At 36.1% G+C, this 116,894-nt stretch overlaps 1 protein-coding gene across 1 annotated transcript; it reads left to right on the top strand.

The window, feature by feature from the left end:
• The first annotated feature begins 4,024 nt into the window (after nt 1-4,024).
• On the top strand, nt 4,025-105,422 carry LOC145691994 (protein takeout-like). Its single transcript, XM_081767293.1, has 6 exons — nt 4,025-4,215; nt 58,757-58,849; nt 81,120-81,267; nt 97,485-97,615; nt 98,999-99,148; nt 105,005-105,422. The coding sequence occupies exons 1-6, from the start codon at nt 4,149-4,151 to the stop codon at nt 105,157-105,159; spliced, it is 744 nt and encodes a 247-aa protein (XP_081623419.1). The 5' UTR covers nt 4,025-4,148; the 3' UTR covers nt 105,160-105,422.
• The last annotated feature ends 11,472 nt before the right edge of the window (nt 105,423-116,894 follow it).

The raw sequence follows: 116,894 nt of genomic DNA on the forward strand, positions 1-116,894 counted from the left end.
AACAAAGTTTATTGCGTTCCGGGGTGACCGCAGCGAAGCGGGGCGGGTTAACATAAATGACAGGCGATATAATGTTAACATTTACTGCAATCTTCTATGGTTTTTATCATATCACTTGAAAGCGAAAAAGTAAAAATTATCTAAGTAACAAAGTTTATTGCGTTCCGGGGTGACCGCAGCGAAGCGGGGTGAACGCTGCTAGTTTAGGATAAATGAGGACATTTACTCCCCCCTTATGCTTCAGACTGGAGGGATAAAGCAAACCCAGCATTTTCCCCTCACTTTATAGTAGGAAAGCAAATGTATTCCTATTATTTTATACAACCTATGTAACAAACGCTATAATTTAACTTTTTCTTAATCAATATAGCACTATATGCAGCGATTTTAGTCTTAACATCCTTGAGTTGCAGTAAATAAATAAATAAATAAATAAATAAATAAATAAATAAATAAATAATAATAATAATAATAATAATAATAATAATAATAATAATAATAATAATAATAATAATAATAATGAAATTTCCCACTCGAATCGATGCCGCACAAAAATTAATACATTCTCAATATTCACTGAAACAGAGAGATGGGCTGTTCCTATTTTCACCGAATTATCCGTGGAATTGGCTGGCACGGGTATCGCGGATAATGAAAATCGTTGATAATCCGCAAAAAGGCTAAACAGTGATAATATGTACAGTACAGTAAAAAATATTTGTATTTTAATGTAGAAAGTAACATTAATAAACAGTTTTAAATTTTCATTTTTCTTAGTTCATTTGACGGCTCGTAGTACAGTAGTTTTATTGAGATCTTTTCTCGCGAAACTCCCGCGCATATTTCCAACGCGGATAATCATGAGTTTACTATATAATAATAATAATAATAATAATAATAATCATAATAATAATAATAATAATAATAATAATAATAATAATAATAATAATAATAATATCTTCTTTCATCTTGTTTTAGTTTGACTGTGGAGGAGATAGCTTCCATTGCAGAGACATATGAAGAGACTGGAGGCATTCTGGGAGTTACAGTGTTCATGGAGCCACCAGAAAACGTAATAGTGGGTGACGGAGACAGCAAATCAGCTTCGAGTGCGAGCAGAGCTGGTATTTGGGAAACTAACACAAGACGTAATGGTGCAAGCTAGATCTGGTGATGCTGAAACGTGGAATCAAGAAATATGCGACTTTGATTTTCAATCGGAGGATTCAAAATTCGTGTTCCGTGAATATTGCCTATACAGAAGAGGAGACCAGTCTATGTCCATTAAAATCACGACTCAATTCACGACACGAAAAAAAAAATCGGCAGAAATGCGTAATTGGAAGAAATGTGATATTCCAGACAGTTCGCAAAAGGAATTCTAACGCCCAGCATGTCTAGAGAAATATGTTACACCTGTAGATCTTGAGAAATTGTGTGTGTCTGCAGAAGTTTTGTACTGTTTAAAACAATGTCATAATTATTTTTATATAAAGTGAAGAAATTGTAAGAACATAATGTCATCTTGCCATTAGTTAATGAGTAAAAATAACAAAATATACGTATAAAAATCAGAGAAATAACTTTTTCCAATTGAAGAATATTATTCAAATTTTTGTGAAATATAATAATAATAATAATAATAATAATAATAATAATAATAATAATAATAATAATAATAAGTCGAGAGTCCCCCTATTTTTCGATGTAAGAAAAATATTCGAAAAGAAAAAATACTGGTCTTGGAAATTCACAGGAGTTCAGTTCAGACTTCTCTCATATTTGTGGTACACTGTGGCTTCTAGGTGTGAGGACATATACCAGGACGAACGAAAAAAATAACCGGGCATATAATCAAAGATCACTTTTTGTCATAAAGGGAGTCGTTTGAAATCTCTTACTTATTGCCATCCTTTCTTCAAGAAATTTGCACTCCGAAGAAAAAAAAATGGCATGTTGATAGTGGATAAAAGATGTGAGATGTTTGAAAAAATTCAGGGGCAGGTTGCACTCTCTGATATCGAACCTGTTGACCCTTGCCTCGAAATGTGAGTACTCTACCACAAAATTACAGCACTTCCAAAAGGGCAATCGTCGTATTAAGCTTTCAGTGTTCTAATGCATCAAAAGCTTCGTTTAAGAGTTGTTGTGACGTAGGTAAATGTTGAAGTGCTAAGTCTTTCCAGCTCGAAATTTTGATTAGGTCTTGAAATGAAGGAAACTAGGGTTGACACTATTGTTCACAGTCAGAGATAAATCAGGCCATGGATCTTACTTAGTAATTGTTTCTGAAATTTATGATTAACATATACGCAGCAATAAGTTAGATTAGAAACTCAACAAAATATATGATAGATCAGCATAATCTAAATCGAATCTAAAAATAGGATTGAAAACTTGTGAAATTGAGGAACTAACTTTAGGGCTTCCAGTCGTCCTTGTTTAGCCGGAAAAGTTCTGCTTTTCCCCCAAAACTATTCAAAACCTTAATGCCTAGGTTTTCTCCAAAGTATTAAATAATCTACTCCTTTATTAGTAATCGACATTCAACTGATAGGAATAACCTATTATTTAATACTCATCGAAACTCAACTGATAGGAATGGTCTAATCTCTCTCACTCACTTTTGGTACTGTTTAATTAATTCTGATATTTCAGTAAGAAACAAGTGTATAATTGTGACCATACTTTAAATTTTCATAGGACCTTGGTTTCTTAGTCAAAAACTTTGGAAGTCTGAAATTTCTACAATTTTACTTGGATCCGAAGTACATGAGTTCCCACCGCGAACCAAATCTTGGTTTCTAGCATATGCTAACCAAATATCAATAAAGGAATTCCTGACTGATGAAAAGATTCACACGTGGAACATAGTTGAGCTTGAATTTGACTGTTGTGGAGGAGCAACAGGTGATGTGTTGTTGATTAAGGAACAGGTACGGAAAAGCTAAAATTAACTGAAATTATTAGGCAAAGAAATAAACTAGGTGTGATGTTGGTATTGAGTGAGCTTGATGGCCTTACAAGTAGCAATTGTATAATATAAAGAGTCGTTTACTGGCCAACAGATATCTTGAGATTTTGTAGATGTCAAAGGTTCGTAAATATCAGGTCTCTCTTGAAGTCGAGTAAAGTTAGAGCCTAACAAATGACACCATATTGATTGATGTTGAGGGCCGAATAGGTGGTGAAAGTTGAGTTAGATTAAAGGACAACATAATGTATACTATTGAAGTCGAAGTTGAGTGAAGTAAACTAGGAATCAAATAGGTGACATAAGATTGAGATTCAACTACAGGGCAAAACAGGAAGCGTGAAGCTGATGACCCAGAAAGTAATAAGAAGTTCAGGTTAAATGAAATTGAGGGTCAAATTATCGTTTGTGATTAAGATTCAGGAACCATTAAGTGGGAACAGTTAATGCTTGAGAACCACATGTAACTCAAGATGAAGGAAATATCTAGTATATGAAGCGAATTGCATATCTCCCAGGAAAGAATATAAAACATACTATAAATGAAATGACACAAAAGGCTGAAGCAATTATTTAGTCTCCATATAGTTATAAAAGTGGTTTCTGATGCAGCAACAGTGTAAGTATTCTCGTCAGCAAAACATATGCAAATATCTTTATAGACATTGCTGTACGTCATGTGTTTCTTTAGCGTTATTCTTTTCTTCACGTAATATAAACAAATAATAAAAATAAACGATAACTTGACTATACGAGAAAAGAAAAAGCGAAAGCTGCCCTAGAAGTGGACGTAGACACCTAAATATTAAAAGTAAACTTGAAATGGAAATGGAAAGAGAGAAAAAATGACCTTGGATAAAGAGGAGGTTTCTAGTGCACCTTCCCACATGATGTAAGGTCTTCGTGTCTGCGTACCCGCCGCAAAACCAACCATTCACATCAACAACTATCAAAGAAGACTTACCTGAGAAGCTGTCTGGAGGGAAGGGCAGAGGAGGAAACTCCAGCAGCACCTTCCTTGCGAATACTCTTTTATTTCCGTTGTGGTCAAGGACCACTGTTAATTAAGTGCGCGCGGGGTGGGAGGAATTATGATAGTTGTATAAATAGTCTATTAGAACCTGTGAGTAAATTCACTGTTTCTGTTTGTTAAGCTCACGGCGTACAGATCAAAATGCCGCTCTTGCTTCATACAGCAATCGGATTTATCTTAGTATTCAGCACGGTTACAGCCAATCTCTGTAAGTACCTGCTTATTTTTAGATCTGTACCAAAATGTATTCTACTTTCCCCATACGGTAATTCAATTAACAGTGCAGCTGTGTTTTATATTTTGTTTAAACGTTAAAAAAAAACACGTGCTATCAAATACCATATTTGCTCACCAAATTTGTGTTTCCGCTTATTTTGAACGCCTTAATTTTTAAGTTATTTTCAGCTTGATTTTTGATCCATTGGAAATGAAATCTTTTAGTTTTACGTCCCACGGTTATGCCGGTTAGGCTAAAGGAGACGGTGATGATGAGTAATGAATGAAATGGTGGAATGAAGAAAGTGGGAGGAAACGGGAGAACCCCGAGAAAACCCACGCACACGGTGTTTGTCCACCACAAAGTTCACTTGGCGGGGGCCGGGATCGAACCCGGGACCCCAAGCACCAGAGGTGAACGCTCTACCACTGAGCCACCGCGGCCCCTTTGATCCATTGGAGTTTATCGTCTCTTTCAGCAGTGAAGCTATGTGAGACGTGGACCCCGGTTTAAGGTGCACCCCCAACCACCATAATGTCTTTAAATGTCAAGTTTCTCCCATCGGGAATCGAACACGGGACTCGTGTGTCAAACACGTGCACACTAGCCGCTAAACTAGCGACGAAAGCTCAGTATGGTACAGTATTAATTTCCCTGCAGTTTTTTCCATTAACTATATACTACTAATAAAGTATGTATGAAAGGTCTATATACTTTGATAGTTAATTAATAATTGAGCGTTCTAATCAACATTGAGGCTATCAAGTTTAAAACCAGAAGTGATTGATTTTTTGCACATCTTGTTAGGAGAGAGAATTTAAAAGAGAAGATGACACCTTTTCTTATAAAGTTAAATAGATTCCCCCCATCCAAAAAAAATACTTCCCGCTATCTATCATCGTATCACCGTTTAGTGAACGCTGTTAATACCAAATTAATATTTGATTTCCACTAGGGCTACTTCGTTTTTCAATATAACAAAAATCAATCCCAAACTTTTAACCCTCTCTATTCCGCCCAACTTTGATACTGATCCACCAAGTAGTTCGTGTTAGTTTTTGACTCCCGGACGAACAAATACATATACGAAGACACGGAATAAATATTATACGAAAGAGTTTTTCGTAAACCGAACTTCTTATGAAAATAATTTTTCAAATAATACGAGACGTATTTTTTAAGTAAGTACCGTTTTGAAATTCAATCACTGCAGCGCTGCGTTCGGCATCCCGCGCATGCACTCTGTGTATCTACATCAGTTGACAAACCACAGATGCCATTACGGAAACATTCGGTGGTGTTTACGTTTATTTCTGAACAGTTAAAATGCCTCTGCTGGTTGAAAATCACACAGACTGTGAAATACTTCTTAGTACTTAAGTTGTAAAAGCAAATGAAGTTCATCGCCAGATTAGTGAAGTGTATGAAGTAAAACAGATGACGAAATCATAAAGTGTCTGTTTACTTTTACTTTTTCATCAACTTTCTGCACCTAGTCTTCAGTGATAACAGAAAATCATCCACTTCGTTCCTCATTATGAGCATTCTTGTACGCATCTTTAAAATCTATAACCCATTTTCGTACGATTCAATCACTCGTAATACTTTCTGAAGATACTGAAGAAGTGATGGCCTCCGTCCTAAACAGTTCTCTTACCACACTTGGCTCAGTTTGACCTTGAACTTACGTTCATTTATGGCGCATACACGCGTCTGCTGTTTGGGTTGTGAATATATTGAAAGACGTGTGGCTCATGCTTGTAATAAGATATTGTTTCCATCTAAGACATTTTCCTATCCTATTCGTATCCTTTTAGAAATTTTACGATTATTATTATTATTATTATTATTATTATTATTATTATTATTATTATTATTATTATTATTATTATTATTATTATTATTATAGGAAGAACAATTAAGTTTGCAGTGCCTACTTTAGTCACTCCATTTACGATTGGTAAAAAAAAAAAAATGCGTTGTTTCAGTTTGACAGACATACACTATCTATACCGAATATACACCGTAAAAAATAAAACAATGTTCAAACTCTTTTATAACAGAATTTCTGGAGAAAGTGGCTTATAAAAGTACTTAAAATATGTTCTGTCCATACCTAAGAAGAACTTAATCTCAAAACAGTGTTCTAGTGGGACGTATTTAAAACACTTCTTTGTGTCAAACACTTTTATAACAAAGTTGGAAAATATTCTCCAACACATCCGAAAAAAGCACAGTATGGTAACTATATTTGGTCCTATACAGTATGTTCAGAAATTCAGTGACCAATCTTCGGGATTTGATCGTTACATAAAATGATTTTTTTTTTTTTTAATCTAGTAAATATAGGTCTAGAAACGTCTTCTTTTAGAGTTTCAATTTGTCGAAAATGCAAAATATCCAGATTTAGTATAGTAATCGCGGTGAGGCAAACAGAATTTAGCTCATAGCTTTATTTTGGTCTCAACAGTAAGAACATATAAAAAGTGTATAGATGGAGATGATACACACTTTCCAGAAATGTCGAAACTAGCTAGGCCGGGTCTCTGGCTCAATTGATCTTGAACGCACGAGATCATTTGAGCATGAAAGGAAAAGACGAAGAAGACTATGCAGTATCCTACTACTCCCCTGATTTTCACCAGCTTTGGTGGCTCAGCTGTAGAAGGTGCAAGTGTTGTGAATGGGGTCCTAGGTTCAATTATGGGTCTTGTCGTTTATATTTCATTGAATTTATTTTTTTATGTGCAATTGTATTATGTAAATGACATTTTTCGAAAAGAAAAAGTGTTTTACCCTCCAAACAAAAAAGAACGTGATCAAACAAAAAAAGCTTTAGTGCATATCTTGAAAAGTGTCAAAAAATATCTAAAAGGGGCGAATAAGTTTTGTTCAAACAGTGTTGGTAATATATAAAGTGCCTTAAGTGCGTTCAAAAGTCCTTTCTGAACGTATTGTAATTTTATTTACTAAAACTGCATATGTGTTGATAATCAATGCATACTAGTTTATGAAAATTGGATGTTTAATATAGGGCCGTCAATTCAGCAGCTTTTAGGAAATATGTCCATCCAAATGTTAAAAATTAATATTTATTATCCTTTCGCAACTGCAAATCTGACCTATCAATTTATAATTCAGAAATGAAATGAATACCATGCTCGGAAATACAGTCTGTAAAGGAAGGGACTAAAATAAAACTAGCCACAAATCACGTTCGTTACCTTTTCCCTATTTTCAAATTTCAACTTCTGCTTAGTAGTACTAATTTGAACTGCACTATTAAAATCTCCAAAACGTTATATTAACTTTTCCTTAAATTTGAAGTATCTCTCAACTAAAAAATAAGTTTCTCCTCAGTACTGCTCAAGATTTACTAATATAACCAAGAAGATGTAATAAATAATATCACTCAAGAAATAATAGCCTATCTGCTCACAAGCATTTAGACCTACTTTGACACTTGAAATACTTCTTGAATTATTGTATTTTGTGGATTTTCTTTCACAATTTCAGTTTCCCTTTGGGGTTTATTAATTAATTTCGGGTTTCTAACATACCTTACTTCTGCTAAAATCAGCACAATTATTAAATATATCCAAGAGCAAAAATTAAGTACGACTGACGTCCATTTAAAATCACCATCGATGCATGTACTAGTCCCAACGACAGTCGTTCAGTAAATCAGGAATCCAAACACCCGTTTTGACAAGAGCATTAAATTAAAACAAATGTGAATATAAACATATACAAGCCTATATAATAATCATCAAAGTTTCTGAGTGAATAATTTTGAAAATATTAATCCCAATTGACAAAATCGAATGTTTGGAATAGAACAATACTAAAATAATATAAGTTCACATAATTTAGAAGTATTTACCCAATTATATGCATTCTAATGGTAACAAACTCGATCATTATTAGTATCACTACCCTCTACATATAATCTAATTAAATAACTACATGACTAACTAATTGACGTAATCGAAAACTTGGAAAACGTGAATAAATATTAATAATATACGAAATTTGCACCAAAATATATTATAAAAAATAACACTATAGAAAAATGAAAAACGAAATTTGTACAGTGTAATTATAGAATACATCAGACAGGTATATTTTGACACTCTTTTGATAAGTTAACTACTATTCAAAAGTAGTTTCTAAAAAGTATCAAAATCATTCAAAAACACATTATTATTTTTGCTGTTATATATAAATCCGAAAAAGATAATATCCATGAAATCTAGAGCGGGCTTTGTCAAAAAGCATTGGAAATGCCGGGCAAATCAAGGATGCTAATTCCGAATCTGAAGTCCGCTTTTCTGATAGTCTATCAACATAGAATTCTGATTCAGTAACTGACAACCCAGTTATGGTATTTAGGAAGGTCAAATAAATCCAGTGTGTTAATTGTGAATCTGAGTCAAGTTTATAGAGGCTTCTTTTTTTTGTTCTTGACATATAGAAAATCATATGAAAAAGCAGATTTTGTACAAATTGATCAAAACGTATTATTTCTTTCCGTCAACTGTGAAAAACCTCTATAAATAAGCTAAACTTGTTAAAAAGAAACGCGCGACGCTTGGCGCTGATATGTTAAACCCCAGGTGAACATACGTATATGTTTTGAGATATATATATATACGTGTCAGAAATCTAAAATCTAAATTAAAACTAACCAATTGAATTGTGTATTGTGAACCGAGCCATTCTCCCTCTTCCTTCTCTTTAATTTCAACGCCAAACTATAAGAGTAATTATATAATCTCTTTTTCAAAAATACAATATGTTCTATAAAAGTGTGAGCGTTTTTAATAAAGTTTCACTGAAAATCTGTTAAATAAATTCGGGGAAGAAGCACTCCTCCAGTATTGCCCCATTTTATCTTCCAAGTAATTGAACTAATCGGAAATCCTCAGACAAAATAGTCATATTCGACTAATATCGATATTTCTTTTACGAAATTTATTGTAGAACATTTTTTTTATATCTGGGGTACCAGGGGTTAATTGAGTTTTCATATATGACTGACTTCAACTCCAGTCAGTGAAAATTTTGTGAAAATATCAATAAACACATATGTGTATTGAGTCAAATTTCTATATTTTATTCGAAATTTAACATGGAATATATTTTTTTAAATCTGGGATACCAGGGGTTAATTGAATTTTCATATTTGACTGACTTCAACCCCAGGCAATGAGGATTATGTGAAAAACTCAATAAACACATATATGTATTGAGTCAAATTTGTATATTTTATTCGAAATTTAACACAGAACTTTTTTTTAATTCCAAAGGAAAGGGGGAAAGAAGAGTTCCGTTCTCTCGTTCTCGACTGACTATAAACCCACGTAGACTGTGAATGATCGCGTAGGCTTAAAAAGTATATATATTGCATGAAAATCTGATATTTCTACAAAGGATATAGAGGATGATGTATTTCATCGAAAGGAGAGTAATCCGTCCCACTTTAGAGGCCAAAATTAACCACTCATTCTTGATTGGTTAAGGGATGATTGGAGATTACGTAAAGAGTCAAAGAAAGTGTACATAATATTGTATCAAAACCGAATGACCCTAACGAACTCTAAAACAAATTAGGGGAATCTACTACTTTATTCATTTCTGATTTTATATTCTCGTACAGGGAATGATTTGAAAGCATGGAAGAAAATGTAGGACATATTATTATGCACCAAATTGAGACACTTTTTAATGAAATTTATCATGTAAACATCTTATATCTTTTAAATTTTATTTTCTTGTGAGGTCATGGTTATTTGTGGGCTCTGTCACTTAGTTGTTCAATTCAATTTATTGAATGCCAATTTATCATTCGCAAAAGTGTTTCCGGTCCACTACAGTATTATTGCTTCCCTAGTGTCGGTAGTTACTAATTTGTCCACAGTTTCCTCTTAATGATGATTGAGTTTATCTCTAACTGGTAAATTAAAAAAAAAATCTACTAGCTTCTCGACACACTATTTGTGATCTTGGTTCTCACTACTTTGCCTGCCAACAATGTGAAAAAAAAGACATAATGTGTTAACTTACCTTCAAGTTACGTTTTTTATCTTTTTCGTGCAAAATTGATACAACTCTCTTCGCCGAATATCATCATTTCATCATGTTCTCTTCTCGTAAATGAAATACATTTTCATCTTTAATGTGCATTATTAATTGTAGTTGCAGTTTTTTTTTTTTAACGAAACACTAAACTAATGGGATAATGCAATATTTTGTCTTAATGATGGTAGATAATGCCTTTGTAATTAAACATCAATTAACGCCAAAAACTCTTTGGCACAATATGGCATCACTGCAATGAATTTTCTGCGCTAATGGTGTGTTTTTCTTAACCACGAGAGCATACAGTCTTTTATTTGTGTACTCACGACCTACAGCCATGGGAAACATTATTTCAAGATTTTTTTTTCAATACAAGTATGTGTAAATCAACTCTAAATACTATACCTGTATTCCACGAAAATGATTATAGTTAAATTCTGATGATAGAAGTCGCATGACAGACATTTTCAATGCCAACGAGACAAATAGTTGTAAATAATTAACACGTTGAGATCTAGCTACTTAAATATCCGGAAGCATTTAGAAAGTATGTCGTGTAAAGGACGCATAATCCATTCTTGTATGATTGCATTAAAGCTTTAGCTGATCTAAAATGAAAGAACGGTGTTGGTACGATGTGGAAATTAGATCAATTCATGTCAACACTATGGATTTTGAGTATGAATGATTTATGTAAACTGAATTCAAGTGTGGTAGGAAATGTGTTAGCAGAACTGTCCACTATGATAGTGAATGTTTTAATAGGAAGAAGTCGGCTATAGACAGGAAAAGGTCGACAGTAGCACGGAATGTGTTAACCCAGTATGAATTATAAATCAAATAAGTACAAGTATTAGAATTATTATAACGTCAATTTTCACAGACTACCCGAATGCATTATGACCAGCCGAACTAAATTGTTTGCAGAGTCATGCAGTGTTTCATCAAATACCCTATTATAAGACAACTGTCATCCATGCGAAATTAGGTTAGGTAGTTATGTGTAGTGTAGTTACATGTGTAGTTACAAGTTCAACCACTGTTGTTCAATCAGTGATAGCAGTAATTGGTTGTTTTGAAGTTCAGTGTCTCTTACGATACCAAGTTTATATGAGACGTAATCCTACAGCTTAACGTAGGATCCGAATCACATGACCAACAACATCCAACAGGTCTCCTGGAAAGGTGCGTACGTTGCTCATATAGCCACAAAAAGGATTCAAACCATATAATTAAAGCTAGCGTAGCGAAGCTTTAACCATTCTACTCGATCAGCATTTTTGGGTCTGGTCATTTTTTCATTTGACCGTTTGTTCCACGGCACCTCCCATAAAACTTATCCGATTTTAATTAAATTTGGCACGTGCCTTTCTTCAACTTTCATAAATAGCCCTGTTGTCCTTGTTGTTTGAGGTTGTATCCATCAAGAACGAAGAGTTAAGGAAGAGTAAAATCAACCATGCTGTAGGTTTGAACATACAATGTACACGCAAGAAAATTTGCCAATACAATATAAACGAATAAAAATTATTCAATTATGACAATGCATAATGTATTGTTCCTTTAGATCCTTCTGATCATCCAAAAAGATTGAAATTAAAATCTGAATGATTGAACTAAAATCTTAAAGATGAATTATTCCACCCTGTAACACTGAAAACTGCCGAATAGATCATGGATGTTAATTCTGAATCTCCGTTTTCAATAGCTGTTTTCGTTCTCAGGATCCCTAAAGAGATTCCCGTTCATGTCCCTGACAAAATAGTCGCAATATTGGAAACGCTGAATAACTGAAGGAGGTTAGTCATAAATTTTAAGTACGCTTCCAAAAGCTATTTTCGTTCCCGAGTCCCCAAATCATATTACATTACTGTCAAAGATTCCAAAATAATTTCTGATTTTACCATCAACAGATAGATAATGAAAATCAGCGGGCAAATTGAATACAGACGTATTTGAAAACATCCTTTTTCGTTCTCGAAATATTTATCATTATAGTCTTCGTATAGAAAAAGCAATTGTGGAAACAGCTCTTTTCGGGTTAATGGCAATACCACTGAGATAATTGATCACAAACTTCACACCTACGCGCAAAATTACGGGTAAATTGAGGTTGCTAGTTTTGAACCGAAAAACGTTTGTCGAAAGATATTGTTCTCGACATTCAGAACGTTTAACGTTAAGGAATAAGAATTGCGTTGCAGACTAATGAGAAACACACAAAATTACTGTAAGAGCAGCTTCGTTTGTGTTCTATCGACAGAACTGAAACACCATGACCTTGAATACTGGATGATTAATTCCCAATCTGCAGGTAACGTGTCGTTAGCTGTTTTCATTCCTTTTTTTTTTTAAAAAAAAAAGAAAAAAATTGTTATACACATTGAGTCAGAGGCAGCTACACAAAGCGGACGACAAAAAGGGCATTATCCATTTTCTACGACAGCACTTTTTTGAGAACTAGCGGATAAATTCTAAATAGCTGATATCGAATCTGATGGCGGATTATCAATGACTGTTTCTTATATACAGTTTTTATATATATGTATACTGTATATATAATATATACTGTATATACAGTTTGTTAATGAACTATACCGGCAAACTGTAAGAGGTGATTCCTAACATCAAAATAAAACAAAAATTTCATATGGATCTATGGCGAAAAGTGCATACTTTTAGAGCCAGAGCTGTCTAGAAAAGCGAAAAAGTTAAATTTCAACAGGACCTATTTCGAATTCCAGATACATAATTCAAAAGTGCATTTTATCAATTTTCAATAGATGTACAGGATATTCCCTATAGGGTGCAATTCTGAGATATGTTCTCAATAGAGTTTTCAGATACACCCTGATTTCAAGGAAGGTTTAAAGTACGTAGAATGTAAGACTTAACAACAAAGACATCCAATGCTTGGGAGGGAAGTCGGAAGTCTTAAAAACCGGTAGCTCCATGTGTCTTTGTGTTCAGAATAATATGTGATGTGATGTATTTCGTCAGTTTATATTTCGCGTTTTCTTCATTTATAAGCGTAGAAGAAAACTTTGCAGTAGTGCTGCTGACGATCCTGAACACTTCCGACATTGCGCAAAAGGATTCCGTGTTCACTGCTATCAAGACTTATCGTTTGCCTACTTTGGACGGGTCATAAAGGCAGAGCATATCTCAAAATTTGGTTCATGGCATCTGAGAATTTCACCTGCAGGGAATACTCTGTACACCTATTGAACACCAATGAAATGTGCATTTTGTACTGTGTATGCATGACTTTCTTTACGCTGATAAGAACCACCATCCACAGTTTCTCGAATTCGAAATAGAATCTCTTGAAATTTGGCTTTTTTGCGATTTTGGACAGCCCTAGCTCTGAAAATGAAAAATATTTGAGTTTTACGTCCCACGCTTATGCCTGTTAGGTTAAAAGAGACGGTAATGATGAGAAATGAGTGAAATGAAGAAAGTGGGAGGAAACAGGAGAATTTCAGAAAACCCACGAGCACGGTGTTTGTTCACCACAAAGTCCACACGGCGCGAGCTGGGATCGAACCAGGGGCCCCAAGCACAGGAGCTGAACGCTCTACCACTGAGCCACTGCGCAGCCCTAGCTCTGGAACTATGCACTTTTTTCCACAGGTCCATATGAACTACTCTTATTTTGATGTGAGGAATCACCTCTAACAGTTTGTCGGTTATATAACTCAGATGTTATCTTTAGAGGTTGCATTCATCTAAAATATCGTGGATGTTTCTGAGTCATATACGTAGTACGTATTCCAAAGAGGAGTTTCCATCCGTGGCCTTGGCTACGAGTTCCAGCATTGTGCTGAACTTTTAGTGGCATATTTATGATGGTATAAAATCTGCTAAAACGTCATGTTTTAGCCTTGAAATGATAAATCATCTTTATTAACATAAACTGTATTTAACATTTGCTCTGTACTTACAGGTGTTATGCAAATACAAGTTAGCAATGGCGCTCAAGGGGAGGGGTTTTCCGGTTTTATCTCCGCTCCTTGGATAAGGTATTATGAAAAAAGTAGCATTTATAATATTAATATGTATACAAAAATCCTGAACTTTGGAACTTAAACTCCCTCTCCCCTTGATGGAACGTTGCGTATCCTCCGGATGCAAGTTAGATCATGCTTTATATACTTCACCTGTTCTTAGAAAATTAACGTCTTGAGTATATAAATGTGCTTAATCACCTACGGTTTAAGAAATCGTAACCTTAAACATCACAAAGAGCAAAATCTCCGCCTCCTTCTACTTTTGAATACTCTTTTATAATTCTTATATTACAACAATCTTGCTAACTTATTTCTTATATAAATAAGATCCAATTTTCTCCTTTATCCTACTAGCTGCGGAGCTTGTGGGATCTTATGATGGGACTACAAAAGGTTTTCCGTTCCCCCAAGGCAGGATGAAAGCTCCATTAACTTGGAACGCCACCTTCCCAAAATTCATTGTTTTATATCTCATCGTTTTGCACCCATTTTGCACCGTTTTGCACCTTGATTAAAAAATTTTGTATCCTCACCATTACTAAGAAAATCAAAATTTAAAACGGTGTTCCAAGTTAATGGTATTTCAGCCACTAACTCATTTACAAGATTTAACAATACCATCATCATCCAGTAGTTTTGCACCGTTTTGCACCTTCTTTCAAAAATTTTGTACCATCACCCTAACCGAGAAAATAACATTTCAAAATTCAAAACTCAAAATTTGAAATTTGCCACAAAAGTAAAATTTAAGTTTCAACATGTCAAAAGATAGAGTACGTTTTGCACCTTCCGAAAATACCAATTTTTCATTTTGTAGTCCCACAGTTACCGCGCAAATTTAAAATTCAAAATGCCGAATTACCATTAACTTGGAACGCCACTATTTTGTACTGAAGAATTAAGAACATCAGCATCTTCTACGTGTTTTTCACCCTTAAAAAATATCGATATTTCATTTTGTACCCTCACCGTTAATGAGAAATTCCGAATTCAAAGTGCGGAATTACCATTAACTTGGAACACCACTATTTTGTACTGAAGAATTAAGAACATTGCCGTCTTCTACGAGTTTTTGACCCTCAGAAAATGTCGATATTTCATTTTGTACCCTCACCGTTAATGAGAAATTCCGAATTCAAAATGCCGAATTACCATTAACTTGGAACGCCACTATTTTGTACTGAAGAATTAAGAACATCAGTTTCTTCTACGTGTTTTGCACCATCAGAAAATGTTGATATTTCATTTTGTACCCTCGCCGTTAATGAGAAATTTCGAATTCAAAATGCCGAATTACCATTAACTTGGAACGCCACTATTTTGTACTGAAGAATTAGGAAAACAAGTGCTTTCTATGAGTTTTGCACCCTCAGAAAATGTCGATATTTCATTTTGTACCCTCGCCGTTAATGAGAAATTCCGAATTCAAAATGCCGAATTACCATTAACTTGGAACGCCACTATTTTGTACTGAAGAATTAAGAAAACAAGCGTTTTCTATGAGTTTTGCACCCTCAGAAATTGACGATATTTCATTTTGTACCCTCACCGTTAATGAGAAATTCCGAATTCAAAATGCCGATTTACCATTAACTTGGAACGCCACTGTTTTGTACTGAAGAATTAAGAACATCGCCGTCTTCTACGAGATTTGCACCCTCAGAAAATGTCGATATTTCATTTTGTACCCTCACCGTTAATGAGAAATTTCGAATTCAAAATGCCGAATTACCATTAACTTGGAACGCCACTATTTTGTACTGAAGAATTAAGAGCACCAGCGTCTTCTACGAGTTTTGCACCCTCGTAAAATGTCGATATTTCATTTTGTACCCTCACCGTTAATGAGAAATTCCAAATTCAAAGTGCCGATTTACCATTAACTTGGAACGCCACTATTTTGTACTGAAGAATTAAGAACATCATCGTCTTCTACGAGTTTTGCACCCTCGTAAAATGTCGATGTTTCATTTTGTACCCTCACCGTTAATGAAAAATTCCGAATTCAAATGCCAAATTACCATTAACTTGGAACACCACTATTTTGTACTGAAGAGTTAAGAACACCAGCATCTTCTACGAATTTTGCACCTTGAATTAATTTGGATATTCAATTTTGTACCCTCACAGCTAAATAGAACTAACAATAGGCTGTTAAGGACAAACAAATAGTTTCGGTAAATGCTACAATGTGTGGCTTTGAGCAAAAGTTTACTTGTTTTTATATTATCGGTTATAAAAAATAGCTTTTAGAAGCAAATTTATTACATAATAGTTATCATAACCTCTCTTCGATGTGTATTAAGGGCGCTAAGAGCTTTGAGTGTAATTTTGATTTTGTTAGTGTTTTGATAGGCTATGGTTTCCGTACACCCATGCAATAAACAGGGGTTATTGTCTGAATAAAAATATTAACTCAAAGTAGTGTTGTAAAAAAACGGTTTTTTTCTGTGAAGTTTTTTTTCAATAAAAAACATCGTTCTTTTTCATGTTTTTTTTTCAAATGTCTGTTTTTTTCTGACAGCTATTATTTATTGATTTATGTTGAAAATTATTGAAATAATCAATAGAACTTGAGTCGAAGCCCTCGTAACTTACAAATCGTTTGTTTCCTTGTACCTATACGAGCAAAATCGTGTGATTATTCCTTTCGGACCCAGATCATTTTTGACGTTTTCCTACTTTGTCAGTTAGTGACTTATTGCTCAAAAACCATTTACCCTATTGATATGGTTAAGACCTTGTTTTTTAGAAAAGGAATGTGGCTATCTTTTGATGTACGTTACATTGCAGTGTTTCGAGCGGGTGGGAAATTACTGAGGGAAATGTAGGGGTGAAAATTTACAAAAAATCCCTAACCGAATTTCAAGATTTTTTCTATCTAGCACCACTGTTGCCATATAGGTCTAAGTCACCTAAAAACATTCTTTGGTGCGTTGACATGGTACAGTAAAAACCTAAAGTCGCTGGCTTCCATTCAAAGAGAGAAAGAAAAAATTATCTGTTTCCATACACATGAAATTTTGACACTTTTTACGCCTCAGAAGCAAAACCCACCAGATATGCCGGGGCTACAGCTTCTCTAATTATCCTATTGAAACTTTTTATAGTGCGTTCTGTAAGCTAAAGAGAAGGCGTTCAGGTAGTGGTACATTTGTTGCAACGTAGCGAGCAACAGGTTATAATAGAGGGGAAAGGGAAATTTGCCAAATTTTTTACTTAAAATCGGGAATTAATTGTTTTGGCTAGAAACACTGCCATAAAACAGACGTAAACTATCTGAAAGTAAACCTTCGTACCCCAAGAATACTACCTACAAGTATCATGGCGATGTCTAACAAAGTAAGCATGATTTTTTTTTTTTTTTTTGAAAATATCTCATTCTACCTCAGAAATTCACAATTTTCTTAACATTTACAGAACATAGTTTATTATAAGCCTTAACTGTACTTCCCCTAATTATTCTACCGAAACGTTTTATGGTGTGCTGTGTAGGCTAAGGACGAGGCTTTCAGACAGTGGTATGTTTGTTTGAATGGAGCCAACAAGAGGGAAATAATAGAGACAAAAGTTTTTATTTTTCAAAATTTCTCCCTAAAATCGGAAATTAAAATTTTCTGTAGCTGGCAACAGTGCTAGCAGACACACACAAACTATCTTAAAAGAAGCTTTGGCATCTCTATAATATACCCTATAAGTATTGTAGCGATATCTAATAAAGTAAGCAGGTCATTAAAGAATATTTCAGTCTACCTAAAAAACAGTTATCTTTCCACTTAGAGAACAAGGTCTACTGTAAACCTTAACTGTACTTCCCCTAACTATCCTATTGAAACTTTCTATAGTGCGTTGTGAAGGGTAAAGACAAGCCTTTCAGATACTGGTACTTTCCTTCCTATGTAGCCAACAAGAGGGATATAATAAACAAAACACGTAATTTTCCCCTAACATCTTGAATTAAAATTTTCCGTAGCTGGCAACACTGCTACCAGACAGACGAACACTGCTATCTTAAAATAAACACTGGTACATTACTAATAAATCCTACAAGTATCATGGCGATATTTAAGAAACAATGCTTTTAATTACCAAAAATATATTTCGATAAAGAGAAAAGTAGGGGAAAATCAAGAGTTAGAACCTTAATCCGAATTTTTCGTGCGTTCCCTAATTACCCCACTGTAACGATATGTACCCGAGTTTGTTCAGTAAGAACAAATGTTCGACTGGCGTAAATTGACTTGCATTCGGACGTATAGGTACGGTTTATAACAAAAAATTCGAATTTTTTGCCCAAATTTAAGGAGATTTTAATTTCTGTAGTTGGTAACACTGCGCGAAGCCCGTCCAATTGATGTCAACAATTAGGTATCCATCCGACAAGTATCTACCTGACAAGTCTTAAGGAGGTCTCTCTACAACAAATGAAGCTACAGGAGCAAAGTAATTAAAAAAATCGAAAATTCTCGAATTTTTGACTGGGGTGAAATTTGAGAGGGAAATTCGACACACAGAAGAAAAAGGAACTAAAATGATAAACTATGGACCAACCATATTTGGCAAAAAATATATATACCGATATCTTAATTAGTGACCATACAGGAGTGGATTAAAAAATGGACACACCCGTATGTGCCACTTTGACCACCTGGGTCCGAAAGGGTTACGAGTGTACATTTAATTACATTTTTTTGACTACTAACTTATGTTGTTGTAGTAATTATAGTCTTGACTAATAATAATATCGTTGTTGTAAACAATCACAATCTCTCCTTTTTACATCTTAGTTCCAATACTGATGCTGAGAAATGCAGGGTGTTTTAAAATGAATATCGGGGGAATTAAGTCTTCGTAGTACTTATTACATTTTACGCACAATTATAAACAATACATCAAATAAAAGAACACCTCAAACAGTTTTTGCTTCAAGTGTTCGATATGAGCTTCATTCGTCACATGGCACACATTGAGTCAATAGGTGAGAAAGGCCCATAAACTTTCCGCCATATGGCACAAAACATTCAATTCACACAGACGGTTGCACTGTAACTACAGATTCAGTCTTTGCAAAGTTAAAACACAAAGCTTTCTGGTCTCTAGTCTCCATCTTTGCTACTTGCTCTTTCTAACGGCAGACAGAGGAAACAATGCATGGCATGCGTGTGTACAAAACTGTTTGAGTTGCTCTTTTATTTGATAATACTTATAATTGTAAGTTAATTGTTAATTGTTCAAAACCGTAATATTCATTTTGAAACACCCTACATTACTTCAAATTATGTCATCCTATATTCATGTCTTGTATGTACACTCATGTCCAAGATTATTGTCGCATGTCTATAAATATGTTGTTGTAGGAATATAATTTGATAACGAATCCGCCTGGTATTTCTTATAATGTTAGTATGTGTATAATCGGCAAAGACATGTATGTGGAAAATTTCATGTCAAAACAGCAGTAAATAAGAACAATAAAACGAAAATAAAACTTTCTTGTCCATTTAGCAACAGTTTCTTTTATTCTTTCTCATTTTCGTATTTGTAATTCTTTTCCTTTGAAATTTACCACAAATATACATTTTCCGATTATATACACAGCATCAGTATTAAAAATATCCTGCAAAATCATTATCAAATTATATTCTTACAAAAAGACAGTTATAGATATGCGACAATCATTATGGACATGAGTGAACATATCATCAGGCCGGCCCTAGGCAATTTGTCGCCCGCGCAATGACGTAATTTGCCGCCTAAATCTTTCTCCAGAAAGAACAAATCTTAAAAGTCGCGATTTTAAGTGTGCTACTCCAGCATGAACAACGAAAGGGAGGGAAACTACACTCGTACTCAGAAAGGCTTAAATACTTACTACAAATACAATATTGTTGTGTCTGTATTTTTCTTTAAATATTAATCTATTATGTTAGTGAAAGATAAAGCAAATACATCTGAAAGATGATAATACTTTTTATAGAATTCAATATCGAGTTTCAATCTCAACATATCAGTTTGCAATTATAGTGCAACTAGTTCTTTTATCTTTATTTCTTGATTTTCCTTCTACATCTGTTATTTTTTTTTAAAAAAAAAGTGTTTCCACCTTCCATGATAACGATCTTATTTGCGACAAAGACAAGAGAAGCTTCATATCAGAACTTTGATAACTAACCAAAGGGGACAGGCATTCGAGAATTGAGTTCCTGTATTTGACAACAATCAAGCAATTTATTCTGGGATTTATTTTACCATTTGCTTTAGCACTGATCATGTGGCTTAAACTAATGCGACCTAAACATAATTTATGAATTTAGTATTCAAATAGAAGGTCAGCTTAGTCAGTGGTGCCCACCCCCCTCATGTCCATGAAGCACCCCCTCAATTGTCTATCCGCAGGTGTTCTTCCATGAAAAAAATCTTTTCAATTAATTTTTACACACCCTCAAGCATATTTATATAGATTTTTACCCCCCCCCAAATATTTCAATGACGCAATTTGCGTCATAGCCCCCCCCCTTGTGGGCACCTCTGGCTTAGTAAATTTAGCTACCATGATCATGAAGTCGGTCTCCAACAAGAAATATTTATTTTAAATAAAATACTTATGACAGATATTGCATCTCAGTGCAAGTGCACGTGTTGCACATATGGTAGAGTCAGCAATGCATATCATATATCTAGTCGACAAATTATTTATATATGATATTCAGAAAAATGTTAGTAGGAAAATTAGTATTAGTTTTTACCTTTAGACAAGTTATTTGCATTTTATACTGTTCGTGATATTATTTTCGTTCTTATTAAAGGCCTACTTTCATGAATAAAACAAATGTTCATTTATACTTTTATTTCTTCGTTGATATTGGTGAAACAGTACAGAAACCCGGATTATTAGTAGGTACGCTACTCATATAAATTGTAAAATATTTGTACCGTATCAGTACCTAGTGTTTAATTTATGTTGCATTTTATGGAAATTACACCTACATAAAAATACTTCAGGCTTAAATGACGTAAGATACATTACAAATGACTATTTGAAAAAAAACGAAATTTAGAAAAAAACGAGAGGCAATGTTTTTTTTTCTAAAAAAAACGTACATTTCAGAAAAAATACGAACGGTTTTTCTTTCTATTTACAACACTAACTCAAAGTGATGAGTTATTTTAATATGCAAACCTTCCCAAAGGGTATGCATATTTCCATAGCAGGAGTTCAAGGTACGCGTTTTGTGTCTGAAAGTGAAGCAAAATGAAGACATAGTATTGCACTTTTCCATACTTTTTACTCAGGTTAACACATTAGCTACTTTTTTAATAATTTTTATTTTTTTTAGCATCATTTCCATTTTTTATTTCTCCAGCAATTTTCTTTTCACCTTTTTTTTTAAATCTTATTTTACAAAGGAAGTGGGAACACGAATAAACTGTTTCCATTCTTGAATAGACGCTAAAATTCCTTGTTTTACTACCTGCAACAAATCAAGAGCTATTGAATGTTGTTCGCAATTTATTCAAATGTTACCCAAAATAAAGTTGTTGTGTGTTATTTTATTTACTATTGCTGAGTATAGAATGTTAATATAATGTATTTGTACAATAATAATAATATATTATCAGCATTTTGATTATGTTTCCTATATCGTTTCATTACTTTATCCCTCCCATTTCTGACTATAAATTTCCACATTAATGTAACTATTTACTACTAATATAGAAATAATGTATATCGTCAGTACACTTTGTCACATTTAAACAGTTTATATTCAAGTATCATATTATTAAATATTTTCGGAGGTGTCTACGATTATCTATTAGCAAAATAATGAAAGGAAATATTTGAGTTTTACGTCCCACGTTATGACAGTTAGGTTAAAGGAGAATGATGATGAAATAATGAATGAAATGGTGGAATGAAGAAAGTGGGAGGAAACGGTGGGAACCCCGAGAAAATTCACGCACACGGTGTTTGTCTACCACAAAGTTCACTTTGAACGAGCTGGGATCGAATCAGGTACCCCAAGCACTACATATTAGCAAAGTTTAATTTATTATTCACTACTAAACTATCATATTGCTGTAATATGAGATTTTACTGTAGACTCACCATCACTTTTGGCATATTAAATTATAATTAGTCGTTAACTGTGAGGATACCAAAAAACGTCAGCATATTCTGACGAAGCAGAAATCATTGGAAACGCCGCTGTTATTATTTCTTCAAAATGTGTTTGTGGCATTCGAAGTTAATGGTAATTCGACATCTTCAATTTTGAATTTCTGGGAGGGTATAAAATGAAATAGCGACATCTTCTAAGGGTGTAAAAATCATAGAAGACGCTGATGTTGTTAATTCTTCAATATGAGTTGATAGAGTTCCAAGTTAATGGTAATTCCGCATTTTGAATTTCGAGTTTCTCATGAACTCGGAGGGTACAAAACGAAATATTCGCATTTTCTGAGGGTGCAAAACTTGTAGAAAACGCTGGTGTTCTTAATTATGCATCACGTATTTTTGGCGTTCCAAGCTAATGCTAATTCTGTATTTTGAGTTTAAAATTTCTCATTAGCTGTGAGGGTGCAAAACTCGTAGAAGACACTGGTGTTCTTAATTCTTCAGTACAAAATAGAGGCGTCCCAAAATAATGGTAATTCGTCATTTTGAATTCGGAATTTCTCATTAACGGTGAGGGTACAAAATGAAATATCGACATTTTACGAGGGTGCAAAACTCGTAGAAGACGCTGGTGCTCTTAATTCTTCAGTACAAAATAGTGGCGTTCCAAGTTAATGGTAATTCGGCATTTTGAATTCGGAATTTCTCATTAACGGTGAGGGTACAAAATGAAATATCGACATTTTACGAGGGTGCAAAACTCGTAGAAGACGCTGGTGCTCTTAATTCTTCAGTACAAAATAGTGGCGTTCCAAGTTAATGGTAATTCGGCATTTTGAATTCGGAATTTCTCATTAACGGTGAGGGTACAAAATGAAATATCGACATTTTACGAGGGTGCAAAACTCGTAGAAGACGCTGGTGCTCTTAATTCTTCAGTACAAAATAGTGGCGTTCCAAGTTAATGGTAATTCGGCATTTTGAATTCGGAATTTCTCATTAACGGTGAGGGTACAAAATGAAATATCGACATTTTCTGAGGGTGCAAAACTTCGTAGAAGACGCTGGTGTTCTTAATTCTTCAGTACAAAATAGTGGCGTTCCAAGTTAATGGTAATTCCGCATTTTGAATTTTAAATTGCTCGGTAACTGTGGGAGTATAAAAAGAAATATTGGTATTTTCGGAAGGTGCAAAACGTACTCTATCTTATGGCAGGTTGAAACTTAAATTTTGCTTTTGTGGCAAATTTCAAATTTCAAATTTTGAATTTTGAAATGTTTTTTTCTCGGTTAGGGTGATGGTACAAAATTTTTGAAAGAGGCTGCAAAACGGTGCAAAACTACTAGATGATGATGGTATTGTTAAATCTTGTAAATGAGTTAGTGGCTGAAATATCATTAACTTGGAACACCGTTTTAAATTTTGATTTTCTCAGTAATGGTGAGGATACAAAATTTTTTAATCAAAGTGCAAAACGGTGCAAAATGGGTGCAAAACAATGAGATATAAAACAATGAATTTTGGGAAGGTGGCGTTCCAAGTTAATGGAGCTCAGGATGAACCCTCGTAGATACTTATAGAAAACAAAGCTGACAAAAGGAAACAAAGACAACGAACAGAAAATGGTATTCAAGATTATTAAATAAAACAGGTAACAGTATCACAATGTTCATCTCATAAAGGAATTTAATTTAATGGCGGGCAACCAAAATGGCGTTTAAGTATAGTTAAGTTACACACTAGAAAGGCTAAATATATAGAATACAGGAAAAGTTACCCCAAAGAAAGTAACCCCAAATACTACACTTAAGAGGAAAAATTACCTTGGGACTCGTGTTGCGTTAGGAGGAGTAACAATGACTGCAGTGAATGCGTTGATGGAAAACAGAATCCTACAGACTTACCAGTAATCTTTCCACGTTTTGACTAGAAAGTGTGAAGAATACGCTGGGTTTCCTCTAATGTGACCAAAGTGGTGTTGAATTTTGAACTAACTGCAATGTATTCATAAGGACTATTTTGAGTATTGTTATCTTGCAATATTATTTCTACCACTTATTTCAAAGTACATGGCTTAAGCTACAATGTCTTGGCGTCACACATCGTTACTTCACAGATGACAATTTCAAACAATTTTGCTGCCAGATTGATTCTCTAGCATTTCTGTCCACAAAAGATGTACCGTAAAATATGTAATGCAGTATCTCCGTGAAGCTGTGTTGCTAACTATTTTGATTTTATCTTCGTTAATGGGACGTAAAGGAGATTGGGAAGTAACAGAAGATATGTAAGATTGACAAGTGCTAATCCACGGTCTCCTTTAGCAACGTGAAACGTTTTCATATTATTGCGAATATACGAAGGTTAATAATATACGCGAGAACTAGAATCAGAGGTTTTAGTACATAGTCGGGATCAAATATCCATCAATTTGGTAATTGATAAAGAGAATCCAAGACTAAGCCCGGTAATATGCTCGTGGGATCAGACGTAGTTTTCAGGTTGTTTGCCGATAAAATTACTTGCGTAATGTAAGCATTGAATATATCGAACGTCTTAGTATATTATAATGTTTTCAGTTCTTTTCTTCTTATAATTTTCTCTGTTCCTTTGCAAATATAATTTTCTCCGTCGTTTTTGTTCTATATACAGGATGGTAAGAAACTATTTGAACAAACTTCGGGAGCTGATTCCCGACACCGAAACCAGCAAAAACGTCCTGTGGAACTTTGGTCAGTGAGGGATAGTTTCGGCGATATAAGGTGCCGGAAGCGTGGGAAAATGAACTTCAGAGGGCTGTAATTCAAAAGCAACGCAACATAGAAATTGCGGTTTAGAACATGACACTCGAAGTCATACCTGCTCGATTGTAAAATGTATGTTTCAAACCTCCGTAACATGTGTGCGAGCGATTCCCACACAGTCCAGCAGGTATGACTTCGAGTGTCACGTTCTAAACCGCACTCCCTACGATGCATTCTTTTTGAATTATAGCGATCTGAAGTTCATTTTCCCACACTTTCAGCACCTTATATCGCCGAAATTATCCTTCACTGACCAAAGTTCCATAGAACTTTTTTGCTGGTTTCGGTGTCGGGAATCAGCTCCCGAAGTTTGTTCAAGTAGTTTTAACAATCTTCTATAAGGATTTACACGAAATTTTATAATTATACATTACAGAATTATTTCTTCTGGATCATTTTCTGCGGGTCATTTCCCCGCTGGTTAGCATTTAGTAAATTTGGTGCCGATAAAGGCAATAGTGAGACATAAACAACAGCATGGCTTAGGATTAATCGATGGTTATTACTTACAACACGAGTCGATTCCTCCTCCAATGAAATATGTAACTCTTCTACTCGTGTCCTTTGGGGTGACACTGGCTTCCGTTCAAGCATTGCCGTTTACCAGATAGCCTTTTTAGGAATTCCGCTCCTTTGGAACAGGTCTACTCTTGAGGTGCTTAGCTCCACTTAGGAATGGCCGTGTGGCAAGCGAGACACAATTTTCGCCACAAGACAGAGCTTTCCGAATGAAAAAAAAAATATTCTTTTCGAGATAAGACAATATCAAATTTAATCTCGTGAATATCAGTGTTTGGTTTAGTGCCTACAGCGTGCGGCTAAAGTACATGGTTCCTGCAGGTTCGATTTCTGGTAGGAGGAGGCCCTTGAAATTTGAACACATTACGATGGCTTGTATTCTACGTTAAACCGTAGTTACACGTGTCACATAATCTCAGTGCTGGAAAAGGTGCTAAACTTTAACAAACAAACAAGAACATGAATAGCGAGTTCGTTGTTTTGCTGATAGTACTGTGGCCCGCGAGATAGGAAATCTCGTTTCCTCTCATAAAGTTTGTACAAGGCTTGTCTCGCACTGATTATGGAAGAATTCTTTCTTTTCTCGTCTCTATTCTCGTACACATTACCGTATCATCTTGTTTTGTGAAGTAATATACAAAATTTAACGAAGTAGCACCTGGTATCAAACTCTTATCACCTACCAATGCGGAACTTTTAGGGGCTGCCATCTCTACCGAATCAAGGAGCAAAATTTTATTGGACAAGATATCAAAATTAGAATTCTTCTTTTCTCAATTATCAAAACTTTCTGCACATCCCGCTTATTATTTACTACGAGCTTCACTCTCACTTCCAAGATTACTGTATTTCCTCCTTTGCTCCCCTTCTTGGCAGGATAATAAATTACTTGACAAATTCGACCACACTCTTAGAACAGGACTGGAATCCATTCTAAACTGTTCTTTGAAAGACAGTTCATGGTTATAAGCTTCCTTACCAGTTGAGAATGGAGGCCTTGGGATTCGTCGAGTCATGGATATCGCCATACCTTCTTTCCTCGTATCATTCTATAGCTCACGAGAACTAATTGGATCTCTTCTTCAACAAAAGGTTGACTTAGACTCGATTCGAGATGTACAAGAATGCATCGCTAAATGGACTAGTCTGGTTGGAATGGATCCCCCATTTAACGACAAAAGACAGGTTCAGTCTGTTTGGGATGAACCTATAGTCAAGCTTCGTTTATCTTCACTCCTATCATCAACTAATAATCCAGATGACAAAGCCAGGCTGTTAGCTGTCCCCTCTTCCAAAAACGGAGCATGGCTTCAAGCCCTACCTTCTCACACACTCGGCCTACACCTTTCTAATGTGAGCTTTCGTATTGCTACAGCTCTGCGCTTAGGTGCTAATATTTGTGAGCCTCACTTTTGTCCTGCTTGCAACGCACATGTTGATAATAAAGAATTACATAGTCTTTCATATATAAAAAAAGTGCGGGAAGACAATCTTGACATCATATTGTAAACGACATTATTTGTAGAGCCCTCGTTTCAGCGGAAGTTCCTTCAATAAAAGAACCAAATGGTTGTTGCCGCTCTGATGGTAAAAGGCCTGATGGCATGACCTTGGTACCGTGGAAAAATGGAAAAGCACTAGTCTGGGATTTCACATGTTCCGATACGTTTGCTCCTTCCAACTTACCCCATTCTTCAATTCAGGTAGGCCTCGTCACCACTCACAGAGAATCAGACAAAAGACTAAAATACTCAAACCTATTGGACAAATATTGGTTTGTAACAGCAGCAATAGAAACCAGTGGGTGTTGGGGTCACGAAAGATCTAGTTTCATTAATGAAGTTGGTCATCGAATAGCAATCAAAACTGGTGACCCCCGAGCTACTGCATTCCTTTTCCAACGTATCAGCATCGCCATCCAGCGCGGGAATGTGTCATCGATCTTAGGCACATTACCTCCTGTAAAGAACTGGACGAGGTTTTTCTTCTATAACCCACAATAAGACGGAAGTAGAGACATCCTACGAGGCTGACAACCACTTTGACGATGTTCATGAAGAATACTTTGAATCCAGTTTGGATAAATATAAATTCTTGGAAGTCATGGCTAATACCGATAACTTTGGGAGTGGTAGCAATATTATCTACAAATTTTACTTTGTTGTTCAAAATCGTTAAAGACCCAAAAGATATTGTTGTCAAGCTGTCCGATGTATATTTTGGAACAAATATGATAGGTACAGATAATCTATGTATTCTTAGATGTGCTTATAAGGAAGAAATAATGTCCGTATTGTTATTGTAACGAATAAAATTTATGATTTTATTTTATTTCTTAATCTCATCTAGAAGTTATCACAATCTTTCAACGTCACGCGATGTTTGTGAATAGTGCGACATAACAACATTCAAACCATATTTATTATTGGAGAGTATAGTATATTGACTTGCATATCTTTAAAAAGATGGGGGATTTAACCCGGGGCCAGAAGCCTAGAACCCCAGCTTTTTAGTCGCAAAATTAATTTAACCTGTTATTTATATATTTTGGAAGTTTATAGTAACCTCATGATATATTGACCATACTCTGGATTCTGGCTAGCCCCCAAAACTTTTCATCTTCTAGATCCCTCTCTGCTTTAAATGTTGTTAATTGTTCTTTCATTGTTTCTACATTCACTTTATCAACTCCGTACTTTTTTTTTATTGCTATGGATCATGTAACACAATATTTGAGATCTATTACTTAGGTGAACTCGTATTGCTCACAACAGCCGTGAAATTTGTCGTCTCGTTTCGACTCCGATCTCGAAAAAGAAACGAGACGAGTTGAATTGAGTTTAGAGTCACTTTCAGCAGCGAGGTTATATGAAACTTGGACCTACTGATTAAAGTGGAATCCGAATCGCATACGCTTCCGCCAGGAATCGAACTTGGCTCTTCCACGCCAATTGCTAACCGCTTAATCACGTAGGAGCTCTGAGAAAGAGACGAGAATTATTGTATTTCGTCTCGTGCCTTGACTCTCGCCCAGTTTCCGAGATTTTAATCAAGACAACAGAAATAATTCCTCATTGTCAGGATTCAAACTACTGTGTATATGATAGCATGTTCAAACAGTGTCTGATTAATGGAAATATGCAGACAGAAAAGAGAACAAATATGGTCTTAGCTTTGTAGCATTAGAAGAAACAGAGAGAAAATATATAGTGAAAATATGCTTCCTGTCACTATTTCCTTGAACATTCTTGATACCATTTCCTCCTCCTCCACTCAGAGCCTGGGTGAACACCTTAGTTGCATTAGAGCGAGGGTACATCAATACCGGGCAGTCCAGAGGATAAGCAGATGCCTTACCTACTACGCCACCAGAGCGCTGCTCTTATAAACTTCCAGAAGAAAATTCATATTGTTAATGAGTGTAAAGAACATTGAAAGATATCTTAAAATATATAAGAAACAAACAACTGTGGGAAAATGGTAACCTTTACTTTGCGAAATTATATCTTATTAAAATTATTATTTAGAGGTATCCCTTAAGTACGGGAAATTGCGTAACAGAGAATTAGTTGTTTTGTTTTTCCCTTCAGTTTGTTTGGAAATTTTCGTTATTACCACTAAAAGTGTTGAGTTCTAAGAATGCAATTGCAGATTGTATATTTGCAATTTCATTTTTTATATAACCACTTAATTACAAGTTTTTCATGTATGTGGATCTAGTTGAATCTAACTACAGTACGACTTGAGTTGCAATTCTGTCTTTGACTGTGAGTGTACTCTGCCATAACTTTAGTGGTACAACTTTCCATTTTAATAAAAGTTGGTTTAAGCTCCATTTGAGAAATACCCTTGCCGCTTAGGGTTGAAATTGGACAAAAGAAAAAAAACGGAAAAATGAGGTCAATTCACTTCATCTTACCAGGTTTTAGCATGTGTATAATATGGTAATATGTAAAGATACTCCCACATTGGGGACACGAGTGGCGTGTATCTTATACTTTGGTACATACAGAGCGGGTAATGTATTCGGCACTGCGGACACCGATTCTATAAGGGCCAATCGGGCCTGTCCTTCTCTCCAGTTTGATTGGGCCTCAAAGGATCTGAATTTCTTTGCTTATATTTTAGCTTATATTTTAAGAACAACATACTTTCTTTACCCCAGATTCAAAATGAAAATGCACTAAAGTTTATACAAGAAAAAGAGGCATGGATAACCTAAGTTCATTACTTTCATTTTCCATTTACCTTGACGAGATACGCTTACTGCACTAAAAAGATCAGGTCAAGAATTGTCATAGAAAAAGTAGCATTCAACAAGAAAAAGTCAATCGTAAATAGCACGCCTAATATTGGACTAAGGATGAAATTAGTCAAATATTATATATGGGGCATTGGACTGTATGGTTCAGAGACTTAAACCTTACGGAAGTAGGAAAAGAAATATTTAGAGAGTTTTGAAGTGTGGTGTTGGAGGAAGATGGGGAAGATAACATGGACGGAGAGAATAGAAAAACGAAGATGTTTAAAACGGATAGGAGAGAGGAGGACGCTTTTAGCCAGCTCCCTTCGTAGGAAGGCCAATTGGATTGAACACATATTGCGAAGAAGCTGTCTTTATATCGTAATAGAAAGAGAGATAGAAGGAGAGCTAGGAGTAAGAAGAAAAGCAAGACAACTGATCGATTATTAGAAAAATAGAAGATGTTGAGAGTTAAAAGAGTAACCTGAACATCGAGAAACATGAAAGAAATATTTCCAGGCGCAAAACTAAAATTAAAAGAAAGAAAACTCATTACTCCGAGGACCTGCCAAGAGGCAAAGTACTTAATAACATTAAAAATTGTGCAAAAATTTTGCACGTTGGAGTGAGCGAAGGCAAATGCCTTTTTCCTAGGGACGGCACAACATTAAATCCGGCCATGGGGAGAGATGTGTAAACTTAATACGTCTAGGACCTCTTGACAACGACCTATCAGTTTATGGTAGTATCCAAACAACTTTAATGTGTTCAATATACCCCCACCGGTATTCGAACTGTATAGAAACGTGCACGCGCTAGCCACTAGACTAGAAGAAACAGCATCCGATATTCATATCACTGTATGTGTTCCCTTTGAGATTTAAAATTTACCTCTATAATTTGGAGCTGAAATAATAGAAAATCAATGTATGAAATTATCACATCTTTACAAAAAGAAATTTCCTAAAAGTCAACCGAGTTTTATAGATAAATTCATGTGATTTCTTTAAGATTTTGTAATGAAACTTATTAATTTGGTTTGAAATAGGAAAAAGATAGACTTTCTTTTAGTAAGTTTTCTTTGGAGACAAGTAAACTCAAACGTAATGGGTTTACACTGGGACATTATTTGCTAAATGAGATGTACTGCACAAATTTGGCATGTAATCGGAATGTAATTTACCTTTGCTCCGGAGTGGGCTGTTGGGCAACTCTGGGGAGGCAAACTCTTACCCAAGAGGAATGTCTTGAAGAAATACTGGTATTTCTTTATTTACAGAACACAAGCATGTTAATAATACAATTAATGAATACACTGAAATCCTTGGACTTCCTTCTCCACTAATATGAATTATACGTCCAAAGATGGGAAATCCTTCTCATTCCGAATTATTACACTGCGCACAAAAGTGCACTTCTCTAGTTGCACCTATTAGGACACGTGACTCCACCTGGTACATCCAAGATATTGAACCCATTCTTCAGTCGAAATGCTATAAGCACCCCCACATACCAAACTCTGCCATTCCTTTCTTCTTGTGGAAGAAACGTCTATCTACCTTCTGCTGCGTAGCTACTCCAGAAGTTGAAGGTTGGTTAAGATCGATCTTTCTTCTTCTTCTTCTTTGACATTAATGCTTGTAACTTTTACAGCCTTTGTAGTACAGTGAGGTGGAACTCTCGTTCCAAGAATAGCTTTATACGGAGACGAAGTCAGTATCAGTGATCTTGCTGTTGAGGTGTTTGTCTTTCCTCTGCTGTTGACTGGCAAACGAAGTTTATGAATTGGATTAATGTCTTCTGGGAATGCATGGATGATTAAGCTGCAGGTTTACAAATTGAAGTTGTGGAGGTGGATACAAGAACATCATTATCGTCTGTGAGTAATACGTGATCAGCAAACGAGGAAGGGAGATTAAGTAGTATATAAGGTGAATATCCTAACCTAGGGATGATGATGGTGCTACAGTTGTGGAAGATCTGTAATTGTCTTCTATATGTAGGATTACAAGGTTGCGTTTGCCAGGAATATGGGGATTGAAAGGCCAGATTCCAGTTTTCGAAAACTACTTAAAGCATTTGCCTCTGTCCTATCTACCATATGCTTCTGTAAATGCTTGCATAAATATTATTCAATGGACGATCTCCCAGATTGCTGTCGAAGCCATTGTTCAACATTCTGGTCTTGAGCAATTTGCAGAGGCCCAAGTATTCGGAAACTAATACTCCTGTGATCCATTCATCTGCACTCTCAAACAGAATACTACCTTCGGGACCTTGTATGTTAATTCTGATTTTTGCTTCTTTCTCGCAGACACGAATGCTGGAAGGACACAGTATCTACAAGCACAGTTGCGTAACTGAGGAGCCCGCAGGGTTTGGGAGCCCACCGCGAAGCAAATGGAGAAAACTATAGGCTACAAAAAGTGAGCTGAATACGGAATACCCATTTCCCTGAACAACATTATTTACTTTAGAAAATTAAAATATGCTCTGGGTGAAAATTCATCCATTCTAGCAACATCAAATCATCTTAGTGCTCGAAGGTTGAGGGGAAATAATTTTTGCCTTTTTCGGTGAGTATTCATGTCAATTGTAATTTTATTATATTCCATGGATTTATTAACCATTGTCTTCTACAGGGACATAATATAGTGGGAAGTTAATGGGCATGGGAAGGAGGGCCCAAAAATAATCCTGCGGGAAGCCCGACATTTTTGCGTTACGCTACTGTACAAGCATTTACAGCTCAAACAAGTTTCATGGTTCTTCCTCTCTCTTTATGCTAGGGAAGACACAAATTTCCTTCTTCCCATTTTATTCTAGAACTTTTGAAGTGTTCTGCACCGTTTACAATCCCGTTTCGTCACAATAGATAATAGTACCTGTGAAGCCATATTTTGCACACGCAGTTTCTAATAGGTCGAAAAAGCCATACACGTGAGCACAGGATGTTGGGTTTGGTGACCTGACGCTAATAATAACTATGTTTTTACCAGCTGCCTTCTTGTCAGTATTAAGTCCGTGTTCAATATCATTGCGTTCGGCAAGTTGAAACGCTAGTATTCGGAGGTTGGAACTCGTTACTCCAAACATATTCTCCATGTTAAGAATGTGGTCTCACAGTTCATTTCCGAAATCTTCATCAAATGTAGGGACAAATCGATAATCAACTGCAATCCTCTTCTTACCCAAAAGTTTTCTGGATTTTGGAACATTGTTATTTGTTGCTGCTACTCGGAGAGAAAGTATTTCGCTTACATCAGGTATTACTTTCATCATCTATTTCCTAAGCTCAGTATTTCGTTAGCAATAACTCGTAGAAGCCATTCTGTAATGGAAACAATGGAATCATCCCTAAGAATCGATCATAGGAATAAGATAGTAAAAGACTATATTTGTATACGTTAAGACTAACAGATAACCTAGACAGACCAATATTAGCAAACTAACTCGTGCGGTATATCATGATCCACGAGCTTTTGTGCAATTTATATACCTACACGTAAGACAGATAGTGAACTACGAGAACATCTTTCCACAATGAAGGAATAGCTACTAAGCAACTACAGAAAAACTGCGTGGTCAATTGGTAAATATTCAGGGAATGAAAAATGCAGTCCGCAACTCGACAAAGAAGCATTTGTCTTAAATGGAAGCATTCATACGAAGACAACGTATTGGCCACAACCACACAGGATTGCCAAAGTATATTTTGTAATAGATATAAACTTACTTGGATTACTGATCGGAAACGAAAAATACACAATTGTTTATGGCTTAAAATTAACCTTATGTTGCACTATGTATTGGAGTTCTCGGCTGTACTGAAACAACTATAGACTATTCATATATATATATATATATATATATATATAAAGAATTATCCCTTTCATGAACACGGGTCTTAAGGTGCAAGGAAAAGAAAAGTGGAAGTAAGGTACCAAGGAATAGATGGTTGCCTGGTTCTTTATATTACTACAATTCCATCTTCCACATTACCTTTAAAACCCTGACCTTTTTGTAACGTGCCTCTTGGAGCTAACTATTCGTTATGTTCTTTATAATAGTATATTAATCATGCCATTTTCAGTCACCTCTATTTGCTAAATGAAACATTTCCGAATCTATATTTATTATTATTATTATTATTATTATTATTATTATTATTATTATTATTATTATTATTATTATTATTATTATTAAAGCACTAAGGAAATAAGTAAAAAACGAAATACTGTATGTTGTTGACAGAACGAAATATATATCTATAAGCTTCCTTATAGAAAGCCAGGTACAGAAGGCCGAGTTCGATTCTCGGTGGTGGGTACTGTGGTTTGAATTAAAGCTGTAAATCTACGTCTCATATAGGCTAATAGTCTAGATGTTCAAATGACGTTAAACTCCAAGTTATAAAATATGTGGACAAAAAAAAATATTGAAAAGCGGAAGAGAAGTTTATGCGTGTAGAAAAAAGAAAGAAAAAAAGATGTAGAAATTAATTACATAGCCCAATTATTATGACTTCGATGCTAGCGAAGTGACCGCACATTCTATCCAACAAAAAGTAGCCACATACGCTTTGAAAAGTGTGTTTCTACCTATTTCTGGTGTATCCTGGCGCTCCATCACAAAAACATACATTAAAGTATTGGGAGCTAAAAGATAAAACGAACCTCTTCGTGGAAGTAGTTGGTGTGAGAGACCAGGATTTGATTCCCGGAGGAAACTCATGTATTTCCGATCTCACTATAAGCTGTAGCTCGTACAGCGTCGATATTGAAAGGGATGCCAAACTCAAAAAACTAAAAGAACAAGAAAAGGTATCGGTAGCTGCTTCCAGTTGCTTGGTTCATATTTCTTTTCGTACTAGTGATACGTATGATCTGTCAGGAAAGTAAATGTACACCTATTTTTCGAGTCTGGCATTCCTGCGCTCCATCCGTGGAGAGTATGAGAATTAAATCAATCAAATGTTTACTGACTGGCAAAAAGAAAAGCTTAATCTGAATAAGACATTGCAGAGGGGCACAAGCTGTGAATACGAATAGTGCATTGTGTAAATAAAGGACGACACCGAAAGAGAAAGCCAGAAACAGCTGTTAAACTTACAAAAAAAGAGTAAAAATTGTCGAAGTGGGAACATAAAACACAAATACAACAAATACGCCGACAACTAAACGATCACCATGCCATGATCTTGGTGTAGTGGTTAAGGTGCTGGCTTACAAATGCAAAGAACGCAAGTTCGAATCCTCGGCAAGGACATTTTTAAAAATTTTTGTTAATAATACATACAACTCTTGAGAGATGGTAAAAGAGGTCGTATTTAGTCTTTCGTAGCAATTATTATTGGTAATGTTTAGTACTGATAACACTTTTTGTCTTTGCGTATTGCTTTTATTCTTTTCTTCATTTCGAAAGAGAAGAATATCCGAACAAATGCCACAAAAATTCCTCATATTTTAAATGTAAACGCCATTTGCAATTAGTGAAGAATAAAAATTGAACGTTCCGATGTAGCTGCAAAAAGTAAAAAGAAAAACATGGAAGTGGACCATACTCATGGTTATTAAAAATACAATTTCTACATGCCTTATACCTCCCGACCACGTTTCTACGTTAGCAAGTAAGAGGTTTGTGTTTAGGTTAGGTTGGTCAATACGTTTTGCAAAGGGGCCCGGTTTAGCTCTGACGCACCACAGGTGCGAGAAGGGAGAAAAACACTTTTTCTCTCTCCCTCTGTGTGTCTATTTATCTATCTATTTGTATATATATAACGCTATTTGTGAATGCCATAACCACCCTAATTTTCAGCGGATTGAGACGAAACTTGGCACAAACATTAATTGTTGAAATATCTTGATGAGTTCGTTAACCAGAATAATCAGATGAAAATGTTCAAAATGGTGGCCCTTCAAACTCTTAAAAAGTTCCAAGGGAACCAAATTTCGCCCATAAATAGGTATTCAGAAAGTTTGAATAACTTTTCCTCTTTTACTGAAATATTTGTGTGCAGAAACTTATTGAAATATTGGACCCGATTAATCGCCTAAAGAAGGTTCACGCCCTTTCGCTACGGTCAGTTTTTTTTTTTTTTTTTTTTTTTTTTGCAGGAGGGAGTTATCTTCCTATTGGAACAAGATGATTGTTACTGATGATCTGAAATTACACATTGAAAGTGAAGTAACTTGTGTAACGTGTTATTTGAAAGAATAATATAATAAATGTGCATTCCTCTAACACAGAGAACTGTAAATCATGTATTTCGAGTTCGGGAGCCTGAATGGCGAGGAGCGTTATTTGATTTGCTTTTTAGTAACACATTGCATTGCAAATAAAGGTAAGCAACATTAGTGGTAAGTAAAATAATAATAATAATAATAATAATAATAATAATAATAATAATAATAATAATAATAATAATAATAATAATAATAATAATAATAGTATTAATAATAATAATAATAATAATAATAATAATAATAATAATAATAATAATAATAATAATAATAATAATAATAATAATAATAATAATAGGTGTTGTTTGTGGCAAGGTAATATCTTAATCAATTCTTCTTCAAACGTAATGATTGTAACGCCATATCTCCCTTACAAACAAAATATTAGCAATTTATATCGAGAGAACGAGAAACTGTAGAGTGATGGGAGCAACGTTGGACAGTATGCACTCATAGTACTCAGAAAAGTAAGCGATTTCAATGCAAAAGGAACGAAGAGTCATTGTCATGGGTACTCATGGGGCCACGGCAGAGCCCTCTTTAGGCAAAGTGTCAATAACTTATATCGAGAGGTGATACTGGGATGGGACCAACTTTGGACACCGTGGAGCCATAAAGCGCATCGAAAAAAATAGGGGGGGGGGCGCCAGCCAGCCTTACTTATTTCCACATAATAATATAAAATTATGTTGTCGAAATACACACACGAGTTAGCTACTAATATTTCATATTATTATTATTATTATTATTATCGACAGCGTCTTTTCATTACGTGTGCGTGTTTGACATGAAGCCAAAGAGAAGATCCATCATTCGTAGAAAGAATAATAGTCAGTTACTTTAACTGTGAACGACAGCGAAAAATACGAAAAGAGTGGACTACCTGTAATGTAAAGAAGCAATATTTTCTCTCAAATGGATAAAAAATCAAGCCGAGATTAATTCGAACTCGCATGGACGGCGCGAAAAGCCAGTGCTTTGTCCACTTTTTTTTTAACTGACTCACTGAACGTGTTTCAGTAACTGACTTATTGCTAATTTTACTTGCTTCACTTGTTTAACTTGCTTTTTCTAATAACTTATAACGACAGAGACACGAACACAGAATCATCGAGAACAGTTGAAAATCATAGATGCTCTCCCGACGAGAATCGAACCCGGAACTCCATATACCAAAGGCGCACGTGCTAGTGACTAGACCAGCGGGAAGGGCATCACTCTCTCCCTGTGTCGTTAGGGATTACGACCACTGTCTTGCCAGCTATCACTTCTGTGGGTTGTATACTATGATCACATGTTTCTTCTCTGTTGGAAGAGTAAAACCTACATTATATGTAATACATGAGGTATTTAGACCTACATGCTCTTCATATAATGTAATAAAAGGGTCATGCTGGGAATAAGAAAAAGAACATTCCTTGGACAAAACTGAAACTATTGGCATCAGAAATATTTATCTACGAGGCATGCGCAGTAGTATATTTCAGAATAGTTACTGTTTTGTTCAGTAAACGAAGAAAGGGGTATAAAAAAGCAAATATGTTGCGTCAAAGAGATCGACCAGATTTGACAGGGGCGGAAGCAGATGTATAGTAATACAACAACTTCGCTCAGTTGATACGAGCCGAGCCGGTTGATATCACTACCCGAGTTGGTCTTCTGCTTGGGCTCAAGAATTCGACCGTGCAGGTCTCAGCCTTAATTTTAAGAACTACAGTATAATTTTAAGTACTACAAGAAAAATACCTTTGACTCGACTCGGATTGAACTCGAGTCGAGTCGAATTTTGGCTCGACTCCTGCTCATCCCTATTCGTATTTGTATTTTGTTTCCACTTCAACAATTTCTACTCTTTTTTTTCTTCGTTTACCCATTGTTTCTGGATTTCTCTGTCGGTGTCGTCCTTTATTAACACCATGCACAATTCTTATTCCCAGCTTGTGACCCGCTTCAATGTCTTATTCCAGCGTTTCCCAAGCTTTTTCAACTTGCGGCACACTACGAGTGAACTTGAATTCTCGCGGCACACTCATAGATATTATTATTATTATTATTATTATTATTATTATTATTATTATTATTATTATTATTATTATTATTTTGCAAATATAAAAATACCATGGTAATTTTTTCCTGTGATTACTGATCTCCTTCTCACAGAGGTAAAAGCTCGATCACTGGTTTTCCCCTATGCTAATTTTATGCTTAATTTTTATTTTAATTTTAAAATGGAAAACAATTGCAATGAAATATACGACTTAGATTTTTAAAAATACCCTTTCTTTTTCGAAAACTGTATCCAACCTTTCACTAAGAACGTAGATCACTAAATAACGAACGAACAAACAATGCATATTATTGCAATCACACAGCTTGCGATGCGTCGAAGTCAAAACACAGCTGTTGAACAAAGTATTGTTCTGTCATTCACGTGCGAATGAGTGTTCTACGAACGTTTACTTGACGCGTACCGTACAAGTGCTTCCATTTCTCGGTGTTAGTATGACTCTTAATTGAAGCGTAACATAGCAGCTAACCGTGGAAATGTGTACGAGCCGAAATACTGTCTGCTACACAGTAACAGATGTAGAATAATATATTACAATTACAGTAATTTTTTCCATGGTAGAAATTCATAGTAATGTGAAATACAAAAATATACATTATTTCCTATGTCTTACAATTTGATTGGTATAGAATTAATAATTTTGTTTCGATTTCCTCGCGGCACACCAGCGATCCATTCGCGGCACACCAGTGTGCCGCGGCACACCGGTTGGGAAACGCTGTCTTATTCAGTTTAGGCTTTTCTCCTTATTGACTTGACATGTGATTGATTTAATTCTCACTTTCCGCGCACGACCGATGAAAATGTTTTATTATTATTATACTATTGAACTTGCACGGCGAAATTACTGTATAATACGATATCATTTCAGTAATTTTATTCCATTGTATGTTATTTAATTTATTAATGGGCACTAAATTGTCTCCAGATTAACGAATAAATTAACTACGGCATGCACTTTGGTGGAAATATCATTACATGAACATGTTTGGAACGAACCAAGAATCTTATTGCAATGATATTTCCACCAAAGTGCATGCCGTAGTTAATTTATTCGTTGATCTGGAGACAATTTAGTGCCCATTAATAAACTAAATAACATACAATGGAGTAAAATTACAGAAATGATATCGTATTATACAGTAATTTCGCCGTGCAAGTTCAATAGTATAATAATAATAATAATAATAATAATAATAATAATAATAATAATAATAATAATAAAACATTTTCATCGGTCGTGCGCGGAAAGTGAGAATTAAATCAATCACATGTGAAGTCAATGTAAGAAAAAAAGCCTAAACTGAATAAGACATTGAAGCGGGTCACAAGCTGGGAATAAGAATAGTGCACGGTGTAAATAAAGGACGACACCGAAAGAGAAATCCAGAAACAGCAGGTAAAAGGAGAAAAAAGAGTAGACATTGTTGAAGTGGAAACATAAAATACAAACACGAATAGGTATGAGCACAAGTCGAGCCAAAATTCAATTCAACTCGAGTACAATTTGAGTCGAGTCAAAGGTAATTTTCTTGAATTGAGTTCCGAGCCAAGTCGCTGTTTTCGAGGTCTAGTTTCGAGTTAAGTTGAGTTTGATAATGGCTCTCTCGCTCGTTCAGCTCGTTTTAACTCGTTTTGAAATATTGGCCTCATCAGACTGGAAAGCAAAAGCCATGAGAAATGTAAGCAGTAATGTGGAATACTTTTAGTGTTGCTCACGACAGAGGTGCGTCTCATCTCGTAATTTTAGTGCATCTCGTGGGGCAATTTTAGTGTATCTCGTCTCGTCTAGATAACGAGAAGACAAGAGTTTATTATTATTATTATTATTATTATTATTATTATTATTATTATTATTATTATTATTACGAGACAGCCTCAAATGTCGTAATCACCAATATAAGTATATACTGTAGTTCTTAAAATCAAGGCTGAGATCTGCACGGTCAAATTCTTGAGCCCAAGCAGAAGACCAACTCGGGTAGTGATATCAACCGGCTCGGCTCGTATCAACTGAGCGAACAGCTCGAGTCGGCTCGGTTGGGATGAGCCGATGACCCGAGCCGGCTTAGTTGTAACAAGCCATCGACTCAGCTCAATTGAGCCGATGGCTCGAGCTTTCTCGGTTGGGATGGGTCACCTACTCGGCTCATGTGAACCGGTTCGAGCCAGCTAAGTTGAAACTAGTTCATCAGCACGTTTCGACTCAGCTCAACTAAGCCGATAGCTCAAATCGGCTCGGTGTGGTGAGCTGTTGGCTCGGCTCACTTCTCGATTCGGTTCGATATTGAATGAGCTGTAAGCCGAGCCGCTCGAGCCGTTGAGAAGCCCAAACCCGGTCCCAGCTGTTTTGAATATGTTTGGATGAAGCCTATAACTTTTAACAATTTTTTGCTCGAGCCCGAATACTTACCCCTTCGGAACTCAAACCCAGAACGTGACCGATGTCCTTGCCTCCTGAAGACTTCCAGACGACCGAGATCGACAGTCAATTAGCTTTTACTATTCAGATAGAAACCGTATATCTTTTAAAGATTATACATGGAGTTGATATAATAATAATAATAATAATAATAATAATAATAATAATAATAATAATAATAATAATATAATAATAATAATAATAATAATAAAAATAATAATAATAATAATAATAATAATAATAATAATAATAATAATAATAATAATAATAATAATAATAGTTTTAAACTTGCCCTGAAATTTGGCAAAACTTACTTAAAAGTAGAGATTTCGGGGAAAGGGTTCCGTACCTTCAAGACACACCTCTGCAACTACCAACATTTTAAACTAGAACCTTTTATTGAAGTTTCATGTAGAAAGTATGTTTTGAGGAAAATAACTGTAATAAATATAACTGAATATCACGCGACAGTAAGGCATATAATAAACTAATTTTTAGAATATGCAGAGGTAAATATAAAAGCTTTGCTACAAAAATACCTACACAGAGCATAATTCAATGAACTCTGAAATACAATGTAACGAAATAGCCTATGAGATTCAGTCTACAGAGCAATTGTTACTTAAAGAATGGACATACACTATTTCGAGAATCGAGACAAGACGGGAAATGTTTACGATACTTTTCGTCTCGTCTCGATTCTCATCTCCAAAGAGAGACGAAAATTTTGATTTAGCCCTGACCCGTCTCGAATGTAAAATGTTAATTCTCATGTTATTTTATTTGTTTTAGAAACGAGATGAGAAACTCCTCTTCTCGTGAGCAACATTAAACCAAACCGAAATATTCTTTCCAAATGTCACGTTTTTCCTTGTAATGGTATGACCTGAGCGATAATTTAGCTTCTAGCTTTTAATCTTCTACGAGATAATAATAATTATTATTATTACTATTATTATTCCTGATTTTTTTGATAGTTCAAGTATTGAAACATCCGAGTATTCAAATATCTGAATATAATAAAACGTATGTTATCGCTGATCAATCGCCATCAAAAATTCTAAAGTAAGAAAAAAAATTGCAACGTGCATTCGCAGAAGCACCTTGACCACTGAACCGCGATCGCTACGCGGTAAACGATCCGTCTTTAGTCTGGTTACGTTAGGTTTCTTTGTCTCCGCTTGCAAACTTGTATGTTATATTTTTCGATTCAAAATGTCTTTCGTATTTCTTTTATGAAGTCGGCAAAGTTTATATTAATAACTTGAGTTTTTCTTAAACCACTGGTTCACAAGTTCGTTCTTTCTCCACACGAAACTACAAATATGACAGATTGAATTCTCATACTCCCCATTTCTTTCAAAGCAGTCGCCATTACCTGGTCAAAGACTTATTTCTGCCACGATTCATATTAACCAAAATAAATTCATTTTTCGGAAGCGGAACTTTCACTTTCCGGATTTCGCAAAATTATGGAATTCAGTTATACTCCGGAATTCAGAAGAATTTCGGAACTCGGAAAGAATCCGGAATTTAGAAAATTCCGGAATTGAGAAAAACTCCGACTTTCGAAAAAATCCGGATTTTCAGAATTCCGGAATGTTAACGAAATCAGAAATTTCTAAATTCCGGATTTTTCCGAATTACGAAATTATTACAAATTGGAATTTTCCGAATTCCGGAATTTGTACGGCTTTACTTTCGGGAGTCCGAAAACTAATAATTCCGGAACGGGCTATCCCTAGTTTATACACAACCTTTCAGAACACTAAGCTAGTAGCTGTCTACAAACAAACAAGTAATGCAAAGCATGTTGTATACTGCAATACGTCATGTATTAAAATCCGACACCATGACCCTTTTATTACATTATATGAAGAGCATGTAGGTCTAAATACCTCATGTATTACATATAATGTAGGTTTTACTCTTCCAGCAAAGAAGAAACCTGTGATCATAGTATGCAACCCACACAAGTGATACCTGGCAATACAGTGGTCGTAATCTCTAACGACACAGGAAGTGAGCGTTGCAATCGCCGCTGGTCTAAAGGCTAGCACGTGAGCCTTGGGTGTATGGAGTCTTGGGTTCGATTCTCGGCGGGAGAGCATCTATCATTTTTAACTGTTCTCGATGTTTCTGTGTTCGTGTCCCTGTCGTTATAAGTTATTAGAAAAAGCAAGTTAAACGAGTGAAGCAAGTAAAATTAGCAATAAGTAAGTTACTGAAACGCGTTCGGTGAGTCAGTTAAAAAAATAGTGGACAAAGCACTGGCTTTTCGCGCCGTCCATGCGAGTTCGAATCAATCTCGGCTTGATATTTTATCCATTTGAGAGAAAGTATTGTTTCTTTTCGCTACAGGATGGATTTTCTCTTTGGTTTCATGTCAAACATGCTCACGTAATGAAAAGACGCTGTAGATAATAATAATAATAATAATAATAATAATAATAATCATAATAATAATAATAATAATAATAATAATAATAATATGAAATATTAGTAGCTAACTCATGTGTGTATTTCGACAATATAATTTTATATTATTATGTGGAAATAAGTAAGGCTGGCTGGCGCCCGCCTCCCTAATTTTTTCGATGCGCCTTATGGGTCCACGGTGTCCAAAGTTGGTCCCATCCCAGTATCACCTCCTGTTTTCTCGACATAAGCTATCGACATTTTGCCTAAAGAGGGCTCTGCCGTGGCCCCATGAGTACCCATGACAATGACTCTTCGTTCACTTTGCATTGAAATCGCTTACTTTTCTGAGTACTATGAGTACATACTGTCCAACGTTGGTCCCATCGCTCTACAGTTCCCCGTTCTCTCGATATAAATTGCTAATATTTTGTTTGTAAGGGAGATATGGCGTTACAATCATTACGTTTGAAGAAGAACTGAGGAAGATATTGCCTTGCCACAAACAACACCTATTATTATTATTATTATTATTATTATTATTATTATTATTATTATTATTATTATTATTATTATTATTATTATTGTTGTTTTACTTACCACTAATGTTGCCTACCTTTATTTGCAATGCAATGTGTTACTAAAAAGCAAATCAAATAACACTCCTCGCTATTCAGGCTCCCGAACTCGAAATACATGATTTACAGTTCTCTGTGTTAGAGGAATGCACATTTATTATATTATTCTTTCAAATAACACGTTACACAAGTTACTTCACTTTCAATGTGTAATTTCAGATCATCAGTAACAATCATCTTGTTCCAATAGGAAGATAACTCCCTCCTGCAAAAAAAAAAAAAACTGACCGTAGCGAAAGGGCGTGAACCTTCTTTAGGCGATTAATCGGGTCCAATATTTCAATAAGTTTCTGCACACAAATATTTCAGTAAAAGAGGAAAATTTATTCAAACTTTCTGAATACCTATTTATGGGCGAAATTTGGTTCCCTTGGAACTTTTTAAGAGTTTGAAGGGCCACCATTTTGAACATTTTCATCTGATTATTCTGGTTAACGAACTCATCAAGATATTTCAACAATTAATGTTTGTGCCAAGTTTCGTCTCAATCCGCTGAAAATTAGGGTGGTTATGGCATTCACAAATAGCGTTATATATATACAAATAGATAGATAAATAGACACACAGAGGGAGAGAGAAAAAGTGTTTTTCTCCCTTCTCGCACCTGTGGTGCGTCAGAGCTAAACCGGGCCCCTTTGCAAAACGAATTGACCAACCTAACCTAAACACAAGCCTCTTACTTGCTAACGTAGAAACGTGGTCGGGAGGTATAAGGCATGTAGAAATTGTATTTTTAGTAACCATGAGTATGGTTGACTTCCATGTTTTTCCTTTTACTTTTTGCAGCTACTTCGGAACGTTCAATTTTTATTCTTTACTAATTGCAAATGGCGTTTACATTCAAAATATGAGGAATTTTTGTGGCATTTGTTCGGATATTCTTCTCTTTCGAAATGAAGACAAGAACAAAAGCAATACGCAAAGACAAAAAGTATTATCAGTACTAAACATTACCAATAATAATTGCTACGAAAGACTAAATACGACCTCTTTTACCATCTCTCAAGAGTTGTATGTATTATTAACAAAAATTTTTAAAAATGTCCTTGCCGAGGATTCGAACTTGCGTTCTTTGCATTTGTAAGCCAGCACCTTAACCACTACACCAAGATCATGGCATGGTGATCGTTTTGTTGTCGGCGTATTTGTTGTATTTGTGTTTTATGTTCCCACTTCGACAATTTTTACTCTTTTTTTGTAAGTTTAACAGCTGTTTCTGGCTTTCTCTTTGGATGTCGTCCTTTATCTACACAATGCACTATTCGTATTCACAGCTTGTGCCCCTCTGCAATGTCTTATTCAGATTAAGCTTTTCTTTTTGCCCCTCAGTAAACATTTGATTGATTTAATTCTCATACTCTCCACGGATGGAGCGCAGGAATGCCAGACTCGAAAAATAGGTGTACATTTACTTTCCTGACAGATCATACCACTGTGTACCATTTCAGTTGTTGTGTATGAAAGAGCTGTAAACGTATCATAATATAATGGTAGCACCACATTCTTAACGTGCACCAGAAAATAGCTTGTCTCCCGCTGTCATCGAGTTCTAGTGTCAAGCACATAGTCTTCGTAGGTTTCCTTAAGAAACTTTCCTTCGATATATATAGAGACAGGCACGTAGCCATGGGGTGGGTCCGGGGGGTCCGGACCCCCCCGTTCAAGACCAGATTTTTTTTTAAAAAAAATAAGGAAGGATGAAACAAAAAAGAAACGAGAAATAGGAAGAATCAGCATTAAAAATAAAAACGAAAAATAAAAATAATTTTTCATCATCGCTTCTTTGTAGGGTATCAAACATGTTATTTCAGAAACGGTTTTCAACTCTCCTTGAACTTATCATTTGGAACAGACAGTAGTTGACGGAATAATAGAAACAAAAAGTTATGTAAAAAGCAAGTTCTGTTAACATTTGATTCAACAGAGAAAGGAACGCAGATATTATAAAATATTTTACATTATTGGATACGTACTTTTTTTTTTTTTTTTTTAATAGTCGAGGTCATAATGAAAGGAAAATTGTTATATTTGAATGAACAGAAGGAGGAATGTAGATATTGTAAAATCTTTTAAAATCTTTTTAATATTCTTTTATTCGAGATTTCTTCATAGTTTGTTACTAAAATACTTACTAACTTGTCCTCATTTTCTTGTCCTAACAAACCAATATGTGTTGCTAGTAAAATAATTTAGATTGATCAAGCTCCTGGTGTGATAACCACAATATTTGATGTCACACTGCCCTCCCCCCACCCCCCCACCCATTACGAAATTCAGACTAAACGAACCAATGTATGTTACCAATAAAATAGTTTAGCATAATTGAACTCTGGTGTGATAACCACAGTATTTCATGTCTCGGACCCCCCCCCCCATTATGAAATCCTGGCTACGTGCCTGATAGAGATTTCCGTTTTCTTGTCAAATTTTCCCTAGTTTGTTGAGTGTCCCATACCTGTAACAGAAGTTATGTGATAAGAAAGTCCCAACCACATTTGTTTTATTCATTTGTTTTTTGCTCTTTATTTTTTCCTTCAAATTTTTAAAATGATATACACAAATACACGCAGCGAACAATGGATGCAACTTATGCTACTTTGAACAAATACAGACACACACACAAACTATTGATATACTATTTCTTAAAGAACAAAATTTAACCATTTATGTTGGGCAATTAGTCAGTGCAAGAATTTCCCTGGATTTTGACGTTTTATCGAAAAAATCCCTTTTACCCTTTGTGCCATTTACCTATGAAATTTCCCTAGATGAGGGAAATCTCCTTCAAACTAGGAACACTGGTTGTATATACTAAAATGTAATTTCCGTACAAACTTGTAGATACAACAATTACTCTAGGAGATAATGTACTGTATATACACTTTATGAATGGTACAAAACAATATAAAAATAATTCCATTATTCTGCACGCAGTTTATAACCACGGAAAAAGCTCTTTACTGAATTTTTATTTCTTTTCTCGTTTACGTAAATATACTGTTATTGAGTGACGATATGTTATTGACTAGTATAGTAGCTTTTTGAGCGACAACGTGACCTGAATTTTTAAAGAAACATGATTAACCAGTTTCGATGCCATCTGTGAAGTAACAGGGTAAGTGTTAAGTAAATATTAGATTAATGACTGTCAACACGTATTTAGCGGCGATGTTGCAAAATGCAATGGCACGTGCAGCTCTAGGTCAATGCAATGCACGTTAATTATAAAACACAAAATAAGGAAAGTAATTAAAGCTTAAATCTGTGAAAGTGTTGAGAGTAATTATTTTAGTTGTTACTAACATTATTTTCTGTTGGTTTCCTAATTGAAAGAAGAAAAAAGTATATCACCTCCATTGGCAATATAGTCTGAGGTCTGTTACATATGCCTACAATAATGAGTACGGATTAAGAATACAGGGGCCATTATTTGGAAACTTCATGCCTACAGCTGAAATCAAAAAGCAAGGGCGGATCCAGGGGACTATCGGGGCGATTGCCCTCCCAAAAGAGGAAACTTTCTTATTTTATATATAATTAAAACCCATCCCAGAGTTTGGAGCTCTTACAAGTAGCTCTTAGTAGCAGTAGGTACGTGTTCAATACAAAGTAAAATATAATTATTTTTCTTCAAAAAGTTAATCTTATTCATACTGAAAATTTATGTATTTATAAGTAACATGGTTAAAACTATGAGTAAATCAAATTCAAGGCCACCCAACTGCTTAAGGTGGATCACTAGGTGTTCTAACAAGTAGACCTCACCACTTCGCCGTTGCGTTAGCAAAAGGAAACAACTGCTGTCCTAAAGTAGGGTTGAATATAAGATATTGACAAAAATTTTAGCTGCTAATGAGCACTAGAAATATGGGAAAACGAAATAGAAACACGAATGTGGGAAAGCCATCTACAATATAATTTGATAGTTGCAAGACCAATATTTTTTCGAAATAGATGGAGGAACAATAGTTATGACTTCAACTATGTAAATCGAGTTAGGAGGGATGTTTTTATATCATTCCAGATCATGGCCGCCATCTTGAAATCCGCCATATTGGATCGACATCAAGTTTTTCAAATGGAAAGAGGGCCATGTGAGGTATCAAACAACAATGATTTTTTCCATCCAATCTCATACACTAATTAGTTTGTCCATATCTAGAACGGTTTACAACTTACAGTTCTTTCAATGTTGAAAAATTCGTTGTTTGTAGCAGACAACAGATAACTATAGTGACAATGAATATAGCTCCAGAGATAGCATTCTTACTGGATAAAATTACGGCAATGCAGGAAATGCAAGTCCTCGGCATTCATAAAATGGTCAAAACAGAATTTTGCAGAGTACCATGAGCACCTAATAAAAAATGAAGCGTCACAAATATCACAAAAGTTAATGCGGGGAATATTGAAAGCGTGCTTCTTCGGCACTTCGAACCATTCGATCGGCTCATCAATATTTAGTGATTTACAAAATGTTTATTGAATCATTCCTATGAAACGAGGAGACTGAAATTGATTGTACACAAGGGAATGCAGAGTGACAATAGTATCTCTGTCATGCAGTTTTGAATGGAAATGTTCGTCCTTTATTGCATAATCACATATAGTACGCCAATCTTTTGTATTGTCTAAAAAAATACACTCAAAGGTTGAAATATGCCGGTGGTACTTTTGGAATTTGTCACACTTCCACTGATTTCCCAGGTAGAGCTATTGTACTTCGCACTGCTTCATTATTAAATAATTCTCAGGTATCCAGCATAAGTGAATTCCTGCTCCCTGTATTCGATCAATAGCAATTCACATACCCTTCTGCTTCCACACTAGCTTCTTGATTGTTTATCTCATGATGTGCCTCCTCTAGAATATCCAGAGTGTATTCCACTTCGAATTCCAATTCTTTATCCGCTAGTAATCTAATTATGTCATCTGCGATTGCTCTTTCCTGTTCTGGTATATTTGTTGCATTGTGCTTGAACCGTAATGTCTGTAACTGCTTCAGGAGGTACATAGCAATATTTGCCTTATTTAGCGCCATGATATGTCGTTTTTTAGTCTATAATTGTTGCCAGCACACACTCTCCCTAACACACACACACGCACGTACCTCACAGAATTACAGGCTTAATGCAATAAACGAAATAACTATTTCTCAAACACTTCCAAGTTCACGGTTAGAACTCACAGTGAGAATAACATATTTCCTGTACTTGCCTCCTTACAAAGAGTTTGTCACTGTAGAATGGTACACGATGCACGTAAGCTTCTACCTTATACCGTAGCTGCTACGACCAGGAGTGCCTTTGGCAACCAATATTGCTATTCTCTTCATCGTGCTGATCCAACTGCTTATAGTTGCAGTTTGAATCTACAAACGCATACACGAAGTAGCGAGATCAGAACCACTTTATGAATGCTGAGTTCTTGCATTTCTTGCATTGCCGTAATTTTGTTCTCTAAGAATGCTCTCTCTGAAGCTATGTTCATTGCCACTGTAGTTATCTGTTATCTGTTTCAAACAACGAATTTTTCAACATTGAAAGAACTGTAAGTTGTAAACCGTTCTAGATATGGACAAACTAATTAGTGTATGAGATTGGATGGAAAAAATCATTGTTGTTTGATACCTCACATGGCCCTCTTTCCATTTGAAGAAGTTGATGTCGATCCAATATGGCGGATTTCAAGATGGCGGCCATGATCTGGAATGATATAAAAACATCCCTCCTAACTTGATTTACATAGTTGAAGTCATAACTATTGTTCCTCCATCTATTTCGAAAAAATATTGGTCTTGCAACTATCAAATTATATTGTAGATGGCTTTCCCACATTCGTGTTTCTATTTCGTTTTCCCATATTTCTAGTGCTCTTTAGCAGCTAAAATTATTGTCAATATCTTATATTCAACCCTACTTTAGGACAACAGTTGTTTCCTTTTACTAACGCAACGGCGAAGTGGTGAGGTCTACTTGTAAGTGCTACGCTAAACGCTACTTGAATAGTGCGGCGTTGCCAGATAGTGTCGAGTGTTTACTGACGCAGATAATAAAGGAAGTAATTATGGAATTCTGCTTGGATACTTACTGGAGAAATTAATTTTCGAGCCTTACCGGAATAGACACCTAAGTTCCGCTTCTCCAACTGCAACGCTAGAATTAAGGAATTTTCTTATTGTGACTGTCACAGTAAAGGTACATATTTGGCAACAGGGTATTATAGTATTCTGCGCAACTTTCTTCTCAAAATCTAATGTAAATTAATATTTAAAGATAATGTGAAACAATATCAAACAAACAATATATCTATTTCGTAATAAGACTGTTATTTTAAAATACTTTATACCTACAAATAAACATTTCATAAAACTGAGCACTGCCATCTTATGTGCTCATTTTAAACCAATCAATTATTTTCTTTTAATTGTTGCCTTTTTTCGATACCAGAATACACAACCAAATGAATCAGTGTCTTGTGTTGTAGCTGAAACACAATTCTATCTTATAGTAAAACACTTATAATAGGTAATGTTTCATTGCACAGTAATTAAGGGAATAAACTAAAGTATGTACTTCCGGGATGATTCACCTTAAACCTCACCTCATGATGCAACATAATGCTGTTGTTTATTTCCATGTTTGCCTTAGATAAAGAACTCGCAACTCAGTTAGTAAAATAAGTAAGCATTCGTCTGAATTTTTGTACTATGGTATCATTATTGCAATCTCTTATATCAACACTTCTGGAGGATTAAAGCATTGAAAGTATTAGATAGTTACATCTGACACTACCCAGACTGATGTAAATATTAAGTCGTCACCACTTAATATTTACATTAGACGGGGGGTTTAGGGGCGACATGACCTCACCAATCTTGGAACTGTGGGGACTCCCCCCAATAATCGAATTTGAAATGCGTTTTTGGGGGGGAGAAATGTAATGGTTTGTATCCGATTATCACAAAGGAAAATTAGATGAAATTGATGTTCACCCTTAATAAGCCTCAAATCTGCCCGCCTCCCAATGTTCAAAACAACTCTGCTCCCCTGATCCTCCACAGCACTGCTTTTCAACTTCATAAATATTTTGAACATCGCTTTAAAAAATTGGAACAGTCTTACACCACCACCACCCAATGTTGAAGACAGGTTTGCGCCGCTTGTCGTCACGGTGATGCTATAGAAGGACTTCGCCTTGAAGATTATGAGTTCGAGCTAACTAGATACCAAACCTTCTAGATTTGAAATTGGCCTTTGAATCCTTGTTAATAAATCAGGTTATAAATGTTATAAATGTCGCCCATATCGTTAGTGTTAACAGGTGTTTTTATTTAAATGTGCGCATTTCTTCCCTATGTGTTAGTGATTCTTTTTGTTTAATCTACGTCATCCACAGTGTCTTGTAAAACCATATAGTATTGTGATACAATACATCACTGACATACAGGGAACCACACCAGAGGAATCTGGAAAAGCGACAGCCTCAGCCTGACACTAGAACAAGTCTACAGTTCATTGTCATCCTGGAAGAAGATGAAGATACGTGGCTGTGACCAACTAATTCTATATATATATATATATATATATATATATATATATATATATATATATATATATATATATATATATATATATAATTCGGAATGTATTTTTAAATTATACTTCGCTTCCCTCAGAACTTTCAGCCCTCTGAAGCTCTGGGCTACTTTCCTGACGTTGCTTGCTGTTCACTTCCTACACTACTATACTTTTAATTCACATTTACTGTAAAAAAAAAAAAAAAAAAAAAAAAAAAAAAAAAAAAGCCCGCTCCAGAGCTATCGTCAACCTTACTCTGCTCCTCGCACGCTTTCACTCCCGCAAACACCCGCGCTTCCTTATACAGACATAAGTAGGAAAACAACAATAGAATAAGAGTTTTTAATTTGTTAGAAGTGGAATTTATGCATAACATAATATTACGAGGGTCGGCTGATAAGTTCTCGACCCGACCCCCTTCCGAATGTACTATCCTGATGTAATTGATGTCATGTGAAATTTTGATCTTTTATATGTTGAAGTACCAAATTTCACGATTCTACCATGAACGGTTATTTTACAGGTAATTGAATAAACCATGGCGGAGCCTGATGTCAAATTCACCAAAGAGGAATTGGGAGGTGTAATTAAGTTCTTCCTGCAACAGAAGTCGCCCAAGGAAATCCATGGGTACATGCTAGGCGCATTGGGTGGACAGTGCCCTTCATACTCCACTGTGAAGAAATGGTGTGCGAACTTTAAGCGTGGTGAATTTTCAACAGAAGATGGTGACAGGTGTGGCAAGGCAATGTCAGTGTCAACTCCGGAAAAAGTGGACCAGATTCATGACCTGATTTTGAGCAACAGACGGATTTCGCTCAGGAGATAGCTGACAAAGTACACATATCCAAAGAACGTGTTGAGTCAATAATCCATGATCAGTTGGACATGTGCAAGCTTTCTGCGAAATGGATTCCGAAATGTTTGAACGCGGATCAGAAACGCGAACGTGTGAGATCATCGCAGGTGGTTGTACGGCATTTTGTGAACTCCAAGGACGATTTTTTGAATCGGCTTGTTACCCAGGATGAAACGTGGTTGCATTACTTTTATCCGGAAACCAAACAGGAGTCATGCGAGTGACGCCACTCAGGATCTCCAAGGCCCAAAAAATTCAAAACACAAAAGTCCGCAGGGAAGATGCTTGCCTCAATATTCTGGGATAAGGATGGTGTTTTGCTCTCAGACTACTTTCCAAAAGGCCAAACCATAACTGCAGAGTATTACTACAGTCTGCTGGCTAAGGTAAAGGACGCTATTAAAGAAAAGCGCTGGGGAAAGTTGACACGAGTTGTCTTGTTCTTGCAGGACAATGCTCCCGTCCACAAGGCTGGCAGAACAATGGATTTTTTGAGAGACCTCAGAAATTTAATAGTGATGAAGAGGTGATAACAGCTGCGGAAGTTTTTTTTTCAGACCTTAAGATATCTTTTTTTTCTTCTTCTTCTTGGAGGGGTTGGAGAAGTTGCAACATCGAAGTGCCAAGTGTGTTGACCTTCGAGGGGACTATGTTGAATAGCCTCACACTTTCACGCCTGCAGCTTAAGTCGTCCTGGGTTGGGCCAATAACTTACCAGTCCTCCCTCGTAGATCATTACAATTATACAGGGTGCCCGGAATGGGACTGACGGCTTTTAAAAGTGTATAGTTTTAATATGGTCCGAGATACATAAGAAAAAAAGCATGCATTTTAAAGGAAAACTCAAAAAGTTTATTTGCTCTTACTTACCTTACCCAGGTACAAGTCATTCTACTTCAGTGTAAATCTACGTAAGCTCCATTTGTAACTCTTACAATATATAGCCTGAACTCAATTTCTCCACATATTCTATAACATCTGAGGCGTTACTGAAGCAATTGCATTTCTAATACGGTTCTTCAGTTCATCAAGATTACGCACCTTTTCACCAGAATACACAAGGTCTTTCACATACCCCCACAGGAAGAAGTCCAAGGGGTAACATCAAGAGAGCGTGGAAGCCACCTAATTGGCCCATCACGGCCTATCCAACTGCCAGGAAATTCAGTATCAAGGTACTCCAATTGGAGGCTCCAATGTGGCGGGGCACCATCCAATTGGAATATCACTTAAGGTTGCAAATGTTGTAACTGAGGAACAGCAAAGTGTAGAACCATGTCTAATAACACATTTTCTGTTATGGTTTGCTCTATGGAAAAGAAGGGGCCTATAACTGCATTGTGTGTTAAAGCGCACCAAACATTCAATTTGGGACTGTTTCTAGAATGTTCCTATGTACGCATGCGGATTCTCAGATCCCCATATCCTAACATTGTGTCTGATAACACAGCCAGACAAGTGAAAAGTTGCCTCATCAGATAAAACAACAGGAAATTATGGTCATAATCAATCCTGTCCAAAATTTTAGTAGCAAATGCTGCTCTCTGTGGCTTATCGTTGGGCTTAATTTCTTGCAAAAAATGCACCTTATACGCGCGCAAACGTAATCGTTTGTGTACCACATCGTGCACTATTGACCTTGGAATTACCAATTACCTGCTCTTTGCGCGAAGTGACTTCCTCGGGCTACGTGAAGAACACTCTTATTGCTTCCACATTTTCTTTTGACACCCCGCTGTGTTGTTTAACTACACTCCCCGTTGATAAAAATTGATCCTTCCACGCTTGGATACTGTTGCGTGATGGAAGGATCCTTGTGATAAACACGTCGAAAGATTCGTTGAACTTGAACAACACTTTTTGTCTCTGCAAACCACCACACGCATTGTGCCTTTTCGACTGCTGACGTCATTTCTGTTTATCGGCGATACTAGCGCCGTCACCGGTAGTTGTTCAAGTATGAAAATTTTCTGAACAAAACTTTTTGAGTTTTCCTTCAATATGAATGTTTTTTTTTTTTTTTTTTTTGTATCTCTGACCATATTAAAACTATACACTTTTAAAAACTGAGTCCCATTCCGAATACCCTGTACTACGCCGATATTATTAATTTAAACATGGAAGGCTTGAAATAATAACATTCCAAAAGCCCTGATCTTAACATCTTACGACATTAGGAGGTATTTAAGAAAAAACACACATGCATATATACACTATATTAATAATTCTGGTATGATAACCTCCTAGCCTTAATCTGTATGGAAATAAGATCTAGAAAAATTGCACGATACCTTTTTTTTTTTTTTCAGATATTTTAATATTCTGTAGTGTTCTGGGTAATATTTCTGTCACGACAAAATAAATTATCACAGAGTGTATTTGATTCACTTAAATTACGGATTTAACTTCCCATTCTTTTATTCTGCCTTCTCTCGCTTATGCGAGACCGGTATTTGTGATGGTTTGCTTCCATCTTCCTTGGTCTCAAACATCATCTCTATTAACCCCTTTCCTCCATAGTCACACTCTCACACAATCTATCCATCATCGTTCTGGTGTTCTACTTCCATCTTCCGCAGTCACTGGCCTATGTTATCTTCATTTCTTTTCATAATATAAACTTTCTTTTCTTCCTTCGACGTCTCAGTTACTTTAACGTTGTCTCTTGTCTGACCTGGTAACATCACATCCATCTGAATATTTTCACCTCGGCCACATCCAGTTTCTTTCCTTGTGCCTTCTTGGATCCCAATTTTCTGATATCTAACGAAAAAACTAACAAGAAATGAACGTCATATTTAACTAAAATAAAGTGTTTTCAGACATTTCGTAACTGAAAATATAATAGTCATACTAATTTTTCTAGCACAATTAACTGAATTCAACACGATTTATTTAAGTTTCTTAATTTATTTAAGTTTCTTACGATAGAACAAGGCAAGGAATATATTGTTAATATGCATATTAGGACTATTTTTGGTGGGGTCTTAGGAAACTATCAATATAATAGAGAAACTTCTCATGGAAACTAAAAATAAAGTAATTACGATAACTGTATTTTCACTTAGTTAAATAAAGGAACAATACATGTGACTCAGTAGTCGACCTCATGTTTCAATTTATTGATAATTTAATATAGTATAGAAGCAAATTTTATTATTTATTTCTGAATGTACGAGGCGCATCCAGAAAGTAAGTTTCCCATGCCTCCCATAGCTAGGAAACGTTATGTTGCGCGAAGCGACTACGTGTACGTGAGAGAGTAAGGCCCTAGCATGGCACATGCACTAGCGGAACTTCCCTAGCGCTCTCAGTAGCGTAATGGCAGTTGTGGAAGATGGACGTTCCTATTCCAGCTCCCGCCGCTTGTGAAGTGCGAGCAGTGATAAAGTTTTTGAATGCACAGGGCATAGCACCAATCGAAATCCTTACTTAGCTGTGCTAAGTCCATGGGCCTAACGGCATGAGCAAGCAGTTCCTGCAGATTTTTCGCTCCTTATTGCATACCACTGTCACGGAGTACCTGTTGATAAAGAAGTTTTGTGTTGAAGCAACTGATCCTAGAGCACAAAGCAAGGCGAACAGGGTCAGCATTGACATTTTTGCAACGATACAGCTGACGATGGATTTCAATCGGTGCTATGCTCTGTGCATTCAAAAACTTTATCACTGCTCGCACTTCACACGCGGCGGGAGCTGGAATACGAACGCCAATCTTCAATCACTGCCAAAGGCTGCTCGTGGCTAAATAAATAGGTGAGGCACAGAGAACCTGGTCGTAGTGTTAAGTGCAGGCCCGCAACTAGAGGGAGCAGGCCCCCCTAAACTTTTCGTAGCCCCTCCAGACCTCAATACAAAATGCTATTATTAATACAAAAAACAACTTGTAGGAGAATTTTTAATGACTTTCCCTTCCAACATATTCATGCCCCCCCAAACCTCTGAGGCTGGTTGCGGGCTTGGTTAGGTGGCGGTGAATCGGCTCTTCACCCCCTGTTGCAGGATTTCCCCCCGATTTTTCCCCGCTGCTAGTAATTTAATAAGCATACTATGAAACCAATCACATGAGGGGGGCATAACAGTCGACGTTTCCCGCGTTGTAGAGGCGTTATTGATGCAATTGACAATGTTATATCTGTAGAAGACGAACTGGCTTTCGTTAATCTACATCTCCTTATATTTTGTTACAAAATACATTACTTTCAGGATAACGATCATCGGGCTAGAATCTTTTTTCTTCCTTCAACGTTGAATCACTGTTGCTCCCTCCCTTACCTACACACACACACACACACACACACACATATATATATATATATATATATATATATATATATATATATATATATATATATAGTGTTCGAAGTGGAAAAAAAGCAGAGGCAGTATGCTTTATTACGATTTTAATTCGGCATACCGGCTATCTAAATGTTGAAATACACTGAGAGTGTGTTGTCTGAAAGTTAGCATGTCTATTTACATTACCACTGAAACCCACTAGAGACTGATTCTTCGCCAACAACTTCCTATTTTAAAAAATCTTATGTTGTATTATATAGTATTATATACGAAAATGCTCAAAAATCGAGCTTTTATATTCACGATTTCCTGCAACAAAGCTCCCGGATCCCCACTCGACTGAGAGATATTTCAAACCCCCGAAAGTCTCGCCTCTACAGCAGACAAGCGCTAACTCCGCTCATGCTCAAAACATAGCATTTATATGAATTAAGAGAAGATACACGTGTAGTCGCTAACGCTCTCGCCTTTGGTGTGAGCGGTCTCGGGTTCGGTTCCCGGTGGAGACACTAGGTCGAAAAAGTGTAACAGCTTTTTCAGGCCAGCCACCTTGAGTGAGGTTTTTCCTGGATTTCCCTCACCCACACCAGGCCGGGATGGTATCTAACATAACGGTCGAAAACAACTCAGTGTCCCAAACTCACGAAAAACACTACACGCGTAAACCTGTTACAAACACACAATGCCATTCGCTTGAAAACAAGATAAAACATGCAGAAAAACACGATGTTACACCCGCTATCCGTCGATTTTCGCGCTCTTATGAGGCGTTTACACTTAGTCGATTTGCGTTCGATTCAGTTGAATTGACGTCACTTTCAACTTAATCGACCGTGTAAACAGGACTTCAACTTAATCACTTGTTGATCGAAAGCGACTAATCGACTAGCAACTGAATTGAAAGACGTTCTATTTTCTGTGGTCGATTCTATTTTCTTCTGCTATAACACCGTAAATTGTACCAATTACTTTTTGCTTGGACATCTTTAAAATTGCCAGTCGATTTCGAATCGACCAGAGGAGAGCGAGTCGACAAGGAGCATTCAATTTCGGTTGAAACAATTGAACACATCCATCGATCTCATTCGGCCTAGTTGCTTCGATTTAGTCGCAAATGCAGCGAGTCGATTTAGCCGTACGACTAAATCGACCAAGTGTAAACGTCCCATTACTACAAAAATGTGTTTCACAGTATTGCCATAACTGTTATAGTTTTTTTTCTTTTGCCATCAACATTTGTAGCATGTTTACTAGAAATTAAGTATAAACTACTATATATTTTGAAACCAGATATTAAAAATTCCCTTTAAAGGAAATATACTTCCTCAGTAAAACGTTCTAAAAGTTTAAATGTTGTTTATATGAAGGAAATAGCAAATGTAATTCATTACTTCTTTATAATCAAGCTTACGTTTAAATTTATTCAATTTGCTACACTGCGTAACCTTATCTGGGCAACAACGGAGAGTATGACAAGTGTCCCTCTCTGGTTCAAGCATGCGCAGTGCGTGTCAGCGGCACATTTTCAACAGGCCTCCCTTTAAACACAGAACATTGGAGTAATTCCGAACCAAAGATTATTGCCCTTAGGTTACCCCTCTCCCCTTTCAAACTGCAAGAGGGATGTTTTCGTTGCAACTGCTTCGCTGCTCAGGAGGCTTAATCTGTTTCAGGCCGCACTACAGGGTTGGAATTTTTAAAAATAAAATTATCATGTCAAAGAATATAAATTTTCGCTTTTGCCTTTAATTTCTTTTAAATTCTGTAATATTTTTACAAACATTTTCTGCACTTGAGTAAATGAATTTTAAGGAGTCTGTTTTCTGTTATACATTAAATAATTTGAAATAAGTTTTATTTCAAACTCTACACAGTAATGTTGAGTTAATTTGGAATTTATTGAAAATAGTTCATTTACTTTTACTCAAGAATATAGGTGAGGCCAGGCCTCACCTGCCTCACCTGACGAACCGCTAGTGATCACTGCCACGACGCTACTGAGAGAATTAGGGAAGTTCTGCTGGCCCATGCGTTATGTTAGGACCTTACTCTCTCACGTACACGCAGTGTCTTCGCGCAACACACGGTATCTTGGCTATGGGACGCGTGGGAAATTTACTTTCTGGATACGCCTTGTACTAAATTATGAATCGGATAGCTTGTTATTGTTTGGCTGATCCCTGCTTTTAACATTACACATAAAACTTTATTTATTTTTCCTTCTTATTTTAGCTAAATATTTGACGATTTGCAAGTATGATGACCCGAATCTCAGTGAGTGTGTCAAGAATTCTGCACAAGAATTGTTTAAGAACTCAGCAAATGGTAAGTAATGTAAATATTTATTTTTTTTTCAGCTATTATTATCTTTCTCTCTCTCGAATATATATGGGAATTAGTATACTCTACAGTTTTGAGGGGCCCACGGTGACTCAGTGGTAGACCGTTCACCTCTGGTGCTTGGGGCCCCTGGTTCAATCCCAGATCGCGCCAAGTGAACTTTCTGATGGACAAATACCGTGTGCTTGGGTTTGCTCGGGGTTCTCCCGTTTCCTCCCACCATTTCATTCATTTCTCATCATCGCCATCTCCTTTGACCTAGCCAGCATTACCGTGGAACGTAAAACTCAAAGATTTCATTTCATTTCTACAGTTTTGAAGACGAAGTAGCGTATATCCATTAAAAAAAAATAATATTACGTCATTAATGTTGATTCGTAAAGGCAGGGATGTACTCAGATGAATCCTGAGGATCCGACCTCTTTCCCTACAACTTTTCTAAATTTTTCTGTAAATTTAGTCTAATTTCGGGGTGGATTTTATAAATGTCAATAGAATTAATCCTTATATTGAATTGGATACCCCGATAAGCTTTGAACTCTCTCTCCTTAAAACATGATCCTGTAGGTGCCTCCATGAAAGTATTGACACTTCAGAAGCCTCTTCACTTTGGATTAACTGAAACGACACGCTTAAAGTAATTCGTAATGAGTTAAAAACAGTACACTCTGCCAGACACCAAGGTTTAATCCCAGCCTGAAGGCAACGGCACTTTGTTGGGCACATGTCACAATACTATCTACAGTCAATCGAAAACTGTTTTCTTCAATTTTTCATTAAAATACGCAACTAAAGGTTATTCGTGGCTCTTTGTAGCCATTTAAGCTGACTCTTGTGTTCTTTAGATAACAATAGATCTTCGAAAGAACAAAAACAGAGAACAGATAGTTTCCTACAAGGATTTCAACCACTGGCGTCCTTAGTTCCTTAAATCTTGAGGGGTCGGATGAATCAAAATCAAAATCCTGTTTCCGACAAAAGTTATATATACAATGTAGTATAGTTTCTTTAAATACACTTGACTAAAATCTGGGAGAACGCGTCCCCCCGACCCCTCCTCCCGCTAACGACACACGTGTTTCAATATTTGTTAGGATTTTTTCCGTCACGTTACACTATAACCTTTGAAGGAAAGTTGTAAAACATTAAAGAGTCACAGGTTGAATAAACATCTAGGCGAAGTTATTCACAAGCCTATTCATTCCTAGATGTATTTTTCGCGAGACTTTTGTGTATTGTCTTTAGTAAAATTTATTTATTGCAATAAAATAGTTGAAATTTTGTGTAGAATATTAAGAGTGTACAATACTGCACCATCTGTTTCTTATACCATTGATTTGACTAGGAAAGAATAGTTATATATACTTACCAAATCAGCTCTAATTTTTCTATTTTCTTTGAAATAAGCTACAATTTTAATGAATTAGTTGTACTAAGTTATTCTTCAAAACTATTTTAATGATTCTTATTTAGCAAAAGTTATTTTTTACGATATATTTAATTTTAATGTTCTTAAATAAAATTTAAGAGATATTAGATTTATTTTGACAAAGCAAGATATATATTGAATAACTATATATTCATTTTCTGAGAAAGGTATTAAATTTTGTATAATTTATATATATATTCTTCCTCGAAACTTTTCAACAGTTAGCTGCACAGAGAAAAAAAAATTGTAGGTGGCATACTTAAAAAGGTAGGTTACATGCATAAGTCCTGTATTTTTGGGACTTAACGTACAGCAAACGTATAACTGAAAACGCATGTTTTATAATACTTCCCGTATAAGTGTTCCATCTATACGTACTTTCCGTATGAAACAGTATAGGTGGTCAGGATCTCACATACAAATGGACATAGCTGACGAATGTAACATACGTATATGTATGTAATATACGGAAGACTGTTAGATGTCACACATCCTGCAACGGAATGATGTAACATCTAAGGGCAATGCGTGTATAGTATACGGATAACGTATGCTCCATACTGATTTCTGTCGGAAGCAAGAGGATTCCGTATATTTGTGCAATATACCGCTGTCCGGAAAACGGATTTTTCTCAGTGTGGGATCGGATTTTCGGATCGTTGTTCCACATCTATTTTTGTCTTGTGTCATGTCCACTGTGACATCATCTCCCCACTTTTGCTTAGTTTGGCCTTGCGTTCGTTCTCCACCCAGTTCTGTAGCATGAGCAACATATTCCAAAAGTCTCTTCTTCTTACATGTGCAAACCATCTATGTCTACGTTCTTCCAGGTTTTTTTTTTCTGATCTGCTTTCACTGTTCCTCGGGTCGTTTCGTTCTTAATTCTTTCTCTTTTTCATCCCTCCACATACCTACCGCAGCATCTTCATCTACGAAATATGCAATTTCTGTTCCTCTCTCTCGTCCAATATTCTGATTCATATCATATTACAAGTCTCGTTGCTGTTTTGTAAACTTTTCTTTTGTGGCGAATTGATACTCCACGTTCACGTAATATTCCTATCACTTTTCTCCTCTTTATTTAACTGGTATTAACCTTTTATTAGCAGTTTATTTTCACTTACTTTTCATATTTTGTCCTCTGTAATTATTAACATACTTGGCTTTTCATATTTTGTCCTCTGTAATTATTAACATATTTTTAAGATTTTTCAAAGGAAACACTTTGTTTCCTGTCAGAAAGAATTTGTTTTAGATGTGAAAATGATCTTTCCTCATCTACAGATGTCACTGGAGCATACTTGAAACATGTAATTTGGGAAGGATCCATGTCACTCTCAACAGCTGTATCAGCATCACCTTCCATAATAATAATAATAATAATAATAATAATAATAATAATAATAATAATAATAATAATAATAATAATAATAATAATAATAATAATAATAATAATAATAATAACAATAATAATAATAATAATAAATTTTATTGCAGAAACATCTGAGAACATCAGATGTATTACAATCGTCAGAAATAGAAGTTGAAATTTTTAGGGTTACATATATAACATAACATAATATACCATAATATCAACAAAGATCACTGGACAACAGACGCAAATATTTTAACTATCAATTTTGAGTTCAAAAAATTCTTCAACACTATATATACAATTATTAATAAGTAATTTCTGTACTTCTATTTTAAAAGCCAGAAATGGAAGTTCTCTTAGAAATATAGGAAGAAAATTATAAAATTTAACTGACATATAGTAAAAGGTCTTTTGCGTCTTACTATATTCACATCTAAATAATCCTAAACGGTTCCTGTTTCTAATTTGATACGTATGAGAGTACCCTAACTCATTGTAAATATGATTGTTTTCCTTGATGTAAAGCAAACATTTGTATATGAAAATTGCAGGTACTGTCATAATTCCTAATTTAGACAGAGCTGCATTATCAAAACCATAGAATTCTAGTTTTTGCAACAAAATATCATGAGACACCGTATGAAATGCTTTCGATAGATCATATAGTTTTACATGAACAAAGTTTCTACTGTCCAACCCAGAAATACAATTTACCAAAAATGAGACAGCAGCCTTAACAGTTCCTAGCCCGGATCTATAGCCAAATTGAGAATTGATAAATAAATTATTATGTTCAAAATAGTTAACAATCTGTTCATTCAAAACAATCTCAAAAACTTTAGATATAACTGGAACCAGTGAAATTAGTCTATAGTTATCAAGAGAAGACTTATTTCCTTTTTTCATTATAGGTACTACTTTCACTAATTTAAAGCATTCAGGAAAATAACAGTTTAATATACAAGAGTTTATAATATGAGTTAAAGGTTCCATAACATTAGCTATGTCCTTCAATTTTCCCAAATCTGGATTAGCACTTGGATCTGGATTTCTGGATTAGCACCAACACGATCACACTTACGCCGAATGTATTCGCCCTTGTCACCAGGTACAACACTCAGATCGTTGAGAGTATCATTGAAGATTTTCAGAGAACTAACGAGAGTTAGTTCTTTTCTTTTCTTTTTTTTCAAGCTTGCAATAGCACCTGGTAACTTTGCAAAATGTTTTTTTGCAAAATGCAAGTCACTTTTCAAGGAATTCTTAAGCAAACTTCGAGCAACCTTAATTGAAGACGCATCATCCTCATCAAAAGTAAATGATTCTTTTGATGGGTTCAAAGTTGTTAGCATAATAGAGAACATCTGTAATCCATGTACCCCATCTCGTTAAGACAAGCTGTGGAGGAAGCGGAAGTACAGGGGCTAATTTGTGAAACGCACTTGTTCGCGAGGAAACTTTCAGAAATACCTTTTTCACATTTGACACAAGAAGGTCAACGTCAGGAAAATGAGAACGAACTTCCTTTGCAATTCCATGTAGCGCGTGTGCCAGACAAGTGACATGCAGCATACGTGGAAATAGAACCTTAAGGGCTTTTGCTGCACTTTTCATGTATACAGCCCCGTCTATGGCAAAAAGAAGGACCTTATCGTATTTTATACATTCTGGTCTCAGAATACTCAGCGATTTGGTAAAATCCTGTGTAATTGCCGTGGGATTTACTTTTTGCAGAACTTCTGATGCAATCAAAAATGTTTGTGTGCCTTCTTCCCCTCCCAAAGTTTCAATCACAACGTTGGCAATGGAAGTCCTAGAATATCGCAAGTTTCATCAATTGAAATCCATATATTTTTGACAGCAACATCTTTACGGATATTGTCAATAGTTCTGCTGTACGCGCTATCAACGTAAGTCTTTCTCAAAGATGATTCACTTGGAACTTTTTGTTTTGTGTATTTCTCGAGAAAGTTCCTAAAGGAAACATTTTCTAACTTCCATAAAGGAATGTCCGCGTTAATTAGAGATTCACGCAGATCATTCGCAAAACTGTTAGTACGCGAAGCGGGATTCTTGACTGTTACAAGAAGATTTTGAACTTTTTAACCAGCTGATTTGCGTGTGCTTGCAGAATTGTGTTTTGCATTGCTTATACGGTGTGTTACAAAATAACGCTTTTCAGCGGAAACCACAGTTTCACATAACTTACAAAATAGTACAGAACCGTCTGTTGAAAACACAGTACGTCCGAACTCACTCACAAATTTTTCCAACTTCTGTTCCGTAGAAAGACCAACTTTCGGCATCTTGAAATACTAAAACGCACATATATACCAGTTCTGTATCACGCACGCCTAAGATTCACAAAAGCTGACCACCCGGCTACTTCTTGAAATTAAGCATCTACGTTTGTCATTCCAAGAACCGACCACTGCTTCAAAATTCCAAGAACTAAACACCACTAGCATCCCCGCCCCTCCAATTGTCACATTCCAACGGGAATAGACTAGCTATTATCAGACACCACATAAGAGCGACTCAAATTTGGTGTTATGCTGTCATTCATGAGTAAAGAAAGAGTAGTGGAAGAGAAAACCTGTGTCAATGGCAATAAATTGCTTCTAAATTGTGAAATTGCACTTTTCCTGAAAATATCATGAAAATTGAAATAATGGCACTTATGGCATTTTGCCATTAATTCCGGGCTTTAGACATTACCATCCCTTCTTCGTTGAGTCGCAATCTTTTATTTTTATTACATTTTTTGTTGAATTGACAAATATTTCGTCTTGGTTATACTAATTCTAAGCCCTTTCCTCTCCAATACTCCTCCCCAGATTCTAATTTCACTTTCGTTACAACCTTGAGAGATGTCTTTTTTTTTTTTTTTTTTTTTTAGTTTAATGTTTCACCTTTATGACATTTAGGTTAAAGGAAAAAGTAAAACCTTGAAATAAGCAGCATGCAAGTATTATATAATTGCTTCATATGTCAACGGAATTTGTATCAAAATACGAAAACAAGCTTTTTTCCCAAGAGAAATTAAGTTAATGTTTATTATTGACATAGGTATGTAGTTGTGGTAACGAGGTAGGAAAAGTCGTTCATGAGTACTTATAATTATGAGTTGCTAGAAAACTTTATGTGAAATAACATAGGGAAGCTTGATAATACAATGTTCTAGTTTTGCCCAGGTGTGACCGTTTGTTATCTTCTACTGAACCGAAAAAATTGGTAGGCAAATTGGAAGAATTACCTTTTTTTAATTTTCTTTCAATTTAACAACTAACTCTGTTGCCAAATCGCACTGGGAGGTTCAAAGCTGCTTTCACAAAAGCTCTCCACTGACTCCTGTTCGTAGCCAACTGGATCCAGTTTCTACTTTGTATTCCTATTTGTGCGAATTCCATCTTAATGTTACCCTCTCATCTCCACCTAGGTCTTCATAATGGTCGTTTTCCGATTGGTCTTCCAGTCAAGACTTTGAAAGCGTTCCTATTTTCTTCCATTTTGGCTACAGGACCTGCCTACCTTGCCTCCTGCATTTGATGACCCTAACAATGCTTGGTAAGCAGTACAGTATAAATTATGTAGTTCCGCGTTATGAAGTTTCGTCATTCTCCATTCCCGTTCCTCTAGGGTCCGAATATTCGTCTCAGGATCTTGTTCTCAAACACGTTCTTCCCTCAGAGTCAGCGACCATGTTTCGCAACCATACAGAAAAACAAGCATGATTATCGTTTTATATATTTTATGAATCCCCTGCTTTCAGTCGACATTTAATTCTTCGTGGATATGATTTTCATGTGTTAATATTGATCCTAGATAGGCCTACTTGAAACTATTCACTTTGTCGAAAGTATTATTTGATATCTTGACAAATCTTTACTTTGCACTATTACGACCCGGCGAATTTCCATGTATTTAGTTTTCTCTGAATTTGGTTCTAAACCCATGCCCTACAAGCGTGTAATAAGGCCCGTGCATTTATTTCTATTTTTATCCTATCATCCCCTATCAGATTTACATTATCAGCATACTCCATAACCTGATGAGTTCTAACCATTCAGTTCTAAGCCCTGGTTGCTATCTTTGATTTTCCTTACAGCGTGCTCCAGAACAAAGTTGAATAATAATGGCGACAACATATCTCCTTGTCTCAGGCAATTCTCGACGTGGAAGCAAGCTTGTGGACAAGAACTTTCCTACTTGGACTTCACTTTGGGATTTACTTAAACACATCTTAATTAATCTAATTAGCTTTTCTGGTATTCCAAATTCTGTAAAAATGTTATACAATGTTTATCTCCTGAACCGAGTCAAAGGATTTTCTAAAATCAAAAATAATTGGTGTACGAGGATATTGTATTTCCATTTCTTTTCGAATATTTGCCGAATGGTAAATGTCTGATCGACAGTTGATCTCTCTCGTCTAAATCCGTAATAATAATGTTCAATAATTTAACCTACGTATGGATCAATCTTGCTAATAGAATGTTTTAGAGGATTTTATAAGATGTTGATAGAAGAGAAATACTTCGATGGTTATTACAATCAATTTTGTCGCCTTTCTTGTGAATTGGAGCAATGATTGATTCTTTCTCACTCTTATGGCAATTCCTCCTTGTTCCAGATAAGGTGAATTAATTTGTGTATCTTGTTCCACAATTTTTCACTTCCAGTTAAAATTAAGTCAGCAGAAATTGCGTCTACACCTGGAAATTTGTGTTTCTTTAATTTCTTTATAGCGATTTCTACCTTTGTTTGGCTAGGCTCTGGAATATACAGTTCTGTGTGTACATTTCAGTCTGCTTGTTATGCAAATTGTCAAAGAAATCGTTCCATCTATTCAAGATGCTATTAGTATCAGTGAGAATTGTTCCGTCAACTTTCTTTAACATACCTGCGCGTTGTTGATAGTCTTTCTTAAATTCGTTGGTGTGCTGGTAAATGTCTCGAATGTTTTTGTTTTTACTATATCTTCAAATTCATTAATTTTAGTTTTCAAAAAATTCTGTTTCATTTTTCTGAACTTTTTGGAAGTCTTCATCTGATAACAACGAAGTTTTGTGTAATTATTGTATATCGTTCGGATTCTTTTGCCAACATAGTTTTGCCTGTTTTATCTTTTCCGCTAACTTAGTGCATTCTTGGTCGAACTATGGTTTGTTCCTATGTATTTCCGCGTGCTTCAATCTCTCTTTTGCTGAAATTTTAATGCTATCCCTAATTCCAGCCCAAGTATTCTCAACATTAGTAAACTCCAAACTTCTAAAACCGAGAATCTATTCGATATCTCAATCTAGTATTCCCCTCTCGCCTCGCTCTCCTCTAATTTCTTTAATAGAAACCTCTTCGTCTTTAGATGTTAAATATTTCCTTGATTTAACGTTAATCCTTTTTTTTATTATTGCTTCTACTAGGTAGTGATCAATGTTATAGGAAGCTTCTCTGAACATTTGAACTTCAATCATGCTGGACTGTCTCCTTCTATCTATCTACTAAGACATGATCAATTTGATTATATATTATTTCATCTGGTGAAGTCCAAATGTATTTATCAATGTCACGATTTGGGAATTTTGTGCTCTTTAAGGTTTTTGTATATTGCAAAGTTCAGACTTGCATTCCCGTTCATTACTTTCCTTACGCAGACTCCCATTCCCTATAATCCGTTTGAAAATATCCTCTAGTTTTACCTTAGCATTAAAATCCACTAATAGAAATTTCATATAGTATCGCAGGAGTTTGTCAAATACCCGTTCTACCTCTTCGTAAAAACTATCTTTATATCGTAATCCTTAACTTCTGTCGGGGCATGTGCAGTCATGTCCAAAATTATTGTCACGTGTATATAAATATGTTATTGTAGGAATATAAGTTGATAACGATTTCGCCTGGTATTTCTTATGATGTTAGAATGTGCATAATCGGCAAAGACATGTATGTGGTAAATTTCATATCAAAAGATAAGTGAATGAGAACAATATAACGACAAAAAAACTTTTCTTGTCCATTTTGCAACATTTTGGTTTACTCTTTCTAGTTGTCGTATTTATAATTCTTTTCCTATGAAATTTACAACAAATATACAATTCCCGATTATACACATAGTAACAGTATTAAACTACCCTGCTCAGTCTCAGTCTCAGTCTTGTCTTCGCGGGTTTTGATTTGTTGAAGTGTCGGGCTATTGCCCCTGCCTTCCATTTGTTTTGTGTCTTCCTTGGCTTTGTTTTCTGACGTATATGTGGTGGTGGAGTCGCTACTGTCGCGCCCTCCTGTGTTTTTCCCTGTGGCTGGTTTGTTGGTTTACGATTCTCTCACGGGGGTCGTGGCATTCTGTGAAGTCTTCTTCGTGGGTTTGCATTTCCTATTGCTCTTATTGTGGGGTTGGTTGAGAGTTCTTTCTTTCTCCAGAATTTGGTGGATTGATGTCGTCTAACTTGGGGATATCGGCTGTGTATACTGCGTACAGGAGAGGAGATATGCAGGATCCTTGAGGTACTCCTGCCCTTGCAGTCCTTGGTTCTGTTGTGTTACCGTTGAATGTTACTCGGAATGTTCTGTCTGCCAGGTAGGATCTGATTGTTCGGATTTGATAGTGCGGGAATTCCTGCTGGATCAGCTTGTGGATGAGCCCTGCGTGCCACACCTTATCGAACGCTTTTTCGATGTCGAGAAATAGTCCCAAGGTGTGGCCGCCCTCGTTGAACCGTGCTGTGATTACTTCCGCTACTCTGACCAGCTGATGTTCGGTACTGTGTCCTGGTCGGAATCCGAACTGGTGGTCCGGGATTAGTTGATGATCCGATATGTACTGTTGCAGCCTCCTCTGGAGTATTCTTTCGAATACTTTGCTGACGTGCGATAGGAGGCTGATCGGCCGATAGTTCGTAGGGTTGGTCCGTACTGTGCCCGGTTTCGGGATCATCACTATGTTGGCTTCCTTCCAGGTCGTTGGGAAGTGTCCTGTACGCAGTATACTGTTGTAGATGCGACACAGCAGTACTATTGCTTTTCTTGGGGCTTCTCTCAGCGCTGACGGAGGTATTCGGTCAATTCCAGGGGCCTTGCCGGGATGGATCTTCCTGAGTACTGTCCTGATTTCTCGTGGCGTTGTGAGTGCATTCGGCGGTAGTGGGTCTTCTAGTTGTGTATGCTCCATGCTGTGGTGGACGGCGCGGAGTATGCGGGCGTCTGGCTGGGTGTCGTTCTGCTGCAGTACCTCTTCGAGTGTGTTTGCAAAGAGCTCCGCCTGTTCCTCTGGGTCGTGCAGTAATCCTTGCGGTCCTTGCAGGGGGTAGGATCTGGAGCCGCTGGTCGGTCGTGAGATGGTTTTCGCCAGTCGCCAGAACTCTTGGTTGGGTGTCTCCATGGCTTGGAGTTTGTTTTCCCATTTTTGGATCTTCAGCCTTTGCAGCCGTTTCCGCATCCTGGTGGTAAGGCTGTTCCATAGCGATTTGTATCGATGGTCCCTGGTGCGTTGCCACTGCTTTCTTGCCCATCGTTTGAGTTGAATGAGCGCGGCGGTACGTAGTTCCTGGGGGCGGTTGTTGTTTTCGGGCTCGGTGGTGGTTGACGTAGATGCCAGCCTGTGTGCTGACCTTATGGATGCCGCGAGGTTGATTACTGCTTCTTCGACTTCCTCTGGTGTATTGACTGGGGTCCTTGTGTCCACAAGTTCTGCAAGAAGCTGGCGGTAGTTGTCCCAGTCTGTGGTGGTGATGGTTGGAAGCCTTCGGGTGGAGAGTTGGTGGTTGACTGAGATGGTCTGCAACACTGGTACGTGGTCCGAAGCCAGGGCGATTATGGAGTGGGGTCCATCCAGGAGTGCCAGGTTAGACATCAGGATCATGTCTAGGACATCAGGTTCACCTCCGTTCTTGGGGTAGTGCGTGGGCTCAACAGGTGCTGCTGGTGTTAGGTCTACCCGATTAAGTGCTTGGAAGAGTATGTTGCCGTTTGCGTTGAAAACTTTGGAGTTCCACAGGGGGTGCTTGCAGTTAAAGTCGCCTCCTATGAGTACCCGATGGCCAAGTCTCCTCAGGTTCCGCAGGTCTTGTGGTTCCAATCTTGCTAACGGTGGTCTGTAAGCAGCAAAGACATAGACTGGTCCGTCCGGAGAGTGCAGGATAATTCCAGTGCCCTCGAGGGAGTGAAGGGTTGGGAGAGGAAGGGGCTCGTAGGGAATCGACGTTTTGATGAGGATACCTGTACCGCCTTTTGGTCCCTGGCGGTCGGTTCTATGGAAGGTGTAATTACGTATTTTGAATGGTATGTTGGGTTTAAGGTGGGTTTCTGTGAGCAATGCGATGTCCACACGCTCACGCTGTAGGAAGTCCTCGAGGTTTGGTTTTTGCTTGCGAATCCCATCCGCATTCCAATGACTACCCTGCAAAATCATTATCAAATTATATTCCCACAACAAGACAGTTATACATATGAGCATTTATTTTGGACATGGCGTAAGTTTGAAACATGCAGTTGGAGAAAAACGATGTTAAAATTTAAGTAGCGGTTTTTTTTAAAAAAAAATGTAATTTGCAGCATTTTATTCCGATATTGAATTGAAATGTTACCAGGAAGTTAAACAAGCATAGCAAAAGCCACAAATGACTCATTTACACCCTTAGTACATCAAACTCGTCAATTATTCGTTTGTGAACGAAAAACCCTGTTCCTAATTGGTGATTTTTAATTCTTTCCCAGCAAAAGAACGTAAAATTTCAGGAATTCAGAGTTCTATTTCCTTCCTGAACTCCTGCTGAATCTATTCTATATTTCTCTAACTCATTCGTTACGGATTTTCACGCGCCTGTCCTATAGAGGTATCTTACATTCTATGCTCTAAATCTCATGTCCATTTTAGTTTGCTGAGGTCGTGCCAAGTTAACAGCTCTGATCCGAAGCTTCTCTGAAGCATTCCACCACCTTTCTTACAGGATGAAGTTGTTAACTTCACGCAAAGCCCTCAAGTTGGAGAAAGACATTTTGTCTGTCCGCGACTGCTTATTCAGTATATTAGCAGCTAATCTCTATATCTAGAGACCTTCTCCTTGATTTGCAACCTGAGGAACGCCATGCCGCGGTGACAGAAACACATATTACACAGATTTTCTTTCCATTTAGCTCTACTAAACTGGGTATCTCTTAACCCTACACCCAATTTCAAATTATTATGTCTTCAAAACGGCTAATCGAATTTGAACGGAACGGTTATTGTTTAAAAGAGGGAGTGTTAAAGTACATACACACATATTATCCGATTTCAAAGTCATCTATGGGTTTTTAGGGAACAATACATATTTATTACAAAATGAAAATAATTGTACTACAGTATATCCGAGTTTACAGTTCATAAATGGCAGTGTAGCCTCTTCCGACCACCGGTAGAGATCAAATGTCGCCAAGTGCGAAGTTCGCGCTCTTATTTGGTTTTTGAACGCAAAAGGCGTTAAAAGAGATAGAAACTCATCGCCAGTTGACAGAAGCGTATGGCGAGTCGTGCATGAATGTCACAAAATGATCGCAAGTAGTGTAACTGGGCGTACTGAAATTCACAACTAAGAAATTAGCAGGAGACCGTCAATTTCCGACAAGGCAGTTGCCAATATTGAGCAAACCAGTAACTAGCAGCAATTTCCTAAGTTTAAAGAACATAGTGCTTCAGCAAAAGCAACAAATTGAAAGATAAGGCTATACTCTTCCTCAACCGCATGGCGACAGCTGGTGTAACAGGGGCATTCCAAAATTTCCATAGTGCCATTCCAAAACTGTGTATAAAAGTGCATCAACCAAAATGGTGATTACGTGAGAAAAATATAAATGTGCAATCCTTAAAATGATGTAAACATTATTAGAAATAAACGTTTCTATGTATTTCTGAAAGAAGTTGAGAAAAATAATATTTAAAAATGGAATCTTGATTATGGAATAATGTCACATTGGGAAAGGAATACATAAATCTTTGAGTTTGAATAGGGGACATATTCTACAGACTGTAGAGCTTAAATATTAGCGGTTGCTTCCTCTTTACCAGGTCATTTGGCACATTAGGTGCCGTCGGACCTGAGTCAGTGGTTCTATCTGGGTCAAACCAAGTGTGAAGATGTATACCCAGCTCGAGACAAAAATCATAATCAATGATCCATACCATCTGATAAAATGTTCGCTAGAAATCCTCTGAGGGAAACCCGTTGTGTCGGAAAGGATAATACGTAGTTGGATCTTAAGGAAGCAGGCGTGCAAGCGGTTTTTTTTTTTTTTTTTGAGAGGGGCCCAAGCTTTGGTAGGGCCCAATACTACAAGCCAGTACGTCTATGTAGCATAGAACTGGTATTATTCTTCATCCGAGAAGTCGATAAATAATTGTAAAATACTTCCACCTACATTTTCAAAATAAATAAATAAATAAATAAATAAAAAAGAACAAAATTGTTCTTCTAAGAGAAAAAGTACAGATGAAGTGTACGATCAAGTTTTCGTATTACATCAATCATTTCCCTGTAAAGTATAGTTCCATTGTTAAAGTGTGCGAATATATATTGAGTCAGGAAGTTTTGGGGAATATGGATCCGTTTAGGGTGCGCCCCTATAAGGATGTAAATAATAATAACCTATCTTTTTGAGTTGGTTTTGGTTAAAATGGGTTTTACTTACGAGTTCGTTTTGCTTCTGTAGCGACGAACATGTGCGTGCTTGAGTTTTTTAAGGTGTATACACACTAGACAGAATATGTCCATCTTTACGTAAATTCTCATTCTCATGATTTGATTGTCAAGAAATTACGAATTAGATTGATTTAAAGATTTCATGAGAACGAACAAACCATAAGCCGTGGTCATCATTGCAATATACGTTAATAATGAATGTGAAAATATTGCTGACCGTAGAAAATAATGTTATTGACCGCCAAACTTATTTGCTTTCCGGTATCCATGAAAGTTGATGGCCGTTTCTTCGTTCAAGGTTAGTTGAGTCAATGCTCTTAAAGAAGGAAGAAAAAAACTAATAAATGAATGAATGAGTGAAAGAAAAAGTAGTTAACATGTTTTGGGTAACAACCTCTATCCCTTCCATCCTCTTGATATCCAGTTTAAAACCGTTTCTAAACTCATATATTGTTCAATTTGAGAATTCTTTTATGGATATCCAGCGTACGGCAGCAGCAACTACTTCGTAAATAAGTGGTATGAAATAAAAATAAAAATAATGAAAAATTAATTGTTCAACCTTGATTACCGAAATTATTTCATTCTGTCAAAAACCAGATTTTCTTTACAGTTCGATATTATGTGAAGTTCACCTTGTAAATTTTACATTGAATAATTCAACAGAGAAATTCTTAGTTATGTGAGGAAAAATGAAACTAAGTATTTATATTTACGGGGAAGGATGACTTGAGCTTAGCGTCCCGTTCAGTAGCGAGGCTATGAGACGTGGACTTACAGCTTAACGCGGAATCCGAAACAGATAAGCTCCCATCGAATCCGGGTCTCCCACACAATATATATTTACTATATATATACACACACACACATATTATATATATATATATATATATATATATATATATATATATATATATATATATATATATATATATATATATATACAGTATATAGTGTGTTTAAAAACAATACAAACAACGTTTGAGAGGTGATTCCTGACACCAACATAAGACAAAAAGTATAGACCAACCTGGGTGCACAAATGCTTCCTTTCGGATTAATAGGCCCCCAAAAACATAAAAAAATGAACTTTGAAGGTCCATAGCTGCAAAACCGTGGGACCTACCGTTGGCGGATCAAGACTTCATTTAGGAACTAATATGTGCACTATCCAAAACTGCATGTTTCAAAATCCTAAGGTACCCTCGCAACAATTTTTATAGAGAGAGTTTGGCTAGGAGCATATAATTTGAAGCACTCACCAACTACCTTATTAAAATCGTTGCGTGAATACCGCAGGATTCTGAAACATGAATATTTGTATATGGTACCTACTAGGCCTATTTACTATGTGAAATCTTTATCCAACTGCGGCATGTCCCATAGTATTCGAGCTATGAATCTTTAAAGTTCATTTTTTCATGTTTTCGGCAGCCTAAAATTCCGAAAGGAAGCATTTGTTCACCCAGATTAGTCTATGCTTTTTGTGCTATTTTGGTGTCAGGGATCACCTTCTAAAAGTTGTCGGTGTTGTTTTGAAACACCCTGTATATATAAAGGGAGAGGAAGATGGAAGACACTAACCTGCGATGAAAGTCAATTTCATTTATTTTTCTTTACTTGCTTTCTTTCTTTCTATTTTTTTTTTCATATGGAAAAGAAATGAAATTTTTCAGTTTAACATGCCCTTCATGCTAAGGTAGACGGATGAGTTAAGGAAGTGAATGATGATTTAATAATTGCTGAAATGAGTGTGTGTGGAAGTAAACGGTTATACCCCAAGAAAAGCCACAGACACGATGTTGTCCCCAAAAAAATACTTGGCCGAGAATCGAGCAAGGAAGACCATGCACCAGAGGAAAGCGCGCTACCACTGAGCTACCTACCGTAACATCTCCACGTGGAAAAGATCATACGTGTATTACCGTAGCATGGGCATACTTTGATCAAATTTCATCTGTAAAAGTCAATATCACTGTACCAGTATCTTTCTACATTAGAAAGAAAATAAAAAACACATGACAAATCGGTCTTGCTGTGTCTACTACACATTCTGTAATTCTAAAGTTTTTTTTTTTTTTTTTTTTTTTTTTTTTTTTTTTTTTTTTACTTGCCGAGAAAGAAAAGGAAATGTGGTGATCAAAGTTATACTTGGTTTGGGGATACTTGGTTTTTGTCATGCAATATGAAACAAAACCCATCGTAAAAGCTAGAGAAAGGAAAGGAAATGTCCATTAGTATATCGTAGGCTCATATGTAAGAGATGGAGGTAGTAAATAACCACAGTAAATGACATTGTAAATATGTAATAATAATAATAATAATAATAATAATAATAATAATAATAATAATAATAATAATAATAATAATAATAATAATGATAATGTTTATTTCTGTGTCATGAACAGCCTGACGGCAAAAATACAGCACTTTATCAAACAATATAAACACATATTACATACAATGTAAGCTATATACTGAAACAAAAAACATAATGATAAAATAAAGTAAAATAATATCGGATTAATAATTCATTGTCAAATTAACACCATTTTTTAGTATTAAAATAGTCGTCATAAATAGTAAAAATAATATTTGTCAAGCTCTAAAATTCATGCTTTTATACTGATAAAAATAAATTAAACAAAATTAAAAGAATTGGTCAGTCTTCTTAAAATTACAGATTTCGGATTCAACGGAACTAATGTTGATATATTTCTTGTATTATACATTGGTACCCTTATACCTATATTATGCAAGCAATATTCACTATGATAGCTATTGTCTAGTAATTTCTTAATAAAATCTCTTTGAATAACTTTTCTCCTGTCGCTCAATGCCTGCAATCCCCAAAATTGACACCAGTATTCATAACTACGTGAGTAGTAATCTCTATTCATTTTATAGCAGAATAACCTAATAAAACATTTTTGTACTGATTCAATTTTGTTTGCCAACGTTATACCTATACTATTCCAAATAACTACACCGAACTTTAATTTTGATCTTGCAAGCATCTTGTATAAATATACATATGAGCTGGCATTTCTAAACTCAGGCCATTGTTTGAAAATAAACCCTATTATTCTTCTAGTCCCTTGGATTGTATCATTTATATGATAGGTAAATTTCATGTTTCTGTCAAACACTATACCCAAATCTTTAATCTGTTCGGCTTTATGCAATGTTACTCCATTAATTACATATTTGCTCACGTAGTATTGGGTTTTGTTAGTATATGATATGTATTTAGTTTTCTCACAATTTATTTTCAATAAGTTACTTTTACACCATGTACTAACAGTATCTAGATCTTCCTGTAGTAAGTAGTTATCATACTCACTATTTACTATTCTAAATAATTTTAAATCATCGGCATACAACAAGTACTTGTACAAATATACAAATATTTGAGTAGCCTATTTAATTTTCTCAGGCAAATCATTAATAAATATTGAAAAAAGAAGGGGTCCCAGAGGAGATCCCTGAGGTATGCCATTCTTTATATGACCGTAACTAGAGGTTATTTGACCAATTTTTACTTTAAACGTTCTGTTTGCTAGATAGCTTACAAACCATCGAAAGTACAATGGAGATAGACCTATGTTTCTTAATTTATCAATAAGAAGTTCATGCTCTATGGAATCAAAAGCTTTTGACATATCTATATATATAGTGTCTACTTGTAATCTATTCTTAAGTCCTAAATGTGTAAAATCAGTAAAATGTACAAGATTTGTTACAATCGATTTCCCTTTATAAAATCCATGCTGAAATTCACTTAATTTGTTTTTTACATTAAAATATAAATGTTTGTGTATTATAATTTCAAAAATCTTACAAAATGCGTTGACTAGTGTTATTGGTCTATAATTTTTTTATAATTCTACGATCACCTGCTTTGTGTACTGGTACAATGTATACTTGTTTCCACATTGAAGGAAATTCACCATTTCTCAAGGATGCATTAAATATATTTGTTAAAACAGTTGACAATTCGGTACTACAGGCTTTAATTATATAATAGGGGATAGGGGATATTATCAGGACCAGGCGCTGTGCTCGCCTTAATAACTTTGATTGCATGAATTACATCAGACTCAGTGATATTAGGTATATCTATGACGTCATGGTTGCTAATGAGCGAAGGAGAATTCATAACCTGCCTATCTGGGTAATGTCCTAATTCTAAATTAAAATTTTCACTAAAAACATCTTTAAATAATTCCACAACATCATTTAATTCTGTAACTGATTTGTCATTATGTTTCATTTCAGTTGGTATTTGCTTGCCATCAGAACTTTTAAATATTTTCCAGAAAAACATACTGTTATTGACAACACTATTTTCCAGACTCATATAATATGATTTTCTGGCCTCTAAGTATTTCTTTTTGACAATTTTCCTTAAATCGGAGTATCTTTGATACCATGTATTACTATTTGTTTGTCTTGCTTTAACAAAATATTTGGTTTTCTTATTAATTAATGATTTCAGCTCTTTGTTCATCCAAGGGTCTTTGTATTTAGGCCTATTGCTAATTGGTTTCTTAGGTACACAATTATCTAGCACATCATATATATTGTTATACAATATATTGGTCAATTCATTAATATTACTACTCTTTGTATCTATTCGATCCATTTCCTTAATTCCATTATATACACCTAGAAAATCGGCATTTTTAAAATCATAAATTCTGGCTTGATTTAAGGTGTTCCCAAAGACATTACTGTCATTTTTTGTTATTTTCCATTCAAATAGAAAATGTGGATGGAAATGATCCACCATACTACAAACTATGTGAACATCTCACCACGTTATAATAATAATAATAATAATAATAATAATAATAGTAATAATAATAATAATAATAATAATAATAATAATAATAATAATAATAATAATAATAATAATAATAATAATAATAATAACGTGGTGAGATGTTCACATAGTTTGTAGTTAAAACTACTGATTTGACTCCTCACTGAAAATACATAACATAAAATATAGCAAACAAAAGAAAACATAAGAAAAGTGAACAAAAAACTTTCAACTTCAATCACTGGGATAGCCGCAGGAAAGACATAATATACATATTAATACCGCAGTCAGGAGAAGGGTTCAAAATGATCTTAACTAAATCGTCTGGTTGGATGATGTAGACATAATCAGCAGCAACCTTGAACTGTCTTTTATTTGCGCGAATCATTTTTAGGCCTATTCGGGTTCAGTGTCTGTTATTTGACAAATATATTTTTTTTTCTGGGAAACAAACGTTGCTACAGTATACTGACCAATTTCGTAAACCTGTGATTTTGGCTGCTGGGAGACAAGTGTTGCGTGTGCGGCATCTCCGGACAAGAGATTCTCTTCTATTCCAGGCAAATGAGTGAGGTCGTCACTGTCAGTGTCTCCTTCTAGTGTAGTTACAGCCGTAGATATACTACATCCAGGTGCAACATCCAGTCTTCTTTCTGCGTAGTTTGCTTGACGTACTGGTACCGAATTGCTGCTCTTTGAGCAGAGTGGTTAAACCATCTTCGACACCATGGATGGGATCTTCTGCAGCGTGTTCTGTGGCCAATCTGTTAAACACTTGTTCATGATCAATGTGATATATCTTATACGTTCGGCATCCATTGATCAAATTTCTCTTGATCGCTGAAGTCATGTTACAGTTGTGATCATGAGTATGTGTGGCACGTGTTACTACTGCATCTATCTTCTTCAGAGTTTTCGTCAGTAGAGTAGAGAACATGTTCTCTGAAACTGTGCTTAATCTTGGATTTTGTACTTTGAAATCAGTGAGACATGCACACCAGGCTTCTTTCTTGGGTCAGAAAAACGCAACATCCAGCAGCTGGGAAAGATGTGCCGAGTTAGGAATCAAGCAAATAAATCAATGGCATTTTCAGCGCACAATGACAGCACCTCAGCATCCAAATGCGATGACAAATTGTCACCGATTAGCAACTTTCGACCTACTAAACGTTTCGCGTGTGGTAGAAACATAGTTTTGAAGCAGTCACGGGATGTAACTCCATCCATCCATCCCATCGCTTGATCAATGTTGCCCTTATGGTGTGATGAAAGTCACCCCTTCAATTTTAATCTTTTCTACAACATACCTGAGTACATATATTTTGTGTTCGTGTTTTTTCCTATACTCCCAAAGCTACCAAACACAAGTTATACTAAGTTAAATTGGTATATATTTTACACTTATCTTTGTAAGTGAAAAGGTTAGCAGACGTTAGTTACACTTACAAATTTATACGTATCTTCACTGCAGATAAAGCACTCTCTGCTAGGGATTACATGAGAACTGGTCAACAGCTGTGTTGTAAGTACATGACCTGATTCTCAGGGCTTCTATATTCGCCGGAAGTTTTGATCAAAGTGTCCCCTGGACTTTAAGTGTTCTCATGTTAAGGTACTTTTATATAAAACCACTTAAATTTCGTAACAAAGATACTTATATTTTTGTTTGAAAATGTGTTTAATTTGGCAAATCTATTTAAACTGTGTTTAGGAGCCATTTTCATTTTTCAGAATCCCAAAATTCTTAGCTAGTCAAGTAAAATTCGATGTCAGGTAAAGTATTTTTGAAACACTCGTTGGTAAAAGATGTTCTCCTGTCCTTATTTCAATCTATTTTAACAAAGAAACTTCAAACTATGCTCCGCGTAAATATAAGGAGTCTTATAGAGGGGCTACGTTCATTTGACTGTTTGTCTGTTGACAGACATCAGAGTAAAAACAGTAAAGTTTTCCTGGAATCAATTTTGTATCTCAAGAATAACTTCCGTCTCCTTCTTTAGCTCTCTATTCAAACCAAAACAGTAGAAATCAACTTAAAGCAAAAAGTGCTAATAGAGAGAAGGCCCGTTTTTTCAGAATCAAATCAGCGTTCCAGGCATGGGCGGAGTTAGGAATTGTCTGCTGGGAGAGGCAGACCTTTTGGTCGATCTCAGACCTGCATTTTCACAAGTCGTCATTTTCGGCGTGTTCTGTTCTCAGAACCGAAATTAATATCAAAACAACTGTACAGTCTTGCAAATTTTGAGAGGTCTTGGTAGGTGGCATTTTTATTTTTTGTAAAAAAAAAAAAAAAGTTGGGGGGGGGCAATGCCCCCATACCTCTGCCCATGGAACTTCCAAGTATAAATTTAATAATCATCTCTCTCTCTCTCTCTCTCTCTGCATAGAACAAATACGATGAGAGAAGTGACTTTTTTATATGGATTCAACGTCTGAAGAATTACTTTTACCTTGGCCTTTTTCTATTTTTTCACAACGGTAAATGGTGAAGTTTTCGGTTTCAACACCAATTGCCACAGTGAAAAAGAAAAATAACTGTTGGACCTCGATAAGTTGAACTTTTAAGGGTTTTGTAATCATATTTAAAACTCTTGGTAACTCGAACTTTCGTATCTGCGAATCTCTAGGATTCCAAGTTTACCTCTTTAACTCGAATTTCTTTTGATGTAACCTCGATAACTCGAAATTTTATCCATTCCTTTCAACTTCGAGTTATCGAGGTTCCCCCGTACATACAAGGTGATTCAAGAGGAATGTCAGATAATTTGTGAGGTGATTCTACGTATGAAAATAAACCGAATAAGTCCTATGAACATGTGTCCGATTTTCGATCGGTACGGAACTGGAGAGGGTTCAAGACTACATATATCCATGAATGATTATGAAGACAAGTGTGAATATTACTTACCGCAATGCCGTGTAGGCGCTGTGGTGGACAGAATGCACGTAATGGTAGGACAGATGAAAATATAATTCCTCTTCCGTTTACAATATTGAGTTTCGAGGATAGGAAACGGCCATTGGAGGCGACCAACGGGTTTGATATAGGTTCAGTATTTTAAGAATAGTTTTCCTCACAGCAGTAATTATTCTATTGATGCCGAGAATAGTAAAATAGCGAAAAGCTGTTTTCCTTTATGTGAGTTTAGCATCGAAAGAACAGGTTCCAGCTTTGACCGAATCCCTCTATCGGAAATACAAGTTATTGTTCTATTACTTCAGGTTACAATATTGGGTTGACATTACTCGAAGGTCTTCCATATTAGATAATTGCATAGTAATTTTCTGATATTAGGTATATGGCTCGATTTCTAAATTTTTAGGTAAACCATATAAATTTTGTAATTCCCCGTTATGAAGTTCGTATCATTCTTATTCGTCTCGCGTCCAAATATTCGTCCCAGAATTTTTTGTTCTCGAATGCTTTCAGTCTGCGTTTTTCTTTCAAACTAAGTGACCATATTTCGCAACCATATAGTACAACAGTCATATTTGTTGTGCTATGAATGAGAAAACTACTAAATTTAGATCCAATTTCATACAACTTTAGTATGTCTTCTTTTTAAAGTGATTTTTAGACCAACAAAATCCATCGTTTAGTTATGCTACATCATTTTTCAATTTTTGATTTGGGGCCACGGTGGCTCAGTGGTAGAGCGTTCACCTTTGGTGCTTGAGGTCCCGGGTTCGATCCCAGCCTCCGCCAAGTGAACTTTGTGGTGGACAAACACCGTGTACGTGGGTTTTCTCGGGGTTCTCCCGTTTCCTCCCACTTTCTTCATTCCACCATTTCATTCATTCCTCATCATCACCGTCTCCTTTAGCCTAACCGGCATTACCGTGGGACGTAAAACTCAAAGATTTCATTTCATTTTTTTTTAATTTTTGATTTACCTAATATCTAATAGTTTTTTTTTTTTAAACCTAATTTTCCTTTTGATCTCTTTTGACAGGAATGCGTGAATTCGGAATACCTCCAACTGAACCGTTGGAAATACCACAAATGGTTATTGATCAAGGAGTGGGACCTGTCGGACTTAAGCTGACATTTACAAAAGCCAGGATTCATGGTATCAGCAAACTCAACGTGTTAACTGTCAGGTTAGTCTCTTTATACATGTACTTCTTTTTAATATATCTGTAAGTGTTACGTCCCACACTTATGATCTGTAGACTAAGAAAGACGGATTATTACACTGCAAAAATTAAATTAATGTTTTGAACATTTTTTAGAAATGACTTTTGGTCATTGTTTTACATGTCCAAGTTTTCTATCAGGACAAAAAAATGTCTAGACTATATCTTAACAGTGGTTAATTGGAATTGCCGTAATAGAGATCAAAATGTATTTCAACTTCTGATGTGTTCAGTCAGGGCCGTAACTTGTGCGGGGCAGGAGGCAACTGCCCCCCAGAGAAGCTCCCGCCGTTCGAGGGGGGCCGATTTTAAGACAAAATTTCCTTACTTCATATACGATACGAACATGAAATTATAAATGAAGCATGAAACAGATTCACTACATTACATAAACAAAACAACACACAAAACGTCAATAAAACAAAAATTAGTCATGGGCACATTTCAGTAAAAAAAAAAAAAAAAAAATGTCTACTATTAGGGACCTTAGAAATAATATTTATTCGTATGACTTTGAGATTTGTCAATATTGTCTCCTAATTAATTTGTCATGTATGGAACGGACCCAGGGGCGTAACTAAAGGCCTCACAGACCTTGCCGTGCGGGAGAGCCCACAGGCTGCGAGGGGCAGGTAAAGAGTAATAGAAAGATGGAAAGAGGGGGCCCAAAATTAGAAAACAGCTTTTCTAGGGGCCCAAATAAGCGTATTAATGCTTTCCCCCTCAGAAAAAATCTTAAGTTACGGCGCTGTGTTCAGTGAGTATACGGGTAGAAATTATTTGTAAATATGTCAATGCTAATGTGTAGACTGTCCTAACACTGATTAAAAGTCGTTTCTGCATCCTTATAATCACTGAACACATCAGAAATTCAAGTACATTTTGAAGATTGTTACAGCAGTTCCCATTAACACAGTTAGGAGGTATTTCAGACATTTTTGTTCACAGATAGAACATTTCAGAACACTTTCGGAAATGTTAAACAAACACTAGAGTCTTTTCTAAAGGAAGTGTCCAAATGAACTTAAAACACTTATTTATCTTTTGCAATGTAATGCAAATGGCTGTAGTATTATCACACCTGTTAGATTCTAATTACGTAGTTCATGATTGGGAATGAATTGAAATTTGGTTAAAAGTCCATTGCCCAACGAAGTTTAAAATAATGCATATTGGTCAAACAACCATTTCCCGTCATTTGTCCAACAGTTGCGATCTCTTACCCTCAATCACAATTTTCCCCACTTTCCCCGCTACGTCCACAATTGAGGTGGTGTGTAAATATTCGGCGAACTATGCAATTGCAAGGTATGGCCAACATTGAGTTTATTGGCAAATGTTCGGCAAAGTAGCCAATTACAACGTATGTCCAACGTAGGCAATTGAGTTGATTGGGAAATGCTTGGCGAAATAACCAATTACAACATATAGCCAACGTTGGCAATTTAGGTAGTTGACTAATGCTCAACGAACTAGGGGTCTAATCAATTACAATGTATGGCCAGCTTTGGTGTTTGAGTTTGTTGGCAAATAGTCATCAATGTAGCCAATTACCACGTATAGCCAACGTTGGCAATTGAGTTGATTGGCAAATGTTAGGCGAAGTAGCAAGGCCAACGTTGGCAATTGAGTTGGTTGGCAAATGCTTGGCGAAATAGGTAATTGCAACGTATGGCCAACGTTGACAGTTGGTTTAGCTACTATTTTCCACTGTTGAGCCTACTGTCTATGCTGCTACGGGAATGATTATGAAAGAACTGCTGCAATGAAAATAATCCAGGAAACGAAACAATTTTCTGGACAACAATCTCGCATGGCCTTGGATCGAATTTGGAACCCCTCCCACAGTTTTATAATGAACTTTTCTTGCGTACGTATGTGAAAATCAATTTCTGACGTAGAAATATAATTTTTCGATATTCCCTGAGTACGGTGAGAAATTTGGAGGAGCTGCCGGAATTAACATATACTGTAGTGAACTCAAGCTTAAGGGAACGGAAATAAGCAGTCTTAGAATCTAATGCGCTGACCATACCTTACACTACTAAAAGATATACGGCTGGCCATAGTCCATGATCAGATTCAACCCTATAGAGTTTTAAAGGAATCCTATTACTCTTCCTGTGATAATTGATTTCAATTGTTAGTAGGCCCTAGACATTCGATGCACGTTAATTCGATTTCTATTATTATTGAGAGAACATAGTTTGTTGATGGAAGTAATTTATCCATTGAAAATGGTAGAAATCAGGCGCACACTCAGAAAGTTTTGTTGAAAGGCGTCCAAAGTTTGAAGGAGTCCAATCCAATACTATGTGACACTATGTCTATGCAGTATTGAACCGTTGTTATTCTGTACCCGAAAAGGTCATAAAAAGTTGTTATCTATTGTCGCCTATATTCTCAGAAAAGAAAACAATAGAACTGGATTATTTATGAGAAAATAAAAAGTAAACGTGAAGTGTAAGATCAAATCTTAGAGCTACATCAACCATTCTCTGCTCATACCATTTTCTGCTCAACTCTACATCAACCATAGAGTCTTATAGGAAGTCTAAAAAGTAGATTGTTGGCGAAACTGTTACACGTTTAAGCTTTTCAAACTAAAATATATTACTGTGCTAAGTGAGTAATTAGATTTGAATCAAATTAAGTACAGAAAACAGAGCTTTTGAAGAAAGGATACATTACAATTGGATTTTCAATAATTACATAAGAATATATTTTTCATGGAAATATCCCTGTTGTCTCGTTAAGTTTTTTGTTATGTCAAATCTAACTCAAAATTAAAGATTTATTTGCACTTACAGTAGAGGAGAAATATATTTGACGAACAGTATCACTGGTACGTACATATTTCATACCAAGGTTGTTTGGGCGCTAATAACGCCAGAGGCAAACATATTTTACGAAATGGAATCATATCATCTTCCATCATCTCAATGTAAATGAATCGGTCGCTCATAGGACAGATAACAGTTCCTGTCGCTAATAGGACTGTCGCTTCTGGGACTAATACACTGATATACAGATATAATAACTTTCAGTGACAACGCAAATGAACAAATTTCTATCATTCTTCCGTGTTAAATTCCTATCTCCTCTAAACAGGGTGTTTCAAAACAACACCGACAACGTTTGAGAGGTGATTTCTGACACCAAGACAATACTAAAAGTGTAGACCAACGTGTGTGCACAAATGCTTCCTTTCGGAGTTATAGGCTGCCGAAAACATCAAAAAATGAACTTTAAAGGTCCATAGCTCCAAAACTATGGGACCTACCGTAGTCGGATCAAGACTTCACTTAGGGACTAATATGTGCGCTATCAAAACATACTTGTTTCAAAATCCTGCATTAGTCATGCAACAATTTTTATAGAGGGAGTTACTTAGGCTACAGGCATATAATTTGAAGTACCCACCAACTACCTCTATAAAAATTGTGCGGAAGTACTGCAGGATTCTGGAACTTGGATATTTCGATAGGGCACACACTAGTTCCTAAGTGAAGTCATGACCCGACAACTGTAGGTCCCATAGTCTTGGAGCTAAAGACCTTTAAAGTTCATTTTTTCATGTTTTCGTGAGCCTATAACTCCGGAAGGAAGCATTTGTGCACCCAGGCTGGCCTATACTTTTCGTCTTATCTCGGTGTCAGGAATCACCTCTCATATGTTGTCGGTGATGTTTTGAATCACTCTGTATACCTGCTTATTCATTTCCAAATGCAGCTTCATACACGTATGATCCACAGTTTCCTCTTTTTCTTTTATATTCGTTTAAAATGAACAACAATTAAAGCCCCTGCGAAGGAAAACAACTTTAGCACATAAGTTAATTGTGGTGTTTAGACTAGGAATATGTAATTTTACTCTTGTTTCACCTTGCCCATGTTACAGATGCGTATCAAACTAGGGAAATTTATTTCGTTAAAAAGAGAAAATCATAATTTGTTTATGTCAAGTAGTCTACGAAGTATATGAAGGTATATTTACATTTTTATTGCAGAAGAAGGGGAATAAGTAATGTTATATAACAAATTTCGACCTTCAGCATCACTCATAAAACATAATGTGACTTGTACGGTTCCAGCTTCAGAAGATCGCTTCCATAGACACAGTGGCGTATTTAGGGGGGTGGCTTCCGGGCTTAATCCCCCCCCGAAATCTTACTTAGTATAGTAAAGTAAATGAAATATCTTGCAGAATTTTCACATTTCCAGGCAAAGCCCCCCCCCCGAAAATTAGCAAAGCCCCTCCCGAAACAAAATCGTAAATACGCCACTGCATAGAGATATGTTTACGATGTTACTACAGTGTTTCTGTTTTTTTATAAATAAGGGATCTACGTGTGTACAAAAAACAAAAAAAAATCTACAGACATATAGCTTACACTACAGAGAGTATATCCGTAAAGAAATATGTGTATTACCGTTGGGAGAGTATGTCCGTAAAGGAGTGTGTGTGTGTGTCACTGTTAGCAAAGTAATTATGTTCGTAAAGGAGTGTGTGTGTGTCACTGTTAGGAGGGTATGTCCGTAAAGGAGTGTGTCATTGTTAAGAGAGGGTATATCCATAAAGGCGCATGTGTGCCACCGTTAGAAGTATGTTCGTAAAGGAGTGTGTTCGTCACCGTTAGGAGAATATGTCCGTAAAGGAGTGTGTGTGTTACCGTTCGGGGAGTATGTCTGTAAAGGAGTGTGTGTCACCGTTAGGAAAGTATATCCGTAAAGGAGTGTTACTGTTAGGAGAAGTACAGATACAAAATAGATACAAAATACAAAATGAACAACACAGATACAAAATACCGATGTACTTAGCTACATATACAAAACAAATAAATAATTTCTTCCAAAAAAAAAAAAAAATAATAAAGAAAACTCAATCAGTGTTAGGAATGAACGACATATATGGGTCATTCTAACTTAACTTCGGCACGCTATTTCCAACTGCATAGGATGTTCAAAATTTAATTTATTCACTTTCTATTTTAAAGGGCGACAGGATAGCTGCTGCTAATCCTTGGAACAGAAATAACAGGAGGGAAATATATCTCAGAGATATTTAAAAATAATATAAAAATTACTAATTTTGTCACATACGTTACCTGTCCCAATAGCATTTTCAAAATTTGAAATAGTTATTCTACATTGACAGGTATGAGGTGCAAAATAAAATCATTACGATCGTTATCAGTTTTTCTTTATAGAAATGAATGTATATATTAGTGAGTATCTTCGTTAATTATTTATAAAAGAAACTTCTGTCCTGTATTTGTCTGCCACTAAACTTACTCTATGGTTCTACGAATATTCAACACATGGCAGTATTCAAAATACAATGTGACATTGTTGGTTTTGTTTTCTGAATATTTCATGCTTCAGTGCAATCAGCAAGGTTGATGTTTTTGATCTTGTGGAGGAAAACATGTAGATGAATTCGTAAGTAGATTTAATATGTGCCACGTAAGTTACCAATGTTTCAGAACTGTTAATGTTGCTAATATATATATATATATATATATATATATATATATATATATATATATATACTTAGTATACTCTGAAGTGCTGACCTATCGTTTTTAAAGTATTAAAACAGATTACATTCTAAGTTAGTAATCTGATAATTTTTTCTTTAAAATATACGAAATGTTACATACATTCCAATCTCCAAAGTGACGAGTAATTTTCTCTTTCAATCTAATGAAAAACGAACGCCGATCGACGGGCTTTCATCTGCAATAAATTTGTTGAATTGGCTTATTGTTTTTTTTTTTTTTTTTTTTTTTTTTAAGTCACTTTTCTGATTTCTTTGACTGAACTACTACTGTCCTGAAATTATTAAACGCATTAACGTGTTTGGTGCAAAAGTTCAAGTAAGTGCTTTTTATGTTTTAAATTTAATGTTGGTCACATTCCAAATATGATTTTCCTATGGAATATTTCATTAAATAATCTAATCTTTTTTTTTTTTTTCATTCTTTTATAAATGTATCAAGTACAGGGAAAGTTATTTAACCCGTGAAAGCCCATGCTAATTTTACCCTTAAGAGGCTCAGGGGGTGCCTCTGATTCTCCCTGCTGCATATACAAGCTACCTGAACTCACCGCGACCATTTTTATTTTCCGTCATTAATAGGGGGGCCGCGGTGGCTCAGTGGTAGAGCGTTCACCTCTGGTGCTTGGGGTCTCGGGTTCGATCCCAGCCCCCGCCAAGTGAACCTTGTGGTGGACAAACACAGTGCGCGTGAGTTTTCTCGGGGTTCTCCCGTTTCCTCCCACTTTATTCATTCCACCATTTCATTTATTACTCATCATCACCGTCTCCTTCAGCCTAACGGGCATATTTGTGGGACGTAAAACTCAAAGATTTCATTTCATTTTTTTTTTTTTTTTTTTTTTTTTTTTTGTCATTAATAGGGAAGTCTAGTCACTACTTTGCTATGAAATCATTTGTCAATGGTAATAAACAATGAACAGTATCAAATAATTAGAAAGGTACATACTTCAATAGGAGCCTCAGAGGCACCCCTTGGGCCTTTACGTTAGTATAAAAAATAACGCTATTTTTTCTGAGGTAAAGTAAAACAAATGCTTAGGAAAGAAGAATTCTAGAGCGCAGGACACGGCACGAAACATCTATTAAGAATAATGGCATTAAAAATTGACCAGGGTGCCATCGAGGCACCCTTTGGGCCTTTACGTCAATGTAAAAAACAACCCTATTTTTTCTGAAATAAGGAAACGTATGAACGACTCAATCAGGGGACATATTCCAAAGAGATAGGAGAATTCTGTAGCGGAAGACACGCGACGAAATATCTATTAAGAATAATTGCATTAAAAGTGGACCAGGGTGCCTCTGAGGCACCCCCTGGGCTTTCTTGGGTTTAAACATTATTATTATTATTATTATTATTATTATTATTATTATTATTATTAGTAGTAGTAGTAGTAGTAGTAGTAGTAGTAGTAGTAGTAGTAGTAGTAGTAGTAGTAGTAGTAGTAGTAGTAGTAGTAGTAGTAGTAGTAGTAGTATTTGTATTAGTATTTTATTCTTTTATATTAACATATAAGAAAACAATTTTTAAAAAATTGTTAAAACTGCAAACGAAACGATTTAAAAGCGTAATGAAGAGAACATTTTTTCTGAGCACTCAATATTTTTATCTGCAAATACGTAGGTAGGTACTGAGACAGAAGAAAATGGAAAATTTCATAGCGGTGTCTGATCAGTGTTTTAGAAGTTAATTTTCTGCTACTAAAAATCTCAACTTTAGTAGAATAATTGTACGTACATGTCACAGATGTTACTTTCGTACATTGCAGCAAATTTCCTTCAAAAATAGCCGTTAAGAAATATTTGTTTCACGCTATAATGCTTATCTTGTCTAGTTCTGTAAAACAAACCACTTCCACAAGCACAAAATATTATAACTCCCTTTCGTGAAGAAGCGCATACGGTAATGTATGTGACATGAATTATGACATTTTTTCTAAAAACGTTAATTTTTCGTAAAATGGAGACGAAAAGTGACGCCAAAACATGGAATCTTTACTGAGAAGTTCTAAGATCATAACTTTTTTTTTTTGTTTAGTATGACCAGTCGGAGTTAAACGAGAATGACCCGTATGATTTTAGCGCCATTAAAAAATAATTTTGGTAGATTGTTTCGAAAATATATTCAATTTTTAATTTATAGTTATTTGGGACCTAAGTGGTGAATTCCTTGAAAATTAAAATCTTTCGGTTACTGAAAGCCAGCTATATACCGCATATTTAACCAGATGATGCGTGGGGATACGGACAAAATCTCGCGGCCGAAACATCACCGCCCAAAATCTCGCCGGCAAAAACCTCGCGGGACAAAATCTCGCCGGGCCAAAACCTCGCGTTGCCAAAACCTCGGCGACCAAAACCTCGCTTGGCCAAAACCTCACCGCCCAAAATCTCGCGAGACAAAATTTCGCCGGGCCAAAACCTCGCCGCAGAAAACCTCGCCGCCCAAAACCTCGCCGGACAAAATCTCGTCGGGCCAAAACCTCGCCGCCCAAAACCTCGCGTGGCCGAAACCTCGCCGCCCAAAACCTCGCGTGGGCAAAACCTCGCCGCCCAAAACCTCGCGTGGCCAAAACCTCGCGTAGCCAAAACCTTGAGGGATACGTCTCTTTAAAACGGCTCTTATTTGTAAAAGAATACATAATAATCACTTTTGGCTGTTGGAATGGTCTGCCCAAGCAGCTTAATAAACTTCAGTGTAGTATAACAATATCTGCTCCTTTTCTTGTAAGTAAAAAGAAAAAAAGGAAGGAAGAGCTTGGTGTGGTGAGAGTAGGGGTGCCGAATTCTACTTCGCCCCGGGCGCCGAAATCTCCAGCTACGGCTCTGCATATATATATATATATATATATATATATATATATATATATATATATATATATATATATATCCCCCTCCCTTTTGTTGTGCCGACAAAGTGAAATTATAAAAGACATCCTAGGCTCGAACCTCATCTATGTTGAAAATTTGATTGAGATCGGTAGGATGGCTCAAGAGGTATAATGTAACAAACATAGCCATTTAATTTATATATATATATAGATTTCCAAAGCATGCATTAGAATTTTTCTTGTCATTATTTTAGTGTAATTATGTGTTATTACTAAATATATACATATAGTAATATATAGAACATTCTACATTGAAGAAATTGTCGTGAAGAGGTTTTATCCTGACGACATTTCTTCCCAGGCGACACTATGTCTCGCTTAATTTAGACCAGGCGACATTCTGTGTCGCGAGATCATTACAACGAGGTTTTGGTCAGGCGAGATTTTGGGTATGGCGATATTTTGGAGCGGAAGATTTTGGGCCGCGAGGTTTTGGGAGGCGAGGTTTTGGCCAGGCGGGATTTTGTCCCGCGAGGTTTTGGGCGGCGAGGTTTTGGTCGGCGAGGTTGTCGCCGCGAGGTTTTATACCCAAACCACCTGAACATTGGCTACATACGTATTACTCAAATTGGCTATTTTTTATTATTTGGTCTAGGAATTAATTCGTGCGGTTGGTACGCACACATTGAAGCTGTAGTACAAACACAAAATACATAAATACCTTAAGAAAAATATTGTCCATCGCTAGCCACCACCTTCGCCCATCTGTTAGGCAATGTACGGATTCCGTGGCGAAAGAAGTCCTCATCCTTGGAAGCGATCCAGTCAGAGAACCATGTTTCGATATCTTCTGAAGAAGTAAACCGCTCTCCAATCAAATCGTTGTTCATGCAATCGAACAAGTAGTAGTCCGAAGGAGCAACGTCTGGTGAATACGGCGGGTGGGGTAAAACTTCCCATCCGACATTTTCTAAATAGGTTTTGACCGGTTTTGCGACATGTGGGCGAGCGTTATCATGTTGAACAATAAGTTTATCATGTCTGTTCTCCCATTCTGGTCGTGTTCTGGCCAGAGCTTGCTTCAAACGCATTAATTGTCGTCGATAACGTTCTCCATTCATAGTTTCATCCGGTTGCAGCAGCTCATAGTACACCACACCTTTCATATCCCACCATATGCACATCATAACCTTTGCACAGTGAATATCTCGTTTTGGTTGTGATGGACCTGGTTCACCTGGTTTCACCCAGGCCTTTTTTCGTTTAGGGTTCTCGTAATGGATCCACGTCTCATCACCCGTAATAATTCGATGCAGAAACCCCTTTCTGCTCTGTCGTTGAAGCAGCAATTCGCAAATGGTTTTTCGTCTTTCAACGTCTCTGTGTTTCAATTCATGTGGAACCCAATGTGACATCTTTTGAATCATTCCCATGGCTTTCAAGCGTTTGGAGACTGTTGTTTGATCAACGCCTAATGCTGCTGCAAGTTGTTCCTGCGTTTGACACGAATCCTGCTCGAGCAATGCTGTCAATTCTTCGTCTTGAAATTTTTTTGGCTGTCCAGCTCGCTCTTGGTCTGCCAAGCCGAAATCACCACTTCTAAACCGTGCAAACCACTTCTGACACGTTCGCTCAGCTAGAGCATGGTCACCATACACTTCCACCAAAATACGATGACTTTCAGTCGCACTTTTCTGCATGTTAAAGTAATGCAGCAGGACACCCCGCAAAAACACTTTATCAGGTACAAATTGCGCCATGTTCACTTAACTACAAACTTGTGTTGTTGACGCTTTAATCCACTGCCCTATACTACGAACGATACGCGATGACAGGGGTTTGCAACACATGTGTGGATACACGGAACTGTGGGACGCTCCGTTCGTTGCGCCATCTCTTGTCCACCCACACGAATTAATTCCTAGACCAAATATATATTATAGCACCTGTATGATATAAATTAGCTCACTTTCCCATACAATAATATATATACGATTAATTCTTTACTGTAGAAAGAATTAATTACATTATTTCGAAAATAGTAACTGGAACAAACCTCACTTCACCGAATAGCTGTATGCAGTGTCTGTCCCTTTATTTTCTTTCGAAAGGTGGCTAATCATATGAGGCGTCCGGACATTTTGTTTTGGAAAGTTCGCAACCCTATTCAAATCTTGTGGGCAACACTAGTTCACCCTAGTCTTAGATCTCCTACACTGTTTCAGTGTTGCATGATTCATAGTATAAAAACTATACGGTAAATTGATTAAATGATTGTACTATTACAATGAAGAAAATGAAGAACATAATTACGGGATGGAATCAAGGAAACTTTTGAGCATATATTTTGTGCATAAATTTACGAAATATAAACATCAAATTATAGACGAAATGACAAAAGCTTTTCGAAAATCAAGATGAGACGCGAAAGAATTTGCGAGAATCGAGACGAAACAATAGCTCTACAGAAATTTAGAAGTCAAGATAATAAAGCCCGGTAAACTGAAATTGGCGCTGTGTGACATCCAGATTCATTCACATCGACTATGTGGGTGCTCCGGTGCTCCGACACCCTCACAATTTTTAGTTTGGACCCGGGTTTGAACCCGTTTTTCTTGAATTTAAGTCAGCCGTGTTACGGACTGATCTATGGCAGCCCCAACTTATACTTATAGTTCCGGTATATTTTACTTGATCACAGCACAGCCCTTTGTGACAGTGTTCATAAAACCTTTTAACTAAAAACAAATCAATCAAATATCGAGACTTCCCTGAAAACATATAGACTAGCACGTCCCGACATTCATATGCACCCTACAGGCCGGTAGCCAGACCAAAAATGGAGGAAGAGCCCGGTGGAAATTTGGGGGAGCCGACCCAACCATATTAAAGTTCATTTGCAAGCATATCGTGAAAATTTCTGGGGGACAGTAAAAATTTAGAGGGAACCGACCCCCCTAGACCCCCACGGATATGGGCTTGTCACCCACATAAATTTTGAAAAGTCGGCGCTGTTGTCCAGATTTGGATATCGAAAATCGTTACCGATAAGATATCAAAAAGAATATATCGAAATATAAAACTATCGAATTCGATTTCGAAATTCCGATTTTTGAAAGATATTTCTCGAAATACGGCACAATCCTAATTGTAAGATGCTTAACATGTAAAATTTACAGGCAGGAGTAGTGATAAAGAAAAACAACCTTAGTAAATAATTGTAAAAAGTAACTGACGAGACCCCTCCCTTTCACCATCACTTGTTGTATTCATATACTTATGATGACGGCAAAAAGTGTTTACTTGCTTGTAAAAGGAAGAAATACTTCCTCAACCAAGTTCATTGTTGAGTGACACGAGAAGAGAAGGTACAACCTTGTACTTAATTGTTTCTTCCTGTACAAGAGCTATTATTGCCAAGAGCCCTTTACCTGATGACCTGGTTCTGTCAGTAGTTTTTTGATAAGGACTGTTGATTCAAGGATATGTGCAGTGGTTTTAAGTATTTTAAATGTCTTCTTAATCAATTTTTAGAGAGTTATGTTATATGGCATAATATGAGTAAACAAAAATCTTACATACACATTATTATAAAAAATGCCTTTTGTGGTTTGAGTCATCTTTCATATACAGGTGAAACTCTATACTACTACCAGCGTAATAAGAAACAAGGTCGGAGGCAGAGACACGTGCCAATCCACAGATTTATTGAACTGAACACAATTATATGGATGTGCGTAAAAATCATCATGCGTACTTTTCGAGAAAGCGAAATGTTTTTGTGTAAACTTAAAAATTGGTTGTGCATAAGTACGCCATCTGTTTAGATGAAACTGTCATTGAAGTGTTCACTAATCAACCTTTTCGTTGTGATACTAACATTCAAACAGAATTGAGCAAAAGTTTTTTCAACCTGGAGGTCGGGACTCTTAAAGAGGTCACAAACGGAATACATAGGGATTACAAAGGGAGGTGAAAATGATAAACATAATTAGAATATACTCGCGAAAAAGAAACTATTTTTATATTTATGTTGAATTTCTTACTTTATAGATGCCGTATATTTTTTATGTCCATACTTACTATAGCTATTAAATATAGCAAGGAATACTTTTTTAAAAAAAAGTAACTAAGAATTATAATTGGAATCAAAAAGCAATGAAACTGATGAGAAAAACTTCATATTGAAATAGAAGAAAAATACAAATATAATAACAATAATATGTTAAAATACAACTGGAAACGAAAGGCATACATTATGTCTGTGTTAGCTGCTCAAAAGGTGTAAAGTCCAAACTGTTCTAATCGTTTGAACTTAGAAAACCTTTTACAATACTTTGTTGGGAAAAATTTATGCAGAGATTTAAAACACTCAACATTTCGCCAGCCGTGTAAAGCGCTTAATAAACTTTGTTTTTTAAGACTTTCCACAAGCAGAAAATTTTCAATACTAATCTTAATCAAATGACTACGATTTATGAGTTTTGTACTTAACACCTTTTAGGCAGCAAACACGGAATGCAACAGTAAGCGATAAATAGCAATAATCAGAAAGCTTATTACTAGAGACAGGTAAAATATGAAATTTCACATTTTGAAACATGTTTCGCATGGCAATAAGAACAGGATCTTTATGTCTCATGATCTGTGATACCAAATGTTACCAAATCTCTTTGCAAGAGGCAAAAATTTCCATTTAGCCCTTGAATTTCCCACGCTATACTAACTTTACAAAAGTTCAAAATTTATAAATACCTAAGTATATGAAAACCGAAACTATCGTATGTCACACATTGTCTTCAATAAACAAGTGAATTATCTGTAAATTCCGACCTTATACATTTTTCAACTGGATGGTCATATGCCAGAGTAGTCTATCTAACTTTTTCACCAATTTTGAGTTAATGAATGCTTGTTACACAAAAAAGAATGCGCTTTTTCTTATGCCAGAATAAGCCAGTGGCCCTTTTATTTTGAAATTAATGCTGATATTGCCTGGCTCATTCTGGCATAAGAAAAAGCGCATTTTTTTATGTAACAAGCATTCATTAACTCAACATTGGTGGAAAAGGTAGATAGACAACTTTGACATATGACCACCCAAATAGAGTATGAATAATTATATTCCTTAACTGAAAGAAATAACTGAAAATCATGACGAGAATAAGTACATTTTGTTATCAGGACTTCATACTTTCAGTACACTTTTCTGCTGTAGTCTTCTACGGAATTAGAAACGAAATTTGACAAGTTTCAATCTTGAGTCGTTTCGGAAATTCGTTGTTTCTCGTTTGGTACTTTACATTCTTCTTCTTACGTTTTCTTTTTCTTAAATATCAACTTACAATTTACGTTCCTTGACACTTGTTCCTTGAGATTTTTCAAGCAACGGCATAAATCAGAGCCATACTAGCATGTGTTTTACAATAACAAAATTTGACAATTAGCCTATTGAAAACACATTAGTCCACTTCCCCCTTTTTAAGAATTCTTTGTTGCTGATAACGTAAATACATGAAAAATTCCATATAACCTGCCAATTTCTACGAAAATTCCTTTTGTTCCCATTTGAGAAATTAATGTAAAAAATTTCCACAAAGTGAGATTTTTCCGACGGGTTGACATCACTGCACATGATATGTAGAATCGAAATAGTGTCTTCTTAGTTTTTTGCACTTCGTAATGTTTTGACAAAAAAATCATTAGTCTATAGCATGGCCGTCGTTATCCGAGTAGTCGCGGGTACCCGTCCCTCCAGATTTTAATCAAATGTATTTTTAAAAAACTAAGAACTTAGTATATATAACCTTTGTCGGAAAGGGGATTTTGATTTTGATTCATTCGACTTCTCAGACTTAAAAAGCTAACGACGCCAGTGGGCTATAGTAAAATCTTCACATTTCTTCATACTTTGTATGTTTTCTTTGAATAAATTGAGTTTGTAACTTCCTTGAACCCAGTGACCTTACATCAGATTCAAAGCAAAGTGCACTTATGTATCTATATGTATTAAATATTTTTGTTTCCTTATCAGAATAAATTTGTACTGAAAATTTGGCTTAAGTTGTAGTTTCAGTTGTTAACATTGCTTCTCATTCATGTGAAGATGTATTAAGTGTGTTTAGTAGATGTATTAAGGACTGAAGGAAACATGTACACTTGTACAGAGTTGATTAAAAAGTCCTTCTTAACTTCTTCACGAAACGCAATATTTTAATAAGGAACAAGTAGTCGTGTCATGTGTCCCCCACGTGAAGAAGTTTGGTTTGAATCTTAACATGCCAAAGTCTACCAGCCCTAGGATTAAATATAGTATTTTACCTCAAATTAAAAGATGAATAAATATTTAAAAATAGAAAACATTTAAGTCTTTAGATTCATTTTAGCGTTGTATCCCATCGATAGCTTAGAATGTTGTATCCTGAGCATTATACTAACCCGCTAATTACAACAGTATTGCTGTTACTCTCATAGAAAAACATGTAGAATGGAGTCTTGATTGTCATTATCTTGCGATAACCTGGATAACCTGGATAAAATTAAACCCTTCCTTCAGAACAGTTCGGATTGTGTGACGGATGAGATCTCTTATATGCGATACCTGTCTTTCTAACTTCTGAGGTCTTCGAGTGAACATTTCCAGAACCACTTGCACATTTTCCTCCGTCCTGGATATTGAGAGGCGATCGTATCTCCTAATATCTAGTACAGAACGGTTTGTCCATTACTTTCAAATGACAATTCCTTTTGACCTTTAAGTCTATCGAAGCACGAGATCCTTTCACACTTCGCCATCATCTCTGTGCATGTACCACGCACTGTCATACTTGTACCGGGATACCGACTGAGCACGTCGTCTACGCAAGATTAGATGTTGTGCGATGTTGCGCCACTGATGCTTGAATGACAAAAATGATATATCATGTAATAAATTCTATCATTGTGAGGAACAAAATGCTTTTGTTCCATAAAAAATTAATTAAATAGTAAAAACGTTATAAATATAAGGTGCAGTCAAATGAAAGGGTCCATTTCCACGTACAGACTTTATTACTCGCTACAGCTATATACAATGACTATTGCTGTTAAGGCACTTACCCCACCACAACACGAGATTGTGAATGCCCTGGAAGAAGAATTCCTTGGATTGAGTATGGAACCACCCTGTGACAGCTTGTTGCGCTTCTTCATCCGATCCATAGTGGTGCCCCGGAAGTGTTTGTTGAATGGCCAAAAAAACGTGGAATTCACAGGCACTCAAGTCAGAACAATACTGGGGGTGGTCTAGCACTTCTCATTTCCATAACGCCAATAGATCCTGAGTTTGTTTAGCAACATGAGGCAGGGCATTATCGTGCTGTAAAATGATGGTCTTGTGTGGTTACCCCGGCGCTTATTCTTGATTGCTAGCCGCAGTCGACGGAGAATGTCGCAGTATTTATTGTCGTCTATTGTTCTTCCTTTGGGGAGGAACTTCACTAGCAGAGACCCCTGCTCGTCAAAGAACTCAGTCACCATGACCTTAGCAGCTGATGTGGAACGGATTTCCTTTCGTTTAGGTGACCCTGCATGCTTCCACTGCATACTCTCACGTTTGGATTTTCGTTCATCAATTAGAGAATAAATTTCCAACCACTATATGTTACTGAATATATATACAAATTAAAAGTCGTTATCCCTTTCTTAGGATTATTGTTAATAAATAATTTTAAGGTCCATGTTACTATTACAATACTATATTATTTGAGTACTATGGGATTTAAATAAATGTGTTTCTCTACTTTCCAGACCAGATCCAGATAACTACTACATAGATGGCAACGTTACGGGTACCGTCAGGCTTGAAGGTCCTTACGAGATTAGTGGCAGGATATTACTTCTTCCCATCACTGGGAAAGGAGACAGCGATATTTCTTTCTGTAAGTATTATAGTAAAGTACAATTTTAATAGTGTAAAGAGAGCAAATAAGATTCCAAAATTGTTAAGATTTACTTAAAAACTTTCCTGGATTATCCAAGAGATTCCTAAGTTCACCAAACTCTACGACGTTTATGTTTTCCTTTACACACGTAAACTTGCTGAAAAAATAGGAGACTTAATATTAATGAAATCTGTGCAATCTTTATGGAAGAAATAGGCAACCGTTTTAACAGACCTGTGTTCTTATACACATAAACAATTAAATCAAACAAATGTGGATTAGAATTTCATATTTTTTAAAAAAATGGAGGCTCATAATACTACCATTACCTCTCTTAACTGCATTGGCGATCTATACAAAAATCCTAAAGAGTCCTATGTTGAACATTTAACACCACATCTTTCTTTTGTACATATTTTACTACCGAACTATATGTAGTTTCACTTAAATACAGGGTGTATCAAAAAGAACTTTACAACTTTGAAAACTCATGTTGATTTATTCATTTATCTTACAGAAATGGTTTTGGTATCATTTTAAAACAAAATTCATCAAGTTATGACTTACGTAGTGCAATAGTTCAGAAACAAGCCACCACAAGCGCTAGAGACAGTTGCAGCAAAGATGGCTACCTTTACTGGTGCCGAACGTGCTAGTTGTGTGTTTTGGTTTGAAGAATCCAAGTCTGCGATAACTGTGCAACTTAATTTTCGTACAAAGTATGATAAAGATCCTCCCAGTAGGCCTACTATTTATTACTTTCATAAGTGTTTTATTGAAACTGGATGTTCGATAAAAAAACACAACAAATCTTCAGATCGTGCTCGTACGTCTGAAGACGTTGTACAGCAAGTGAGACAAAGCTTTGTGAACAGTCCTACAAAATCAACACGCCGTGCTTCTCGACAGCTGGGCGTCCTACACATGACAGTTTGGCGTGTGTTGAGGAAACGGTTGCCTCTTAAGCCATACAAATTACAGATGGTGCAAGAATTAAAAAACATTGATAGAATTGTTCGTAAGAAATTTTGAGTGGAAATCGACTTTAAATGGGATGTATATCGCATCACCACTAGTAGTCACATTGAACCTCTTGAGGTATAACGTAAAAATCTTGATGTATTTTGCTACAAAATGACACCAAAATCATGTCGATAAGCTAAATAAATGAATGAATATGAGTTCTCGAAGTTGTAAAGTTCTTTTTAATACACCCTGTATGGTTTTATAGAAATATTGCTTTGTTGTACATACGAAGAACACGTTTAACTTTCCTTTCGTAAGTTTTAGACTAAATATAAATGTATTAACGATTACTTTTACTATTTCTCTATTGTATACATTTCTTTAATATGTAATTATAAATTATTTATTTCACAGTGAATAGTGACATTTTTGTGCAAATCAAAGGAAAACCCGTGGAGAAGAACGGCAAAACGTATATGAAGATCACAGAATTCCATTTCAACCTTGACACAAATCAAGGTAAAATCAAGTTAGAGAATTTGTTTAACGGAAACAAGCAACTTGGTAAGTATTTTTTTGTTTCACATTTTATATAAAATTATCTTTTATGTAAATGAGTATCATATATTTAAATGTTAAGTAAATCAGAACACATTAATTCACTATTCTCTGTTCCCTTTTAGTTCTAAACTGCAATACACAAAACTATTTGTATTACACGCCATACAGAAACTTGATTTTCTGGTAAAGCTCCACTCCCACACTTATTAAGGAAAGGGAGCGTGATAGAGGTGTCAGTTTGGGTCGCACGATCAATCTGGGTCAGACAGTGAATATGTGACAGAAAACAGTGCTTTGCAAGGAGACGATTTTCTTTCGATCGTATAAGATTCTCTGCTCGATACGGTCTTGCAGTGGTATTTCTGAGGTTTGTTGTTAAAAGCAGCGTTATTTTAGATTTTGGCTGGGTCCGGGGGAGAGAAGGCGGAGACTCTCCACCGACATAATAGTTTCATTTTTTATTAGTAAAAAAGAAATGAAACCTTTAACTTTTCCGTCCCACGATTGTGCGGAGTAGGGTAAAGGAGACGGCGACGATATACAATGAAGAAAATGGTGGAATGAAAAAGTGGGAGGAAATGGGAGAACCCACGCTCACGGTATTTGTCCACCACAAAGTTTACTTGGCGCGAGCTGGGATCAAACTTATTTTTTATTTTATTACTACACATTTGATCAAACTAAATGTATTTCTCAAGCTCAAGGAAGGGGACAATTACACCCTTCTGTCCTACCCGAATGACACCAACTGGAACATTTGCTTGCAATCGCTGACAAGAAATGAGTAACACACATTTTTCTGTGAGTAGTTTCTAGAGCTCTGCGCCCGCCTTACAGACTTTAGGAAGCACAAAACCTACTGCCATGATTAACAATTTCCATAGAATTCACAAGGAACATCTTCCTAGATTGATGTTATATGCAGCCTTTGAAGAAGGGAAAGAATGCAAATAAAGTGTTTATGGTACTATCAGAACATTTTGTGACGTTGTGTTTTATTCAGGCTCTGGAAAGGCATTTCAGAACAAACGAATGAAAGAGACGGTTTTAGAGCGATAAACCTTGTAAATTGGTTCTTGTTTTTTCTTTTCGTCTGAATGGAAAGAGTATATTACGTCACACAGCGCTTTAGACAAGGAGAGGTGGAGGAGGGGGTTAGTTGGGATGAATACCGGAAGTAACTAATCGATGAGAAGTGTATTTCGGAATGCATAAGCATACGGCGCAAGAGTTTGTTCCCAAGTTAAACTTTTTATAACATTTTCCATGCTTCGAACTGTACGTGTATTGTGCGTTCGTTCCTAACTAGGCCTACGTTAAACTTAAGAGTTGGTTGTAAACACGGTCTGGTCTCTACACGTGAGTATCTTTCAAACGAGGCACCACACGTTGCACGTTGCTATTTAAAATTTTGAGTTGAGTTGAATGTGAGTTTAACGTCCCATCCAGCAGCGAGGCTATATGAAATGTGGACCTACTGATTAACGTGGAATCCGAACCACATGAGCTCCCGCCGGGAATCGAACCCGGATCTCCCCTATTTAAAATTTTGTTGTTACCCCCGTAACGCCTTTGTGCGTCTCCATGAGGAATTGTCCTTATCAGCAAAATTTTGTTTTTTATGTCCCTTGCAGATTACAAAATGTTTCATGTTTCTATTTGCCTTGGTTTCTTCAGGAAACGGGTTTTTGTGTTATGAGTGAAACGTACTTCGACCGTACTTTACGGATGGCTGCCATATTGGATAGGGACATGTTAGCGACATGTAGTTAACAAAACTGATCTCTACATGTGATAACCTTTCAAGCGAGATACCATTTGATGGAGGTTCTATTTAAAATTTTGTAGTTACCCTTGTAATCCTCTTGGGCTCTCCTCGTGAGTTGTTCTGCTTATGATGTTGTCTCTTACATCCCTTGAAAGTTACAAAAGGTATTTGTTTCTATCTGCCTTGGTTTCTTCAGAAAGCGGGCCTTAGTATTATTCGTGAACCCACTGTGTAGTTAGAATATGTTCTTATTCAAGACAAATCTGAGGGTACTATTACTTTTTACCCTCAGCAACAACTGTTTCAGGTCTGTTTCCTTAAAGCAGCGTTTCTCAAACTGTAGTTCTTCCCTTGTGGTTCTATTAGATTGGATATCAGTCTAAAAAAAGACAAAAAATTAAATAAAATTAAAGTGAATTGCGTCTCACCCATTATAGTTGAGAATCTCAAACAGGTATAGATGATACAATTTAATAAGGTAAAAATTGTGTAAATTCTAATAGCTTATATACCGTACATTCTATTAATATAACAAATTTTGATAACCTTCAGTTATTTGTTTATCAAAAGCTAATATGTTTTCTTCTACTAAGAACATTGTCAAGTTTAGGTAATTTTAATTAATATTATACGCAAACCACTGGTAAAATGAAAGTAATGAAATCTATGTTTTTTAAGTTCCAAGTTTGTGTCCTATTGGCTAAAGGAAACGAATCATTAATAAAAGTGAATGGTTATTAAAAATTTTTTTAATGAGAATGTGGGATGAAACGTGAGAACCTCGATAAATTTGCTTTCGGGGAAGACAAGGGCAATGGTCTTAGAACATTGTAACCTATGAAAATGGTCCCATTAATAACAGTTGGACAATCCTTGCCTTTAAAGTCAAACAAAACAGACCTGTAGAGCAGTGATTTTCCGAAGGGAACTGCAATAAGGCTGCAGCATGTCATTTTGACGAGCAAGAATTCAAGTTATAGCTATTTGCAGGAGCTTCTTCGTGGTTAAGTGGTAAGCGTACTCGCTTTTGGCGTGAGAGACCCGAGTTGATTGTTCGGTCGAAACTCATGTGGTGCGTTAAGCTGTAGGACCACAGCGAGCTCGCATAGCCTCGCTGCTGAATGGAGTGCTATACTGAAATCAACAACTATCACAACTGTTTGCGATTTGTATACACGTGCAAGTATATTTGATTTTGCAGAAGTGAATTTGATTCTGATTTATTATTTTATTAAATATTTCATAGTCAATTTGGCTCACCAAAGGTAAACATTTAATGCTTTTATAGTTAAATGTAAAAAATGGATCACTTATTATTTAACCACCATTTTTTTTAAAAAAAGATAAAATAATAAATAAGTAATGATGAGATACAAAAGTTGATTGATTCTATGATTCTATTCAAATAAGATAAATATCTTAATTACAAGTAAATTAAAATTCGTACTAATGATCAAAGCTGAAATAACATTTTTTAGGTCTAACTGGAAACGGTTATGCTATTTATTAGCTTAGAATTTTAAGTAATCTATATCTTTTATGGGTAGCCTCAAGCCGAATGGATTAACAATTTGTTTCCTATTGATGTAGCATACTTCCTTCGCCCCGAAGCTTAAGCGCATAACAATGCATGACATATTTACATCCCTAAATTCAAAATTCTAGATAAATTTTCATAGTGCCAGTGTCAGTTTTACGACTTTAGCCACTAATCTTCCATCGACTTATGCCTTCTAAAGAAATAAAATCTCAAATATATAAAGGATATATATAGTTCAAATTGTTTCGTGTAATGTTTATGTGTAGATAACACTCGATCTTGAACCGAAGTTTCTTGTGTAGTAGGAAGTTCTTCTTCTTCCTCAACTTCCCTATTTGGCAGTTCTCTATTGATACCTCCAGTGCTGTTCTGATTTGTCTCCACTAACTAATTTGACTGCAATTCACTATTCCCAAGTATTTATTGGTGTCCTTCGTTTTGGACTCTTCTTTCTGTTCTTCTTGGTTTTGTACCTGGAGCTCTCAACTACGTTGTGTAACTACAAATACATTTATTATTACTGCACTTCCTTCTCAGCATTTATTTTCCGTATGTTTGATATTTTTAAAGTTAAGACCTGCTAAGTCTTCTCGATTGTCTACTTTTGCCACTGTAGGCCCACATTTCTTCATGTCAATACACTGAAGATAGGCTAATTCTGTAGTACCCACATCGTTATTCACAAGTGAATGCATATATATTGCTGATCACGTATCCCGCCATTCCTAATTGCCTGATTATTGCCAAAGAGCGACTCTGTTGTACTATTTGCCTCTGTTGTTGTGCATTGGATAATATCCTTCTTCTACGTGGGAGGGAATTTTTTTTCATAACGTGAAAAGCAAATCCGAAAGCGGGACGATGACGAAATTTATATGTATAACAGCGTTGGCATGTGACTCTCCTGCTTCTTACAGACTTAGACACATCGATATCTGGCATCGCAAATGCTGTTCTGGTTACATTTCTTGCAAAGAGTAGAATTAGCGGACGTGGCAGCAATACAATATACTGTTTATTCCGTGAAGTATGTTGTATTAGTACCGGACAAATAAATTCAGACTCACAAGCAATGAAAATATGCTATTAGTAGCTTAACTTTAGCCTGGCAATCAACATCATTATAACCCAGTCACCAAGCAATCCAAAACCAAACTGATTACATGAAGCCGCATTTTGATTTTAAAGAAAAAATCTCAGGGTACAAATTGTTTTTATAAAACCTCGGCAAACTGCAATAGTTTGATATGATTTTTGCTTCATTGTATGAAACTTGTATCTACGTGCCAATTGATTGGATACAACCTCATTCTTGTACTTCAACATTGTCTTAACTTCGCTTGATATCACTTTGGCCATATGAATTAGTACGGGGAACATCGTTCCAAACCTCCTGCTCCAAATTTGTTAGGATATTTCCGATACTTTTTATCAATAGATTTCATGTTGTCATAGCTAGATTTAACTAACGCATTTATACCTACGCATAAACAAATACTATTAATTCACAACTCAAATACCAACTTTATAAGCTATTTCACAAGTACTCTCTTTGCCCTTAAGTACTCAATAACCTCGATAACACTTCAATATAATTCACATGCAACCTCCAATGTTCTTTTTCCAATTAGGAAACAAAATCCGAGTAAAACTACAATATTCATTAATACAATTGTCAAAAATAGATAAAGCAATCATCAATCATAGATATTTTGCCATTATTGGCAGGTCACTTGCCGCAACTGAGAAGCTTTCATGCTCCGTGGTCTTCTCCTAACCTCTTCGTTTTCACGTACTATTTCTCTGTTTTGATATCGTCCATTAATTGGAGTCTCCTCTGCTCTCTCCCTCTCTTTCCTGCATCATATCTTCTAGGACATCCCTCATGATACAATTCCTTCTTAGCCAATGTCCCAACCAGTTTCTCTTCCTCTTGTTAATAATATCTAAAATCGTTCTATTCTCACCTACCATTTCTAACACCTTCTCATTCGTTTTCCGCTCGACTCAGCTTATTCTTTCCATTCTTCTCCACACCCACATTTTGAAACTTCCAGTCGATTCACATCATTTTTGCGTAATGTCCATAGATCCCTCAAAATAGTCTTTCTTCTTCCAAAAGGCTTCTTTCGCCATTCTTATCCTCGCTTTTATTTCAAGTTCACATTTCGTATCATTACTAATAATACTACCCCGGTATCGAAAAGTAATCATCTGTTCTATTTTCTCCATTCCTATTTTTAAATTTGACACCCACTCCTTCGTTCCAATAATCATGGCTTTTGTGTTTCTAACATTTATTTTCATCCTATATTCTTCACAACCTTTCCTCAAGTAGATATAAATATCACAAAATTACCAAAGGACACTTTCTTCGATCATTTATGTAATATCTAATAACACCATCCCAACAGTTAGTTTCCTTAGAAAATAAAGTAATATCATCTTGTCCTGTAATGCATATGATCCATTCTTTATTATATAAGTATCTAATTTATGGAACATGTATTGTACTAACATTTATTTGTTCTTTCTTGATTTAATTTTTCAGGTGATACAATGAATAATTTCTTGAACGAGAACTTTCCTGACGTCTACAAAGAGCTGAAACCATCTATTAATGAAGCATTGAGCCAATTGTTCCAAAGCCTTGGAGAACGAATTTATAATAAGGTTCCTTACACTCAGATGTATCCTAAGTCATAAATATTATATCATTATTTCCTTCGCATCTAATCATAGTTTAATCAAATACATTAAACATTTGTAAATAATACATTATAAAAAAACAAAAACAATACGTGTAACATGTATTAACTTAGTGGCATTACTTTTTTCACATTATATCATTTTTCATTAAAATAAACATTTTTTAAGAAAACATAATTACTGTGTCATGTTATTGTGCTAAAAATGTAATATTTATAATAAATTTTCAAAACCTATGCTAGATCTGTTCCAACCTTTTCCTAACCTTATCTATTTATTTAAAGATTTTCCGTTTCTCATTTATTATTACTTACACATGTAAAACTTTATTTTTATTATTATTTATTTGTTAACTAAGTACGTAGATTCAGGTTTGGAAGTGTTAAAACAAAATGAATAATGTTTTAAATTCACAAGGATTAGCACAATACAGAAGTAAAATAAATTAGTAAATCAGAAGATAGCAAATTGTTTGTAAATATACCGGGTACTTAAAAAAAAGTATATACACTTTAAACTGTCATTGAAATTATATATTCCAACCTAAAATGTTAAATTGCTGGGGGGGAAAGCAATGTTATGTTTCCTCAATAGGTGGCAGCAGAACTATCTGTCTAGCTGCGCAACCCAGTTAGTGACAAAAGAATAAATGAACATGGAGGACGGAAGTTTGAACTTTGAAAAGCGGAAGCAAATCATGAAGTGGTACGTGAAGTTTGTGAATGTTGCTCCTCTTCAGAGATAGTGGAGACGTAACTATGTAACTGATTCTCATTTATAGATAACAATTACACAATTACAAAACAAATTGAAAGTTCGGGAAGCAGTGTGTCATGTGTAGAAAGGCCGGCGGCTGCAGACACTAAATTCTCAGTTAAGTGATGGAACTCAATGAAAGAGACACGTGAGAGTAATGAAAGTACTAGTAGTGTGCTACGCATAACCAAAAAAGCTTGCATGTTCCAAAGGCTGGCGTAACAGTCAAGTGACGATGACCCTAGTCACACAACACAATATAGTGAATGGGTTTAGGAAATGGTTACAAGTGTACTAGGATTTTTCAGTAGTATTGTTTGGTTGGATGAAGAATCATTCGAATGTAATGGAACTGTCAATAGGTATAATTGTGAGCACTGCAATGAAGATATTAGGCTAATCACAATACTATTGAAACGGCTGTGAACTATTTTAATGTAAATGTGAAATATTTACATTTACATCAGGAGTGGTCCTCCAGCTTGGGGGTTTGGGTAAGGCTAACAACCTCATCCTGTAAAAAAAGCACTTGTTCAGAAATATTCACAAAAGTCTCGGACAAGGACTGATAACTTGGCAGGACCTCAGCAAAAGAAGATGGACATGAGATTTGGAACATGGAATATTAGAAGTCTTTATAGGGCAGGCGCGTTAAAATCCGTAACGAGTGAGTTAGAGAAATACAGGATGGACCTAGTAGAAGTTCAGGAAGTTAGGTGGGAAGAAAATGGTTCTGTGAATTCCGGAAAGTTTACGTTCTTTTACGGGGAAGGGAATAAAAATCACCAGTTAGGGACAGGGTTTTTCGTTCACAAACGAATATTACCAGCAATTAAACGGGTTGAATTTGTTACTGACAGACTTTCTTTTATTACTCTTAAGGGACGGTGGTGTGGTATTATTGTTTTAAATGTACATGCCCCAACTGAAGATAAGGATGATGATATAAAAGACAGTTTTTACTAAGAAGTGGAACGGATATTTGACCAACTCCCGCGATACCATATGAAAATTCTATTAGGGGATTTCAATGCGAAAGTAGGACGAGAGAATATATTCAACCGATTATAGGGAACGAAAGTCTGCATAAGGAAAGTAATGACAACGGTGTTAGACTCGTAAACTTTGCAACATCCAAAAACCTAATCGTGAAGAGTACAAAATTCCCACATCGCGACGTTCATAGATACACTTGGACATCACCAGACAGAAAATCACATAATCAAATTGATCACGTTTTAGTAGATAGAAGAAGACAATCTAGCATAATTGATGTCCGGTCGTTTAGAGGGGCTGATTGTGACACTGAGCACTACCTGGTAGCAGCGATAATACGAGAGAGATTATCGTTGAATAAAGGTAATATTTCATGTATGAAAACGGAGAGATTCAATTTAAAGAAATTAGAAGAGAGCCAGGTAAGAGAGTGACGATGGGGCAGTTCTCTAGTTTCATCTTGCTCATTTTTCCCATATATTTGGAGAACTGCTCACGCTAACATTTAGCGGTTGTCACAAGGGAAAAATAATATTGGTAAACACCAAGCGTTACTTGGGGATAATGGGAACTTAAATCTAGGGGTTGAATAAAGAATCTTGTTAATATTAATTGAATTTTATTTACTTGATTGATTAAGCAACATACAGCTCATTACTTTGGTTGTTATTAAGTATTCACAATAGTTATTTTACTATCAATATTTCTCTGAGGATAGACGGCGAAATGCAATTATACGACTTAATCGTGAGAGCTTTATTGTAGGGAGACAAAACATAGTTGAGTGTGATATGACATCTCCATTACAAGAGAATGGTACTATAAGAATCTTTGTTACGTACCTTTCTGAATTATCGTAAAGCGGAGTAAGTCGTTACTCCTATGGTCGTTGCACTCACTGTGGAACACCTGAGGGCTGACTCTCGAATCTCACCGAGGGCTGGTTCTCGAATCACTGAGGGCTGACTCTCGAATCTCACCGAGGGCTGGTTCTCGAATCACTGAGGGCTGACTCTCGAATCTCACCGAGGGCTGGTTCTCGAATCACTGAGGGCTGACTCTCGAATCCTCAGACTTTTAAAGGATATCGGGTCACGCCCAAATCTCGTGGTGATCAGACCATAAATTGCCTCAGATTCCTAAATATGGAAACCTATTGCCCTTCTTGCCTTCTCATTGGTTCTCACCAACTGCTGCACCCAGGATACGATACAGATGACACATGTACACGTGTACAATATCCAACGCATGACACAATGTCACGCGTCCAAGCATCCGTAAGCCATGACTAAATTTCCTATGTTACTGTGTTGTTGCTTTCATAATTCAATATCAGGTATCCTGTTTTTGTATTATCAATTATCTTCACTGAGTAAGCTTCCTATAATATTGTGTCGTAGTGATAATATCAATTGTCTTCATCGTTTGCGTATTTCCCTTCTCTTGTTGTTAGCTCTAAGCAAACCAAGAGAACAAAAGTGTCTGAAAAAAACCATTAATTCAACTTTACTCAATTAAGGGCAAAAGATAACCATATTTTAAGTTGAAAGAATACCTCACATTCTCACTGCTTCATAATTTTCGATTCAGAAAATTACCAAGAAGTGAGCGAGGCATAGTCTGAACATGGGGAACTTACTTTTCGAATGACCCTCGTACGTGAGAATTTTACTACTATTTAGCTAACACTATAGATTGAAAGAAAGAGCGATTCATTTGGTAAGCGAATATGATTATTTAGTAAGGAAAAAGAACTTTACAGTCGAACGTAACAGTCGTATGATTGCATTTCGTCTTACCAAATAGAACGATTAATATGTTTGTAATTCATATTTTATAACATATAAATAATGATAGTGTCTCCGTAAAGCTGAAGTACAAGTCATAACACATGGAATGAGACACAAGTGAAACACACTGAGACACTGAAACACAGTTGAAACACATTAAAGAAATTACGGTATAGTGAATGAAAGTAATAGTTACTAAACTACACTTGGTATTTAGTACATGAACGTGCAGACAGCAAAATACTCGCGAAAGAGTTTGCCAAACCGAAAAGAACAAACAGTACTGAATCTGTCACATGTTCAGTTCTATAATAAGTATGGTAAAACTATAGTAAACGAAAATGATTGTCCAACATTTGGCCCCAGTACAGAATCTAACACGGACCGAAGTTGTTTAGTGCCCAATAATTCAGGCTCTTTCTTTGAAAGTTCTTCCCCCCCTATTCAGCATTTGGAGAGTGAATGTCCTATTTTGAGAATTAATTGCACTGAAAGTCAACCATCGCGGAATTTAGTTAGAACTGCAAAGAGTATACAGATACTGGCTGGAAATGTTGGTTTAATAAGAAGTCTGCGTCTGCAACCCCATTGTTGGAGACTATTATGTAGAACCCAATTATGATGCCTTACATAAATCCCATAAATGTTTAATACCACCCACAATTTACGTGGAAGAGATAGGGTTTGCTAAAACTTCCAATATTTAATCTTACTTAGTAAAAGGGATGTAATAATACCCGTACCCCAAATTGTAGGACATTTGGAGGAATGTATTCCTGTATCAGAAGCGAGAGTAAATATGGGAAAAGCCACCCCATTTTCCCCTGGGAAAGTTGAAGAAACGAAACTGCAAATACAGCATGAAATGGACAAGGAAATTGATATTTCTCCAGACCTTTCCCCTGAAGATCGGGATAAGGTTTTAAAACTATTAAATGAATTCCAAGATATCATGGCATGGACTATAGAAGATATGACGGTAACGCATGAATATGAGCATAGCATAGAATTGATTTAGAATATCCCTGTATCTTCACCTCCCTATAGAGAGACTTTAGAGACTAAGAAGATCATAAAGGAAGAAATAGATAAGTTGCTCAAACACAACATTATTTTTCCTTGTTGATCTTATGCGTCTCCTGTCATTTTAGTCAATAAAAGAGAATTCTAAGAGGCTTGTAGTGGATTTTCGTAAACTGAATTCTATCATATCCCGTGAGTGCTACGCTCTCCCGTTAATCAACGACTTAATAGATTTATTCACAAATATCCAATTCGTAAGCTCAATGGACCTAAGATTTTTTTTTAAATCCCGTTGAGGGAAAAGGATAAATTGAAGACTGCATTCATTTGTAATGCCGGGTTGTTTGCCTTCAATGTTGTTCCTCAAGGATTTTCCACCTCTCCAGCAGCATTCCAAAGAATGACCAGAAAAGTGTTTGCAGGTCTAAAATTTGTCGTAATGGCATGCTACATGGATGATCTGATTATCTTTGGGAAATCCATAGATTAAAAGTTAGATAGACTTAGGAAGGTGTTCACACGCCTTCGGGAAGCTAATCTAAAGTTAAATCCATCAAAATCTCATTTCATGTATTCTGAATTACCGATACTAGGATTTATAGTAGGACTTGACGGAGTAAAGATTGATCCCAAACGAATTGAGACTATCACTAAATTTCCCGAACCAAAATCAATTCGTGATGTACGTAGCTTCATTGGAATGGCCAGTTACAATCGCAGGTTTATCAAACATTTTTCAACTATCGCGAAACCCCTAATAGATTTAACTAAGTCAAATGTATCCTATCATTTTGGAGACAAAGAATGTCAAGCATTCAATATTTCAAAGGAAAAATTGGTCACTGCTCCTGTATTAGCCATCTTCAATCCGGAAGCTGATGATACTGAGTTGTATGTAGATACATGCAAATACGGGCTTGGTGCAGTATTATTGCAAGTTAACAAAGGAGTAAAACGACCTATTGTTTTTATAGTAGAATAATCTCCGATCATGAAGCTAAATTCTTAACTATCCCAGAAAAAGAAACTATGGCTTTAGTGCAGGCTGTGTTACATTTTCATGAATATTTAATACAACTGCCGCACCCAGGATACGATACAGATGACACATGTACACGTCTACAACATCCGACGCATGACGCAATGTCACGCGTCCAAGCATCCGTAAGCACTGACTAAATTTCCTATATTACTGCGTTGTTGCGGTCATAGTTCAATATCAGGTATCTTGTTTTTGTATTATCAATTATCTTCACTGAGTAAGCTTCCTATAATATTGCATCGCAGAGATAATATCAATTGTCTTCATCGTTTGAATATTTTCCTTCTCTTGTTGTTTGCTCTAAGCAAACCAAGAGAACAAAAGTATCTGAATAAACCCATTAATTCAACTTTACTCAATTAAGGGCAAAAGATAACCATATTTTAAGTTGATCGCCACAGAGAGGAATACCAGATTAAAGTTTCGAATAGATTCTCGTCTTTAGAAGATTCGGAGTGCACTAGTGTTGAGGGTACCAGGATTGAAATTAGATACACCATTTAAATCTCAGCAAAAGAAAAGTTGGAACACGGAAATACGTAGGAACGAACCATGGTTCGACCAGGAATGTATTAAACTAGCAGAGAAGAGAAAACAGGCAACATTACGCTGGCTACAAAATCCGAATAAAATAACCACACAAAATTTCGCAGATATCAGACGGGAAACTTCCAAAACTTTTAGAACAAAGAAACGCGATTTTTTGAAAACAAAAATTAAGGAACTTGAAGATAATAGTAAAAATAAAAACACCCGGGACATGTATAAGGAAATCAACGAATTTAAGAAAGGCTATCAACCTCGTGCTTATATATTTAAAAAATATGTCGGTACAGATCTCACTGATACGGATAGCATCTTAAATAGATGGAAAGATTTCTTTGGCGACTTGCTTAACCCCCAACCAAAAACTAGTATGCGTGGAGAAAAGGAGTTCCACACCGCAGAACCGTATATTCCAGAACGCAACCGAATAAAAGTAAAAACCGCTATAAAGAAATTAAAGAAACACAAATCTCCGGGTGTAGATAAAATTCCGGCTGAGTTAAGTTTAGCTGGAGGCGAAAACTTGTGGAACAAGCTACACAAACTCATTCTCCTTATCTGGAACAAGGAATAATTGCCACAAGAGTTGAAAGAATTAATCATTGTTCCAATTCACAAGAAATGCGACAAAATTGACTGTAATAATTACCGAGGCATTTCTCTTCTGTCAACATCCTATAAAATCCTTTCAAATATTCTATTAGAAAGACTGACCCCATACGCAGATGAAATTTTTGGAGATTATCAGTGCGGATTTAGACGAAATCGATCAACTATCGACCAAATATTTACCATTCGCCAAATACTCGAAAAGAAGTGGAAATACAATACCCCGGTACATCAACTATTTATTGATTTTAGAAAGGCGTACCACTCGGTTAGGAGAGAAACATTATACAACGTTCTTACAGAACTTGGAATACCGAGAAAGCTAATTATATTAATTAAGATGTGTTTAAATGAATCCCAAAGTAACGTCCGGGTAGGAAAATTTTTGTCCACGAGCTTTCACGTCGAAAATGGCGTGAAACAAGGAGATGCGTTGTCGCCATTATTATTTAACTTCGTTCTGGAATACGCCATAAGGAAAATCAAAGATAGCAACCAGGGTCTAGAGTTGAATGGTATTCACCAAGTTATGGTATATGCTGATGATGTAAATTTAATAGGGGACGATAGGAGATCAAATGAAAGAAATGCAGAGATCTTATTAAACGCTTGCAGGGACATGTGTTTAGAAGTAAATGCAGAGAAAACTAAATACATACTATCATAGCGGCACGAGAGCATTCCTGGACAAAAACTATACAAGGCCAGATTATAGGACACAGGCAACCAATCGAGCATCCTTCACAGCTTATTGCGCTTCTTGATGTCTTCTTATGGGGCAAACAAAGAATGAGGTGTACCGTCATACACCGTGAAACCTGGAGACATATTAGAATGAGATTTAAATAACCGCGACATAAATGAAGTAAACACAAACTCAAATAGAAAATACCATGGGGCAAATCGAATGTTAATGTCGCGGTGTCCCGCAGGGCCGCTCTTCAAGGCGCCAACCTTTAAAATTTTAAATGGAAACATAGGGTGAGTGATACTTCGTACGAGAGATCTTTAAAAACTAAAAAGCGATGTGGCAAAACATTTTCCACATCGGTCAACGTATTAAAATGGCTGCCAAGATATGTTACCTCTATCAGATAAAGGCCCAGTACCACTAATATGAAAACGGTTGAACATAAATAAACCAAACAAAAAGTCAAATAGGAAAGCCATGGGGCAAATCGAATGATGTTGTCGCGGTGCCCCCAGAGCCGCCTTTGATGGGGACCCAGGCCCAACTTAGAAATTTTAAACAAAAATATGGGTCAAGTGATACCTCGTTTGATAGGTCTTCATACACTAAACAGACTTTATTCAGTTCATTTATGTTTAACCGTTTATGAGATATTTAGGTTGAAAGATTAAAATGGGCCACCCTGTATATATATGGAAAGAAAATGGACATGAGGTTTGGAACATGGAATAGTAGGAGTCTTTATAGGGCAGGCGCGTTAAAATCCGTAACGAGTGAGTTAGAGAAATACAGGATGGGCTTAGTAGGAGTTCAGAAAGTTAGGTGGGAAGGAAATGGATCTGTGAATTCCGGAAAGTTTACGTTCTTTTACGGGGAAGGGAATAAAAATCACCAGTTAGGAACAGGGTTTTTCGTTCATAAACGTATATTACCAGCAATTAAACGGGTTGAATTTGTTACTGACAGACTTTCTTTCATTACTCTTAAGGGACGGTGGTGTGATATTATTGTTTTAAATGTACATGCCCCAACTGAAGATAAGGATGACGATATAAAAGACAGCTTTTACGAAGAAGTGGAACGGATATTTGACCAACTCCCGCGATACCATATGAAAATTCTATTAGGGGATTTCAATGCGAAAGTAGGACGAGAGGATATTTTCAAATCGATTATAGGGAACGAAAGTCTGCATATGGAAAGTAATGACAACGGTGTTAGACTCGTAAACTTTGCAACATCCAAAAACCTAATAGTGAAGAGTACAAAATTCCCACATTGCAACGTTCATAAATACACTTGGACATCACCATACGGAAAAACACATAATCAAATTGATTACGTTTTAGTAGATAGAAGAAGGCAATCTAGCATAATTGATGTCCGGTAGTTTAGAGGGGCTGATTGTGACACTGAGCACTACCTGGTAGCAGCGACAATACGAGAGAGATTATCGTTGAAGATACGGGAAAACATTGGTGTTTATAAAGCTTCGTTGGTTTTGACGAGGAAGAGAAGTGTGATTTAAGGGAAAAAAATCACGAAAGAGAATTAGCAGGAAGTTCTACGTTATGGGAAGTGGGTCAAATCATCCCTTTTGTTGGGAATTTAATTGAAATTGTGAGGCCACCCGACGGATTGAAATTCTATGCATGAGAAAGAAGTTTATTAATATTGACAATGATGTTTTGATAACTATGAATGGTAGAGGACTAAAATTCTACATATCTTGTATTTTGATAAAACTTTAACCATACTATAATCTATATTCATGGACTGTATAAACAGAAAAAGAAGAAAATTCAATATATGACTTAGTATGCATCAAATAATCTTGAAGAAGAGAATTATTGGTTTACAATGTCAAACTGAATGAAAAACACTTTTCTTGTTTTAAATTATACTCTAATACATTCTACGGTTAATTTTCTTAGCGCTACTCAAGTAATCTCGTATTGAATTATATGTTTGTAAGCTGGTATGTGATTCATGTAAAAAAAAAATGTAACAACCTGTACCAGATAGTCAGTCCAACCAAAAATTTAGTGGCTCGGGGAAACATCATGGTATGTCACATGCTCTAACTTTCCAGTAAACTAGGAATTTGGTTCAATATTCCCATGCAATTCAATGTAATGACACATGTCAAACCAGCTTCTTGTGCCATCTGTTGACACATTTACGAAAGTAAACTACCTACATACTATTCTTTCTTTTTGTTGTTACTAATACCTATTTACAAAATGCCACCTAAAGGCTCAACAACTCCACGCGATACAAAGGCGTCAAGTCCATCAAAAGAAGACTTTATGAAACAAATCTGTAGTGAAGTGAAGGCAGCAGTACAAACACCGGAAGTAACAAATGTGATTATAGAAGCTATTATTGAGACAGTAACGAAAGTTGTGGTGCAGAAACTAAAAGAAACTATCGATTTTAATACAGAAGTAGTAGAAGAAATGAAGGCTTCAGTGTCAGAGCTGAAATCCAAGTTGACGGAAAAAGAAAATAGAATCGCTTCTCTGGAAGAAAGTGTAGTTGAACTTGAACAATACCAAAGGAGAAACAGTATAAGAATTTTCGGAGTGCCTGAAAAAGAACAAGAAAATACAGATAACGTTTCCTTGTCAGTCTTCGAGACTAAACTAGGAATTAAACTTGAGCCTACGGATATCTGCAGATCTCATAGAATTGGTCCTAAAGTTCGTGGCAAAACAAGGCCTATTATTGTTAAGTTCACGAGCTACAGAAGCAGAGCTTTGGTCTTTAGAAACAAAAGGAAACTAAAATCCAGCGGAATCACCATAAGAGAAGATCTGTGCCAGTCAAGATTACAACTCCTTAAGATGGCGACAACGAAATTCGGTACAAGGGACGTATATACACAGGATGGGAAAATCGTCATCATAAAAGACAAGGTAAAGCATTTCATAACCACAGCTAAGGAACTTCAGTCGGTGTAATTACACAGAAGAACAAAACTGGGAAGTGCTTTTATGTTTCTTTCTATTATTATTATATTTTTATTTCACTATTTTTTTTTAACCAATGGTTAGTGCCGTCCTTCTTATAAAGTGCAAGGCAGAAGTACTACCTCTGTGTGTAAAAACTGACTCCCCCTTTGTACATTATCTCGTTTTGACTGCTTTTATTACCAGCAACTTTCTGTGCAAAATAACTTACTCTTTAATATTCATTATGTGCAGACAATCATGCTTAAAACATTATTACGAAAACGTTTGCTCGAAAATGGACAATAAACTGGAGCGTGTTTCATATATAGTGAATATCTTATACGTTGTGTGCTTATATTCTTTATTTAGTGAGTGTGTTGCATTGTATCTAAAATGTTATAGTGTTGTTGCTTGTGGTTTCCATGATCTGTGCCCGTTTTCTCAATCTAAGCCACCGACGGAAGCCCTTGTTCATTTGCAGCCTGACTGCAACTGTACTGTAGATACTCACAAAATGTCTCATTACTGCTTTTTACGTTCTTACTATGTAATATCGTTTAAATTGTTTTATTGTGTCTTAAGCTTACTAAGTATGAATTCTCGGGAAAATGTAAGAAGTTCAAAATATTTTACAAACTTCTGTCTCATATCTGAGGTAAGTGCCAGGAGGATAATCACTGGGTTAGATATTATAATATACATAATACGTACCGTATGTCATAAATGTAACTATGAGTACGACTATGGGTAACTCTACTGGACATTCTCATATTCTTGACCTCTCTGTTATTAACAGAAACCGTGCTGTGGTATGCACAATACCTGCAGATGTCAAAAGAAAATTTACCGTTATGCATGCTAATGTTCGCTCACTTCTTCCGAAAATTGATGAAGTAAGATCTCTTATCGCTACGAATGAATGTGCTATATTTATTGTAACTGAATCATGGTTAGATAAATCTGTTAATACTGAACAAATTGATGTACAAGGGTATTCCGTTTTACGACAAGACACGGGCAGAGGTGGGGGGATAGTAGTATATTATCTTAAAAACCTAGAACTTATGACTTTTGCATCCAGCTCTGGTGACGGATTAGAGAGACCAAACATAGAATTTCTTAACTTTACTGTAAAAATAAACTCTTATTCAATAGGTTTTGCTGCATTATACAGATCACCCAATATATCATATACTTCACTATCAATTATTGAAGATATTGTCATCGAGCTCTATCCACAGGTCGATTCTCTGTATTTAATTGGCGACCTGAACTGTGACCAAACTTGCATAAACAAACCTGAAACGGTATATTTAAACTCAATA

The sequence above is a fragment of the Thermobia domestica genome, chromosome 8 (genome assembly GCF_964235325.1).
Source record: "Thermobia domestica chromosome 8, izTheDome1.hap1.1, whole genome shotgun sequence".
In the NCBI taxonomy this organism is placed as follows: domain Eukaryota; kingdom Metazoa; phylum Arthropoda; class Insecta; order Zygentoma; family Lepismatidae; genus Thermobia; species Thermobia domestica.

Excerpts from the sequence above, each read along its gene's own strand:
- LOC145691994 (XM_081767293.1), top strand. The coding sequence starts at position 4,149 with ATGCCGCTCTTGCTTCATACAGCAATCGGATTTATCTTAGTATTCAGC. Across the intron at positions 4,216-58,756 it reads CACGGTTACAGCCAATCTCT|CTAAATATTTGACGATTTGC; the intron begins GTAAGTACCTGC and ends TTCTTATTTTAG. Across the intron at positions 97,616-98,998 it reads AGACAGCGATATTTCTTTCT|TGAATAGTGACATTTTTGTG; the intron begins GTAAGTATTATA and ends TTTATTTCACAG.